Consider the following 101,660-nt stretch of genomic DNA (forward strand, 5'->3'; position numbering starts at 1 on the left):
CTCTAAACCCGGTTTAAGGGGAACTTCCCTATTTACATCCTGGTCTGGAGGAGGAGTCAGTTAGTCTGGTGCAGACAAGCAGATAGTTGACAGTTGGTAGCAGACAGTGAAGGAGCACAGAAGGACTTAGGCGCTAGAGGAGGGCTGTGACTGGGCCTCTCTAAGCTGAGCGCAGAAACTGGGCACCGGGAGCCCAAGGTTGTGAGGAACTACAGGTCCTATGGCAGAACCGGAGGGCAAGAATTTAAAAGGGACTTACCCACATAATACCTGAGGTACAGCAGCAATTAGAGCCCGGAGTCACCATGGACAGAGCCCCCAAAGAAATGGCTCAAGTTGTCTACTGTGCAGGTACTGTCCCTGGACAGGGAAGAAAGAGGACCTTGTTAGACAACTACAGGCAGCAAGGGACTACAGACCAGTGAATAGTGGAAGGCTCCCTAACTGACCTGTCAAGGGGGTTTCCACTTGTCTTCAGGCTGCCTGGACTCCATCTATACCTGTTGCCGGTACCCTGGACTGAGGCTGCTAAACGCCAGTAAACCAGGTAAAGACTGCAACCCTGGGTCCTCCATTTATTTGCTGGCATTTACCATCCCTGCCAATCACCCCGGGACCACTGGGGACACCGCATCACCTGTGGGAAGTGACACCATCTGAGGACCCTGTAAGCAGCGTCTAAATTACCTTAGGCCGACCGTGGTGGGTATGCCGCAACACCATGGGGCGGACGCTGCTGCGGGTGTTGCGGCTTACCCACCATGGTCAGCCTAGGGTAATTACTGGAGCACTTGCAATATATATGGTTCCTTAGAAGAGTATTACATCTCGTATGGTGGGATATAGCCACATGTGGGTGGACGATGCTACAGGGGCAATGCTGAAGTTATCACATGATGATCTACTATCCTGGTCAGCTTTAAGATATGGGGTATTTATATGACCAAAAGGCGGTTGAAAGTTGTGTCCTGTGCACAGATTATGTATAAGTTATTTATCAGTAGCCACCCCTTGTGATAGATAAAGATACACATATATACATTGGCTGTGTGTCACCCGTAGCTGTGCATCTCTATGGGTGATTGTGATGAGTGGGAGGTTTTGTCTCTCTTTGTATACACCTTGGTAATATGTTTTAAAATGATGTTTTTCAATAAATATTGTTGTTTTATTATCCAATTATGGCCTTATGATCATCTTTTCTTAATGTGATCTATGTAGTAGTTGGTAATAGGCTTTATAAGTCCTATTGATTTTATGGTATATATAAAAAATACACATAAATGGTGTTAAAATATGTGAGATATTTTCTACCATGTTTATTTGTCATATTTATCTGTATGAGCTATATTTCAGTATCCTACAAGACAAGTTACTTCATACACTCTAGTACTATGGGTATGAAAAGGATGATATAATGTTCCAGCAAGATAACGACCCAAAGCATACGTCGCAAATGGCAAAGAAATGGTTCAATGAAAAGGAAGTTTTTTGTGCTGGATTGGCCCTCACAGTCCTCAGACTATAACCCAATTGAACACTTGTGGGTATAGTTGAATAAAAAAACTGTATACACACCTGAGTCAAACAGTATGACCCAACTTTGGGAACTTATAGAAGAGACCTGTGATAATATTTTGGTCAGCACATGCCTGAATCTGATCATTCCCAAAAGGCTTCAGATGGTGTTGAAAGCCAAAGATATAGATAAAAATCTAAATTTAGATTTTTAGTAGCAAAACAGTAACAATGCAGTGACATGACAAGAATCTAAATAACTAATCATATGCTAAAAAGTTGCAAGCCAAATTTATGTATGAGATAGCCAAGATGAGTATCTATAAAAAGATGTTGTCTCACATTCAAAGCAGTAGTGGATGGTGAGATATGGAGCCTGAGAGTCAAAAGTTCAAAACATTGTTACCCTTTTGCTCATCAGTGTATCCTCTAAAAATTGGCAGTTGGATTGGGAGTTGATTTTAAGTCCATATTCCACCAGAAAAATGCCACTAACTCATCTTTACTAATACCAGCCCATAGCAGTACCTCATCTACATCTCACAGGTATTTGAGTCACAGTGGAGGTCTGTGCATGTTATTGATCCAGCCACGGTTCATATATATGATCCATCAAGAGTCACTCTCATCTCATCTGTCTAGAAAACCTTTCAAAAATCTGTCTTCAAATATTTCTTGGTTTAGTCTTGAAAAATATTTACAATTGAGAGTCCTCAGTGGTTGATACCTTTAATGGCTAACTGAAAAGATGGTAACAAATTGCAAGCTTTTGAGATTACACAGGTCTCTTCATCAGGCAAAGAAATTCTGAAGAATCACATATTTATGCACAACATAGCACAGGAAAAAAACATGGATAAGACAGGAGACATGAAGCAGAATTACCATGAGTGATAAACAGTTATGCCATAAATATTGGACCAGTTCTTAGATAAGGAATATTTTATTGTCCTCTGATTGGAGTCTGGTCCTGTTGTGATGACCCCTCATAGTCTGAGAGGCAAGTTCCTTAGTTGATGTAAAAAGACATAAATTCATGCGACACATTCATTCTTGCACTAAGACTGTCAAAGGTCGTCATCAGTTTATATTCCCATACTCTTCAGTCTCTCTTAGACTTGAAGCTACCTTTTAACACAAGTAATTTCATGTCCATAAGGCTGTGATCAGGGAGACAAAAATGTATTGCCACAGGTAGATCCATTCTTTTTTCTCTTATTGTGTGGCGGTGAGAATTCATTCTTGTTCTAAGTTTTTGCCCTGTCTCCCCCACATACAGACACCCAATTAGACATTTAGTACAAATAATTAGGTACACCACATTAGAAGTGTCACAGCTGAAAGTACCTGATATCTTGTAGTCCTGATGTGAATTGGGGATCTTTATCTTGTCCGTGGTCATTATAAATGGACAGGTTTTACATTTTTTTTGATTGCAAGGAAAGGTACCTGCAGCTGTTGGAGAGGACACGGAGCTCTTGACAATGATGCTTCTTAGATTTGGAGGCTGCCTAAAACACAGTAGTGGGGGGTCTGGAAAAATGGATTGTAATCGGGCATCTTTTTGTAGTGAAGGTTGTAATTTCCATGCAGCTCCCCTTAGCACCTCCAGATTTGGATTCTAGGTAACTACTAGAGGTACCCGGTTATTTTCTTCTTTAGCTTTGTAATGTAGCAGGTGATTCCTTGATATTCTGGTGGCTCTTGTAATCTGGTTTTCAATTGTTCTTGGATGGTAGCCCTGATTCAAAAAGGTCTTTCTGGGGCGACCAAGGTGTTCATCCCTATCCATTGGGTTGGAACATAATTGTATCTGATGGCTTGGCTGTAGACAATGGAGTTTTTTATGTGTTTTGGATGGACATGTGTTTTGGTTTAGTCTTGACATTTTATACTTCTGTCTTGTTCAGTGGTGGTCAGGCTTCAGCCTTCCTTACCTTGAGCATATCTCTGAACACTGAATACCTTGCACTTGTGGGCACTGAGTAATCAAGGGACGTCATAGTTTTGGAATATGACAGCACTGGAGGAAAATGGGTTCATGATCGCTTTACGTTTGGTTCTTCTCACATATTTGTTATTTTTCTTAACATACTATTTGCAGAAAACTTTTTATGTTTCTGTGATCACAGCCCAAAAGCTTAGCAATTGCAAAATGTTTGCATCCCTCTGTAAGACTTGTAACAATTTTTGACTTTTCATCATCAGTTAAATCTGAGGAAAACGAGGTGCTTCATAATTATGTACACCTTGATGATGGGTGTTGATTCCTGAGGCCACACGCTCCCTCATTACACAAATACACATCAGTTGATCTGCTTCGTGCAATAAACATTCAAGCTTATACAGCTTGGAATTGGAAAATCTGCATAAAAATGATATGATCAAACTACTCCCATAAAAAAGGAAAGGGATTGATCCAGTTTCTAGTCCACAATTCCATGATATATTTAAAATTATGAATTCTATATTTTCAAGGTTAAAAATGATCAGATGAAAAAAATATTTTTCGTTTTCTTGAGTGAACATGCAAGAAAAACTGTATTAAGGATGGGGGGACATGGGGAAAAACTATGAGGATACCGTAATACTTTTAATGCATCCAAGCACTTCATCTCCTGTCATGATAGACAAATCCCGCATTTTTCAGTTTATGCCATCGAACTGATCAGAAAACATATACAGTGGGGGAAATAAGTATTTCATCCCTTCTTGATTTTGTAAGTTTGCCCACTGAGAAAGACATGAACAGTCTATCATTTTAAGGGTAGGTTAATTTTAACATTGAGCGATAGAATATCAAAAATAAAATCCAGAAAATCACATTGTATAAATTATGTAAATTTACTTGCATTTTGCAGTGAGAAATAAGTATTTGATCCCTCTGACAAACAAGACTTAACCCCTTCGCACCGAAGCATGTTTTCACCTTAATGACCAGGCCTATTTTTACAATTCTGACCACTGTCAATTTATGAGGTAATAACTCTGGCACGCTTCAACAGATCGTGGGGATTCTGAGACTGTTTTCTCATTACATATTGTAATTTATCATAACGGTAAAATTTCTTCGATATGACTTGCGTTTATTTGTGAAAAAAATGGAAATTTCCCTAAAATTTTGAAAATGTTGCCATTTTCAAACTTTTAATTTTTATGCACTTAAATCAGAGAGTCATATCGCACAAAATAGTTAATAAACAACATTTCCCACATGTCTACTTTACATCAGCACAATTTTGGAACCAAATTTTTTTTGTTAGGAAGTTATAAGGGTTAAAAGTTGACCATCAATTTTTCACTTTTTCAACAAATTTTACAAAACAATTTTTCTAGGGATCACATCACATTTGAAGTCATTTTGAGGGGCAAATATGACAGGAAATACCCAAAAGTGACACCATTATTAAAACTGTACCCCTCAAGGTACTCAAAATCACATTCAAGAAATGTATTAACCCTTCAGGTGCTTCACATGAATTTTTGAAATGTGGAAGGAAAAATTAAACATTTACTTTTTTTTCACAAAAATTTTCTTTAGACTTATTTTTTTTTACTTTTGCAAGGGTAACAGGAGAAAATGGACCATAAATTTAGTTGTGCAATTTCCCCTGAGCATGCCAGTACCCCATATATGGGGGAAATCTACTGTTTGGGCACACGGCAAGGCTCGGAAGGGAAGGAGCGAAATTTGACATTTTGAATGAAAAATATGCTGGAATAATTAGCGGACGCTATGTTGCGTTTGGAGAGCCCTTGATGTGCCTAAACAGTGGAAACCCCCAATAAGTGACACCATTTTGGAAACTAGACCCCTTAGGGAACTTATCTAGATGTGTATTGAGCACCTTGAACCCACAGGTTATTCACAGAAGTTTATAACGTCAGAGCCCTGGAAATAAAAAAATCACATTTTTCCCAAATAAATAATTTTAGCTCCAAATTTTGCATTTACATAAGGGTAAAAGGAGCAATTGCGCAGTAAAATTTGTTGTGCAATTTCTCCTGAGAATGCTGATACCCAATATGTGGAGGAAAACAACTGTTTGGCGCATGGCAGGGCTTGGAAGGGAAGGAGCGCATTTGACTTTTTGAATGTAAAATATGCTAGAATAATTAGTGAACGCCATGTCCCGTTTCAAGAGCCTCTGATGTGCCTAAACAGTGGAAACCCCCCACAAATGACACCATTTTGGAAACTAGACCCCTTATGGAACTTATCTAGATGTGTACTGAGCACCTTGAACACACAGGTGCTTCACATAAGTTTATAGCATAGAGCTGCGGAAATTAAAAAAAAAAATCGCATTTTTTCCACAAAAATCTTTTTTAGCTACAAATTTTGTATTTTTGCAAGGGTAACAGCAGAAAAGCGACCCCAAAGTTTGTTGTGTAATTTCTACTGAGTTCACCGATACCCCATATGTGGTCAAAAACTACTTTTGAGGCACAGTGCAAAGCTCAGAAGGGAAGTAGCACCATATTGCAGTGCAGATTTTGCTGCACTTGTTTGACTATTGTTTGTTTAACTTTGCTTAACTATGACATCTTACAGATTTTCATATCTTTCAACAGTGGTGATCAATACCTGGGACGTCACAGATCAGTGGTTGCTAATAGAGCACAGTTTGTAGGCAGAGTTGTTTTCCATATTGAGCGTTATGGTATAAGGCTATGTTCACACGTTGCAGATTTGACTGTGGAATTTTCTGTGAAGATTCTGCATTTCTTGGCAGAAAACGCAGGTCAGAATCTGCTCCTTTTTTTGGTCTGTGCACACGTTGCAGATTTTTGTGTGGATTTCTTCCTTTTTTTTTAACCCCTGCAGATGTCTATTATGGAATGGGTGCAGAAACGCAGCAGATCTGCAAAAAGAATTGACATGGTCCTTTTTTGAATCTGCTGTGTTTTCTGTGCAGAATTTTCCACACCATTAGCAAAGTATTTTTTTTTTGCCATTGATTTACATTGTACTGTAAATCACTTGCGGATCTGCAGCGTTTCTGTGCGGGAAAAAAGCTGCAGATCTGCAGGAAATCTGCAATGTGTGCACATACCCTAAGTCTCTCTCTTCTATAGTGTCTAAGCACTTATAGTTAATGTGGTCCTCTCTCTTGCTGTCTTCTGTAGAGCATAAGCTCTTATGACCATCAGCGTCCTTTCTCTATCTCCTGCAGAGTGTAAGCTCTTAGGGCTTGTGCACACGCTGCGGATTCCATTGCGGAATTTTCCGCAGCAGATTTGATAAATCCGCAGTGCAAAACCGCTGCGGTTTTTACTGCGGATTTATCGCGGTTTCTATTGCGGTTTCCGCTGCGGTTTTACACCTGCAGTTTTCTATTGGAGCAGCTGTAAAACCGCTGCGGATTCCGCACAAAGAATTGACATGCTGCAGAAAATAAACCGCTGAGTTTCCGTGCGTTTTTTTCCGCAGCACGTGCACTGCGGATTTCATTTCCCATAGCTTTACATGGTACTGTAAATGCATGGGAAACCGCTGTGGATCCGCAGCGTGTGCACATACCCTTATTGTCAGTGGGCTTGTCTCTCACTCTGCTATGAAGGTGAGCTCGTATAGTCATAGTCTATGGCCGGGGTCACACTTGCAACTGCAATGCGAGAAACTCGCATGAGTCTCTCCCCTCAATACCCGGCACTGCCTCCGGCGGTTCAAACTGGAGCATTTAGCTGCATAGAAATACATGCAGCCACACAATCCAGACCCGAGTGCCGGCGGCAGTGCCGGGTACTGAGGCGTGCGAGTTTCTCGCATTGCAGTTGCAAGTTTGACGCCGGCCTGTCTCTCAGTCTTCCTCCACTCCCCCATATCGATTTTCCAAACAATTAGAAGCTTTACAGTATTGAGGTTCCCATAAATTTATTTGCCATAAATCTAACTTTTGGGAAAGGTGAGCGAATTTAAATTTAAAAACATCTGTTCATCTCTAGACAGCACCACAGATAACAGACCTCATAAATGATGCACATACATCAAGTAGCAGACACAGCAAAATATCAATTGTTCATAGGAGACTGTGAGACGCAGGGTTTTATGGTTGCATTGATGCAGATAAACCACTAATGAAGAAAAAATTTGTTTGAGCCATGCAACCCCTGACTGGACATTAGATCAGTGGAAATCTATACTGTACTGTGGTCTGATGAGGAAAAATTTGAGATTTTTTTGTGCCAACTCACTGCCATGTTTTGTGAGTTGCAACTTGCAGGAAAGGTGTGTGGATGGTTTCTACATGTGTGGTCCCCACCATGAAGCATGTAAATGTGTGACGGTGTGGAGGGGCTTTCCTGGTGACACTGTTGGTGACTTATTCCAAATTCATGTCACACCCCTCCTCGCTACCACAGCATCCTGCAGTGTCAATCACCTCTCGGCTAGGTGACCAAGAAGGAGAAGGATGGAGTGCTGCATCAGATGACATGGCATCCACAATTACCTAACCTCAAACCAACTTAAAAGGTTGGGGATGAGCTAGACTGCAGACTGAAGGCAAAGCAGCCAACATGTGCTCAGATCATCTGGAAATTCCTTCAAGACTGTTGGAAATCCATTTCAGGTTTTGTTTCACACTTGTTTCTTTACACCTTGACTCTGTGTTTCTTCATGGTTTTGCTGCCATCAGCCTAAATATGTAATGTGCACATTTGTATAAGAATCTATCTGTCCATTTGTTTGTCTCTCTAATTGTCTATGTGTCATCTACCTATCTATCTATCTATCTATCTATCTATCTATCTATCTATCTTCCTATTTTTCCAATCGACACTGCAGCATTTTCTAGTTGCACCAAAGCTGTCCAAGAAAACTGCCATTTTAGATGACTATTCTGCTATCACATGCAGCTCATACAGGTTAACATGCTTTTTCTATGAACTTGGGAACCTGTCACATTGAGTACGCAGTGTAACCTGCAGGCAACGTAATTTAGAGCAGTAGAAGCTGAACAGATTAGTACAGAATTTTGTGGAAGAGATTCGGTGTGATGCTGAATCACACAACTGTAGCAATCTGCTCATGTTTCCCTGCTCCATGCCAAGCTGCCTACAGATTAGACCGCGTATTCAATGTGACAAGTTTGTCTTAAGGAAATCATTGGCTTTCATAGTATCCAGGGAAGGCACAGTCACCTACACATGGCTGCATTAAGGGGTTACATAGTCTTGGTGTAAGAGTATGATGGGTCTTACTAACTTTTTTCTGACTCTAGTCGAAACCTGAATATCCCTACTGATCACAGCCAATCTCAAAATTCATCATTTATACAAAAGAGAGAAAGATGCGCCGGAAATGATTAAGACACTATTATCCTTTGATAGCAAACAGAGATCTTGGAAGTGAGTTTGTGAAAAACTCAATACACCTGAGAATGTTGCAGAGCTGCTGGAGTGTCCCCACTTTACAATTACGAAAATCACAGTTTCATGCTTGTACATTGCTTATTAAGTTACGTAATGGAGACACGTCGTCAGAGAAGGTTTAACCAAGGGCCTGCTGCAAATATCTTATCAACACATATGCTTTTGAATATCCAAAGATTAAGGAGCAAGAGAAGAATAAGTTCTTTTTGCACCACCGGTCCGTAATCTTGAGACTGCAGCGCTGAACAGTTACATCTGTACTCAGTGTCTGTGCTGTAATCAGCGCACTCATCCATGATTGACAACTTGACTTTTTTATTTTTCTGGGCAGCTTATCAAAAAACCAGACAACATTTCTTACAGACACATTGGAAAACCAAAATAAATCATTATGATTATAACTGATCTGTGTCTACCGCCCATAACTCTGATATGGCGAGATCAGCAGCATTCACTGTAGACTGTAAAATGCCGATCATTACATTACAAATATTCTGCAGCAATCACTCCAGCTTAAAAAAAATCACGGATGCCTTCATTTTTCTTCATGGGCAGGTAAAAAAAAAATCTCTATTTTTTATGGATTGTCCAGGAATTTCTGGATAGTTAGCAACGCTGCATCTCACTCAGCACATTTACACTCCGATCAGGGAGTCAACCAAAGATCAGTGGACAAGAATAGAGCCCAAGCAGTGAGTACAGCCATGATTGGTTAAAAAAAGGAAATGGTAAAAGATGATCTATGGCCTGAGAAAGGCGTCAGTAGGACACTGAAATGCGTAGGTAAACACATTACTTTAAAAAGTAACAGCCATTTTCATTTTTATTTTATAATGCACATCATTGAAAATAGGTCAATTTGTCAATTTCTCAAAAAACATAGAGCGGATAGTGCAGAATCTTTGGTCAAAGAGTAATGTTTTACTTTTTATGTCTTCCATCAATAGTACACGTGACAGTAATCAACAATGTAATAAGTCTTATCAGAGAAATTTGCTTCTTCCTCCTGTTTCAATCTCAAGTCAAGGATAAAATCTTTGTTGACAAAAGACAGATTTTCCCATTATTGAGCTACAAGATAACAGTTGGTGCTATTAAAATTCTATGGATGTGGGAGCGCGAGCTAGAGGTAAGCACAGATATTCTGCTGTAAACTCCATGGAATCTTATAAGCACCAATTGTCATATCCTATCTTAGTAATAGGGACATCTGTATTCAGTAAAAACAGATTTTACTCGTGAATTGAGAATTTTGAGAACGAAACATCAGACCAGGAGGAGAAAGGAGCAGATTTCTCTGATAAGATATATTACAGAGTTGTTTATTTTCATGTGTACTATCGATTTCTGAAATAAAAATGTACACGACGGTTACACTTTAATCAAAGATTGTGCCATCTCAAGTGTACTTTGTTTCTCCCCTTCTTCCCCAGATGGTTAGTGCTGTGGATATGAGTGGCTCAAAGTAAGGAATTAACATCATTTTCCCTCTACTCCTTGAATTTTCAAAAGCATATGCTCAAAAGGGTATTTACAAGCACTAGAGCAGAATGCCTTAAGTTAAACAGCCAAAAAATGAAAAAGAAACTTAATAACTACAGTACGGAATCAAAATATATAACAAAATTCACAGATCGCTCTGTACGTCCTTCTTCTGACGCCGATTACGGAAATGGCGTTCTATATTCATGGTAACTTCTCTCTGCAAGTTCCGATAATTCATTTTTCCACGTGACCTGACCCAGTTGTGCTGCAGTACACTCCGGGCAGTCAATCTCTTCAGTGGACTTAGCACGAGCAACCTGCTGATCAAATCTTTTGCCTCTGCAACAGAATAGAAAACTCGTCACTCACCACTAGATGGCACTGTATCATCATAAAAGCACAAAACACTGTTCCATACTGTATTTCACAAGGTGTATACAAAGCTGGAAATCTTATATACCATACATTTTCATATTTGCAAACCTACAGAACGTTACACTGCAATTGGTATCATTAATGCACATCAATACTATTACATAAATTTTTTACATTGATTTTTACCATCTGAGATATTATCCCAGTAAGGTGAGAGGAATTCATATTCTCCTCGTTGTATTGTCTCAAATAATTCCTCGTGATTGCGTTCTGGACTTCTGAAAGGTGGAAATCCACAGAGTAGTATATACAAGATCACTCCAGTCGCCCACATATCAACTTCTAAACCATAGCCTGTGGAAACAAAAAAACATATACCATACTTAAAGGGAAGGTGACACCAGTTTTCTTGTAGTTTTTTTGTGAAATTAAGCTTAAAATAGTAATTAAAATGTATTAATGCAATGTTTGCACTGTTTGCAAACATTTCTATATGAAAAATATTATATATTTTTGTACAAATATATATAATTACTAGTGATGAGCGAATATACTTGTTACTCGAGATTTCCTGAGCACGTTCGGGTGTCCTCCGAGTATTTTTTAGTGCTCGGAGATTTAGTTTTCAGCAAGGCAGCTGAATGATTTACATCTCTAAGCCAGCTTCATTACAAGTGGGGATTCCCTAGCAACCAGGCAACCCCCACATGTACTTATGCTAGCTAACAGATGTAAATCATTTAGCTGCGGCAATGAAAACTAAATCTCCGAGCACTAAAAAATACTCGGAGGACACCCGAGCATGCTCAGGAAATCTTGAGTAATGAGTATATTCGCTCATCACTAATAATTACCACTAGGGGGAGAAATTTCTGTTTTAGACCTCAAGGAGCTATAGTAAGACTTACCAGCTTTACTGTTATCTGGAATATTGGGGCAGTAATTGCTGACATCACCATTTCCCTCCCCTTTTGGGTGTTCTTGTACTCCTGGGGCAGAATAAAGAGTAGCATCACAGGGCAGTGCCATTTTGTGGGTAACTGCCCTGATATTTGCTATCACCAGTAGTTGCTGTCTCTCTCTCTCCCATCAGTCTTCATATGTCTCTCTCACCCAGACTACAGGTATCTCACCCCCCTCCACAAGTTCACTGCAAACCCACAGCTCCTTATCTTTACTGAGGGATAAATCACAGCTCTTGCTGACAGCTCCTGCTGGGATAATACCTATGGATAGTACACTGTTCCTCCTTGATGTCTTTGCAGTCTGATACTCTGCCTGAGCTTTTCTACCGCATTTTACTCCTGTCAATCTATGAACTGTTCTACTGGAAGCAGTACTGCTTACGTTAGCAGATCCTAATGACAGGAGACGAGAATCGAACACAGTCGACAGCCAAGCCAAGGGCTCCATGAAAATGGCAGCAGAACACTAGGGTCGGAGTCTGTCTGTTATCTCCTATGACCATGGGCTGCCGTATGATGACACTGAAAGTGTCGTGCTGCTACTGTGAAAGCAAGATGTCAGTCCCCACTGCCTTATTTAAACTCCTATAACACACTAAATGTTTCAAAAGCAATCAAAACTTGGTCATAACATCATGTTATGCTACATTACATTGATTTATTAATGATCTACAAATGTGGTATCTTCCCTTTAAAGGGAATCTGTCAGTAAGACCCCAAAGTACAGCCCCACCCTATTCATCAATATACAGCATGCCGCTCTTTGAAAGCTAAATCCGACAACACCTTTACATCTCCTACATGTTGCTTCATTCCTAAGAAATCAGTATTTAAAGCCATATTCAAATTAGGTGTTAAGTGCTCTGAGCATGACAGAGCACTTTCTAAGGCCTTGCCTCCCAAGGTTGTTTCTCTTGTTTAATAAGGACACACAACATTTTACCAAGTTCTTTCATCTCTACGAACAATGGCTGGCCTGCCATGCTCTACCCCCTTCAGTAGCAATTCAGGCTTGTCAGTAATGATATAGAATAGACCCTGCTATAGGCTGAGTATACCCTTTTCAGAGAGGATCTCCGGGGCTACGTATGTTGGAGTTCCACATACAGTGAATATAGGCTCTGACACAAACACAGCAAGTCCAAAATCTGCTAACTTTAGAGTAGAAGATCCATCGGGATTATTCTGTACCTAAAAAAAAAAGAAAACACAATCTGAAAATATCAATAAAGTAAAACATGAATGTGACATGTGAATGGTGACATTGTGTGAATCCAAATAACCTTCCTCACAGAACTGTCAAAGGAGTTTTCCACTTTCCATCTTCTTTCAGTTTTGGCTCACCAGCATTGCTTGGGTCTCGGTGCTTTGGCTGCAGTGGTGACATCGGGCCAACAATGCCATCACTGCTAAAGACAATTACTGAGTAGTGATTGGCTACAGCAGAAATGTGCGCTGTCAACATGGATTTATCACTGGACCCCACAAATCGAGACACGAGCAGCAGCAGGCATATTTTTGAGCATTTGTGGTCCATGTTCCTGAAAGTGGAAAACCTTTTTAAGTGTTAATAACCCATTAATGATCACGGGGATGCTGTTCTCTTATATCTTAGGTCAGTAAAATGACTTATTGGCAGTCATTAAGGGGTTAAAATGTTACATGTTACTCATCAAAAACACAATATGACAGATTTTACATTACAGTACATTTGTGCAAAAATTTTGAGACATTTGGAAAAGTCACAAATGCTCAATTAGGCTGGAACATGTGCATAAGGAAAACCATATCCACTGTGTCAACCAATGAAAAATAGAGATGAAACTCTGTTAATGTAACAAAAGACGCAAATTAAATAATCAATAAGACACAAACATAAAAGTTACCATTAGGACCATTTTAAAACAAAAAGGCACAAAGACGATGATACATTGATGAATCAAGGCCTCAGTGGATATAAGTCTTGATAGTTAGAGATCTTATCTCACATCATCTTGATTAAACAGCATCAGCAATGAAATTCAGATTGAGACTTTAGGAAATGAACTTCAAACATCCTGGGAGCCTTGGGCTTTTAGTCATAGAGGAGTCGCCGGCACTGCTTCTGTCACTGCTCAGTGCATAGTGAGTAGCAGCTGTAACCACGCCCCAGCACTGACTGACAGCCGGCTCACCAATGCATCAGTACAGAGTCAGTTGTCAGTCAGTACCTGGGCATGGGTACAGTCGTCACTCACTATGTACTTGAGCGGTAACTGAAGCCATGCTGGCCACTCTTCTATGACTGAAAGCTGGAGGTTGTCGGGAGGAATAAAGTTAATTTTCTTCCAATAGCTAGGCTATCAGTGTGGTGGTCACATGGCTTCAGAATTCTATTAACCTGCAGATTAACCCAATATCTGCATGTTAATAGTGTTTTTTTCATGGCAGGTTCCCTTTAATTGTCAACTGAAAAAGTCTTCTCTTATAAGACAAGATATATCCCAGTTTTTCATTTATATGTCCACCCGCAGGGAAAATTTTCTCTGTGTCACTCAAAGTAAAGTGTAAATTATAAGAAATAAAGAATATGAACAAAATTCAAAACTAGTGCCATTATATTATACAGAAAGTCCTACACTGAGTACTTGATCAAAACTCAAATTTAGAATTTTTCACATTTTAATATATTTTCTTGGTTATTGCAAAAACAGTTGAAATGGACTTAAATGGATGGTCTGAAATACAACTTAATTTTCAGCTTAAATCCCTATCTATTTAGTCCTGCAAAATGACCTCCAGCAGGCCACGAATGTGCATGTGTCTGCACAAATGGTTAGAAGCCAACTCCATGAGGATGGTCTGAGTGCCCGACGCCCACAGATGGGGATTGTGCTCACAACCCAACACCATGCAGGACGATTGGCATTTGCCACAGAACATCAGGATTGGCAAATTCGCCACTGGCGCACTGTGCTCTTCACAGATGAAAGCAGGTTCCCACTGAGCACATGTGAAAGACGTGACAGAGTCTGGAGATGCCGTAGAGAGCGATCTGCTGCCTGCAACTTTGCATCTTTCAGCATGACCGGTTTGACAGCGGGTCAGTAATGGTGTGGGGTGGCATTTCTTTGGAGGACCACACAGCCCTCCGTGTGCTTGCCAGAGGTAGCCTGAGTGCCCTTAGGTACAGAGATAAGATCCTCAGACCCCTTGTGAGACGATATGCTGCTGCGGTTGGCCCTGGGTTCCTCCTAATGCAGGACAATGCCAGACCTCATGTGGCTGGAGTGTGTCAGCAGTTCATGCAAGATGAAGGCATTGAAGCTATGGACTGGCCCGCCCGTTCTCCAGACCTTAATCCGATTGAACACATCTGGGACATCATGACTCGCACCATCCACCAACGTCACGTTGCACCACAGACTGTCCAAGAGTTGGCAGATGCTTTAGTCCAGGTCTGGGAGGAGATTCCTCATTAGACCATCCGCTACCTCATCAGGAGCATGCCCAGGCATTGTAGGGATGTCATACAGGCACATGGAGGCAACACACACACAACTGAACATAATTTCCTTGTCTTGAGGCATTTCCACTGAAGATGGACCAGCCTGTAAATTGATTTTCCACTTTGATTTTGAGTATCATTCCAAATCCAGACCTCCATGGGATATTCATTTTGATTTACATTGATCAATTTTATGTTATATTGTTCTCAACACATTCCACTATGGAATGAATAAAGATTTGCAACTGAAATATTTCATTCAGTGACATCTAGGATGTGGTATTTTAGTGTTCCCTTTATTTTTTGAGCTATGTATTTACCTTAACCCCTTAATCCCATATGACATACTATCCCGTCAAGGAGACCTGGGACTTAATTCCCAGTGACGGGATAGTATGTCACGCTCACGGGGGGGGAGCGCTGCCGATCGCGGCCGGGTGTCAGCTGACTATCGCAGCTGACATCCGGCACTATGTGCCAGGAGCGGTCACGGACCGCCCCCGGCACATTAACCCCCGGCACACTGCGATCAAACATGATCGCAGTGTTCCGGCGGTGCAGGGAAGCATGAGACGATCGGTACAAGGCGATGTGCTCACCTTGTACCGAGTGTCTCCTCCCTGCAGGCCCCGGATCCAAAATGATCGTGGGGCTACTTCAGGGTCCTGCAGGGAGGTGGCTTACCAAGTGCCTGCTCAGAGCAGGCGCTGGTAAGTCTGCAGCAGGGCACGTCAGATTGCTGATCTGACACAGTGCTCTGCAAAGTGTCAGATCAGCGATCTGTCACTATACATGATGTCCCCCCCCCTGAGACAATGTAAAAAAGTTTTAAAAAAAATATTTAGATATGTAAAAAAAAAATCCTGAATAAAGAAAAAAAAAATATTGTTCCCATAAATACATTTCTTTATCTAAATAAAAAAAACAATAAAAATACACATATTTAGTATCGCGGCGTCCGTAACGACCCGACCTATAAAACTGTCCCACTAGTTATCCCCTTCAGTGAACACCGTAAAAAAAAAAACGAGGCAAAAAACAACGCTTTATTATCATACCGCCAAACAAAAAGTGGAATAACACGCAATCAAAAAGACAGATATAAATAACCATGGTACCGCTGAAAATGTCATCTTGTCCCACAAAAAATGAGCCACCATACAGCATCATCAGCAAACAAATAAAAAAGTTATAGTCCTCAGAATAAAGTGATGCAAAAATAATTATTTTTTCTATAAAATAGTTTTTTATCATATAAAAGCGCCAAAACATAAAAAATGATATAAATGAGGTATCGCTGTAATTGTACTGACCCAAAGAATAAAACTTCTTTATCCATTTTACCAAACAAGGAACGGTATAAACGCCCCCCCCCCCCCCCCAAAATAAATTCATGAGTGGCTGGTTTTTGGTCATTCTGCCTCACAAAAATCGGAATAAAAAGCGATCAAAAAATGTCACATGTCCAAAAATGGTACCAATAGAAACGTCAACTCGTCCCGCAAAAAACAAGACCTCATATGACTCTGTGGACCAAAATATGGAAAAATTATACGTCTCAAAATGTGGTAATACAAAAAATATTTTTTTGCAATAAAAAAAGTATTTTAGTGTGTGACAGCTGCCAATCATAAAAATCCGCTATAAAAGTAAAACAAACCCCCCTTCATCACCCCCTTAGTTAGGGAAACATAAAAAAAATAAAAAATGTATTTATTTCCATTTTCCCATTAGGGCTAGGGTTAGGGCTAGGGTTAGGGCTAGGGTTAGGGTTAAGGCTAGGGTTAGGGTTAGGGTTGGGGCTAGAATTAGGGCTAGGGTTAGAACTAGGGTTAGGGCTAGGGTTAGGGCTAGGGTTGGGGCTAGGGTTGGAGCTAGGGTTAGGGCTACAGTTAGGGTTAGGGCTACAGTTAGGGTTCGGGCTAAAGTTAGGGTTAGGGCTGGGGCTAAAGTTAAGGTTAGGGCTACAGTTAGGGTTGGGGCTAAAAATAGGGTTAGGGTTGGGGCTAAAGTTAGAGTTAGGGTTGGGGCTAAAGTTAGGGTTAGGGTTGGGGCTAAAGTTAGGGTTGGGGCTAAAGTTATTGTTAGGGTTTCGATTACATTTACGATGGGATTAGGGTTAGGGGTGTGGTTAGGTTATGGTTGGGATTAGGGTTAGGGGTGTGTATGGGATAGGGTTTCAGTTAGAATTGGGGGTTTCCACTGGGCTCTCGAAACGCGACATGGCGTCCAATCTCAATTCCAGCCAATTCTGCGTTCCCTTCCGAGCTCTGCCATGCGCCAAAACAGGGGTTTACCCCAACATATGGGGTATCAGCATACTCAGGACAAATTGGACAACAACAATTGGGGTCCAATTTTTCTTGTTACCCTTGGAAAAATAAAAACTCTGGAGGCTAAAAAAACATTTTTGTTGGAAAAAAATTGATTTTTATTTTCAGGACTCTGCGTTATAAACTGTAGTGAAACACTTGGGGGTTCAAAGTTCTCACAACACATCTAGATAAGTTCCTTGGGGGGTCTAGTTTCCAAAATGGTGTAACTTGTGGGGGGTTTCTACTGTTTAGGTGCATCAGGGGTTCTGCAAATGCAACGTGACGCCTGCAGACCAATCCATCTCAGTCTGTGTTCCAAATGGCGCTCCTTCCCTTCCAAGCTCTGCCATGCGCCCAAACAATGGTTCCCCCCACATATGGGGTATCAGCGTACTCAGGACAAATTGGACAACAACTTTTGGGGTCCATTTTCTCCTGTTACCCTTGGAAAAATACAAAACAGGGGGCTAAAAAATAATTTTTGTGGAAAAAAAATGATTTTTTATTTTCACGGCTCTGCGTTATAAACTGTAGTGAAACACTTGGGGGTTCAAAGTTCTCACAACACATCTAGATAAGTTCCTTGGAAGGTCTAGTTTCCAAAATGGTTTCACTTGTGGGGGGTTTCTACTGTTTAGGTGCATCAGGGGCTCTGCAAATGCAACGTGACGCCTGCAGACCAATCCATCTAAGTCTGCATTCCAAATGGCGCTCCTTCCCTTTCGAGCTCTGCCATGCACCCAAACGGTGGTTCCCCCCACATATGGGGTATCTGCGTACTCAGGACAAATTGGATAACAATGTTTAGGGTTGAATTTCTCCTTTTACCCTTGGGAAAATACAAAACTGCGGGCTAAAAAATAATTTTTGTGAAAAATTTTTTTTTCATTTTCACGGCTCTGCATTACAAACTGTAGTGAAACACTTGGGGGTTCAAAGCTCTCACAACACATATAGATAAGTTCCTTAGGGGGTCTACTTTCCAAAATGGTGTCACTTGTGGGGGTTTCAATGTTTAGGCACATCAGGGGCTCTCCAAATGTGACATGGTGTCCCATCTCAATTCCAGTCAATTTTGCATTGAAAAGTCAAATGGCGCTCCTTCCCTTCCGAGCTCTGCCATGCGCCCAAACAGTGGTTTACCCCCACATATGGGGTATCGGCGTACTCAGGACAAATGGCACAATTTTTGGGGTTCAATTTCTTCTCTTACCCTTGGGAAAATAAAAAATGGGGGGCGAAAAGATCATACTTTTGGAAAAATATGATTTTTTATTTTTTTTATGGCTCTGCATTATAAACTTCTGTGAAGCACTTGGTGGGTCAAAGTGCTCACCACACATCTAGGTAAGTTCCTTAGAGGGTCTACTTTCCAAAATGGTGTCACTTGTGGGGGGTTTCAATGTTTAGGCACATCAGGGGCTCTCCAAACGCAACATGGCGTCCCATCTCAATTCCAGTCAATTTTGCATTGAAAAGTCAAATGGCGCTCCTTCCCTTCCGAGCTCTGCCATGCCCCCAAACAGTGGTTTACCCCCCCATATGGGGAATTGGCATACTCAGAACAAATGGCACAACAACTTTTGGGGTCCAATTTTTTTCTTATCCGTTAGAAAATAAAAAATTGGGGGCTAAAAGATCGTATTTTGAAAAAATATGATTTTTTACTTTGACGGCTCTGCATTATAAACTTCTGTGAAGCACTTGGTGGGTCAAAGTGCTCACCACACATCTAGATAAGTTCCTTGGGGGGTCTACTTTCAAAAATGGTGTCACTTGTGGGGGGTTTCAATGTTTAGGCACATCAGGGGCTCTCCAAACGCAACATGGCATCCCATCTCAATTCCAGTCAATTTTGCATTGAAAAGTCAAACGGCGCTCCTTCCCTTCTGAGCTCTGCCATGCGCCCAAACAGTGGTTTACCCCCACATATGAGGTATCGGCGTACTCAGAACAAATGGCTCAACAACTTTTCGGGTCCAGATTCTTCTCTTACCCTTGGGAAAATAAAAAATTGGGGGCTAAGAGATCATATTTGTGAAAAAATATGATTTTTTATTTTTACGGCTCTGCATTATAAACTTCTGTGAAGCACTTGGTGGGTCAAAGTGCTCACCACACATCTAGTTAAGTTCCTTAGGGGGTCTACTTTCCAAAATGGTGTCACTTGTGGGGGTTTCAATGTTTAGGCACATCAGGGGCTCTCCAAACGCAACATGGCGTCCCATCTCAATTCCAGTCAATTTTGCATTGAAAAGTCAAACGGCGCTCCTTCTCTTCCAAGCTCTGCCATGCACCCAAACAGTGGTTTACCCCCACATATGGGGTATCAGCGTACTCAGAACAAATTGTTCAACAACTTTTGGGGTCCACTTTCTCCTGTTACCCTTTGGTAAAATTAAACAAATTGGAGCTGAAGTAAATTTTTTGTGAAAAACAGTTAAATGTTCTTTTTTTTTTTTTTTAAACATTCCAAAAATTCCTGCAAAACACCTGAAGAGTTAATAAACTTCTTGAATGTGGTTTGGGGCACCTTGAGGGGTGCAGTTTTTAGAATGGTGTCACACTTGGTTATTTTCTATCATATAGACCCCTCAAAATGACTTCAAATGTGATGTGGTCCCTAAAAAATATTGGTGTTGTAAAAATGAGAAATTGCTAGTTAACGTTTAACCCTTATAACTCCCTAACAAAAAAAAATTTTGGTTCCAAAATTGTGCTGATGTAAAGTAGACATGTGGGAAATGTTACTTATTAATTATTTTGTGTGACATATCTCTGTGATTTAAGGGCATAAAAATTCAAACTTGGAAATTTTCAAAATTTTCAAAATTTTCGCCAAATTTCCGTTTTTTTCACAAATAAATGCAAGTTATATCGAAGAAATTTTACCACTATCATGAAGTACAATATGTCTCGAGAAAACAATGTCAGAATCGCCAAGATCCGTTGAAGAGTTCCAGAGTTATAACCTCATAAAGGGACAGTGGTCAGAATTGTAAAAATTGGCCCAGTCATTAACGTGCAAACCACCCTTGGGGCTTAAGGGTTAAATACCTGCCTGATGCATGTTTCGCTGTGGCTTCTTCCAAGGGCCAATTAAGAAGCCACAGTGAATCGCAAGACCAGAAGAGGACTGGAGCTGCACTATAAACCAGTTTAGATGGTGATTGGTAGGTTTTTTAATACACTTGCACTACATCAAATAAATAATTACGAGGGTTTAGGAGGAAAAACATCACTGAGATTTCTCCTTAAACACACTACAGACATGACCAAAAGTCTACTCTTTTTAAGGACTTATGCTGTGCATGATTAACAGCCCTAAGCTCGGCCTGTAGCTTATTCAATGCGCCATATTTAAAGTATGCTTTCAGTTTTGATACAATAACACTAGTCACTTACCAGCAGATTTTCAGGCTTCAAGTCCCGATGAACAATATTTTTACTGTGCATATACACAAGAGCCTCGCATAAGTCAGTCAACATAAGGGCGGCATCATGTTCAGTGAATTTTATACTTTCAGTTATTGCATCAAATAAGTCCCCTCCTTTTATGTACTCCATTATCAAGTAAATCTCATGATCAGTCTCAAAGTCATGCAGAAGTTTGACAATATTTGGGTGAGAGAGCAATTTTATTATTCTAACTTCGTTTTCAATAATATCTTCCTTTCCTACAAGCTTAGCTTTATCGATAATCTTCATGGCAAATTCTTGATTGGTTTTCCGAAGTCTGCACTCCTTGACCACTGCAAAGTTTCCATCTCCAATACTCCTGCCAATCTCATAATACTTATCTATATCCATCCGATCTTTGATAAAATATTGGCTAATTTGGAAGACTCCCACTTCCTTGCATATATCTGAATGTTTATCTAAGTTCTTTTGTGCAGTAGAGTCAATGTTAGCCATATTTTCCTTCTTACTGTTAGATTCATTGTCGGTAACTATTTTGTCTGTCTTTATGAGAACATTCTCCTTTGTATCTTCCAGGAAATCTTCTATTAGCCGTCTACTAGATTTTGTTGGTAAGCAGTCAGGATGTTCATCATTGCATTTTTTTCTCTCTAAGTGACATTTGTTCTTTTTTTCCATGCCACTGTTCTGTCTTTGAGATCTATGAGAGGGGCAGATTGAATTCTGTTTCAAATCAACGTTGTCTACTCGTTTCTCTACTTTACTATAATCTGTGTCCAAGCCTCTACTTCTGCTTAGGCAATCAACACACTTGGATTTTACTTTCTCTGGTATATACTTAACTATTGGTTGTTTCCTACATTTCTCTATCGGAGACAAATCTTCTATTATATTATTTTCAAAATCACTGTTCAATCTTTTTTGAAACTTATATGTTTTACAGTCCTCACAGTGCATGCTGTAATCCAAGCTTATGCTTAACAGTTTATTTGGTTTACTATGGCATATTTCAAGCTTTTTCATTGCTCTAGGTAAGTGTTCATGGTTACCTTTATATTTGTCATGTTTTTTTGACCTCCTGGATTCTTCAGTCCTGTACTTGCCATGGGTTTTGCCCTCAATTTTGTTAGATTGGCAGATATTCTCTAATTTATGGATTGTATCTGTGTCTTCATATCCACTATCAATATTTATTCCATTTTCATTGATCTTGCATCTCAGTTTTTCATAATGATCCCTGCTTTGCTTAAATGATTTATCAGGATAAAGTTCATTAAAAACAATTTCTATATTCTTCAGTGTGAGCTGCTCCCTACCAAGTGCAATAAAAACATCATCCCCACGAAAGAAGTCAGACACACTGCGAATTTCCTTGCCTTTGAGGTTATAAAGTTTCCTCACACGGTCATTTTTCCATCTTGGGAGTCCAAGGCCTTCTGATATATCAGCAATCAGTTGTTCAAAGGTTTGGACAGATCTGCGGTTGAGTAGTAATGTAATTTTTTTCAGAGGATGACTTCCAGGTTTAACCACAGTTACGATTCTTGGTTTTACTGGGCTGTTTTCAGAATGTATTGTATGAAAACCATTCTGAGAATGAAAATAGGGTGAAGTATAACTATTGCCTTGAAATGGTTTTCCAAATGATCTAGGGCCTATTGGTGGACAAGTCACCTGGTGTCTCCTGTCTGTGGACCTTACATGTAGGTTGCTATACAGATGGCTGTAAAGTGTTTTCTGCCCTGAAAAATAAATATTATCATTAATAAAACATAAATATAGAAAGATTACAAGAAATATCTGAAGCTTATTGTGCAGAAACGTATTGTTGGGTTTTACCCAAAATCCATTAAATAGGAATTTTCACAAATTATTGAAAAAAATAATTAAAATCTACTTTTTGCCATCAAATTAGTGCAAAATACTGAGTACATTAATATTTTAGCATTTATTAAAGTAATGCATTTCCTATCACAAGATAATTGATACATAGGTAAAATCTATCCCCAGGATCTCCATGATATCTAATATACAGTGGGTACGGAAAGTATTCAGACCCCTTTAAATTTTGCACTCTTTGTTTCATTGCAGCCATTTGGTAAATTCAAAAAAGTTAATTTTTTCTCATTAATGTACACTCTGCACCCCATCATGACTGAAAAAAAAAACAGAAATGTAGAAATTTTTGCAAGTGTATTAAAAAAGAAAAACTGAAATATCAGATGGTCATAAGTATTCAGACCCTTTGCTTAGTATTGAGTAGAAGCACCCTTTTGAGCTATTACTGGTATGAGTCTTCTTGGGAATGATGTAACATGTTTTTGATTTGGGGATCCTCTGCCATTTTTCCTTGCAGATCCTCTTCAGTTCCATCAGGTTGGATGATGAACGTTGCTGGACAGCCATTTTCAGGTCTCTCCAGAGATGCTCAATTGGGTTTAGGTCAGTGCTCTGGCTGGGCCAGTCAAGAATGGTCACAGAGTTGTTCTGAAGCCACACCTTTGTTATTTTAGCTGTGTGCTCAGGGTCATTGTCTTGTTGGAAGGTGAACCTTCAGCCAAGTCTGCGGTCCAGAGCACTCTGGAAGAGGTTTTCATAAAGGATATCTCTGTACTTTCCCGCATTCATGTTTCCTTCAATGACAACCAGTCATCCTGTCCCTGCAGCTGAAAAACACCCCCATAGCATGATGCTGCCAGCACCATGTTTCACTGTTGGGATTGTATTGGGCAGGTGATGAGCACTGCCTGGTTTTCTCAACACATACAGCTTAGAATTATCACTAAAAAGGTCTATCTTCACCTCATCAGATCACAGAATCTTATTTCTCAGTCTGGTCTGCCCCGTGCATCATATAAGTGTGTGTTATACAAGTGTGAAGCTCAGAGTTAGTCCTGAATGATGCCTACAGACTGCACCCTGCCATCTGACATCATCGCACTCTAATCAGCATGTCCATTTATCTATTCTCCCTACAGGTACATCACCCAGCTTTTCCACACTGAACTTTCCTACCTCAGCCTGTTGCAAAACTTGGTACGTCACCCAGCTTTTCCACACTGAACTTTCCTACCTCTGCCTGTTGAAAAACTTGGTATGCTTTTCAACTGACTCCTGCATTACTCACAATGTTATTTACAACTTTGTTTACTCTGCCTTGATCACATATGGCTCATTCCTAATTATCTTAACAAGATGAGCACAGACCACTCCACACTGCTTCACACCTGAATGCACTTTGTGGCACATATATTGCATAGCACAAGTCTGCCAAGACATCAGTCTGAACTGTGCATCTTATAAGTGTGTATCATGCAAGTGTGAAGCTCAGAATTAATCCAGAATTGAACCAGAAGGGAACTGAAGGTAACTGGATACAGTCACTGTAAACAATGTTTCTGCTTATTTTCACTCTCACCCCTATAATCCTTCACTTTGTGCTAACCCCACTAATCCCAACACCAAGTAAGGAACTGTTCATCCCTTCTTCAATCCTCTCTATCCATCTCACCTCCTCCTCAGAACTGTTCCTCAACATACAATACTCTGTCTACAAACACAGCCCCCTCATGCCCTCAACTGCTCCCACCTGCTAACACTTTCTCTGCTTCTCTTCACTGCCGGTGATATTTCTCCAAATCCTGGCCCTCCTCACCACATCCCTACAGTCATTTCTACCTCCCATCCACAATCTATCACAACTTTCCGTAACCTCTCTAACTTTATACCCATTTGCCCAGCCCCGGCTTCCCCAGTCCCACTAACAGGAGCTCTATGGAACTCTCACTCTGGCTGCAACAAATTTTCCTACATCCATGATCTTTTTATTAATCGCTTCCTTCCTCGCCATGACTGAAACCTGGCTCACCCCTTCTTACACAGCCTCTCCTGCTGCACTCTCGTATGGTGGATTCCACCTTTCCCACACACCCCGCCCCAGCAACAAGCATGGTGGAGGAGTTCATTTTCTCCTGTCAGATAACTGCTCCTTCACCCAAATCCCATTGCCACGCTGTTTCCCTCTCTTCCTTTGAGGTGCACACTGTGTGCATCTATTCCCCCTCCAACCTCCAACTGGCTGTCATTTACCACCCCCCAGGGCCAACCACCACCTTCTTCGACCACTTCACCACCTGGCTACTTCATTTACTTTCCGCTGACATCCCCACTATCATCATGGGTGACTTCAACATCCCCATTGATACTTCCCTCTCAGCTGCCACTAAACTTCTATCTCTCACTTCCCCCTTATGCCTCAATCAATGGTCTTCTGCAGACATTCACAAAGATAGCTACACACTGGACCTCATCTTCAACCACCTTTGCTCCCTAGCTAACCTCTCTAACTCACCTCTACCTCTTTCTGACCACAACCTACTTACATTCTCTTCCCTCTCCACTCCTTGACAACAATCCCCACTCCACAAACTCGCAGAAATCTTAAACATGTTGATCTACACACTGTCTGAATCCATCCTTCCTCTTACAGACAAAGTTCCCTACACAATGCGGATGCCGCTGCCGCTCTATATAACACCACAATAGCTGTAGCTCTGGAATCGGTTGCCTCTCTCACACATACCAAAGCTCACAAAATAAACAGACAACCCTGGCACACCAGCCTGACCAAAGATCTGAGACGGGCTACCAGGGTTGCTGAGTGGAGATGAAAAAGATCCCACTCCAACGAGCACTTCATCACTTTCAAACAGTTCCTTACTACTTTCAAGGCCACACTCACTGCAGCAAAACAAACCTACTTCTCATCTCTCATATCCTCCCTGTCTCACAACGCCATTATAGAAGATTGACTTTCCACTCTACTCCCACTTCATCCCAAACCTCACCACAGTCTTCATCCCAACCCAAACCCATCTCTTGTACCTATCACTAACAACTGGTGTTTTCCCCTCAAGCTTTAAAGATGCCTCAATCACACCTATCCTCAAAAAGCTCTCTTTTGACCCATACTCTACATCTAGGTATTGCCCCATATCACTTCTCCCCTATGCCTCAAAACTACTGGCTCAACGCGTCCAATCTTGAACTGTCCTCCCACCTCTCTTTTTGCTCCCTCTTCAACAGCTTACAATCTGGCTTCCGGCTGCATCACTCCACTGAAACTGCCCTAACTAAAGTCATCAATGACCTATTAACCGCCAAAGCCAAGTGACACTGCTCTGTCCTCCTCCTCCTAGTCCTGTCCTCTGCCTTTGAGACAGTGGATCCATTCCTATTATTACAGACCCTCTCATCTCTTGGCATCACTGACTTGGCCCTATTTTGGATCTCGTCATACCTAACAGACTGGACATTCAGCATCTCCCACTCACATACCACCTCCTCACCTCGCCCCCTATCTGTCGTAGTCCTGCAAGGTTCAGTCCTAGGGCCTCTGCTCTTCTCCATCTATACAGCCTCTAACAGCTCATAGAATCTCACGGCTTTCAGTATCACCTCTATGCTGATGACACACAGATCTACATCTCTGGACCAGATATCACCTCCCTTCTAACCAAAATCCCACAATGTCTGTCTGCTGTTTCATCCTTCTTCTCCGCTAGATTTCTATAACTTAATATGGACAAAACAGAATTCATCATCTTTCCCCCATCTCACTCTACTCCCCCAACAGACCTATCCATTAAAGTAAATGGCTGCTCAGTCTCCCCAGTCCCACAAGCTCACTGCCTCTGGGTAATCCTTGACACTGATCTCTCCTTCAAACCACATACCCAAGCTCTTTCCACTTTCTGCCGACTTCAACTCAAAAATATTTCCCAGATCCATACATTCCTAAACCAAGAATCTGAAAAAACCTTAGTGCATGCTCTCATCATCTCCCGCCTTGAGTACTGCAACCTCCTGCTCTCAGGTCTCCCCTCTAACACTCTTGCACCCCTCCAATCTATTCTAAACTCTGCTGTCTGACTAATCCACCTGTCCCCCCGCTATTCCCTGGCCTCTCCCCTGTCAATCCCTGCACTGACTCCCCATTACCAAAAGACTCCAGCTCAAAAACCTAACCATGACATGTCCTCCCTCCTTCTGTACCTGTTAGTGCCTTGTTTTTTGCTCATGTTTATTGTATTTGTCTATATTTGCACCTTCTCACATGTAAAGCGCCATGGAATAAATGGCGCTATAAATATGTATAATAATAATAATAATAATGACATACAAAGCCATCCTCAACCTGTGTCCACGATACATCTGTGACCTCGTCTCCCGGTACTTACCTGCACGCAACCTCCAATCCTCATAAAATCTCCTTCTATGCTCCCCTCTTATCTCCTCTTCCCACAATCACATACAAGATTTTTCACATGCATGCATCACCCCTACTCTGAAACTCTCTACCCAACAAATCAGACTCTCGCCTACCATGGAAACCTTCAAAAGGAACCTGAAGACTGACTTCTTCCAACAAGCCTACAACCTGCAGTAACCACCAATGGACCAAATCTACCCTCACCTACTGTATCCTCACTAGTGTTGAGCGATACCGTCCGATACTTGAAAGTATCGGTATCGGAAAGTATCGGCCAATATCGGCAAAGTATCGGATCCAATCCGATACCGATACCCGATACCAATACAAGTCAATGGGACTCAAGTATCGGACGGTATTCCTGATGGTTCCCAGGGTCTGAAGGAGAGGAAACTCTCCTTCAGGCCCTGGGATCCATATTAATGTGTAAAAGAAAGAATTAAAATAAAAAATATCGCTATACTCACCTCTCCGACGCAGCCTGGACCTCAGCGAGGGAACCGGCAGCGTTGTTTGTTTAAAATTCGCGCTTTTACTTGGTTACGTGAAGTCCCGGCTTGTGATTGGTCAGGGCGGCCATGTTGCCGGGACGCGGACCAATCACAGCAAGCCGTGACGAAATTACGTCACGGCTTGCTGTGATTGGTCCGCGTCCCGGCAACATGGCCGCCATTAACCAATCACAAGCCGTGACGTCACGGGAGGCTGGACACTCGCGCTTTTTAAAAAGCGCGCGTGTCCAGCCTCCAGTGACGTCCCGGCTTATGATTGGTCACGGCGCCATGTTGCCGGGACGCGGACCAATCACAGCAAGCCGTGACGAAATTACGTCACGGCTTGCTGTGATTGGTCCGCGTCCCGGCAACATGGCCGCCATTAACCAATCACAAGCCGTGACGTCACGGGAGGCTGGACACGCGCGCTTTTTAAAATGGGCGCGTGTCCAGCCTCCCGTGACGTCCCGGCTTGTGTTTGGTTGCGCCGCGGTCAACCAATCACAAGCCGGGAGGCTTGTATAATACATCAGCTGAGAGGTGATACATGGGAATGTGAGACACATCCTGCAAATTCGACCAAACTTATTATGCAACAATTGATGTTTTGACAACATTGGCAGTTTCCCCTTGTTTGGTTTAGTTCATCCTCACTCATTTTGTGCGCCGCGGTCAACCAATCACAAGCCGGGAGGCTGGACACGCGCGCATTTTAAAATTTTAAAATGGGCGCGTGTCCAGCCTCCCGGCTTGTGATTGGTTGATCGCGGCGCAACCAATCACAAGCCGGGACGTCACGGGAGGCTGGACACGCGCCCATTTTAAAATGCGCGCGTGTCCAGCCTCCCGTGACGTCACGGCTTGTGATTGGTTGCGTCTCCCATGTGACTGCGACGCAACCAATCACAAAGCCGGGACGTAATTTTAAAATCCTTAAGGACCTGAAATTACGTCACGGCTTGCTGTGATTGGTTGCGTCGCCCATGTGACTGCGACGCAACCAATCACAACGCCGGAACGTAATTTTAAAATCCTGAAGGACCTGAAATTACGTCACGGCTTGCTGTGATTGGTTGCGTCCCGGTCACATGGGCGGCACGCAACCAATCACAAGCCGGGACTCACGTAAAGGAAAGAAAAGCGCGAATTTTAAACAAAGAACGCTGCCGCTTCCCTCGGTAAGGTGCAGGCTGCGTCGGAGAGGTGAGTATAGCAATATTTTTTATTTTAATTCTCTCTTTTACACATTTTTACATTAATGTTGTTTCGATACCGATACCCGATATCACAAAAATATCGGATCTCGGTATCGGAATTCCGATACAGCAAGTATCGGCCGATACCCGATACTTGCAGTATCGGAATGCTCAACACTAATCCTCACCCATCCCTTGTAGATTGCGAGCCCTTGTAGGGTCCTCTCTCCTCCTGTACCAGTTGTGACTTGTATTGTTTAAGAATACTGTACTTGTTTTTATTATAGTATTACCAACAAGTCCAACCATAAACAGAGTATGGTACTTCCTAAATACATATGAAACAACCACTAGATGGCAGCAGAATCACTGTCATCCAAAAAGAAGCTTACCAAAAAATAGATTTAAAATCAATTTATTGAAAATAACATAACAAAAAATAAATATGTATATAAAAAAAAAAAAAACTACAGCATATCCTCTAAGCAGTACCTCATGGGAAGAAAATGGGAAGCACAGTACAAACAATGTCCACAAGGACTAATGGGTATGTATAAATGAGGAGCACCTACCCACCTATGATCTTATAAGGGCCTGTAAACATCTAGGTGCAAATCACATCCACTTGTGTAATAATAATAGGTCCCAAGTGCATAGGCAGACTAAAAGTCCCCGTACCTGCCTACTCCTCATATGCCTATAATAACAACCAAATACGCATGGCATGAAGAGAGGAAAGGTGTACTAAAAGTGCTCACCAAATCAAGATGTGGATAATGTGCGTCTTCCCACGTCTCCTTCCCAGCGCCCCGACGCGCGTTTCGCCCTGGCTTCTTCCGGGGGCGTGTCAATACCCAGACAGAGTGTTTATTTATGGAATCCCTAAGCCAATCCCGTGACGTGCATCCCCCGCCAAATGCCGTCGGCAAGTTACCTGGCGGTCTCCTGAGATGACCTGGTGGCGCATGCGCAGATCCGACCTGCTCCGGATGTAATAGCTCTTCATGACATCCGCCCGGTGGACCGCACAGTGGAGCACAAGCGGTTACCACCCATGGCGCTGTCAGAAGCGCACGGAGATGGCGATCCGCGCATGCGCACAATCACCCGGAGACAGGGGAACTAGAACACTAAATAGCTAAGTGCCAAAATAAAAACAAAAGTAAAAAGAAGACGGTAGTCCCGAGGATAGTAAGGCACTCCATATATGGATACATCAGCCTAAACCAGACTGAAAGAAGAGACCCCCTTGAAACTTACATATATTTGTAAGTAAATAAAGTGCGTATATGACTAAAGTGCATATTAGGATTTAATAATTTATTTAATAAGTGAGTACTAAGTACTAAGTGATCTTAAATACCCAAATTTATACTACTGTAGACAATGATGTAATAATGTATAACCCCCTAAAAAAAAATACAGTCACATGAAGAATATAATATATATAAAGTGCTTAGTGAATAAATAAATATATTTAAAGTGCATATTATGGTTTAATAATTTATTTAATAAGTGAGTACAAAGTACTTAGTGATCTTAAATACCCAAATTTATACTACTGTAGACAATAATGCAATAATGTATATCCCCCTAGAAATAAATACAATCACATGAAGAATATAATATATATAAAGTGCTTAGTAAATAGATAAATATTTTTATTTAAAGTGCATATAAATATTACACACTACAGCCGAAAGGCCAGGTGTAGTGATCATACCGTCCTGAAAGACGTGATGTGAAGTGTGCAGGAAAAAAGGGGGCTAACCTACCCATCTAATGAACCCTGTAAATATAATATATATATATATTATTATTATTATTATTATTATTATTTATTGTTATAGCGCCATTTATTCCATGGCGCTTTACAAGTGAGGAGGGGTATACATAATAAAAACAAGTACAATAATCTTGAACAATACAAGTCATAACTGGTACAGTAGGAGAGAGGACCCTGCCCGCGAGGGCTCACAATCTACAATCTACAATCTATATATATATAAAACGGTTGATGACTAAACATCCATCCTAATAAGTGGAGAACATATCTCACTCACATAGGTCTACATAAAAAACCTAATTCCCCATGGACTACCTAATATATACACATAAATAACAATAATGAAAAAAATCCCCCAACAAGGCGATGCACAGACATAGGTCCCGAGGACCATATAAATATATACATACATAGACACATTCTATTAATAATATTTTTTATGAACAGCCATGAATAATAAAAACAACAATAATTAGATTCTTGAACTGTCTTCAAACCGAAGCACCACTGTGGAGGCCCATGGAATATCTTCAGTACAGCACGGAAAGGAAAACGGGACCCATAAATATATACTACACTCACCGGCCACTTTATTAGGTACACCTGTCCAACTTCTTGTTAACACTTAATTTCTAATCAGCCAATCACATGGCGGCAACTCAGTGCATTTAGGCATGTAGACATGGTCAGGGCCGGACTTAGCCCAAAAGGCGCCCTGTGCGAGACTGCAAGACGGCGCCCCCCCCCCCCCCAAACTTTGAAAGAAAACAATAACGCTTTAGTATTGACAACACGTTTACTTAGAAAACTTGTGTTTCCCTGCAAAACACTTCAAGAATATCCAAATACACTAATACTGCAATAACGGGAGTTATAAAGTGCTTTAAAGCGGTCCAAAAGTTTAAAAAATGACTCTCGGTCTACAGCCCTATCGAGTCAGGGGCATCCCATTAAGGGTTTCCCCACCATCTGGGTGTCCTCGCAAACCCCCGAACGGCATACCTGCCGCTCACTTACTTCCGGTCCGCATCGCACCCCACCTGCTGCCGTCCGTCTGCAACGCCTCTCCTCGCTGGCAGTCACCCCTGCACTCTGATTGGCTGTCTGCCTGACGCTCACAGCCAATCGGAGCGCAGAGATGACGGCCAGAATGGAGAGGCGTTCCGGATGGGTGGCAGCAGGTCAGGTGCCGTGTGCAATTTGCAATGACGTTGACGGTTCTCCTGGCTCCAATGGAATTGTGTCCATACCACTCCTTATTTCACATTCTTGCTGCGGAACATCTGAAGTCGATTCCTCAGCAGTGCTCGGTACATTGGTGCCACCACCATGTTCAGAAGATTTTACAAACAGTCTTTTTAAAGCCCCTGCTTGCTTTTGAATTGCCTGCTCTGCTAAGGCCTTTCGCTTCCTGTTCTGTGCACCAGACGCTTTCTTAGGGCTCATCTTGCCTGACAAATGCTATTCCTCCCTGGAAAGGTTAGGTGTGGACCAAAGGTCTTATTAGTGCAGTCCACAGGCTACTATCTATCACCATCTATCTACTCATTTAAACCTAGGGTGGCAGAGGTGAGCAGGTGATAAGTAACTAGAAACATGTAAGACTTTGTAAATTCCACAAATGAATCCCCCCATTCCCCCCCCCCCCCCCCCCCGGACAATTGGCAGCTTTGTAAATTCATACCTCCCAACTTTTGAGGAAGGGAAAGAGGGACAAAGTCAGCGGCGCGCATAGCGCGCCGCTGCAAATTTTAGGCCACACCTCTGACCACACCCATTTCACAACTAGCCACGCCCCAACCCCATTTGGCACTTCTGATCACAATGTTTCGTAAACAATAATTATGAACAAAAAAAATATGGCCACACACGACGCTCCATAGTGTACAATGGCCACACACGACGCTCCATATTGTACAATGGCCACACACGACGCTCCATACTGTACAATGGCCACACACGACGCTCCATACTGTACAATGGCCACACACGACGCTCCATAGTGTACAATGGCCACACACGACGCTCCATACTGTACAATGGCCACACGACGCTCCATACTGTATAATGACCACACACGATGCTCCATACTGTATAATGGCCACACACGACGCTCCATGCTATACAATGGCCACACACGACGCTCTATACTGTACAATGGCCACACACGACGCTCCATAGTGTACAATGGCCACACACGACGCTCCATAGTGTACAATGGCCACACACGACGCTCCATGCTGTACAATGGCCACACACGACGCTCCATAGTGTACAATGGCCACACACGACGCTCCATACTGTACAATGGCCACACACGACGCTCCATGCTATACAATGGCCACACACGACGCTCTATACTGTACAATGGCCACACACGACGCTCCATAGTGTACAATGGCCACACACGACGCTCCATAGTGTACAATGGCCACACACGACGCTCCATACTGTACAATGGCCACACACGACGCTCCATGCTATACAATGGCCACACACGACGCTCTATACTGTACAATGGCCACACACGACGCTCCATAGTGTACAATGGCCACACACGACGCTCCATAGTGTACAATGGCCACACACGACGCTCCATGCTGTACAATGGCCACACATGACGCTCCATAGTGTACAATGGCCACACACGACGCTCCATACTGTACAATGGCCACACACGACGCTCCATGCTGTACAATGGCCACACACGACGCTTCATAGTGTACAATGGCCACACACGACGCTCCATACTGTATAATGACCACACACGATGCTCCATAGTGTACAATGGCCACACACGACGCTCTATAGTGTACAATGGCCACACACGACGCTTCATAGTGTACAATGGCCACACACGACGCTCCATACTGTATAATGACCACACACGATGCTCCATAGTGTACAATGGCCACACACGACGCTCCATAGTGTACAATGGCCACACATGACGCTCCATACTGTATAATGACCGCACATGATGCTCCATACTGTATAATGACCGCACATGATGCTCCATACTGTATAATGACCCCACATGATGCTCCATACTGTATAATGACCCCACATGATGCTCCATACTGTATACTGGCTGCACATGATGCTCCGTACCGTATATTGGCCGCACATGATACTTCGTACCATATAATGGCCACACATAGCTACTCCTACACACGCGGCTGCGCTCCGTACACACGCGCTCCGCTCCATACACCTCGTACACATTCAGCTCCGCTCCGTACACCTCATACACACGGCTCCGCTCCATACACCTCGCACACACACGGCTCCGCTCCGTACACCTCGCACACACGGCTCCGCTCACCTCGCACACACACGGCTCCGCTCACCTCGCACACACGGCTCCGCTCCGTACACCTCGCACACACGGCTCCGCTCCGCACACCTCGCACACACACTGCTCCGCTCCGCACACCTTGCACACACTGCTCCGCTCCGCACACCTCGCACACACACTGCTCCGCACACCTCGCACACACGGCTCCGCTCCGCACACCTCGCACACACACTGCTCCGCTCCGCACACCTCGCACACACACTGCTCCGCACACCTCGCACACACACGGCTCCGCTCCGTACACCTCGCACACACACGGCTCCGCTCCGTACACCTCGCACACACACGGCTCCGCTCCGTACACCTCGCACACACGGCTCCGCTCCGTACACCTCGCACACACGGCTCCGCTCCCCACACCTCGCACACACACGGCTCCGCTCCCCACACCTCGCACACACACAGCTCTGCTACATCCACACTGTACACCGCCTGACCCCACACACAGCCATTACTTACCTCATCCTGCAGCGGCAAGTTGCCAACCAGCACAACTTCGGAGGTCACGATCATGTGACCCCTGACTCCTCCCCTCCTGTGACCTCATCAAAGGTCCTGTGCACAGAAAGCAGGCGGGCAGCCATACGGAACACAGGCGCAGCTCAGCTCTTCGGTCCTCCTCTGCTCTGTTCTCTTCTTCCTTTCCGGGAACAGAGCGGTCTGTTCTCTTCTTCCTTTCCGGGAACAGAGCGGCGGCGCCCAGGGACGTGTGACGTCATGTCACACGCTGTGCACACAGCCAATCTCTCCCCGCTGGGGACAGCAGTAGGCGGAACTAAAGTTCCCTACGTGCTGTCCCTGCCCGGCGGGGAGAAAGGCTTGTGCGTGTGACATAACGTCACATGCACAAAGCCGAGCGCCCGCTGGGAGTGGGACAGCGGCGGCGGGCGCCACAATAGGTGCGAGCGCCCTCGGGCCAGCCGATGATTAACTGCTAATTAAATCAAAGGCTCAAATCGGCGCCCTATGCCTTCTAGTAAGCCTTGGCGCCCTGTGCGGCCGCACAGGTCGCACAGGGCAAAGGCCGGCCCTGGACATGGTCAAGACAATCTCCTGCAGTTCAAACCGAGCATCAGTATGGGGAAGAAAGGTGATTTGAGTGCCTTTGAACGTGGCATGGTTGTTGGTGCCAGAAGGGCTGGTCTGAGTATTTCAGAAACTGCTGATCTACTGGGATTTTCATGCACAACCATCTCTAGGGTTTACAGAGAATGGTCCGAAAAAGAAAAAAAATCCAGTGAGCGGCAGTTCTGTGGGCGGAAATGCCTTGTTGATGCCAGAGGTCAGAGGAGAATGGGCAGACTGGTTCGAGCTGATAGAAAGGCAACAGTGACTCAAATCGCCACCCGTTACAACCAAGGTAGGCCTAAGAGCATCTCTGAACGCACAGTGCGTCGAACTTTGAGGCAGATGGGCTACAGCAGCAGAAGACCACACCGGGTACCACTCCTTTCAGCTAAGAACAGGAAACTGAGGCTACAATTTGTACAAGCTCATCGAAATTGGACAGTAGAAGATTGGAAAAACGTTGCTTGGTCTGATGAGTCTCGATTTCTGCTGCGACATTCGGATAGTAGGGTCAGAATTTGGCGTAAACAACATGAAAGCATGGATCCATCCTGCCTTGTATGAAGCATCTTTGGGATGTGCAGCCGACAAATCTGCGGCAACTGTGTGATGCCATCATGTCAATATGGACCAAAATCTCTGAGGAATGCTTCCAGCACCTTGTTGAATCTATGCCACGAAGAATTGAGGCAGTTCTGAAGGCAAAAGGGGGTCCAACCCGTTACTAGCATGGTGTACCTAATAAAGTGGCCGGTGAGTGTATAAACAAATCAAAAATAAAGTTAACAAACATATAAAAAATACAAATACCACATAAAAACACCCTACCCCTAAAAAATACCTCTGAATAATACCTATATTGTATCATGTTGAAAAATAGTATTATAAAAATGCTGAAAACCCAAAACTTTCATTAGGACTAAGGGTACCTAGGCGAAAAATCCATCTGCTTTCCATCTGAGCCAGATGCCTGGCCAGATCGCCCCCCCGGACACCCAATGTGACTTGATCTATGGCCTTCACCACTAGACCCCTTGCATTGCATCCATGATGGTATTTAAAGTGCCTTGCAATGGGTTTAAGGGGCACATCACTATCCGTATTTTTAGCTCTTAGAATATCACCAACGTGTTCTCTAGTTCTTACCTTTAGTTCCCTAGTAGTGAGCCCGATATATACTTTGCCACACGGGCATTGAGCATGGTATACAACTCCTTGGGAATTACAGCTAAGATGTTTGCGGATTTGATATTCCTTAGATCCATCAAAGTTACAAAAGCTAGTTGATTTGGAATGATTACCACACCCTTTACACATTCCACATGGAAAAAATCCCGGTCTTCCTATCTTTCTCTTACTCCTTTTCCGCTCATAGTGGCTGTGAACCAAAGTATCCTTGAGATTAGCCGATCTCTTAGCAACAAACGACGGACGGTCCGGTAAGATTTTTCGAAGGGTAGGATCCACCTGTAGGACTTTCCAATGCTTAAGAATAATTTCTTTAAGTTCATTCCATTTGTCACTGTAAGTTGAAATGAAACGTACTTGTTCCGATTTTTCTTGTTTATCCGGTATGGCTGAATCTTTATACAGCAGTTGATTTCGTGAGGCCTTGGATGCCCTAAGATATCCTCTTTTAATCATTCTTTTGCTGTACCCCCTTTCAATGAATCTTCTAGTCAAATCCACAGCTTGTTCCTCAAATTTGATCTCATCTGAACAAATTCTCCGAGCCCGGAGAAATTGTCCTACAGGGATACCGCGGACTGTGGAGATGGGATGGGAGGAATATGCACATAGAAAAGAATTAGTAGATGTGGACTTTCTAAAAACATCCGTAGTTACCACACCATTAAGATCTACTGCCACCTTAATGTCCAAAAAATCAATTTCTCTTCCATATTTATACGATAGTCTGATGTTCTTCGAATTGTTATTAAGATGCTGCATCATACGCTCCAAGCCCTCAACCGGGCCCTCCCATATGAACAGAACATCATCGATGTATCTCATCCAGTTATGGATATGACATATCCCCTGGATGAGATCATCATGAAAGAATTCCCTCTCCCAAGCCCCCAAAAATAAATTTGCATACGAGGGGGCACAAGAGGCCCCCATCGCAGTACCCTGTAACTGCAGATAGGTACGATCATTGAAAGTGAAAGCGTTGTGGGTCAATAAAAATTCTAATAAGATTAAAATTAACTCTACCATGTCAGCCTCTAAAGATCCAGAACTCAGAAAAAATCGTGCCGCATTTAGCCCATCCTGATGGCGTATAGAAGTGTAGAGAGATTCCACGTCGGCAGTTACAAACGTCATGTCGTCCTCCAGGCATAGTTGATCCAGATGTTGTAATGCCGACGTGGTATCCTGAATGTATGATGGCAGGTTGGTGACAAAAGGCCTTAAAAAATAATCAATAATGTTTCCAATCAATTCACAAAGTCCACCATTACCTGCCACGATAGGGCGACCTGGAGGGTCCAGTTGGTTTTTGTGGATTTTCGGTATTAAGTAAAAGGTTGGTAATCTGGGATGGCTTTTCCGAATCTGTTCCACCAATTTTTTCGTGATCAAACCTTGAATCAAAGCTCTTTCCAGGATCTCAGACAGTTCGTCCTGAAAAGAGGACATAGGATTAAAAAATAATTGCCGATAGAATTTGGAATCATTTAACAGCTTGTTGGCCTCTTTCTCATATTGACTGGTAGGCCAAATTACCAAATTTCCCCCTTTATCGGCAGGTTTGAACACAATGTCCTCCCACTTTTGCATTTCCCTCAAAGCCAGCCATTCAGGTTTGGAGAGATTAAAATTACTTTGTTGTTTCCGTGCTAAATCCTCAATGTCATGTGTCACTAACTTAGTGAAAATTTCCACTGCCGGGCAGAGATTAAATGCCGGGAAAGTTTTACATTTTGTAAATAAATGTTGAGGAATCATACTTACACTAGATGTTCCTACACTTTCTTCCTCTAAGGCGATCAAGGCCTCCAAGGCCTCCTCCTCGGTAGTTGTAGACACAAAATCTCTATCAATTCTGAAAGCATGCAATTTTTTCAACACCAATTTCCTTGCAAACAAGTGAGTATCCTTCACCGATGTGAACGGGTCTAATTTGTTAGAGGGAGAAAAAGTCAATCCACGTTGTAACACCTCCATTTGTTCCCTGGTTAACACATGCTTGGATAAGTTAATCACCTGATATCGATCTCCTGGTCTACCACCTTTATGTGCTTTTTGGAACATCTCAGGGAACTTCTTCCTTTTTTCCGTTCCTTTAAGTTGGAGGTCACGTGACCCTTCCACATCACTGGTAGATGCTACACTGTCCACTTCTGAAGTAAAGGACCTATCCGACTGTGTTCGAATCCTGCCTCTTGACCTTTTGCTCTTTTTAGCTGCCATCTGAAAATTTTATTGGAGTCATAGTCCTCAACGTCACGTTGGTACTTCTTAGATTTCTTTTGACTAATCTTCTCTTCCCATTTCAAAGCATCTGTTTCTAAATCTTTGGACCATTTGTTAAATTGATCCGCACTCATATCCTTAGTTAATGATAGAGAGATAGACTCCAATTCTTTATCCAATTCTACCAGGGAAGATGTGTTGTTCTCAATTAATATTTGAATGAATTCTAAGGAGCATTTAGATGCTGCTGCCGTCCACCTTGTAATTAGATAATTGTAATTTTTGTAATTGTAATTTAGTCTGCCTATGCACTTGGGACCTATTATTATTACACAAGTGGATGTGATTTGCACCTAGATGTTTACAGGCCCTTATAAGATCATAGGTGGGTAGGTGCTCCTCATTTATACATACCCATTAGTCCTTGTGGACATTGTTTGTACTGTGCTTCCCATTTTCTTCCCATGAGGTACTGCTTAGAGGATATGCTGTAGTTTTTTTATATACATATTTATTTTTTGTTATGTTATTTTCAATAAATTGATTTTAAATCTATTTATTTTTTGGTAAGCTTCTTTTTGGATGACAGTGATTCTGCTGCCATCTAGTGGTTGTTTCACTTGTTTTTATTATGTATACCCCTCCTCATATGTATCGTGCCATGGAATAAATGGAGCTATAATTATTAATAATAATAAATAATAATAATTTGTCATAGTCTGGGAGTCCTTCATGTGTGTTTTAGCAAACTCTGTGAGGGCTTTCATATGTCTTGCACTGAGCAGACTCTGCCATAAAGGCCCAACTGTTGGAGGGCTGCAGTGATAGTTGACTTTGTGGAACTTTCTCCCATCTCCCTACTGTATCTCTGCAGCTCAGCCACAGTGATCTTGGGGTTCTTCTTTACCTCTCTCACCAAAGCTCTTCTCCCACGATTGCTCAGTTCAGCTGGACGGCCAGATCTAGGAAGAATTCTGGTGGTCCCAAACTTCTTCCATTTAAGGATTATGGAGGCCACTGTGCTCTTAGGAACCTTGAGTACTGCAGAAATTCTTTTGTGACCTTGGCCAGTTCCATGCCTTGCCACAAGTCTATGGGCTCCTTGGCCAGTTCCTTTGACCTCATAATTCTCATTTGGCCTGACATGCACTGTGAGCTGTGAGGTCTTATATAGACAGGTGTGTCTTTCCAAATCAAGTCTTATCAGTTTAATTAAACACAGCTGGATTCCAATGAAGGAGTAGAACCATCTCAAGGAGGATCACAAGGAAATGGACAGCATGTGACTTAAATATTAGTGTCTGAGCAAAGGGTCTGAATACTTATGACCATGTGATATTTCAGTTTTTCTTTTTTAATAAATATGCAAAAATTTCTACATTTCTGTTTTTTTCCCGCCAAGAAGGGGTGCAGAGTGTACATTAATGTGACAAAAATGAACTTTTTTGAGTTTACCAAAAGGCTGCAATGAAACAAAGAGTGCCAAATTTAAAGGGGTTTGAATACTTTCCATACCCACTGTACAGATTGCTACCCTCAGTTCCTCTGAAGATAGGGATCTATATTGATAATACAGATTGTCACACATGAGCTCGTTCTTATGATCTGTAGATATTTTAAAGGCTAGACCTACAGCAATCAGACGTTTATGACTTACCTTATTTTTCTGACTATAAGACGCAACGGACTGTAAGACGCACCCAGGTTTTAGATGTGGAAAATGGGGAAAAAAATATTTGAAGTAAAAAATGTGGTAAAATATTTAATAACATAAATAGTATACTATTATATGTGGGTTTATTATATATTATATATAATAGTGTATTATTATGTTGGAAGCTATGGGTAGAAGATGGTGCTGCGGTACCAGTGTGGTGTCTGTAAAGTACTGAAGGAAGGGTGAGTATAAGAATGAGGGCACAGGGCTTATATTTAAAGCACCACTCCAGCACTGAAAAATAACAATAACACTGGAGTGCAGCTTTAAAATCCCATGGGAGAACTATAACTCCCAGCATGTCCTGCAGGTCCTATGGCATGCTGGGAGTTATAGTTCACCACAGCAGTGGCAGAGTGCTTTTTATGTGCTGTAATTACCAACCTTTTAATTAGTTCTTACTTGTACAGGCTGTGCTCACATCAGTGCAGGTCCTGTAGCCAGCCATGCTAGAAAACCGAAAGTATCTCTCTATACCGCGTACAGGACCTGGGTGAAGTAATGAAGAGCTGGAGCATCACATGACTGAACAGAGCCCCCCTCTTATTACCTCACCACAGGTCCTGATGAGGAAGCTGAATTGTTCCTAGTACAGTGTCTGCAGGTCCTGTGGTGACATAATGAAGAGGGAGGGCTCTGTGCTGTCATGTGATGCTCCAGCCCACCCTCTTCATTACCTCATCACAGGTTCTATATGGGAGCACTCAGCATCAGCACAGCTGGGGCTGTGCTGTCAGGTATGCAGCGATCTCTCATGTGTCACCCTGCTCCTGCCGCCTCCTCCACTGGACACAGATCTCCCCAGCCGTCGCAGGAATCCGGCACTGGGGAAACCATGTGGGTCCGCTGTTTAAGTGAAGGAATATTCATTTGCTGCTCCCTGCCCACTGCTCGGCGCTGACAGGTGGGCGGGGAAGCGGCTAATGAATATTCCTTCACTTTAAGCATCGGGACCACGAGGTTTCCCCAGCACCAGATTCCTGCAGCAGCAACATTTTCCTGCTTCCTGGGAGTGCGATCCCACTTCGCCGCTGCCCCTCACCACATGTTACATTTGGACCATAAGACGCACCCCACACTTTCCTCCCAAATTTGGAGGAAAAAAATTGCATCTTATGGTCCGAAAAATACAGTACGTGAATAGGTTCTAAATTCCATTAATGGGAAAACCACTTTACAGAGGTAAAGGGTAAAAGTCATAGCTCAATCTCTAAGGCTGTTACCTCAGGACTCTAGCAATGTCACATGAGAAACCTCACTGTTTTGTCATCGTGTAGGAGTCTCAGACATTGATTTAAGGCTTTTATTTCTGAAAGAATATGACTGACCTGGCCATTATATTGGTTTCCCAGGTGGACAGACTAGTACAGCCTGACATATTATTTCCTTTTGTTGTCCTTTGCAAGAGTTGTGTAATTTCCTTAAAAACGAATTATTTGACTGATATATGTTCATTAAGTGAAATAAGAAATTATTCACAATATGCATACCCCCAGCAATATCTAAAGGTATTCTGGGCAATGCGCACATTGTCGCGATTCTCCACTATTCGCGGTGTGCTTGGCCAGTCATGTTGCATGTTTGCAGTTTCCATATCGCATACATGGGGTCAACCGACCATCTTCTCACACTGTGAACACAGTGAATGCATGCATTTATTTTCAGCCTAGAAAATCCCATTAGGTACATGCTAAAATTCAATATATACATGTCATTTCTGCATGATCCTAATGAAAGACTTTTAAATACTGTTGTTAGCTTACTTAAATGCACATGTACGTGCCCTGTCTGGAAGATATAATCTACAAGAGGTAATATAAGATCTGTAATGATACTGGTACATTAAAGTAAATAATTAAGAATGCTAGCAGAGTGCTAGAGAGTGGTACAACTGAGAGAACTACATTCAATAAGAAAATGATCTGTACTGTAACTAAACTCTCCTTATTACATTTACTAAGTAGGATGGAAATAAGTCTTATCACTAGCATTCCCTTTCAGCAAGTAAATTTTACATAGGGAAAGTTAATACTATTGCACAACACAGAACAGCTAGAAGCGAAATATTTGACTCTAGGTGCAAAACAGCAATGTGTCAGTGATCACTATTACATGTCACCTCCACCATGGCTAACTTCTGGCTTACTTTTAATTATCTCACTATCAGAGTTGTAGCAAAAATACTGTTCAGAGCAGAGAGGTCCAATTAGTCCTCATTCACATGTGATTTTTGTGTGTGGGTGACTAGGACAAGGTAACTGAAGAGTGGGTCACATATAGGATCAAAAAATCCAGACAAGCTACTACAGGACATTGTTCCACAAAAAGATGAGTACCTAATTCCAAGTTATCCTGTTGCCTGGTGTGACACTGTGTAACCATCAAGCTGCTGGCCACCCTGAGAGTAAAGGTGTTGAACCAACATCTGTGGATCCATTGGAGAAAAAGGACTTATCCTAAATGTAAATGAGCATACCATTTTTCAACTGGTTTTCTCCCATACTACCAAACCAAATATTGTAAAACAGGACTAAAACAACAGTCCTTTTAAGAGCTGAATATCTTCCTTTCTGTAGTAAACTGCTGTTACCTGAATTCAGTGGAGGGATAGTTTTGGATTTGAGTCATCTAGGCACAGTTTAATAATGCTATTGCAGTACATGTATTCTGCTGCTGCACCATTAAAATAAAAGTCCTTTCCAGGGATAAATATTTTATTTTCCCTATTAATACTGAAAAATTTGCATGCATATAAATATATATATCTATTTAGAACGCTAAAGGTGTGCCTTAAGGAACAGGGAAGTGGACGTGCTGCTAATGGTACACTCAGAGGTGAGGCCGTGGACCAAGTGAAACTGTGCCACCTGCGAGAACAGAACAAACACGCTCATCCATAAGACCTAACGTCCTGTCCCACTTTGCAAGAAGGCATGGGACACCTTTATTGAAGCCAGAAAATTGAACAGACTGTCAGTTGGATGGCATATCATTTTTCCAACATGTTTCCCAGCACCACCCTGTCTTCCACAACATCCAGTCTCACTAGCCAAGAGTCTGGATCACATAATCCTCACCCTGATCCTCCTTCCTCTCACCATAGTGAGTCCCAATTCCTTGTCACATAACAACCGACGAGTGAGCATGGATGTTTGACATCTGTAAGCCTTTGCAAAACTTTGAGGAATCAACCAAGATGGTGACCAGCGATGATGCCATAATCAGTGCAACCCTGTCACTTCTGTGTCTGCTCAAATGCTCACTGATTACAATTAAAGAGGAAGCTTTGCATGCGGACCAGGTGGAAATGGAGGAAGAAAGTACACAGGGTGATACTACCCAGCCTCATCTTCCCTGCAGGAATTGGGTAATAATGAGGAGGAGAAGGCTGAGGAGGACTAGGAACAGGAGATAGTTGGCCGCACTGCAGAGTGAACTACCCACAACAGCTTCATCACAAAACGAACTCTAGTGCTTCAGAAGCTATGGGTCACAATCTACATCAAGACTGCTCCTCTGCTGTTCTCCAATTAGCCACTCCACTTGAAGAACCGCAGTAGGAGGAGTGGGAGCAAAAGCGTCTGCATCATAACAAAACGCAAACAGGTATCATGGCAAAGGTGAATGCCAGAGCCTGTCAGACTTTAAATGTGATCAACCTTAATAGTCAAACTTTGGAAGGGGACATGATGTCTCTATTATTCAAGGGTCTACATTTTTGCATTCCTGAAAAATTTGATACAGTGGACTTTAAGATAGATTTGTTTAAGGCAGATTCCAAAATTCATTTGTGTAAATCTTTTTCTTCCTCTATAGGGACAGACTCTGAACCATTGATGGGGGAAATCCCCTGTATGGTAAACCCTTTAGGTAGAAGAATCGAGCAGTCATATTGTTGCAGAAGATGCCACTTTTTTGTTAAGTATCGGGAACACTGGTAATGATGGTAATAAGGTGAATAAAGATTTTTTAGTTAAACCCTTTATGGGAGGTATCTTTTCTCCCTACATTACACCCACTACAACAGGCAACACAATTCACTTATTTTATGATTAGGTAGTCAGAGATGTTGAGGCTCTAATTTATCCAGAGCTGCTACGGAATTTAAAAATAGAGGAGTATAACGCAGTACAAGAAATTAAAACCTGGAATGACACCATTATTCGTGAGGTAGATAAGGGAAGCAATATAGTTCTACTGACTAAAGAGTATTATGTACAAGATGCAATGCAATAACTGAATCATCTTCCTATATTACTCTGACACATGACTTCAGAAAAATTATTTTTGGATTTACTACTAAAAACCGCATTGGTATGCTATACCTAAGATTCATAAAGGCTGAGTCACACATAATGATATCGTTAACGATATCGTTGCAACGTCACGCTTTTGGTGACGTGGCAATGATCCCGCTAACGATCTCATTATGTGTGACAGCGACCAACGATCAGGCCCCTGCTGGGAGATTGTTGGTCGATGGGAATGATCAGGACCTTTTTTGGGTCGCTGATCACCCGCTGTCATCGCTGGATCGGCGTATGTGACGCCGATCCAGCGATGTGTTCACTTGTAACCAGGGTAAATATCGGGTTACTAAGCGCAGGGCCGCGCTTAGTAACCCGATATTTACATACTTACATAGTTACATAGTTACATAGTTATTAAGGTTGAAGGAAGACTGTAAGTCCATCTAGTTCAACCCATAGCCTAACCTAACATGCCCTAACATGTTGATCCAGGGGAAGGCAAAAAAAACCCATGTGGCAAAGAGTAACTCCACCATGGGGAAAAAAATTCCTTCCCGACTCCACATACGGCAATCAGACTAGTTCCCTGGATCAACGCCTTATCAAGGAATCTAGTGTATATACCCTGTAACATTATACTTTTCCAGAAAGGTATCCAGTCCCCTCTTAAATTTAATTAATGAATCACTCATTACAACATCATACGGCAGAGAGTTCCATAGTCTCACTGCTCTTACAGTAAAGAATCCGCGTCTGTTATTCTACTTAAACCTTCTTTCCTCAAGACGTAGAGGATGCCCCCTTGTCCCTGTCTCAGGTCTATGATTAAAAAGATCATCAGAAAGGTCTTTGTACTGTCCTCTCATATATTTATACATTAAAATAAGATCACCCCTTAGCCTTCGTTTTTCCAAACTAAATAGCCCCAAATGTAATAACCTATCTTGGTATTGCAGACCCCCCAGTCCTCTAATAACCTTGGTCGCTCTTCTCTGCACCCGCTCCAGTTCAGCTATGTCTTTCTTATACACCGGAGACCAGAACTGTGCACAGTATTCTAGGTGTGGTCGAACTAGTGACTTGTATAGAGGTAAAATTATGTTCTCCTCATGAGCATCTATGCCTCTTTTAATACATCCCATTATTTTATTTGCCTTTGTAGCGGCTGCCTGACACTGGCCACTAGGGTTGAGCGAAACGGGTCGATCATTTTCAAAAGTCGCCGACTTTTGGCTAAGTCGGCGTCTCATGAAACCCGATCCGACCCCTGTGCTTGTCGGCCATGCGGTACGCGACTTTCGCGCCAAAGTCGCGTTTCAATGACGCGAAAAGCGCCATTTCTCAGCCAATGAAGGTGAACGCAGAGTGTGGGCAGCGTGATGACATAGATCCTGGTCCCCACCATCTTAGAGAAGGGCATTGCAGTGATTGGCTTGCTGTCTGCGGCGTCACAGGGGCTATAAAGGGGCGTTCCCGCCGACCGCCATCTTACTGCTGCTGATCTGAGCTTAGGGACAGGTTGCTGCCGCTTCGTCAGAAGCAGGGAGAGCGTTAGGCAGGGTCCACTAACCACCAAACCGCTTGTGCTGCAGCGATTTGCACTGTCCAACACCACCTTCGGTGTGCAGGGACTGTGGAAGCTATTTTTTTTTTTTTTTCCCCTCAGCGCTGTAGCTCATTGGGCTGCCCTAGAAGGCTCCGTGATAGCTGTATTGCTGTGTGTACGCCACTGTGGAAACCAACTGCTTTTTTCAAAGCACATATCCTCTTGTTCCTTCCTTTCTGCACAGCTATCTTTTTTGTTTGTCCACACTTTTTATTTAATTTGTGCATCAGTCCACTCCTATTGCTGCCTGCCATACCTGGCTTAGATTACTGCAGGGAGATAGTAATTGTAGGACAGTCCCTGTTTTTTTTTTGGTTTTTTTGTGGGAGATTAAGATTGGCATTTCTGCTACAGTGCCATCCCTGTGTGTGCCATCTCTCACTGAGTGGGCCATAGAAAGCCTATTTATTTTTTCCGTGATTTGTGTTCTAAATTCTACCTCAACACAAAAACACTACATCAATCAGTGGGAGAAAAATATTGGCCTCAGTCAGGGCTTGTGTGTCACTGCTGTGTGTGCTATCTCTCATTCAGTGGGCTATAGCAAGCCTATTTATTTTATTTTTTTTTTTAATATTATTTGGTTTCTAAAGTCTCCCTGAAAAAAAAAAAAAAACCTAAAAAAACAGTGGGAGAGTAATATTGCCCTTTCAGCTTGTGTGCCAGTCTTGACTCCTGGGTGTGCCACCTCTCTCTCTCATTCAGTGGGCCATAGAAAGGCTATTTTTTTTTTTTGTTTTTTTAATATTATTTGGTTTCTAAAGTCTCCCTGAAAAAAAAAAAAAACATAAAAAAACAGTGGGAGAGTAATATTGCCCTTTCAGCTTGTGTGCCAGTCTTGACTCCTGGGTGTGCCACCTCTCTCCCTCTCATTCAGTGGGCCATAGAAAGCCTATTTATTTTTTTTTTTTAATATTATTGGGTTTCTAAAGTCTCCCTTAAAAAACAAAAAATACATAAAAAAACAGTGGGAGAGTAATATTGACCTTTCAGCTTGTGTGCCAGTCTTGACTCCTGGGTGTGCCACCTCTCTCCCTCTCATTCAGTGGGCCATAGAAAGCCTATTTATTTATTTTTTTAAATATTATTGGGTTTCTAAAGTCTCCCTTAAAAAACAAAAAATACATAAAAAAACAGTGGGAGAGTAATATTGCCCTTTCAGCTTGTGTGCCAGTCTTGACTCCTGGGTGTGCCACCTCTCTCCCTCTCATTCAGTGGGCCATAGAAAGCCTATTTATTTTTTTTTTTAAATATTATTGGGTTTCTAAAGTCTCCCTTAAAAAACAAAAAATACATAAAAAAACAGTGGGAGAGTAATATTGCCCTTTCAGCTTGTGTGCCAGTCTTGACTCCTGGGTGTGCCACCTCTCTCTCTCATTCAGTGGGCCATAGAAAGGCTATTTTTTTTTTTGGTTTTTTTAATATTATTTGGTTTCTAAAGTCTCCCTGAAAAAAAAAAAAACATAAAAAAACAGTGGGAGAGTAATATTGCCCTTTCAGCTTGTGTGCCAGTCTTGACTCCTGGGTGTGCCACCTCTCTCCCTCTCATTCAGTGGGCCATAGAAAGCCTATTTATTTATTTTTTTAAATATTATTGGGTTTCTAAAGTCTCCCTTAAAAAACAAAAAATACATAAAAAAACAGTGGGAGAGTAATATTGCCCTTTCAGCTTGTGTGCCAGTCTTGACTCCTGGGTGTGCCACCTCTCTCCCTCTCATTCAGTGGGCCATAGAAAGCTTATTTTTTTTTTTTTTTAAATATTATTGGGTTTCTAAAGTCTCCCTTAAAAAACAAAAAATACATAAAAAAACAGTGGGAGAGTAATATTGCCCTTTCAGCTTGTGTGCCAGTCTTGACTCCTGGGTGTGCCACCTCTCTCTCTCATTCAGTGGGCCATAGAAAGGCTATTTTTTTTTTTTTGGTTTTTTTAATATTATTTGGTTTCTAAAGTCTCCCTGAAAAAAAAAAAAAAAACATAAAAAAACAGTGGGAGAGTAATATTGCCCTTTCAGCTTGTGTGCCAGTCTTGACTCCTGGGTGTGCCACCTCTCTCTCTCATTCAGTGGGCCATAGAAAGGCTATTTTTTTTTGGGTTTTTTTAATATTATTTGGTTTCTAAAGTCTCCCTGAAAAAAAAAAAAAAACATAAAAAAACAGTGGGAGAGTAATATTGCCCTTTCAGCTTGTGTGCCAGTCTTGACTCCTGGGTGTGCCACCTCTCTCCCTCTCATTCAGTGGGCCATAGAAAGCCTATTTATTTATTTTTTAAAATATTATTGGGTTTCTAAAGTCTCCCTTAAAAAACAAAAAATACATAAAAAAACAGTGGGAGAGTAATATTGCCCTTTCAGCTTGTGTGCCAGTCTTGACTCCTGGGTGTGCCACCTCTCTCTCTCATTCAGTGGGCCATAGAAAGGCTATTTTTTTTTTTGGTTTTTTTAATATTATTTGGTTTCTAAAGTCTCCCTGAAAAAAAAAAAAAAACATAAAAAAACAGTGGGAGAGTAATATTGCCCTTTCAGCTTGTGTGCCAGTCTTGACTCCTGGGTGTGCCACCTCTCTCCCTCTCATTCAGTGGGCCATAGAAAGCCTATTTATTTATTTTTTTAAAATATGATTGGGTTTCTAAAGTCTCCCTTAAAAAACAAAAAATACATAAAAAAACAGTGGGAGAGTAATATTGCCCTTTCAGCTTGTGTGCCAGTCTTGACTCCTGGGTGTGCCACCTCTCTCCCTCTCATTCAGTGGGCCATAGAAAGCCTATTTATTTTTTTTTTTAAATATTATTGGGTTTCTAAAGTCTCCCTTAAAAAACAAAAAATACATAAAAAAAACAGTGGGAGAGTAATATTGCCCTTTCAGCTTGTGTGCCAGTCTTGACTCCTGGGTGTGCCACCTCTCTCCCTCTCATTCAGTGGGCCATAGAAAGCCTATTTATTTTTAAAAAAAAATATTATTGGGTTTCTAAAGTCTCCCTTTAAAAAAAAAAAATACATAAAAAAACAGTGGGAGAGTAATATTGCCCTTTCAGCTTGTGTGCCAGTCTTGACTCCTGGGTGTGCCACCTCTCTCTCTCATTCAGTGGGCCATAGAAAGGCTATTTTTTTTTTTTTGTTTTTTTAATATTATTTGGTTTCTAAAGTCTCCCTGAAAAAAAAAAAAAAAACATAAAAAAACAGTGGGAGAGTAATATTGCCCTTTCAGCTTGTGTGCCAGTCTTGACTCCTGGGTGTGCCACCTCTCTCTCTCATTCAGTGGGCCATAGAAAGGCTATTTTTTTTTTTGGTTTTTTTAATATTATTTGGTTTCTAAAGTCTCCCTGAAAAAAACAAAAAAACATAAAAAAACAGTGGGAGAGTAATATTGCCCTTTCAGCTTGTGCGCCAGTCTTGACTCCTGGGTGTGCCACCTCTCTCTCTCTAATTGTGGGCCATAGAAAGCCTTTTTTTTTTTTTTTTTTTTTTATATTATTTGGTTTCTAAAGTCTCCCTGAGAAAAATAAATAAATAAATTAGGTGGGAGATTAATATTGACATTAGTGCTTGAGTGACAGTCCTGCGTGTGTGTCATCTCTGTGATTTTGTGCCACAGAAAACAGAGTGTGTAACATTGTGCCTGATTTTCCTTGTGGTCTCACCAACCTGTTAAGGGATATTGAAATCATACTGAAGTTATAGCTCACCGTGTAAGTTGTTTGACAGCAACAAATAAAGTTACTTTGGTTAAGATTTTAAAACAATGAGGAAGTCTGGTGCAAGAGGTCGTCGTGGGCGTTCATTGTCAGCTGGTAATGATGGTAGTGGTAGTGGAGCATCAGGTGGTCGTGGGGATAAAAATATTCCACCTAAGTCTGGAGCTGTGGAGCCAGTTTCGTCGTCAGGCTACACAAGGCCTCGAACGCTCTCTTTTCTGGGAGTAGGAAAACCGCTTTTAAAGGCGGAGCAGCAACAGCAAGTTTTGGCTTACATTGCAGACTCAGCCTCTAGCTCTTTTGCCTCCTCTTCCGAAACTGGTAAATGTAAAAGCAGCGTGTCGCTTGTGGATGTTCACGGTCAGGGACAAGTCGCTTCCTTGTCCTCCTCAGCAAAAACTACAACAAGAGAGAAGGATGCAGCAGGCGACACAACGGGTCACTCCATGGAGCTCTTTACACATACCGTCCCTGGCTTAGAAAGTGAAACATTTAACAGGCCATGCCCATTACAAGTATATTCTGACATGGAGTGCACTGATGCACAGCCACAGCCAGAGTACTATGCTGCTCCTTTGACTCAGACCACCACATTGCCCTCTCAGGGTACAGATCCACAATCAGACCCTGATGAGACTATGTTGCCCCGCCACGAACGCTATACCACCGACCGACACAGTGACACAGACGAAGTTGCACACGAGCTCGAAGAGGAGGTAATAGATGACCCAGTTATTGACCCCGATTGGCAGCCATTGGGGGAACAGGGTGCAGGCGGCAGTAGTTCAGAAGCGGAGGTGGAGGAGGGGCCGCAGCAGGCATCAACATCGCAACAGGTTCCATCTGCCGGGCCCGTATCTGGCCCAAAACGCGTGTCAAAGCCAAAACCTGTTGGAGCACAGCGTTGCCATCCGGTTAAAGCTCAGTCTGCAATCCCTGAAAAGGGATCCGAGTCTAGGAAGAGTGCAGTCTGGCATTTTTTTAAACAACATCCAACAGATCAGCGCAAAGTCATTTGTCAAAAATGTTCAACTAGCTTAAGCAGAGGTCAGAATCTGAAAAGTCTAAATACTAGTTGCATGCATAGACACTTAACCACCATGCATTTTCAAGCCTGGACTAACTACCAAACGTCCCTCAAGGTTGTAGCACCCTCGGCCAATGAAGCTAGTCAGCAACGCAACATCCCTTCCGTCACTGTAAGGCCACCATTTTCTGCACCACCGGCAGTATCTGTGCAGGTTTCTTTGCCAGCCAAAAGCAGTCAGGGTCAGGGAACCACCAGTTTTGTAGGAGGAAATATTGCATCTAGGGCACCGGCGGAAACAATACCGTCTCCAACCGTCTCTCAGTCTGCCATGTACACCGGCACACCCGAAAGTTCCACGATCTCCAGCTCTCCAGTCCAGCTCACCCTACATGAGACTCTGGTTAGAAAAAGGAAGTACTTATCCTCGCATCCGCGTACACAGGGTTTTAACGCCCACATAGCTAGACTAATCTCGTTAGAGATGATGCCCTACCGGTTAGTTGAAAGCGAAGCTTTCAAAGCCCTGATGGAGTACGCTGAACCACGATACGAGCTACCCAGTCGACACTTTTTTTCCAGAAAAGCCATCCCAGCCCTGCACCAGCATGTTAAACAGCGCATCGTCCATGCACTCAGGCAATCTGTGAGTACAAAGGTGCACCTGACTACAGATGCATGGACCAGTAGGCATGGCCAGGGACGTTATGTGTCCATCACGGCACACTGGGTGAATGTGGTGGATGCAGGGTCCACAGGCGACATCAATTTAGGGACAGTTGTGCCTAGCCCACGGTCTAGGAAACAGTTGGCTGTAGGCGTTCGCACCCCCTCCTCGTCCTCCTCCTCGTCCTCCTGCAGAAGCTACAGCTCTTCCACAGAACGCAGTCTGCCAACCACTCCATCGGCAGATGACACTGTTGCACACCAGTTGTCCCATTATGGGCCAGCTACTGCCAAGCGTCAGCAGGCTGTATTGGCTATGAAGTGCTTGGGCGACAACAGACACACCGCGGAAGTTCTGTCCGAGTTCTTGCAACAAGAAACGCAGTCGTGGCTGGGCACAGTACATCTTGAGGCAGGCAAAGTAGTGAGTGATAACGGAAGGAATTTCATGGCTGCCATCTCCCTTTCCCAACTGAAACACATTCCTTGCCTGGCTCACACCTTAAACCTGGTGGTGCAGTGCTTATTGAAAACTTATCCTGGGTTCTCCGACCTGCTCCTCAAAGTGCGTGCACTTTGCTCACATATCCGACGTTCGCCTGTACACGCCAGCCGTATGCAGACCTATCAGCGGTCTTTGAACCTTCCCCAGCATTGCCTAGTCATAGACGTTGCAACAAGGTGGAACTCAACACTGCACATGCTTCAGAGACTGTGCGAACAGAGGCGTGCTGTTATTTATTTGTGGGAGGATACACGGGCAGGCAGTAGGATGGCACACATGGAGTTGTCAGGTGTGCAGTGGTCTAAGATACAAGACATGTGTCAAGTCCTTCAGTGTTTTGAGGAATGCACACGGCTGGTTAGTGCAGACAACGCCATAATAAGCATGAGCATCCCCCTAATGCGTCTGCTGATGCAAAGTTTGACGCACATAAAGGAGCAGGCGTCTGCACCAGAGGAAGAGGAAAGCCTTGATGACAGTCAGCCATTGTCTGGTCAGGGCAGTGTACAGGACGAGGTAGCGGGCGAAGAGGAGGTGGAGGACGAGGAGGATGATGGGGATGAGTATATTTTTAATGCCGAACCTTTCCCGGGGGCACAGGAAATTGGTTGCGTGTCACGGCCGGGTTCTGGTTTTTTGAGGGACACAAGTGACGTAGATTTGCCTGCAACTGCCCCTCAACCAATCACAACCGGAGATTTGACAACTGGAACTTTGGCCCACATGGCGGATTATGCCTTACGTATCCTAAAAAGGGACACACGCATTACGAAAATGATGAACGATGACGATTACTGGTTGGCCTGCCTCCTTGATCCACGCTATAAAGGCAAATTGCAAAATATTATGCCACATGAGAACTTGGAACTAATATTAGCAACCAAACAATCAACTCTTGTTGACCGTTTGCTTCAGGCATTCCCAGCACACAGCGCACGTGATCGTTCTCACACGAGCTCCAGGGGGCAGCAGACTAGGAGTGTTAGGGGTGCACACATCAGAAGTGGCGTTGGACAGAGGGGTTTTCTGACCAGGTTGTGGAGTGATTTTGCTATGACCGCAGACAGGACAGGTACTGCTGCATCAATTGAAAGTGACAGGAGACAACATTTGTCCAGTATGGTTACTAACTATTTTTCATCCCTTATCGATGTTCTCCCTCAACCGTCATTCCCATTTGATTACTGGGCCTCCAAATTAGACACCTGGCCAGAATTGGCAGAATATGCATTGCAGGAGCTTGCTTGCCCGGCAGCAAGTGTCCTATCAGAAAGAGTATTCAGTGCTGCAGGTTCAATATTAACCGAAAAAAGGACTCGTCTGGCTACCCAAAATGTTGACGATCTAACATTCATTAAAATGAACCACAACTGGATTTCGAAATCTTTTGCCCCACCTTGCCCGGCCGACACCTAGCTTTCCTATGAAAGGCTCTTGCCTGTGAATTACTTTTCTAATGTCTAATTTGCTGCAGCTGATTGTACAGCATACGACATGTTTACACCTCCCTAAATGGCCAAACTCCCCACACGGGGCCGTGGTATCGCGACTTGGCGCAAGCACCCGTGAGACTGCTGTTTGTCTGAAGAGGTGGGTGTGCTCGCTTTTGGTTGACGGCATTGCTACTGGGTCCCTCATAGTACAATGTAGTGTCTCTGGCGGTGGTGGTGCGCACCCAACGTCAGACACACCGTTGTAACATGAGGGGCCCTGGGGCGGTCCCGCCGGCCTCTAGAGAGTTCCCCCCTACCCCAGCTCAAAATGTGCTCTACCACATGCAAAATTATGTCGCACAGCTCCACCAATCTTTAGTCTATTCGCTGACATCATTCAATGTCTGGCACTGACAATACACATTTGTAGACATCTATGATGCAACTTAAAGTAGTCTGTGTCTGTGTCCTATATTGGCACCATTAAATAGTTACTGCCAAATTACTATGTCAGAAACTCAGCAGATGAGCCCACCCCTGTACCTAAGTATGCCACCTTTTTTTTTGTTTTGGTTGTTTTGCGAGACATTAACATCTATTTATATTTTGGGAGTACTGGGACAGACACTCCTTGCACTACTCCTCCACTCACCACCAAGCTGCCCGTGTATCCATGTAACCGCTGTAAAACTGCCATGAGCCTATTGTTTGTTATTTTAGGCCTTTGAAGCCTGTCTGCGGTCCCTCCTTCCACTAGTCCTCCACTGACCAGACCACTGCTGCCCGTGTACCCCTGGAACCAATTATAAAGTGCCTACAGCCAGCCCATTTTTTTATGTTAGGCCTTTGAAGCCTGTCTGCGGTCCCTCCTTCCACTAGTCCTCCACTGACCAGACCACTGCTGCCCGTGTACCCCTGGAACCAATTATAAAGTGCCTACAGCCAGCCCATTTTTTTATGTTAGGCCTTTGAAGCCTGTCTGCGGTCCCTCCTTCCACTAGTCCTCCACTGACCAGACCACTGCTGCCCGTGTACCCCTGGAACCAATTATAAAGTGCCTACAGCCAGCCCATTTTTTTATGTTAGGCCTTTGAAGCCTGTCTGCGGTCCCTCCTTCCACTAGTCCTCCACTGGCCAGACCACTGCTGCCCGTGTACCCCTGGAACCAATTATAAAGTGCCTACAGCCAGCCCATTTTTTTATGTTAGGCCTTTGAAGCCTGTCTGCGGTCCCTCCTTCCACTAGTCCTCCACTGGCCAGACCACTGCTGCCCGTGTACCCCTGGAACCAATTATAAAGTGCCTACAGCCAGCCCATTTTTTTATGTTAGGCCTTTGAAGCCTGTCTGTGGTCCCTCCTTCCACTAGTCCTCCACTGACCAGACCACTGCTGCCCGTGTACCCCTGGAACCAATTATAAAGTGCCTACAGCCAGCCCATTTTTTTATGTTAGGCCTTTGAAGCCTGTCTGCGGTCCCTCCTTCCACTAGTCCTCCACTGACCAGACCACTGCTGCCCGTGTACCCCTGGAACCAATTATAAAGTGCCTACAGCCAGCCCATTTTTTTATGTTAGGCCTTTGAAGCCTGTCTGCGGTCCCTCCTTCCACTAGTCCTCCACTGGCCAGACCACTGCTGCCCGTGTACCCCTGGAACCAATTATAAAGTGCCTACAGCCAGCCCATTTTTTTATGTTAGGCCTTTGAAGCCTGTCTGCGGTCCCTCCTTCCACTAGTCCTCCACTGGCCAGACCACTGCTGCCCGTGTACCCCTGGAACCAATTATAAAGTGCCTACAGCCAGCCCATTTTTTTATGTTAGGCCTTTGAAGCCTGTCTGCGGTCCCTCCTTCCACTAGTCCTCCACTGACCAGACCACTGCTGCCCGTGTACCCCTGGAACCAATTATAAAGTGCCTACAGCCAGCCCATTTTTTTATGTTAGGCCTTTGAAGCCTGTCTGCGGTCCCTCCTTCCACTAGTCCTCCACTGGCCAGACCACTGCTGCCCGTGTACCCCTGGAACCAATTATAAAGTGCCTACAGCCAGCCCATTTTCTTATGTTAGGCCTTTGAAGCCTGTCTGCGGTCCCTACTTTAAATACTCCTCCACTCACCACCAAGCTGCCTGCCCGTCTATCCATGTAACCGCTGTAAAACTGCAATGAGCCTATTGTTTGTTATTTTAGGCCTTTGATAGCCTGTCTGCGGCCCCTACTTGCAATACTCCTCCACTGACCACAATGCTGCCTGGAGTGCCTGCCTGTGTATCCATGTAACCGATGTAAAACTGCCATGACTGCCTACTGTTTGTTATTTTAGGCCTTTGATAGCCTGTCTGCGGCCCCTACTTGCAATACTCCTCCACTGACCACAATGCTGCCTGGAGTGCCTGCCTGTGTATCCATGTAACCGATGTAAAACTGCCATGACTGCCTACTGTTTGTTATTTTAGGCCTTTGATAGCCTGTCTGCGGCCCCTACTTGCAATACTCCTCCACTGACCACAATGCTGCCTGGAGTGCCTGCCTGTGTATCCATGTAACCGATGTAAAACTGCCATGAGTGCCTACTGTTTGGTATTTTAGGCCTTTGATAGCCTGTCTGCAGCCCCTACTTGCAATACTCCTCCACTGACCACACCAATGCTGCCCGTGTACCCCTGGAACCTATTTAAAAGTTCATAGAGCCTAGTTATATATTTTATTTACTATTAATAAGGCCATGATGGACTACGCTGTACCACGCTACAAGCTAACCAGTCGACACTTCTTTTGCGAGAAAAGCCATCCCAACCCTCCACCAGCATGTAGAAGACCGCATTGTCCATGCACTCTGGCAATCTGTGAGTACAAAGGTGCACCTGACAACAGACGCATGGACCTGTAGGCATGGCCACGGAAGATTACGTGTCCATTACGGCGCAATGGGTTAATGTGTTGGATGCATGGTCCACAAGGGACAGCCTACTAAGTCTGTCTGCAGTCCCTAATTCAAATTGTCCTCCACTGTCTAAATCGGAGCTTCCACCTTCTGGCTTTCGGCCTATAGTATCAGAAATTAAACTGCATTTGGCCTTCAACTTTGGTTAGGGCCTACTAACGGCTTCTGCCCCTCCCTGGTGTTGCCCTCAACTAAATAAAGCTGAGCTTCAACCTTCTGCTCCAAATTACCATTTTAAAAAATGCAATAGGCTTTTCCGGCCTACTAAAGGTGTCTGTCTGTGTGCCCCTGCCTGGTGTTGTCCTCAACTGAATAAAGCTGAGCTTCAACCTTCCGGCTCTCATTAAGTGGTTTTTAAAAAACAAAATGGTGGTTAGGGCCTACTAACGGCTTCTGCCCCTCCCTGGTGTTGCCCTCAACTAAATAAAGCTGAGCTTCAACCTTCTGCTCCAAATTACCATTTTAAAAAATGCAATAGGCTTTTCCGGCCTACTAAAGGTGTCTGTCTGTGTGCCCCTGCCTGGTGTTGTCCTCAACTGAATAAAGCTGAGCTTCAACCTTCCGGCTCTCATTAAGTGGTTTTTAAAAAACAAAATGGTGGTTAGGGCCTACTAACGGCTTCTGCCCCTCCCTGGTGTTGCCCTCAACTAAATAAAGCTGAGCTTCAACCTTCTGCTCCAAATTACCATTTTAAAAAATGCAATAGGCTTTTCCGGCCTACTAAAGGTGTCTGTCTGTGTGCCCCTGCCTGGTGTTGTCCTCAACTGAATAAAGCTGAGCTTCAACCTTCCGGCTCTCATTAAGTGGTTTTTAAAAAACAAAATGGTGGTTAGGGCCTACTAACGGCTTCTGCCCCTCCCTGGTGTTGCCCTCAACTAAATAAAGCTGAGCTTCAACCTTCTGCTCCAAATTACCATTTTAAAAAATGCAATAGGCTTTTCCGGCCTACTAAAGGTGTCTGTCTGTGTGCCCCTGCCTGGTGTTGTCCTCAACTGAATAAAGCTGAGCTTCAACCTTCCGGCTCTCATTAAGTGGTTTTTAAAAAACAAAATGGTGGTTAGGGCCTACTAACGGCTTCTGCCCCTCCCTGGTGTTGCCCTCAACTAAATAAAGCTGAGCTGCAACCTTCTGCTCCAAATTACCATTTTAAAAAATGCAATAGGCTTTTCCGGCCTACTAAAGGTGTCTGTCTGTGTGCCCCTGCCTGGTGTTGTCCTCAACTAAATAAAGCTGAGCTTCAACCTTCTGCTCCAAATTACCATTTTAAAAAATGCAATAGGCTTTTCCGGCCTACTAAAGGTGTCTGTCTGTGTGCCCCTGCCTGGTGTTGTCCTCAACTAAATAAAGCTGAGCTTCAACCTTCTGCTCCAAATTACCATTTTAAAAAATGCAATAGGCTTTTCCGGCCTACTAAAGGTGTCTGCCCCTCCCTGGTGTTGTCCTCAACTGAACAAAGCTGAGCTTCCACATTCTGGCTTTCGCCCTATACTATCAGATATTAAACTGCATTTGGCCTACTAGTGTGGTTAGGCCCTTGAAACAGTGTCTGCTGCTCTTGGGTTTGCTACTCCACTGAACAAAGCAATGCCGCCTGTTTAGTCCTGTTACCAATTTTGAACTGCATTTAGCCTACTTTATTCTTTGGCCCTATATCTGTTTCCTCCTCATCCTGCCCATTGCCCAGCCACTGCTAAATGAGTCTGCTGGTACATTGACCTAGACCACTACATTCCCCTTGTACTCTACACAGCCAGAATCTGACCCTGCTGAAAGTAAGGTTCCCCTTCCCGCATGTTATACCACCTTACACAGGGACAAAGAGGAAGGTGCAGATGAAAGTGCAGGTTCCTTCATCAGGTGGGGGGGCATACTCGTTGGCGACGTCACTGGCACAGGGCCCCTCAGAGTACGCAAAAGTGTCGCTGCTGGTGGGAGGCGCCCCCGCCATGCAAACACACCGCCGTACTTTGAGGGGCCCTGTGCCAGTGCCAATGCGAACGAGTGGGCCCCCCCCTGCTTGCTCAGGATCACAGCACTTGCAACGTTTAAATACTTACCTTTCCCTGCAACACCGCCGTGACGTAGTCCGCATTTCCTGGGCCCACGAAAAACTTGAGCCAGCCCTACTCCCCCCACAACTTTCCCCCAATTCCCTATGCCCAACTATTATTATACAGTTAATTAAGATTGGCAAGCTTCAGAAACAAGAATGGATGTTTTTGGCATTAAAATGGGCACTGTAGGTGTTTTCCTGGCCTCCACTCACTGCCGACTATGCTTCCCCATTGACTTGCATTGGGTTTCGTGTTTCGGTCGATCCCCGACTTTTAGCGATAATCGGCCGACTGCACTCGACTCGACTCTGGACAAAATCGGGTTTCCCAAAACCCTACTCGATCTTAAAAAAATGAAAGTCGCTCAACCCTACTGGCCACTGAATATGAGTTTGTCATCCACCCATACACCCAGGTCTTTTTCATTGACGGTTTTGCCCAGAGTTTTAGAATTAAGCACATAGTTATACATCTTATTACTTCTACCCAAGTGCATGACCTTACATTTATCCTCATTAAAGCTCATTTGCCATTTATCAGCCCAAGCTTCTAGTTTACATAAATCATCCTGTAATATAAAATTGTCCTCCCCTGTATTGATTACCCTGCAGAGTTTAGTGTCATCTGCAAATATTGAAATTCTACTCTGAATGCCCCCTACAAGGTCATTAATAAATATGTTAAAAAGAAGATCACCCGCTGTCATCGCTGGATCGGCGTATGTGACGCCGATCCAGCGATGTGTTCACTTGTAACCAGGGTAAATATCGGGTTACTAAGCGCAGGGCCGCGCTTAGTAACCCGATATTTACCCTGGTTACCATTGTAAAAGTTTAAAAAAAAAGTACATACTCACATTCTGATGTCTGTCACGTCCCCCGGAGTCCACAGGGTTAAAACTGCTTTCGGCAGGAGCGCTGGTAATGCACGCGCTGCTGCCGAGAGCTTCCCTGCACTGACTGTGTCAGCTGTAAAGCAGAGCACAGCGGTGACGTCACCGCTGTTACTGCCGGCACTGACACATTCAGTGCAGGGAAGCTCTCGGCAGCAGCGCGTGCATATTAGCAGCGCTCTTGCCGAAAGCAGTTTTAACCCTGTGGACGCCGGCGGGGGATGTGACAGACATCAGAATGTGAGTATGTACTGTTTTTTTTTTTTACTTTTACAATGGTAACCAGGGTAAATATCGAGTTACTAAGCGTGGCCCTGCACTTAGTAACCCGATGTTTACCCTGGTTACCCGGGTGCTGCAGGGGGACTTCGGCATCGTTGAAGACAGTTTCAACGATGCCGAAGTCGTTCCCCTGATCGTTGGTCGCTGGAGAGAGCTGTCTGTGTGACAGCTCCCCAGCGACCACACAACGACTTACCAACGATCACGGCCAGATCGTATTGCTGGTCGTGATCATTGGTAAGTCGTTTAGTGTAACGGTACCTTAAATCTCTTTCTACTCCCCCAGGCCGCACAATAATCTCTGGAGTGAGATCTCTAACAGAATCTTTGTCCAAGTATTAAGACTGGTTACTTTGACCCCTCTTAAAATATGTTCAGTCGTACATGAAAGATACGAGAGAATTTTTGAGGACATTACAGAAGACTGAATGGCAGGAGGATTTTAAACTGGTATCCATTGATTTAGAGAGTCTGTATATGAGAATTCCGCACTGCCTTAGCATTGGAGTGATGCATGATATTGTCTCATACAAAGACTAATGCCAGAATTGTATTGATCTAATTTATGAATCAATTGAATTTACTTTAACCCACAATGCATTCAAATTTCTGGGCATGTGATACCTTCAGTGCACAGGCACAGACATGGGTATTCCGGCAGCTTGTGCTCTAGCTAATATCTGTCTGGCTGTACTTGAAGAAAAATAGGTATTTTCTTCACAAAATCCTTTTTTGAAATCTCTTAAAATGTTTACACGGTATGCAGACAACATCTTTATTGTAAGGGCAGGCACTAAGGGGCAATTTGAGGAATTTGTGGCTTTTATTTCAAGTTCAGACTGATGGATAAAGTCATCTGATCCTCCATTATTAAAAACTAGATGGTGGCCCGATTCTAACGCATTGGGTATTCTAGAATATGTATGTAGTTTATTTATGAAGATTTAAGAATAATGCAATGAATACACAGGATTTTCTGGGTAAAATATATACATTATCAGTGAAGCGGTGTTTAAATCCCGTGCCAATATCACTGATTGGTCGCGCCCGGCCGAGCACGACCAATCAGCGAAGCATGGTTTAAATCCCGCACCAATTTGCGGCCGGACTGCGCCTGTCAAGGTGTAATGATTATAGGGGATAACTCAGGAGACTCTTTGCGTGGAACAAGACAACTACAGGACACAGATTTATAAGTCGTAAAGTCTATATTATCACACAGTGATTCAAACAGGTGCAGAGCAAAGCGCACGTCCACAACACTTGGTGTAAATATTAAATGCAGCTTAACAGTCTATAGGAACTTTAGAGGAAAACGCAATCAAGCAGAAAGTCTATGAAGCACAGTTGTACTTGAGGATACTTGACATGAGTAAGTTCTTGTTTAGTCCAAACACAGATAGATATGCTTATAAGGCAGTTCAAGCAATGTCTTATCTCAACCAGGAAGGCCTGGGTGATAATCTCAGGTTTAAGCAGAGCAGCAACAGCTTGCATGTCCAGCAAATGCAGATGGAAACAAACACAAGCAGCCAGATGGAGGAGGATTACTGAAAACCAATGTATGCAGCAGAAATGCAGAGCTGAGTAGCAGGATCTCCACACAGGTTCACAGGAGCAGGAGCAGGTGCAAAGCCAGGGAGCCACCAGGGTAAGAAGCTGGATGTAAGGCAGAATACTCTAGCACAGACTAAAGGCTGGGGTGGAGTTATATAGCAGGAAAACACAGTGCACATGAGACCAAAGACGCCATCTTGGAAAAGGGCAGTAATGCACAAAAGGTAATCAAAAAATGTTCAGAGTCCTGACACGCGGATTGATCGCGGGCAGCTGGCGAGCGACGCGGTATTTCCGTTACAGACAAACAGACAGAATTAGACGATTATATAGTAGATACCCGATGCGTTAGAGTTGGGCCACCGTCTAGTATTCATATAAACATTGGTACTTACATTTATGTTTTAACCCATTGGACACACTGCCATTGTTTTTCTCCTATCTTTATATGTTTAAAAATATGTTTACAAAATGATACAGATGTAAAGTAGACATGTGAGAAATGTTGTTTATTAACTATTTTGTGGGACAAAACTCTCTGATTTAAGGGCAAAAAAATTAAAAGTTTGAAAATTGCTACATTTTCGCCAAATTTCTGACATTTTCACAAATAAAACGCAAGTCATATCGAATAAATGTTACCACCATCATGAAGTACAATATGTCACGAAAAAACATTCTCAGAATCAATGGGATCCGTTGAAGCGTTCCAGAGTTATTATCTCAAAAACTGACACTGGCCGGATTTAAAAAATATTGGACCTGGTCATTAAGGTCAAAATTGACTCTATCAGTAAAGGACTAAAGAATCCTGCAACCAATTGCCTAAACAGATCGTATATCATAGGCAATCACAGATGCAGTTCATGCAAATTTTGCAGTTTTCATATCAATACAAATCCTATTTCATTTGGAGGTATCCAGCATAACATCACAGATTTTATAACTTTTAAAACGCAGTTCAATATATATATCATTTTCTGCCCTTGTGCCCGGTTTTACATAGGCAAAACTATTAGACTATTATGTGTAAGATTTAGGGAACATTTCAATTCTATACTTTCTGACAAGGGCTCTACCCGATTAATTGAACACATTTACAATTTCCATCAATAAAACCCAGAGGTTTTACATGTTTCAGAGCTGGAAAGAGTCACACTACCTAGTTAGGGAGGAAATCTTAATAGGATCCTACTACAAATGGATAATTTGATCCAGTGCACAAGGTCCACTTGGCTTTAAAGATTAATTGGATATGGCGGTGATTTTATAGTCATGTTTTTTCTTTTGTTTTCTATATTTATGTGTAATTGTTGCATTTGTATGTTACTGTTATGTGGGAGCTGGGGCGGAGTCCCCTAAATTTGGGGCCCGCCTCCCCACACCAATCCGTGCCTGGACTCATTGAAGCATAAGTGACCCACTTCTCCCGCGTCCATGTTCAGAAATTTTTTTACCAGACACGGAGTGCCACCCTTTTCATCTCTATGCCTGGATTCATCTCGTCAGTTCAGCATGGATGCAATGGGGAGGAGGAGTAGATGTAGAGTCATCCTTCTGGTTGGGACAGGGAAGTCTTTCCTGTTGGGAGTCTGGCACACATGGCTGTTATGGTTCTCAATGGCAAGAGAACATAGCCCAGCAAACATACGAACTAACTCTTGGAAGGATGGAAACTAAACTGACCATGAACTAAACCTGCCGCACAACTAACAGTAGCCGGGTAGCGTAGCCTGCGTTTTATCCCTAGACGCCCAGCGCCGGCCGGAGGACTAACTAATCCTGGCAGAGGAAAATATAGTCCTGGCTCACCTCTAGAGAAATTTCCCCGAAAGGCAGACAGAGGCCCCCACAAATATTGGCGGTGATTTTAGATGAAATGACAAACGTAGTATGAAAATAGGTTTAGCAAAATTGAGGTCCGCTTACTAGATAGCAGGAAGACAGAAAGGGCACTTTCATGGTCAGCTGAAAACCCTATCAAAATACCATCCTGAAATTACTTTAAGACTCTAGTATTAACTCATAACATCAGAGTGGCAATTTCAGATCACAAGAGCTTTCCAGACACAGAAACGAAACTACAGCTGTGAACTGGAAAAAAATGCAAAAACAAACAAGGACTAAGTCCAACTTAGCTGGGAGTTGTCTAGCAGCAGGAACATGCACAGAAAGGCTTCTGATTACAATGTTGACCGGCATGGAAGTGACAGAGGGGCAAGGCTAAATAGTGACTCCCACATCCTGATGGAAACAGGTGAACAGAGAGGATGATGCACACCAGTTCAATTCCACCAGTGGCCACCGGGGGAGCCCAAAATCCAATTTCACAACAGTACCCCCCCCTCAAGGAGGGGGCACCGAACCCTCACCAGAACCACCAGGGCGATCAGGATGAGCCCTATGAAAGGCACGGACCAAATCGGAGGCATGAACATCAGAGGCAGTCACCCAAGAATTATCCTCCTGACCGTATCCCTTCCATTTGACCAGATACTGGAGTTTCCATCTGGAAACACGGGAGTCCAAGATTTTTTCCACAACGTACTCCAACTCGCCCTCAACCAACACCGGAGCAGGAGGCTCAACGGAAGGCACAACCGGTACCTCATACCTGCGCAATAATGACCGATGAAAAACATTATGAATAGAAAAAGATGCAGGGAGGTCCAAACGGAAGGACACAGGGTTAAGAATCTCCAATATCTTGTACGGGCCGATGAACCGAGGCTTAAACTTGGGAGAAGAAACCCTCATAGGGACAAAACGAGAAGACAACCACACCAAGTCCCCAACACAAAGCCGAGGACCAACCCAACTCCGGCGGTTGGCAAAAAGCTGAGTCTTCTCCTGGGACAACTTCAAATTGTCCACTACCTGCCCCCAAATCTGATGCAACCTCTCCACCACAGCATCCACTCCAGGACAATCCGAAGATTCCACCTGACCAGAAGAAAATCGAGGATGAAACCCCGAATTACAGAAAAAGGGAGACACCAAGGTGGCAGAACTGGCCCGATTATTGAGGGCAAACTCCGCTAAAGGCAAAAAAGCAACCCAATCATCCTGATCTGCAGACACAAAACACCTCAAATATGTCTCCAAGGTCTGATTCGTCCGCTCGGTCTGGCCATTAGTCTGAGGATGGAAAGCAGACGAGAAAGACAAATCTATGCCCATCCTAGCACAGAATGCTCGCCAAAATCTAGACACGAATTGGGTACCTCTGTCAGAAACGATATTCTCCGGAATACCATGCAAACGGACCACATTTTGAAAAAACAGAGGAACCAACTCGGAAGAAGAAGGCAACTTAGGCAGGGGAACCAAATGGACCATCTTAGAGAAACGATCACACACCACCCAGATGACAGACATCTTCTGAGAAACAGGAAGATCCGAAATAAAATCCATCGAGATGTGCGTCCAGGGCCTCTCCGGGATAGGCAAGGGCAACAACAATCCACTAGCCCGAGAACAACAAGGCTTGGCCCGAGCACAAACGTCACAAGACTGCACGAAGCCTCGCACATCTCGAGACAGGGAAGGCCACCAAAAGGACCTTGCCACCAAATCCCTGGTACCAAAGATTCCAGGATGACCTGCCAACGCAGAAGAATGAACCTCAGAAATGACTTTACTGGTCCAATCATCAGGAACAAACAGTCTACCAGGTGGGCAACGATCAGGTCTATCCGCCTGAAACTCCTGCAAGGCCCGCCGCAGGTCTGGAGAAACGGCAGACAATATCACTCCATCCTTAAGGATACCTGTAGGTTCAGAATTACCAGGGGAGTCAGGCTCAAAACTCCTAGAAAGGGCATCCGCCTTAACATTCTTAGAACCCGGCAGGTAGGACACCACAAAATTAAACCGAGAGAAAAACAACGACCAGCGCGCCTGTCTAGGATTCAGGCGTCTGGCGGACTCAAGATAAATTAGATTTTTGTGGTCAGTCAATACCACCACCTGATGTCTAGCCCCCTCAAGCCAATGACGCCACTCCTCAAAAGCCCACTTCATGGCCAAAAGCTCCCGATTCCCAACATCATAATTCCGCTCGGCGGGCGAAAATTTACGCGAGAAAAAAGCACAAGGTCTCATCACGGAGCAATCGGAACTTCTCTGCGACAAAACCGCCCCAGCTCCGATTTCAGAAGCGTCGACCTCAACCTGAAAAGGAAGAGCAACATCAGGCTGACGCAACACAGGGGCGGAAGAAAAGCGGCGCTTAAGCTCCCGAAAGGCCTCCACAGCAGCAGGGGACCAATCAGCAACATCAGCACCCTTCTTAGTCAAATCAGTCAATGGTTTAACAACATCAGAAAAACCAGCAATAAATCGACGATAAAAGTTAGCAAAGCCCAAAAATTTCTGAAGACTCTTAAGAGAAGAGGGTTGCGTCCAATCACAAATAGCCTGAACCTTGACAGGATCCATCTCGATGGAAGAGGGGGAAAAAATGTATCCCAAAAAGGAAATCTTTTGAACCCCAAAAACGCACTTAGAACCCTTCACACACAAGGAATTAGACCGCAAAACCTGAAAAACCCTCCTGACCTGCTGGACATGAGAGTCCCAGTCATCCGAAAAAATCAAAATATCATCCAGATACACAATCATAAATTTATCCAAATAATCACGGAAAATGTCATGCATAAAGGACTGAAAGACTGAAGGGGCATTTGAAAGACCAAAAGGCATCACCAAATACTCAAAGTGGCCCTCGGGCGTATTAAATGCGGTTTTCCACTCATCCCCCTGCTTAATTCGCACCAAATTATACGCCCCACGAAGATCTATCTTAGAGAACCACTTGGCCCCCTTTATGCGAGCAAACAAATCAGTCAGCAGTGGCAACGGATATTGATATTTAACCGTGATTTTATTCAAAAGCCGATAATCAATGCACGGCCTCAAAGAGCCATCTTTCTTAGCCACAAAGAAAAAACCGGCTCCTAAGGGAGATGACGAAGGACGAATATGTCCCTTTTCCAAGGACTCCTTTATATATTCTCGCATAGCAGCATGTTCAGGCACAGACAGATTAAATAAACGACCCTTAGGGTATTTACTACCCGGAATCAAATCTATGGCACAATCGCACTCCCAGTGCGGAGGTAATGAACCAAGCTTAGGTTCTTCAAAAACGTCACGATATTCAGTCAAGAATTCAGGAATCTCAGAGGGAATAGATGATGAAATGGAAACCACAGGTACGTCCCCATGCGTCCCCTTACATCCCCAGCTTAACACAGACATAGCTTTCCAGTCAAGGACTGGGTTATGAGATTGCAGCCATGGCAATCCAAGCACCAACACATCATGTAGGTTATACAGCACAAGAAAGCGAATAATCTCCTGGTGATCCGGATTAATCCGCATAGTTACTTGTGTCCAGTATTGTGGTTTATTGCTAGCCAATGGGGTGGAGTCAATCCCCTTCAGGGGTATAGGAGTTTCAAGAGGCTCCAAATCATACCCACAGCGTTTGGCAAAGGACCAATCCATAAGACTCAAAGCGGCGCCAGAGTCGACATAGGCATCCGCGGTAATAGATGATAAAGAACAAATCAGGGTCACAGATAGAATAAACTTAGACTGTAAAGTGCCAATTGAAACAGACTTATCAAGCTTCTTAGTACGCTTAGAGCATGCTGATATAACATGAGTTGAATCACCGCAATAGAAGCACAACCCATTTTTTCGTCTAAAATTCTGCCGTTCACTTCTGGACAGAATTCTATCACATTGCATATTCTCTGGCGTCTTCTCAGTAGACACCGCCAAATGGTGCACAGGTTTGCGCTCCCGCAGACGCCTATCGATCTGGATAGCCATTGTCATGGACTCATTCAGACCCGCAGGCACAGGGAACCCCACCATAACATCCTTAATGGCATCAGAGAGACCCTCTCTGAAATTCGCCGCCAGGGCGCACTCATTCCACTGAGTAAGCACAGCCCATTTACGGAATTTCTGGCAGTATATTTCAGCTTCGTCTTGCCCCTGAGATAGGGACATCAAGGCCTTTTCCGCCTGAAGTTCTAACTGAGGTTCCTCATAAAGCAACCCCAAGGCCAGAAAAAACGCATCCACATTGAGCAACGCAGGATCCCCTGGAGCCAATGCAAAAGCCCAATCCTGAGGGTCGCCCCGGAGCAGAGAAATCACAATCCTGACCTGCTGAGCAGGATCTCCAGCAGAGCGAGATTTCAGGGACAAAAACAACTTGCAATTATTTTTGAAATTTTGAAAGCAAGATCTATTCCCCGAGAAAAATTCAGGCAAAGGAATTCTAGGTTCAGATATAGGAACATGAACAACAAAATCTTGTAAGTTTTGAACTTTCGTGGTGAGATTATTCAAACCTGCAGCTAAACTCTGAATATCCATTTTAAACAGGTGAACACAGAGCCATTCCAGGATTAGAAGGAGAGAGAGAGAGAAAGGCTGCAATATAGGCAGACTTGCAAGAGATTCAATTACAAGCACACTCAGAACTGAGAAAAAAAAAAAAAAAAAAATCTTCAGCAGACTTCTCTTTTCTCTCCTTTCTCTGTCAATTAATTTAACCCTTTTTGGCCGGTCAAACTGTTATGGTTCTCAATGGCAAGAGAACATAGCCCAGCAAACATACGAACTAACTCTTGGAAGGATGGAAACTAAACTGACCATGAACTAAACCTGCCGCACAACTAACAGTAGCCGGGTAGCGTAGCCTGCGTTTTATCCCTAGACGCCCAGCGCCGGCCGGAGGACTAACTAATCCTGGCAGAGGAAAATATAGTCCTGGCTCACCTCTAGAGAAATTTCCCCGAAAGGCAGACAGAGGCCCCCACAAATATTGGCGGTGATTTTAGATGAAATGACAAACGTAGTATGAAAATAGGTTTAGCAAAATTGAGGTCCGCTTACTAGATAGCAGGAAGACAGAAAGGGCACTTTCATGGTCAGCTGAAAACCCTATCAAAATACCATCCTGAAATTACTTTAAGACTCTAGTATTAACTCATAACATCAGAGTGGCAATTTCAGATCACAAGAGCTTTCCAGACACAGAAACGAAACTACAGCTGTGAACTGGAAAAAAATGCAAAAACAAACAAGGACTAAGTCCAACTTAGCTGGGAGTTGTCTAGCAGCAGGAACATGCACAGAAAGGCTTCTGATTACAATGTTGACCGGCATGGAAGTGACAGAGGGGCAAGGCTAAATAGCGACTCCCACATCCTGATGGAAACAGGTGAACAGAGAGGATGATGCACACCAGTTCAATTCCACCAGTGGCCACCGGGGGAGCCCAAAATCCAATTTCACAACACATGGCTGGCTTTATGTCCTGCTGCCTTTCCCATGATCCAAGCATTATATGCAATCTGGTTAACACTGTTTACTGGCTGTTCACCCTTCTCGACCCATGCTACAAGTAGAACTTTCCATCTCTCCTTACTGCTGTGGAGAGAGCTAGTAAAATGGTGCAATACCAGAAGGCCATAGTAGAACAATTAGTATGAAAAATCCCATCTGCCAATGCAGAGGTCATAGATGCTTGGCAAGTTATGGTGATATAGTCGTGTATTGACTTTGGTTCTGGCTATGTAGTCATATACTCATGGTGGTTCCGGTGATGTATTCATGTACTGATGATGGTTATGTTAATGTTGTCATGTACTGATGATGGTAATGTAGTTGTGTACTGATGGAAATTCTGGTGATGTATTTATGTACTGACAGTGGTTCGGGTAATATAATTGTGTACTGATGTATTCATGAATTGATGGTGGTTCTGCTGATGTAGTCATGTAAATTTTGCAAACTTTAATTTAGAAGACTTGATAATATATTAAAGGGCCAGTATGCAGGACAAAAAATTAAACTGTCTGAATTAGGCAATATATGTCAGAGATAGAAGTAATTGCTTAAAGCCCCCACACACTTTAGATAGCTGTCCGCTTGTTTGGCCGGCAGTTATTTCAAATGACCTTCTCAAATACAGGAGAGCTTGCTCTGCTGAGCAATTCTGTGTTCTCTATGAGAGGTCCGCTGTTAAATATCTCTGGCGGCAGCTTATCTACTAAGGGACAAAAGGATCTGCAGTTGTAAATTGAATATGTTGGATCCTTATTTTCCCAGACAATCTTCTGTCAGGCACCCATATATAAAGGATTAAGGAACTGTTAGGGTATGTGTATGCAACATCTTTTAGACGAGGTATTAAGGCTGAAGACACTTGCAGAATCACTGGTGCTTTGTAATGAAGCAACTTTTTTTGTGTCTTTTCTGTCATTTTTGTGTGACTTTTTTGCTAGTTTTTTATTTAAATTGTATTCAATGAATTGAAGAATGAACTGGGCACTGCTTTGTAAACCATTGATCAGTTAAACGAAGCTCAAAAGAATGAGCATATGAATAGCAAGTTGTTTTTAATACACAGTATTGCAATGCATATATTCATTCTTTTAGCATTTATTTAACACTTTTTTAAGTGGTTTACAGAGCAGAACAGCCTGGAAAAGACATTATGTACTCAAATCCTTAGTGTGAATTAGCAATAAGGCGTGTCATTATTTAACCGATTTCTGCCATTAGACGTACTATTCCGTCCATGTGACCCGGGCCCTACTTCCCATGAACGGAATAGTACGTCAAGGGCGATCGGCCGTGCTCACGGGGGGAGCGCGGCTGATCGCCGAAGGGTGTCAGCTGATTACAGCTGACATCCCGCACTATGTACCAGGAGCGGTCATGGCCCGCCCCGGCACATTAACCCCCAGAACACTGCGATCAAACATAATTGCAGCATTCCGGTGGCATAGGGAAGCATCTTGAAGGGAGGGGGCTCCCTGCGTGTTCCCCGATGTGATCGCGTTGTTCAGAGGGTCTCCTACCTCCTCCTCCCTGCAGGCCCTGGATCCAAAATGGACGCGGGGCTCCTTCCGGGTCCTGCAGGGAGGTGGCTTTCAAGCGCCTGCTCAGTGCAGGCGATAGCCAGCCTCCCTGCAGTGCCTGTCAGTTCGCTTATCTGACACAGTGCATTGTAAAGTGCAAAGTGTCAGATAAGCGATGTGACACTATAGTATGATGTCCCCCCTAGGGCAATATTACAAAGTAAAAAAAAAATGTACAAAAAAAATTCCTAAATAAAGAAAAAAATTTATATATATTGTTCCAATAAATACATTTCTTTATCTAAATTAAGAAAAACAATAAAAGTACACATATGTAGTATCGCTACATACATCTGTAACGACCTGAACTATAAAAGTGTCCCACTAGTTAACCCCTTCAGTGAACACCGTAAAAAAAAAAAGTGCGGCAAAAAAACGCTATATTTTCATACCACCGAACAAAAAGTGGAATAACATGCGATCAAAAAGATGGATATAAATAACCATGGTACTGCTGAAAACGTCATCTTGTCCTGCAAAAAACGAGCCACCATACAGCATCATCGGTGAAAAAATAAAAAAGTTATAGTCCTCAGAATAAAGCAATGCAAAAATAATTATTTCTTATTTAAAATAGTTTTTATTGTATAAAAGCGCCAAAACATAAAAAAATGATATAAATGAGGTATCGCTGTAATCGTACTGACCCGAAGAATAAAACTGCTTTATCAATTTTACCAAAGGTGGAAAGGTATAAACGCCCCCCCAAAAGAAATTCATGAATAGCTAGTTTTTGGTCATTCTGCCTCACAAAAATCGGAATAAAAAGCGATCAAAAAATGTCACAAGCCCGAAAATGGAAAGAATAAAAACGTCAACTCGTCCCGCAAAAAACAAGAACTCACATGACTCTGGACCAAAATATGGAAAAATTATAGCTCTCAAAATGTGGAAATGCAAAAACTATTTTTTGCAATAAAAAGCATGTTTTAGTGTGTGACAGCTGCCAATCATAAAAATCCACTACAAAACTAGCTATAAAAGTAAATCAAACCCCCTTCATCACCCCCTTAGTTAGGGAAAAATAATAAAATTAAAAAAATGTATTTATTTCCTTTTTCCCATTAGGGTTAGGGTTCAGGTTGGGGCTAAAGGTAGGGTTAGGGTCGTGGTTAAAGATAGGGTTAGGGCTACAGTTAGGGTTGGGGCTACAGTTAGGGTTAGGGTTGGGGATAAAGTTATGGTTAGGGTTGGGGCTAAAGTTATGGTTATGGTTGGGGTGAAAGTTAGGGTTGGGGCTACAGTTAGGGTTGGGACTAAAGCTAGGGTTAGGTTTGGGGCTAAAGTTAGGGTTAGGGTTAGGGCTAAAGTTAGGGTTGGGTGTTATGGTTCTCAATGGCAAGAGAACATAGCCCAGCATACATAGGAACTAGCTCTTGGAAGGATGGAAACTTAAACTGACCATGAACTAAACCTGCCGCACAACTAACAGTAGCCGGGTAGCGTAGCCTGCGTTTTATCCCTAGACGCCCAGCGCCGGCCGGAGGACTAACTAATCCTGGCAGAGGAAAATATAGTCCTGGCTCACCTCTAGAGAAATTTCCCCGAAAGGCAGACAGAGGCCCCCACATATATTGGCGGTGATTTAAGATGAAAATGACAAACGTAGTATGAAAATAGGTTTAGCAAAATCGAGGTCCGCTTACTAGATAGCAGGAAGACAGAAAGGGTACTTTCATGGTCAGCTGAAAACCCTATCAATACACCATCCTGAAATTACTTTAAGACTCTAGTATTAACTCATAACATCAGAGTGGCAATTTCAGATCACAAGAGCTTTCCAGACACAGAAACGAAACTGCAGCTGTGAACTGGAACAAAATGCAAAAAACAAACAAGGACAAAAGTCCGACTTAGCTGGAAGTTGTCTGGTAGCAGGAACATGCACAGAAAGGCTTCTGATTACAATGTTGACCGGCATGGAAGTGACAGAGGAGCAAGGTTAAATAGCGACTCCCACATCCTGATGGGAACAGGTGAACAGAGGGGATAATGCACACAAGTTCAATTCCACCAGTGGCCACCGGGGGAGCCCAAAATCCAATTTCACAACAGTACCCCCCCCTCAAGGAGGGGGCACCGAACCCTCACCAGAACCACCAGGGCGATCAGGATGAGCCCTATGAAAGGCACGGACCAGATCGGAGGCATGAACATCAGAGGCAGTCACCCAAGAATTATCCTCCTGACCGTATCCCTTCCATTTGACCAGATACTGGAGTTTCCGTCTGGAAACACGGGAGTCCAAGATTTTTTCCACAACGTACTCCAACTCGCCCTCAACCAACACCGGAGCAGGAGGCTCAACGGAAGGCACAACCGGTACCTCATACCTGCGCAACAATGACCGATGAAAAACATTATGAATAGAAAAAGATGCAGGGAGGTCCAAACGGAAGGACACAGGGTTAGGAATCTCCAATATCTTGTACGGGCCGATGAACCGAGGCTTAAACTTAGGAGAAGAAACCCTCATAGGGACAAAACGAGAAGACAACCACACCAAGTCCCCGACACAAAGCCGAGGACCAACCCGACGCCGGCGGTTGGCAAAAAGCTGAGTCTTCTCCTGGGACAACTTCAAATTGTCCACCACCTGCCCCCAAATCTGATGCAACCTCTCCACCACAGCATCCACTCCAGGACAATCCGAAGATTCCACCTGACCGGAGGAAAATCGAGGATGAAACCCCGAATTACAGAAAAAAGGAGACACCAAGGTGGCAGAGCTGGCCCGATTATTGAGGGCAAACTCCGCTAAAGGCAAAAAAGCAACCCAATCATCCTGATCTGCAGACACAAAACACCTCAAATATGTCTCCAAAGTCTGATTCGTCCGCTCGGTCTGGCCATTAGTCTGAGGATGGAAAGCAGACGAGAAAGACAAATCTATGCCCATCCTAGCACAGAATGCCCGCCAAAATCTAGACACGAATTGGGTTCCTCTGTCAGAAACGATATTCTCCGGAATACCATGCAAACGAACCACATTTTGAAAAAACAGAGGAACCAACTCGGAAGAAGAAGGCAACTTAGGCAGGGGAACCAAATGGACCATCTTAGAGAAACGGTCACACACCACCCAGATGACAGACATCTTCTGAGAAACAGGAAGATCCGAAATAAAATCCATCGAGATGTGCGTCCAAGGCCTCTTCGGGATAGGCAAGGGCAACAACAATCCACTAGCCCAAGAACAACAAGGCTTGGCCCGAGCACAAACGTCACAAGACTGCACAAAGCCTCGTACATCTCGTGACAGGGAAGGCCACCAGAAGGACCTTGCCACCAAATCCCTGGTACCAAAGATTCCAGGATGACCTGCCAACGCAGAAGAATGAACCTCAGAAATGACTTTACTGGTCCAATCATCAGGAACAAACAGTCTACCAGGTGGGCAACGATCAGGTCTATCCGCCTGAAAATCCTGCAAGGCCCGCCGCAGGTCTGGAGAAACGGCAGACAATATCACTCCATCCTTAAGGATACCTGTAGGTTCAGAATTACCAGGGGAGTCAGGCTCAAAACTCCTAGAAAGGGCATCCGCCTTAACATTCTTAGAACCCGGTAGGTATGACACCACAAAATTAAACCGAGAGAAAAACAACGACCAGCGCGCCTGTCTAGGATTCAGGCGTCTGGCGGACTCAAGATAAATTAAATTTTTGTGGTCGGTCAATACCACCACCTGATGTCTAGCCCCCTCAAGCCAATGACGCCACTCCTCAAAAGCCCACTTCATGGCCAAAAGCTCCCGATTCCCAATATCATAATTCCGCTCGGCGGGCGAAAATTTACGAGAAAAAAAAGCACAAGGTTTCATCACGGAGCAGTCGGAACTTCTTTGCGACAAAACCGCCCCAGCTCCGATTTCAGAAGCGTCGACCTCAACCTGAAAAGGAAGAGCAACATCAGGCTGACGCAACACAGGGGCGGAAGAAAAGCGGCGCTTAAGCTCCCGAAAGGCCTCCACAGCAGCAGGGGACCAATCAGCAACATCAGCACCCTTCTTAGTCAAATCAGTCAATGGTTTAACAACATCAGAAAAACCAGCAATAAATCGACGATAAAAGTTAGCAAAGCCCAAAAATTTCTGAAGACTCTTAAGAGAAGAGGGTTGCGTCCAATCACAAATAGCCCGAACCTTGACAGGATCCATCTCGATGGAAGAGGGGGAAAAAATGTATCCCAAGAAGGAAATCTTTTGAACCCCAAAAACGCACTTAGAACCCTTCACACACAAGGAATTAGACCGCAAAACCTGAAAAACCCTCCTGACCTGCTGGACATGAGAGTCCCAGTCATCCGAAAAAATCAGAATATCATCCAGATACACGATCATAAATTTATCCAAATAATCACGGAAAATGTCATGCATAAAGGACTGAAAGACTGAAGGGGCATTTGAAAGGCCAAAAGGCATCACCAAATACTCAAAGTGGCCCTCGGGCGTATTAAATGCGGTTTTCCACTCATCCCCCTGCTTAATTCGCACCAAATTATACGCCCCACGGAGATCTATCTTAGAGAACCACTTGGCCCCCTTTATGCGAGCAAACAAATCAGTCAGCAGTGGCAACGGATATTGATATTTAACCGTGATTTTATTCAAAAGCCGATAATCAATACACGGCCTCAAAGAGCCATCTTTCTTAGACACAAAGAAAAAACCGGCTCCTAAGGGAGATGACGAAGGACGAATATGTCCCTTTTCCAAGGACTCCTTTATATATTCTCGCATAGCAGCATGTTCAGGCACAGACAGATTAAATAAACGACCCTTAGGGTATTTACTACCCGGAATCAAATCTATGGCACAATCGCACTCCCGGTGCGGAGGTAATGAACCAAGCTTAGGTTCTTCAAAAACGTCACGATAGTCAGACAAGAATTCAGGAATCTCAGAGGGAATAGATGACGAAATGGAAACCAAAGGTACGTCCCCATGCATCCCCTTACATCCCCAGCTTAACACAGACATAGCATTCCAGTCGAGGACTGGGTTATGAGATTGCAGCCATGGCAATCCAAGCACCAACACATCATGTAGATTATACAGCACAAGAAAGCGAATAATCTCCTGATGATCCGGATTAATTCGCATAGTTACTTGTGTCCAGTATTGTGGTTTATTACTAGCCAATGGGGTGGAGTCAATCCCCTTCAGAGGTATAGGAGTTTCAAGAGGCTCTAAATCATACCCACAGCGTTTGGCAAAGGACCAATCCATAAGACTCAAAGCGGCGCCAGAGTCGACATAGGCATCCGCGGTAATAGATGATAAAGAACAAATCAGGGTCACAGATAGAATAAACTTAGACTGAAAAGTGCCAATTGAAACTGACTTATCAAGCTTCTTAGTACGCTTAGAGCATGCTGATATAACATGAGTTGAATCACCACAATAAAAGCACAACCCATTTTTTCGTCTAAAATTCTGCCGTTCGCTTCTGGACAGAATTCTATCACATTGCATATTCTCTGGCGTCTTCTCAGTAGACACCGCCAAATGGTGCACAGGTTTGCGCTCCCGCAGACGTCTATCGATCTGGATAGCCATTGTCATGGACTCATTCAGACCCGCAGGCACAGGGAACCCCACCATAACATCCTTAACGGCATCAGAGAGACCCTCTCTGAAATTCGCCGCCAGGGCGCACTCATTCCACTGAGTAAGCACAGACCATTTACGGAATTTTTGGCAGTATATTTCAACTTCATCTTGCCCCTGAGATAGGGACATCAAGGCTTTTTCCGCCTGAAGCTCTAAATGAGGTTCCTCATAAAGCAACCCCAAGGCCAGAAAAAACGCATCCACATTGAGCAACGCAGGATCCCCTGGAGCCAATGCAAAAGCCCAATCTTGAGGGTCGCCCCGGAGCAAGGAAATCACAATCCTGACCTGCTGAGCAGGATCTCCAGCAGAGCGAGATTTCAGGGACAAAAACAACTTGCAATTATTTTTGAAATTTTGAAAGCAAGATCTATTCCCCGAGAAAAATTCAGGCAAAGGAATTCTAGGTTCAGATATAGGAACATGAACAACAAAATCTTGTAAATTTTGAACTTTCGTGGTGAGATTATTCAAACCTGCAGCTAAACTCTGAATATCCATTTTAAACAGGTGAACCCAGAGCCATTCCAGGATTAGAAGGAGAGAGAGAGAGGAAGGCTGCAATATAGGCAGACTAGCAAGTGATTCAATTGAAAGCACACTCAGAACTGAAGGAAAAAAAAAATAAAAAAAAAAAATTTTTCAGCAGACTTCTTTTTTCTCTCCTTTCTCTGCCAATTAATTTAACCCTTTGTGGGCCGGTCAAACTGTTATGGTTCTCAATGGCAAGAGAACATAGCCCAGCATACATAGGAACTAGCTCTTGGAAGGATGGAAACTTAAACTGACCATGAACTAAACCTGCCGCACAACTAACAGTAGCCGGGTAGCGTAGCCTGCGTTTTATCCCTAGACGCCCAGCGCCGGCCGGAGGACTAACTAATCCTGGCAGAGGAAAATATAGTCCTGGCTCACCTCTAGAGAAATTTCCCCGAAAGGCAGACAGAGGCCCCCACATATATTGGCTGTGATTTAAGATGAAAATGACAAACGTAGTATGAAAATAGGTTTAGCAAAATCGAGGTCCGCTTACTAGATAGCAGGAAGACAGAAAGGGTACTTTCATGGTCAGCTGAAAACCCTATCAATACACCATCCTGAAATTACTTTAAGACTCTAGTATTAACTCATAACATCAGAGTGGCAATTTCAGATCACAAGAGCTTTCCAGACACAGAAACGAAACTGCAGCTGTGAACTGGAACAAAATGCAAAAAACAAACAAGGACAAAAGTCCGACTTAGCTGGAAGTTGTCTGGTAGCAGGAAAATGCACAGAAAGGCTTCTGATTACAATGTTGACCGGCATGGAAGTGACAGAGGAGCAAGGTTAAATAGCGACTCCCACATCCTGATGGGAACAGGTGAACAGAGGGGATAATGCACACAAGTTCAATTCCACCAGTGGCCACCGGGGGAGCCCAAAATCCAATTTCACAACAGTTGGGGCTACAGTTACAGTTGGGACTAAAGCTAGGGTTAGGTTTGGGGCTAAAGTTAGGGTTAGGTTTGGGGCTAAAGTTAGGGTTAGGGATGGGGCTAAAGTTAGGGTTGGGGATAAAAGTTAAGGTTAGGGTTGGGGCTGAAGTTAGGGTTTGGATTACATTTACGGTTGGAATTAGGGTTGGTATTAGGGTTATGAGTGTGGTTAGGGTTAACTTTTGGGGTCCAATTTCTCTTGCTACCCTTGGTAAAATACAAAACAGGGGCTAAAAAAGAATTTTTGTGGAAAAAAAATAATTTTTTATTTTCACGGCTCTGCGTTATTAACTGTAGTGAAACACTTGGGGGTTCAAAGTTCTCACAACACATCTAGAAAAGTACCTTGGGGCCTAGATCCAATATTGGGTCACTTGTGGGGGGTTTCTACTGTTTAGGTACATCAGGGGCTCTGCAAATGCAATGTGACGCCTGCAGACCAATCCATCTAAGTCTGCATTCCAAACGGCGCTCCTTCCCTTCCGAGCTCTACCATGCGCCCAAACGGTGGTTCCACCCACACATATGGGGTATCAGCGTACTCAGGACAAATTGGACAACGACTTTTGAGGTCCAATTTCTCCTGTTAACCTTGGGAAAATACAAAACTGGAGGCTAAAAAATGATTTTTGTGGAAAAAAAAGATATTTTATTTTCACGGCTCTGCCTTATAAACTGTAGTGAAACACTTGGGGGTTCAAAGTTCTCACAACACATCTAGATAAGTTCCTTGGGGGTCTAGTTTCCAATATGGGGTCACTTGTGGGGGGTTTCTACTGTTTAGGTACATCAGGATCTCTGCGAATGCAACGTGACGCCTGCAGACCAATCCATCTAAGTCTGCATTCCAAACGGCACTTCTTCCCTTCCGAGCTCTGACATGTGCCCAAACGGTGGTTCCCCCCCCCCCACATATGGGGTATCAGCGTACTCAGGACAAATTGCACAACAATTTTGGGGTCCAATTTCTTCTGTTACCCTTGGGAAAATAAAAAATTGAGGGCAAAAAGATTATTTTTGTGAAAAAATATGATTTTATATTTTTACGGCTCTACATTATATACTTCTGTAGGGGGTCTACTTTCCAAAATTGTGTCACTTGTGGAAGGTTTCAATGTTTAGGCACATCAGGGGCTCTCCAAATGCGACATGGCATCCCATCTCAATCCCAGTCAATTTTGCATTGAAAAGTCAAATGGCGCTCCTTCCCTTCCGAGCTCTGCCATGCGCCCAAACAGTAGTTTACCCCCACATGAGATATCAGCGTACTCAGGACAAATTGCACAACAAATTTTGGGGTCCAATTTCTTCTGTTACCCTTGGGAAAATAAAAAATTGGGGGCAAAAAGATCATTTTTGTGAAAAATACGATTTTTTATTTTTACAGCTCTACATTATAAACTTCTGTGAACCACTTGGTGGGTCAAAGTGCTCACCACACATCTAGATACGTTCCTTAGGGGGTCTACTTTCCAAAATGGTGTCACTTGTAGGGGGTTTCAATGTTTAGGCACATCAGGGGCTCTCCATATGCGACATGACGTCCCATCTCAATTCCAGTCAATTTTGCATTGAAAAGTCAAATGGCGCTCCTTCCTTTCCAAGCTCTGCCATGCGCCCATACAGTGGTTTACCCCCACATATGGGGTATCAGCGTACTCAGGACAAATTGCACAACAACTTTTGTGGTCCAATTTCTCCTGTTGCTCTTGGTAAAATAAAACAAATTGGAGCTGAAGTAATTTTTTTGTGAAAAAAAAGTTAAATGTTCATTTTTTTTAAAAACATTCCAAAAATTCCTGTGAAACACCTGAAGGGTTAATAAACTTCTTGAATGTGGTTTTGAGCACCTTGAGTTGTGCAGTTTTTAGAATGGTGTCACACTTGGGTATTTTCTATCATACAGACCCCTCAAAGTGACTTCAAATGTGATGTGGTCCCTAAAAAAAAAAGGTGTTGTAAAAATGAGAAATTGCTGGTCAACTTTTAAACCCTAACACTCCCTAACAAAAAAAATTGGTTCCAAAATTGTGCTGATGTAAAGTAGACATGTGGGAAATGTTACTTATTAGGTATTTTGTGTGGCATACAGTACAGACCAAATGTTTGGACACACCTTCTCATTTAAAGATTTTTCTGTATTTTCATGACTATGAAAATTGTAAATTCACACTGAAGGCTTCAAAACTATGAATTAACAAATGTGGAATTATATACTTAACAAAAAAGTGTGAAACAACTGAAAATATGTCTTATATTCTAGGGTCTTCAAAGTAGCCACCTTTTGCTTTGATGACTGCTTTGCACATTCTTGGCATTCTCTTGATCAGCTTCATGAGGTAGTCACCGAAAATGGTCTTCCAACAATCTTGAAGGAGTTCCCAGAGATGCTTAGCACTTGTTGGCCCTTTTGCCTTCACTCTGCGGTCCAGCTCACCCCAAACCATCTCAATTGGGTTAAGGTCTGGTGACTGTGGAGGCCAGGTCATCTAGCGTAGCACCCCATCACTCTCCTTCTCAGTCAAATAGCCCTTACACAGCCTGGAGGTGTGTTTGGGGTCATTGTCCTGTTGAAAAATAAATGATGGTCCAACTAAACGCAAACCGGATGGAAAAGCATGCCGCTGCAAGATGCTGTGGTAGCCATGATGGTTCAACATGCCTTCAATTTTGAATAAATCCCCAACAGTGTCACCAGCAAAGCACCCCCACACCATCACACCTCCTCCTCCATGCTTCACGGGGGGAACCAGGCATGTAGAGTCTATCCGTTCACCTTTTCTGCATTGCATAAAGACACGGTGGTTGAAACCAAAGATCTCAAATTTGGATTCATCAGACCAAAGCACAGATTTCCACTGGTCCAATGTCCATTCCTTGTGTTCTTTAGCCCAAACAAGTCTCTTCTGCTTGTTGCCTGTCCTTAGCAGTGGTTTCCTAGGCCTGCTGCACAAAGTCTCCTCTTAACAGTTGTTGTAGAGATGTGTCTGCTGCTAGAACTCTGTGTGGCATTGATCTGGTCTCTAATCTGAGCTGCTGTTAACCTGCAATTTCTGAGGCGGGTGACTCGGATAAACTTATCCTCAGAAGCAGAGGTGACGCTTGGTCTTCCTTTCCTGGGGCGGTCCTCATGTGAGCCAGTTTCTTTGTAGCGCTTGATGGTTTTTGCAACTGCACTTGGGGACACTTTCAAAGTTTTCCCAATTTTTCGGACTGACTGACCTTCATTTCTTAAAGTAATGATGGCCACTCGTTTTTCTTTACTTAGCTGCTTTTGTCTTGCCATAATACAAATTTTAACAGTCTATTCAGTAGGACTATCAGCTGTGTATCCACCAGTCTTCTGCTCAACACAACTGATGGTCCCAACCCCATTTATAAGGCAAGAAATCCCACTTATTAAACCAGACAGGGCACACCTGTGAAGTGAAAACCATTTCCGGTGACTACCTCTTGAAGCTCATGAAGAGAATGCCAAGAGTGTGCAAAGCAGTCATCAAAGCAAAAACTGGCTAATTTGAAAAATATAAGACGTATTTTCCGTTGTTTCACACCTTTTTGTTAAGTATATAATTCCACATGTGTTAATTCATAGTTTTGATGCCTTCAGTGTGAAGTTACAATTTTCATAGTCATGAAAATACAGAAATATCTTTAAATGAGGTGTGTCCAAACTTTTGGTCTGTACTGTATCTCTGTGATTTAAGGGCATAAAAATTCAAAGTTGGAAAATTGTGAAATTTTCAAAATTTTCGCCAAATTTCCATTTTTTTAACAAATAAACACAGGTAATAAAGAAATTTTATCATTATCATGAAGTACAATATGTCACGAGAAAACAATGTCAGAATCATCAGGATCGGTTGAAGCGTTCCAGAGTTATAACCTCATAAAGGGACAGTGGTCAGAATTAAAAAAGTTAAAATTGACCTGGTCATTAACGTGCAAACCACCCTTGGGGGTAAAGGGGTTAAAGTACTTAGGGCAACATGAATGCTAAATACTGCCTTTGTCCATCTAGCCACAAGAGGAAGCACTTATACCAACATGGGACATGGATAGTGCTTTAAGAGGAACAGCAGAATATTGATAAGGTGAGGAATCAGATACTTTAGAGGTATACAGTGTATATATCTACTATATATTTGTCTAAGGGTCACTTCCGTCTTTCTGTATGTCTGTCTGTCCTTCTGTCTTTCTGTCACGGATATTCATTGGTCGCGGCCTCTGTCTGTCATGGAATCCAAGTCGCTGATTGGTCTCGCCAGCTGCCTGTCATGGCTGCCGCGATCAATCAGCGACGGCCACAGTCCGATTAGTCCCTCCCTACTCCCCTGCAGTCACTGCCTGGCGCCCGCTCCATACTCCCCGCAGTCACCGCTCACACAGGGTTAATGCCAGCGGTAACGGACCGCCTTATGCCGCGGGTAACTCACTCCGTTACCGCCGCTATTAACCCTGTGTGACCAAGTTTTTACTATTGATGCAGCCTATGCAGCATCAATAGTAAAAACATCTAATGTTAAAAATAATAAAAAAAATAAAAAATCATTATATACTCACCTTCCGCTGCCTTTTCCGCTCCTCGCGACGCTCCGGTGATGCGACAAGGACCTTCCATGACGTCATGGTCATGTGACCGCGACGTGATCACAGGCCCTGCGAGAAGGACCTTCCATGACTTCACGGTCACATGACCGGACCGCGACGTCATCACAGGTCATGCGCGCCTGTGCGAGTAGGACCTTCCAGGACGTCACGGTCATGTGACCGGACCGCGACGTCATCACAGGTCCTGCGCGAAAAGGACCTGCCATGACGTCATCACAGGTCCTGCGCTCATACTAACCCTGGGACCAGAAGCTGGACTACAAGGGGCCCTCGGAAGGTGAGTATATGTTTATTTTTTATTTTTTAACCTGTGACATACGTGGCTGGGCAATATTCTATGTAGCTCTGTGCTGTATACTACGTCGCTGTGCAATATGCTACGTGGCTCTGTGCTGTATACTACGTTGCTGTCCAATATACTACATGGCTCTGTGCTGTATACTACGTCACTGAGCAGTATACTACGTCACTGAGCAGTATACTACGTCACTGGGCAGTATACTACATCACTGGGCAATATACTACGTCACTGGGCAGTATACTACGTCACTGGGCAGTATACTACGTCACTGGGCAGTATACTACGTCACTGGGCAGTGTACTACGTAGCTGGGCAATATACTACGTGGCTGGGCAATATACTACGTGGGCTGTGCAATATACTACGTGGCTGGGCAATATACTACGTGGGCTGTGCAATACACTACGTGGACATGCATATTCTAGAATACCCGATGCATTAGAATCGGGCCACCATCCAGTATATATATATATATATATATACAGTTAGGTCCATATATATTTGGACAGAGACAACATTTTTCTAATTTTAGTTATAGACATTACCACAATGAATTTTAAACAAAACAATTCAGATGCAGTTGAAGTTTAGACTTTCAGCTTTCATTTGAGGGTATCCACATTAAAATTGGATGAAGGGTTTAGGAGTTTCAGCTCCTTAACATGTGCCACCCTGTTTTTAAAGGGACCAAAAGTAATTGGACAATTGACTCCAAGGCTATTTCATGGATAGGTGGGGGAAATCCCTTCGTTATGTCATTCTCAATTAAGCAGATAAAAGGCCTGGAGTTGATTTGAGGTGTGGTGCTTGCATTTGGAAGGTTTTGCTGTGAAGTAAACATGCGGTCAAAGGAGCTCTACATGTAGGTGAAACAAGCCATCCTTAAGCTGCGAAAACAGAAAAAATCCATCCGAGAAATTGCTACAATATTAGGAGTGGCAAAATCTACAGTTTGGTAAATCCTGAGAAAGAAAGAAAGCACTCGTGAACTCATCAATGCAAAAAGACCTGGGCGCCCACGGAAGACAACAGTGGTGGATGATCGCAGAATAATCTCCATGGTGAAGAGAAACTCCTTCATAACAGCCAACCAAGTGAACAACACTCTCCAGGAGGTAGGCATATCAATATCCAAATCTACCAGAAAGAGAAGACTGCATGAAAGTAAATACAGAGGGTTCACTGCACGGTGCAAGCAAATCATAAGCATCAAGAATAAAAAGGTAAGACTGGACTTTGCTAAAAAACATCTAAAAAACCCAGCACAGTTCTGGAAGAACATTCTTTGGACAGATGAAACCAAGATCAACCTCTACCAGAATGATGGAAAGAGAAAAGTATGGCGAAGGCGCGGTCCAGCTCATGATCCAAAGCATACCACATCATCTGTAAAACATGGCGGAGGCAGTGTGATGGCTTGGACATGCATGGCTGCCAGTGGCACTGGGTCACTAGTGTTTATTGATGATATGACACAGGACAGAAGCCGCCGAATGAATTCTGATTTTGAGGTATTCAGAGCCATACTGTGTGCTCAGATCCAGCCAAATGCAGCCAAACTGATTGGTCGTCGTTTCATACTACCGATGGACAATGACCCAAAACATGAAGTCAAAGCAACCCAGGAGTCTATTAAAGCAAAGAAGTGGAATATTCTTGAATGGCCAAGTCAGTCACCTGATCTCAGCCCAATTGAGCATGCATTTCACTTATTAAAGGCTAAACTTCAGACAGAATGGCCCACAAACAAACAGCAACTGAAAACCACCACAGTGAAGGCCTGGCAGAGCATCAAAAAGGATGAAGCACAGCGTCTGGTGATGTCCATGAGTTCAAGACTTCAGGAAGTCATTGCCAACAAAGGGTTTTCAACCAAGTACTAAAAATGAACATTTTATTTAAAATTATTGAATCTGTCCAATTACTTTTGGTCCCTTTAAAAACAGGGTGGCACATGTTAAGGAGCTGAAACTCCTAAACCCTTCATCCAATTTTAATGTGGATACCCTCAAATGAAAGCTGAAAGTCTGAACTTCAACTGCATCTGAATTGTTTTGTTTAAAATTCATTGTGGTAATGTCTGTAACCAAAATTAGAAAGGTGTTGTCTCTGTCCAAATACATATGGACCTAACTGTATATATAAATATACACATATATATATATAGATGTCAGTGACACACACATATATATATATTTATACATACTGTGTATATATATATATATATACAGTGGGAACGGAAAGTATTCGGACCCCTTTCAATTATTCACTCTTTGTTTCATTGCAGTCATTTGGTGAATTCAAAAAAGTTCTTTTTTTTCTCATTAATGTACACTCTGTACCCCATCTTGACTGAAAAAAACAGAGATGTAGAAATGTTTGCATATTTATTAAAAGAGAAAAACTGAAATATCACATGTTCATAATTATTCAGACCCTTTGCTCGGTATTGAGTAGAAGCACCCTTTTGAGCTAGTACAGCCATGAGTCTTCTTGGGAATGAGGCAACAGGTTTTTCACACCTGGATCCTCTCCAGTTCTGTCAGCTTGGATGGTGAACTTTGGTGGACAGCCATTTTCAGGTCTCTCCAGAGATGCTCAATTGGGTTTAGGTCAGGGCTCTGGCTGGGCCAGTCAAGAATGGTCACAAAGTTGATCTGAAGCCACTCCTTTGTTATTTTAGCTTAGGGTCATTGTCTTGATGGATGGTGAATAGTGTTGAGCATTCCGATACCGCAAGTATCGGGTATCGGCCGATACTTGCGGGTATCGGAATTCCGATACCGAGATCCGATACTTTTGTGATATCGGGAATCGGTATCGGGATTAATATCAATGTGTAAAAGAAAGAATTAAAATAAAAAATAGGGATATACTCACCTCTCCGACGCAGCCTGCACCTTACCGAGGGAACCGGCAGCCTTCTTTGCTTAAAATGCGCACGTTTACTGCCTTCCGCGATGCGACCAATCACAACAAGCCGTGACGTAATTTTCAGGTCCTGAATGCCTAATTCTAGGCATTCAGGACCTGAAAATTACGTCACGGCTTCTGATTGGTCGCGTGCCGCCCATGTGACCGCGACGCGACCAATCACAACAAGCCGTGACGTAATTTTCAGGTCCTGAATGCCTAATTCTGGAATTAGGCATTCAGGACCTGAAAATTACGTCACAGCTTGTTGTGATTGGTCGTGTCGCGGTCACATGGGTGGCACGCGACCAATCAGAAGCCGTGACGTCACGGAAGGCAGTAAACGCGCGCATTTTAAGCAAAGAAGGCTGCCGGTTCCCTCGATAAGGTGCAGGCTGCGTCGGAGAGGTGAGTATATCAATATTTTTTATTTTAATTCTTTATTTTACACATTAATATGGATCCCAGGGCCTGAAGGAGAGTTTCCTCTCCTTGAGACCCTTGGAACCATCAGGGATACCGTCCGATACTTGAGTCCCATTGACTTGTATTGGTATCGGGTATCGGTATCGGATTAGATCCGATACTTTGCCGGTATCGGCCGATACTTTCCGATACCGATACTTTCAAGTATTGGACGGTATCGCTCAACACTAATGGTGAACCTTCCGCCAAGTCTCAGATCCAGAGCACTCTGGAAGAGGTTTTCATCCAGGATATCTCTCTACTTGTCTGCATTCATGTTTCCTTCAATGGCAACCAGTCGTCCTGTCCCTGCAGTGGAAAAACACCCCCACAGCATGATGCTGCCACCACCATGTTTCACTGTTGGCATTGTATTGTGCAGGTGATGAGCAATGCCTGGCTTTCTCCACACATACCGCTTAGAATTATCAGCAAAAAGGTTTATCTTCCTCTCATCAGACCAGAGAATCTTACTTCTCATGGTCTGGGAGTCCTTCATATGTTTTTTTTAGCAAACTCTATGTGGGCTTTCATATGTCTTGCACTGAGGAGAGGCTTACATCAGGCTACTCTGCCACAAAGGCTCAACTGGTAGAGGGCTGCAGTGTTAGTTGACTTTGTGGAACTTTCTCCAATCACCCTACTGCATCTTTGGAGCTCAGCCACAGTGATCTTGGGGTTCTTCTTTACCTCTCTCACCAAGGCTATTCCCCCACGATTGCTTATTTTGGCTGAATGGCTAGGTCTAGGAAAACTTCGGTGGTCCCAAACTTCTTCCATTTGAGGATCATGGAGGCCACTGTACTCTTAGGAGCCTTGAGTACTGCAGAAATTCTTTTGTAACCTTGGCCAGTTCTGTGCCTTGCCACAATTTTGTCTCTGAGCTCCTTGGCCAGTTCCTTTGACCTCATGATTCTCATTTGGTCTGACATGTCCTTTGAGCTGTGAGGTCTTATATAGTCAGGTGTGTGCCTTTACAAATCAAGTCCTATCAGTTTAATTAAACACAGCTAGACTCAAATGAAGGAGTAGAACCATCTCAAGGAGGGTCACAAAGAAATGGACAGCATGTGACTTAAATATGAGGGTATGAGCAAAGGGTCTGAATACTTAGGACCATGTGATATTTCAGTTTTTCTTTTTTAATAATTTTGCAAAAATGTCTACATTTCTGGATTTTTTCAGTCTAGATGGGGTGCAGAGTGTACATTAATGAGAAAAAAAATGAACTTTTTTTGAATTTACCAAATGGCTGCAATGATACAAAGAGTGAAAAATTTAAAGGGGTCTGAATACTTTTCATACCCACTGTATGTATATATATTTCATAGATAGAAGAAAAGCCGGCAATTCAGCAGCCGCGGTAGTGTAAAATCAAAGCAGGAGCAGACAAGATAGAAGAGATGGAGTACATACAGTAAATACGTATAGAATAGGTAGATATACAAATGTCACTGAAAAATACAATTAGTACAGTGTGTGCAGCTTACTGTACATGTATTTAATTAATAAAAGATTATTTTTCTGAAAAAAATAGTATGGGCTCCTTCAAAATTATCATAACTAGCAGAGGGAAAGCTGACGGCTGGGGGCCGGTGTTTATAGCCTGGGAAGGGGGTAATACCCATGGGGCTTCCCAGGCTATTAATATCAGCTGACAGCTGTATACTTAGCTTTTACTGACTACTAAAATGGGAGACCCTAAAAAAAGATGTAGGGTCCCCCTATAATTAACAACCAGCAAAGGCTATGCAGATAGCTGCGGGCTGATATTAATAGCCAAAGAAGGGGCTATTGATACTAACCCCGGCTAAAAACATCAGCTCTCAGCCACCCCAGAAAAAGCGCATCTCTAAGATGCACCAATCCTGTCACTTAACCTCGCTCTTCCCACTTGCCCTGTAGTGGTCTCAAGTGGGGTGATTGTTGGGGGGTTGATGTCACCTTTGTATTGTCAGGTGATATCAAGCACCGAGGTTAGTAATGGAGAGGCATCAATAAAACACCCCATTACTAACCCCATAGTCACATTGTATAAAAACACACAAACCAAGAATAAAGTCCTTTAATTGAAAAAATGACACAGACTCCTTTAATAATCTTAGTTAAACCATACTGAAAACATCGCATAATTCCACCAAAGCCCTCGTTCTCCTGTAAAAAAACAAAAATAATAAAACAACAATATCCCTCACCTCTCCGTCATTCTGTTCCACGCCATAATCCATGTCTGGGGGAGAAATAGTTTTCAACCTGGACGGTGCGAAGATGCGACCATCCAGGCTGATGACTGAACTGCTGCGAGTGCAGCCTCAGTGACTGAGTTCTCAGCCAGGCTGAACTGTGGTACCCTCAGTGAGATCCCCGCTAGCACCATGAAAAAGTTGCATGGTGCAGAGACGAGTTCACCAGGAGAATATCACTGTGGTTAATTTCAACTCGCCTCTGCACCATGCGACTTTCTCACAGTGCTAGTGGGGATCTCACCAAGGTCACCACAGTTCAGTCTGGCTGGGAATGCAGCCTCAGTGACATCACCGCTAGCCACTGAGGCTGCGCTCACAGTAGTTCAGTCACCAGTGGTTCTCAGCCTGGACGATCACATCTTGGCACCTTCCAGGTTGAAAACTATGTCTCCCCCAGACATGGATTACGGCCTGGGACAGGTATGGAATAATGTTGTTTTTTTATTTTAGTTATATTACAGGAGAACGAGGGCTTCAGTGGAATTGGGCGAGGTTGTAAATATGGTTTAATTAAAATTATTAAAGCAGTCTGTGTTATTTTTCAATTAAAGGACTTTATTCTTTGTGTGTTTTTATACAATGTGACTATGGGGTTAGTAATAGGGGCTTCTTATTGACGCTTCTCCATTACTAACTTCGGGGCTTGATGTCACCTGACAATACAAAGGTGACATCAACCCCACAACTATGAACCCCACTTGCCACCACTACAGGGCAAGTGGGAAGAGCCAAGCAAAGTGCCAGATTTAGTGCAGCTAATAGATGTGCCTTTTCTGGACAGCTGCAGGCTGCTATTTTTAAGCTGGGGGAGGCAATATCCATGGTCCCTAATCATTCTGAGAATACCAGCCCCCAGCTATCTGCTTTAGCAAGGTTGGTTGTCAAAAATGGGGAGGACCCCTTGCCATTTTTTAAAAATTATTTATTTAAATAAAAAATACGGCGTGGCGACCCCTCTATTCTTGATAACCAACCTTGCTGAAGCTGACAACTGAGGGTATCCCCCAGCTGTGAATTTTGCCTGGCTGGTTATCAGAAATACAGGGGAACCCACGCAGGTTTTTTTTTTAAAGTATTTTTTACAGCGTAGGAGCTGCTGATCACTACTCCCGATCCTGCTCTCACAGTTATAAGCTGTAACAGGTGTCAGCTGATGGGAGCTGTAGTCCTGTAAACTTTATACCTCCGATCACAACTGAGCGCTCACGCTGTCTTCTGACAGCGTGGGAACTGTGGCTTTCTGGCCAGCGGGAATGATTTCGCCGCCAATCAGAAGCGCTACGCCGGTGTTTTTCACACTGTCACACAGCTTGGGAAACACCGACTTTTGTGCTGCGTATGTTCAACTATATTCAGCGATTTAATTGAAGATTAAATCGGCAAATATTGCAAATTTGATGATCGTGTAGCCGAGCCAAACACTGAAGTATTCGCTCATCTCTAGTTGTGTGCAAAGAAGTGTACTCTGGGCAAATTTTTTGTAGCCAAAGGTCTTGCAAACTCAAGGCAACAACCCCATCTAGGCTTGCATAATGCCTATACAAGGGGCTGTGAATGGTACACTAGGTATCAGAGAAATCAATCACAACTATATAGGAAGAGTTGACCCCAAATCTGCAGAAAATTTAACCAGCAGATTTTCATGACCGTGGGATTTTTCGTTTTTCACTCCCCTCCTTCCCAGAGCCATAACTTTTTTATTTTTCTGTCAATTTGGCCATGTGAAGGCTTATTTTTTGCAGGACGAGTTGTACTTTTGAACGACATCATTGGTTTTACCATGTCGTGTACTAGAAAATGGGAAAAAAATTCCAAGTGCGGTGAAATTGCAAAAAAAGTGCAATCCCACACTTGTTTTTTGCTTGGCTTTTTTGCTAGGTTCACTAAATGCTAAAACTGAGCTGCCATTATGATTCTCCAGGTCATTACGAGTTCATAGACACCTAACATGACTATGTCCTAAGGACACTAACATGACCTAAGTGGTGAAAAAAAATTCCAAACTTTGCTAAAAAAGAAAAAAAAAATTGCGCCATTTTCCGATACTCGTAGCGTCTCCATTTTTCATGATCTGGGGTCGGTTGAGGGCTTATTTTTTGAGTGCCGAGCTGTCGTTTTTAATGATTCCAATTCGGTGCAGATACGTTCTTTTGATCGCCCGTTATTGCATTTTAATGAAATGTCGCGGCGACCAAAAAAAGTAATTCTGGCGTTTTGATTTTTTTTCTCGTTACGCCATTTAGCGATCAGGTTAATGCTTTTTTTTATTGATCGGGCGATTCTGAACGTGGCGATACCAAATATATGTAGATTTGATTTTTTTTATTGATTTATTTTGATTGGGGCGAAAGGGGGGTGATTTAAACTTTTATATTTTTTTTATTTATTTCACTTTTTTTTTAACTTTTTTTTTTTACTTTTGCCATGCTTCAATAGCCTCCATGGGAGGCTAGAAGCAGGCACAGCACGATCGCCTCTGCTACATAGCAGCGATCTGCTGTTCGCTGCTATGTTGTAGAAAATCAGGTGTGCTGTGAGCGCCGACCACAGGGTGGCGCTCACAGCTACCGGCGATCAGTAACCATAGAGGTCTCAAAGACCTCTATGGTTACAATGGAGAAGCATCGCCGACCTCCGATCATGTGACGGGGGTCGGCAATGCCGTAATTTCCGGCCGCCCGGCCGGATGCGGTAGTTAAATGCCGCTGCCTGCGTCTGACAGCAGCATTTAACTAGTTAATAGCGGCGGGTGAATCGCGATTTCACCCGCCGCTATTGCGGGCACATGTCAGCTGTTCAAAACAGCTGACATGTCCCGGCTTTGATGCGGGCTCACCGCGGAGCCCTGCATCAAAGCAGGGGAGCTGACATCGGACGTACTATCCCGTCCGATGTCAGTAAGGGGTTAAGTAATCTGCACACAGTGCAAGAATTATTAAAACTTCTTCAGCTAAACCAGTGGTGGGGAACTTTTTTCGGCCAAGGGTCATTTGGATATATATATTTTTTTTAAATCAGATAATTTTTTTATTAACAATATTCAAATTGACATCTACACACAATTGTGTCAGCAAAGGAGAATAAACATGTTTACAAACATTTTAAAACAATCCCCCAGTTCCCCATCCTCCCTCCCTCCTCCCTTAAAGCCTTTATAAACAAGAATAGGACAATAGCATACATTGCTTACATAATAAAACAACATCCCACTGGAATCAGTTCCTCTCCATCCAAGGTTTCCAAAGTGTTTTAAAGGTTTTCATACTTTTCCTTTCTTCATAAATACCTTTTTCCATATTAATAACCATATCAGACTATCTATAAAATTCCTGCAGAGTCGGCGGTACCTCACTCAACCAGTGCCTGGCAATTAGCTTTCGCGCAACATACAATAATCTAGCTATGGCCACTTTATGATGATTTGGACCTCGGATCCCTTCCATATATCCCAAAATATATATCACAGGATCGCTTGCGATTGCACAGCCATACGATTTCCCAATTGCTTCTCCCATCTCCAGCCAATATAAATTCAATCTCGTACATTGCCATGTCATGTGTAGAATCCCTGCCCCCTCAGACTGGCACCTAGGACACTCGGAAGTCTGTCTCAGCCCTGACTTATATAGCATATCTGGAGTTCTATATACTCTGTGAAGCACATATATTTGCAAAAGTCTAACTGGCTCACTTAATGATAATTGGGGAATATATTCCATGATATCCTCCCATTTATCCTCCTCTATCCTTCCCAACTCTTCCTCCCATTTCTCATTTGCCTTAATAGGGAATCTATTAAGAAAGGTATAAAACAAATCCCTATAAATATCCGAGACTCCCCCTTTCATTCCTCCCGTCGCACAGACATAGTCCACCAGAATGTTTCTATAACTTCCCATATCCATCGTTTTACTCTGCGCAAGATAGACATGTCTCATCTGTCCATACTGAAACCTACAGATCTCCTGCAACCCATAACTCTCCTGCAGTGCCTCAAAGGATAACAGTTCTTGTGCGTCCTGAATCTGAGCCACATATTGAATACCCAATGATGTCCAATTTTTTAATTCCCCCATTTTAATAAAGTCAGGTAGTATTTCATTATGCCATATTGGGGAGAGATTTGTTAAAAGTCCCACTTCTCTTGTCTTTTTAATTGCCTCCCATACTTTTTGAACCAGTATCAAAGTAGGATAGGCCGTTCCAAACTTCCCAAATCCCCCTGTCTCTAATCCCTGAACCAATGGGTCCCTTTAAACCAACCAAACCAAAATCCGCTGAACCGAACCCAGTCCATTCACCTCTCTCCAACCTCTCATCTGCTGACCCTGCGCTGCCAAAAAGTAGATCCAGGGATTCGGAATGGCCAATCCCCCCATCTTTAGGCCTCTGAAGCAATTCCAGCCTAATTCTTGGCTGTTTCTTCCCCCAAACAAGGTCTCGAAATATAGCGTTAATGGTATGAAACAACTTTCGGGGCAACCAAACGGGGGAATTATGCAATATATACAATAATTGGAGCCTAAGAATAATTTTAATTAAGTTTATCCTTCCCACCACTGAGAGATATAACTTGCACCACGCCCCTATTTTCTTCCTAAACCTGTCCAACAATGGAGACAGATTCAGATCGACGTAGCTCGAGAGAGGAAAAGATACTTGAACATCTAAATATTTGAACTAAGAAACCACTGTCAGCTTACTACCTTCCCCTGATATCGGGATGACATCACCCCCTTTATCCACTATCAAGATATTTGACTTCGCCCAACTGATTTCAAGACCCGATATATCACAAAATGTCCTAAGAATATGCATCACACCCTCCAAGGCCTCTCCAGAATTTTCTAAAAAGAGTAACATGTCATCTGCATATAGGGCTATTTTCTCCTCTATCATGCCATATCGGAACCCCCTAACCGAATTCGAGCTCCTAATTGTCTGTGCAGGGGCTCCATTGCCAATGCAAATAGCAGGGGAGACAGCGGACACCCCTGCCTAGTCCCCCTATATAAACCAAAACTTCCAGACAACTCTCCATTAACTCTCACACTAACAGTCAAAGAAGAATACAATAACCTCACCCACGAGATAAAAGTCAGCCGGAAACCAAAAGATCTAAAAACCTCCCAAAGACAGCACCATTGAACACTATCAAACGCTTTACGCGCATCCAATGAGATTACAACTCTATTACCCACGTTGTCCGATGGCAGCTGCAAGTCCAGGAATAATCTACATAAGTTTATCGCTGTAGACTTATTTGGCATGAAACCAGATTGATCAGGATGGACCAGATTCTGGACCACACTTGTCAACATGTTAGGGCATGTTAGGTTAGGCTATGGGTTGAACTAGATGGACTTAAAGTCTTCCTTCAACCTTAATAAATATGTTACTATGTTACTATGTTACTTGCCAAATGGTTAGCCACTACTTTAGCCAAAATCTTAACATCCACCGTCAGCATATATTGGCCTTAAGGATTCCGCCAATTCCAGGTCCTTACCTTCCTTTAAAATAACTACAACTGTCGCGTCTCTCATGGACGCTGGCAGCTCTCCCTCCCGTAGCGCCTCATTAAAGACTATCTTTAATTTAGCCACTGAAATATCCAATAAATTCTTATATATCTCAACCAGGAGTCCATCAGCTCCAGGGGCCTTGTTGTTAGTCATTGACATGACAGCAAGTCTAATCTCCTCTTCCGTTATAGGTTCATCCAACCTCCTCCTATCGCAATCCCCAATCCTAGGAAGTTTCGCCTCACCAAGGAAGTTTTCAATATCCCCAAATGTAGCCCTCAATCCAGATGAATACAACTGTTCATAAAAACTTCTAAACTCACCCAAAATATCCACTATATCTGTCAACACTTTCCCTTCATCTGTCCTTAGTTTATACACATACGATGATTCTTTCTGTGCCGCCGTTACCACCGAGAGCAAGTGCCCCACTCTTTCTCCTTCCTCAAAAAACTGTAATTTCTGAAAAGCTCTTCTTCTCTCCGCTTTTTTCATATACAACGTATTAACCGCTTCCTGGGCTTCCCTTAGTCTACATTGAGATATCTCTGATGAGTCCGACACCATATCTCTTTCTGCTCTTTCTAATTTCTCTATGATCTCTTTATCTTCCATCCTAGTCTTGGATTTACATCTAGAAATCTCCCTAAAAAGAAAGCACCTCAGAAAAGCTTTCATTGCGTCCCAAACTACCCGCTTATCAGCGCTATGTTCATTAAACTGCCAGTACTCTGTGATCTCCTTCTTAATGTTATCCATATTAATATGTTCAAGCCACAGGGGGTGAAATTTCCACCCACCTCCCCGTCCAGTCCTCCCACCTGTCTGTCTAATCAAGAGCTCTATAGGCTTGTGGTCCGAAATCACTCTCGGGAGATATTCTATCCCACAGATCATGCGCGTCATTAAATCATTTCCTAGTGCTTGGTCAATCCTGGAAAGGGAACCGTGGGTTGCAGAATAACAGGAGTAACAGACTACATTCTCATTCCTCACTCTCCAGAGGTCCACCATCCCCAATTCTGTCATATAATTCCCGAACGTCGACAGTTTTTTAGTGCCTTTGCTTAAACCTTTCTTATACCTGTCCCATCCTTCATCCATCACATTATTGACATCACCAATAATTAATATTGGTAATCCCATGCCCCGTTTATACAATTCAAATATTTATTGTACCTTTTTCCCAGAATATGGGAGTGGGAAGTAAACAGCCGCTAGACATAATGGTTGCCCATAAATTTTGCAGAATACCAGAACATATTGCCCATCTCTATCTACATGGATCTCAATTTCTTCAAAAGGCGTGGATGCCCCAATCAGTACCGAGACCCCCCCTAGCATATGAAGAATACATAGAGTGATAAGACCTCCCTATCCACCTCCTTTTTAACACTTCAACCTTTTCTGCAAGTAAATGTGTCTCCTGGAGACAAATGACATCCGGACCCCATTTTCTCAAATATTCCATAATTGCCGTTCTCTGAGTTCCCTCCGACAGTCCTCTTATATTCCAACTAACAACTTTAATTGTGTCTCCCACCATGAAACCGCACAAATACAAATTCCTGACCCCTTGAAATAGGATGTTGTTCCCAGCAAACTATAAGTCCCAATTTCCAGCAATAGATCTCACCCCTCTCTCTCCCTCCTCCCCTCCAATATTCATTACCACAATAACCCATAACTAATCAGCTGTTGTCCTTCACCTCTCTTATCAGAGAGTAGGTAGTCCAGCGTCTAGCTACCCTTCCCTCAGTACCTGTAATCCCCTGTAACTAGAACACCTCCCCAACCCCTCCGCATATAAAACAACATTATGACAATAAGTCCTCTGAGAACCGCAATAAACTATTAAACCAAAGTCCGGAGGTAACAATAAGGCAGCATCATCATCTTCATCTCCAGAATCTTCCTTTCACTTCCCTCCTTCTTTGTTAGCTGTGGGCTACTGCTTATTTAAGTCCAGCTTAGTGGCTTCTTCTGGTGTTGGAAAAAAGTGAACTGCCCCCAGGGCTACAACCCTTAATTTCGCCGGGTAGTGATTAGAATAAATCAATTTCAAGTCTCTCAATCTCCTTTTAACTGCTCCATAACTTATCCTATGTTTTTGCACCTCAGCTGAGTAGTCAGGGTAAATAGAGATCTTCTGGTCATTAATGCACATGTCCTCAGCTGCACAAGCACTCCTCAATATGGCATCTCTGTCCCTATAGTTCAGGATCCTAGCAAGGATAGTACGAGGGGGGACCCCGGCGGGAGAGGTTTCATAGGAACGTGGTGTGCCCTTTCCACCGCAAATAACTTAGACAGGTTATCAGCGCCTATCTTGTCCTGGAGCCATTTTTCAATAAATTTTTTAGGGTAATTTCCTTCAGTCTTCTCAGGGATACCCACTAGTCTCACATTATTCCTCTGTGAGCGATTCTCCAGATCATCATTCTTATTAATCAAAGCAGCACATTTTTGCAGACACTGAGTGTGGGACCTCTGCATTTTAGAGAGTTGATCCTCCAGCACACTTACTCTCTCCTCCACTTCACCCACTCTCTTATCCATTTTAGTCATGTCTGCCTTATTGTATTTACGTCTGCTATAGTCTCATCCACTCTGTGAGTGAGAGTTGTTATCGCAGTTTTGCATGATCTGATCAGATCATAAATGTCTCGCAAAGTGGGTTCCCCTGTTATAAGCTCCTCCACAGCTTCTTGCTCCACACCATCATTTTCCTGCCTTCCTTCCTCCCCCACTGGCCCTCCCTGTAACATGTCATCCTCTGAAACTTCTCCTTGCACTTTCATTTTCTCTGCAGCCTGTTCCTCCTTCTCTTCAGCAGTCTCCTTCCCTGCTCCGTCCACCCAGGCATACTTTTCAAGCTTAGCAGCCACTTCTAGCCTCTTTGCATATGAGGCATTTGCAGTGTCTGCTCTCTCAGCTCTCTCAGCTGCCTCCACACTGTTGGCACCATCTTGGTTCCGGGTCACTGCTCCTGCCTTGGCATCCTGCTGCCTTTTCCGGACCATATCTGCAGCTCTGCACAGCACCGGGGCTGACCTCCGGTAACCTCCCTCAGCCACACAACACGTTATCAGCTCCCAGAGAGATCTTATCTTCAGGATAAATGCAGGGTCACAGCGGAGGGGCTCCAGAAGCTGACCGCTCACATCAGGTGCTAGGCTATGCCCCCGCCATTTGGATATTTACACCATCATTCGTGGGCCATATAAAACTATCAACTACAAAGTTATCCTGCTATGTTTGGTCAAACATTTTATTCAGTCATCCCTAATGTGATGGCTGTAATTGTTTCTTTTTCATTTGTGTCAATCTGGAGCACAGTTGACTCTTTGCGATGCATTGTGAAAAGAACTTGCAACAGTAAGTTCAGAACACAGATGTATATTACACTGCATGCCTCCTCACAGTGGGAAATTGACCACAGCACTCATTACATTTGCAAAACTCAAGCAGAGGGAGGTCTGCTGTATACATCACATAGGAAACATCAAAACTGCTATATATACATCAAAGATGACACCAGGCATATACATCTCAAGAGACACTGGGGCTGGAGCATATACATAACTGAAAATCCAGGGGCATATACATCACAGGAGGCACTGGATAATGCACATCAAAGGAGACACTGGAGCATATATATCACAGGAGATGCCAGGGCATATACATTATAGGAGATGCTGGTGCATGCACATAACAGGAGACACTGAGGCTGGTGCATATAGATCACAGGAGACACTGGGGCATATACATCACAGGAGATGCCAGGGCATATACATCACAGAAGACACCGGGGCATATACATCACAGGATATACTGGGGCTGATACATATACATCACACGAGTCACTGGGGCATATGCAGTGGGTACAGAAAGTATTCAGACCCCTTTAAATTTTTCACTCTTTCTTTCATTGCACCCTTTTGGTAAATTCAAAAAAGTTCATTTTTTTCTCACTAATGTACACTCTGCACTGCATCTTGACTGAAAAAATAACAGAACTGTAGAAATTTTTGCATATTTATTAAAAAAGAAAAAACGAAATATCACATGGTCATAAGTATTCAGACCCTTTGCTCATACACTCATATTTAAGTCACAAGCTGTCCATTTCCTTGTGATCCTCCTTGAGATGGTTTTACTCCTTCATTTGAGTCTAAATGTGTTTAATTAAACTGATAGGACTTGATTTGGAAAGGCACGCACCTATCTATATAAGACCTCACAGCTCACCGTACATGTCAGACCAAATGAGGATCATGAGGTCAAAGGAACTGGCCAAGGAGCCCATAGACGGAATTGTGGCAAGGCACAGATCTGGCCAAGGTCACAAAAGAATTTCTGCAGTACTCAAGACTAGTGTTGAGCGATACCGTCCGATACTTGAAAGTATCGGTATCGGAAAGTATCGGCCGATACCGGCAAAGTATCGGATCCAATCCGATACCGATACCCGATACCAATACAAGTCAATGGGACTCAAGTATCGGACGGTATTCCTGATGGTTCCCAGGGTCTGAAGGAGAGGAAACTCTCCTTCAGACCCTGGGATCCATATAAATGTGTAAAATAAAGAATTAAAATAAAAAATATTGCTATACTCACCTGTCCGACGCAGCCTGGACCTCAGCGAGGGAACCGGCAGCGTTGTTTGTTTAAAATTCGCGCTTTTACTTGGTTACGTGAAGTCCCGGCTTGTGATTGGTCAGGGCGGCCATGTTGCCGGGACGCGGACCAATCACAGCAAGCCGTGACGAAATTACGTCACGGCTTGCTGTGATTGGTCCGCGTCCCGGCAACATGGCCGCCATTAACCAATCACAAGCCGTGACGTCATGGGAGGCTGGACATGCGCGCATTTTAAAATGGGCGCGTGTCCAGCCTCCCGTGACGTCCCGGCTTGTGATTGGTTGCGGCGCGGTCAACCAATCACAAGCCGGGAGGCTGGACACGCGCGCATTTTAAAATGCGTTTTAAAATGCGCGCGTGTCCAAATTGTACATTTATTTATATGTATACAGAAGTATGATGTTTTCAACCCTGTAGTTTGGCTTAGCTTGGCACTTTTTGATGTATTGCGAGGCTCAGGTCTTGATTGTGAGCTTGGTACACACTTGTGATTGGTTGACCGCGCCGCAACCAATCACAAGCCGGGACATCACGGGAGGCTGGACACGCGCCCATTTTAAAATGCGCGCGTGTCCAGCCTCCCGGCTTGTGATTGGTTGACCGCGCCGCAACCAATCACAAGCCGGGACGTCACGGGAGGCTGGACACGCGCCCATTTTAAAATGCGCGCGTGTCCAGCCTCCCGTGACGTCCCGGCTTGTGATTGGTTGCATCGCGGTCAACCAATCACAAGCCGGGAGGCTGGACGCGCGCATTTTAAAATGTGCGCGTGTCCAGCCTCCCGTGACGTCACGGCTTGTGATTGGTCGCGGCGGCCATGTTGCCGGGACGCGGACCAATCACAGCAAGCCGTGACGTAATTTCAGGTCCTGCAGGATTTTAAAATTACGTTCCGGCGTTGTGATTGGTCCGCGTCCCGGCAACATGGCCGCCGCGACCAATCACAAGCCGGGACGTCACGGGAGGCTGGACACGCGCGCATTTTAAAATGTGCGCGTGTCCAGCCTCCCGTGACGTCCCGGCTTGTGATTGGTTACGTCGCCCATGTGACCACGACGCGCCCAATCACAACGCCGGAACGTAATTTTAAAATCCTGCAAGGACCTGAAATTACGTCACGGCTTGCTGTGATTGGTCCGCGTCCCGGCAACATGGCCGCCGCGACCAATCACAAGCCGGGACTTCACGTAACCAAGTAAACGCGCAAATTTTAAACAAACAACGCTGCCGGTTCCCTCGCTGAGGTCCGGGCTGCGTCGGAGAGGTGAGTATAGCAATATTTTTTATTTTAATTCTCTCTTTTACACATTATTACATTAATGTTGTTTCGATACCCAATACCCGATACCACAAAAGTATCGGATCTCGGTATCGGAATTCCGATACAGCAAGTATCGGCCGATACCCGATACTTGCAGTATCGGAATGCTCAACACTACTCAAGACTCCTAAGAGCACAGTGGACTCCATAATCCTTAAATGGAAGAAGTTTGGGATCACTAGAAGTCATCCTACACCTGGCTATCCAGCCAAACTAAGCAATAGTGGGAAAAGAGCCTTGGTGAGAGAGGTAATGAAGAACCCCAAGATCACTGTGGCTGAGCTCCAAAGATGCAGTAGGGAGATGGGAGAAAGCTCCACAAAGTCAACTATCACTGCAGCACTCCACCAGTCGGGCCTTTATGGAAGAGTGGCCTGATGTAAGCCTCTCCTCAGTGCAAGACATATGAAAGCCCACATAGAGTTTGTGAAAAAGCACATGAAGGACTCCCAGACTATGAGAAATAGGATTCTCTGGTCTGATGAGATGAAGATAGACCTTTTTGGTGATAATTCTAAGCGGTATGTGTGGAGAAAACCAAGCACTGCTCATCACCTGCCCAATACAATCCCAACAGTGAAACATGGTGGTGGCAGCATCATGCTATGGAGGTGTTTTTCAGCTGCAAGGACAGGACGACTGGTTGCCATTGAAGGAAACATGAATGCAGACAAGTACAGAGATATTCTGGATGAAAACCTCTTCCAGAGTGCTCTGGATCTCAGACTTGGCCGAAGGTTCATCTTCCCACAATGACCCTAAGCACACAGCTAAAATAACAAAGCAGTGGCTTCAGAACAACTCTGTGACCATTCTTGACTGGCCCAGCCAGAGCCCTGACCTAAATCCAATTGAGCATCTCTGGAGAGACCTGAAAATTGCTGTCCACCAACATACACCATTCAAGCTTACGGAACTGGAGAGGACCCGCAAGGAAGAATGGCAGAGGATCCCCATATCCAGGTGTGAAAAGCCTGTTGTATCATTCCCAAGAAGACTCATGGCTGTACTAGCTCAAAAGGCTCAAAAGGGTGCCTCTATTCAATACATAGCAAAGGGTCTGAATATTTATGACCATGTGATATTTCCGTTTTTCCTTTTTAACAAATTTGCAAAAATTTCTACATTTCTGAGTTTTTTTCAGTCAAGATGGGGTGCAGAGTGTACATTAATGTGAAAAAATGAACTTTTTTGAATTTAATGTAAAGGGGTCTGAATACTTTCCGTACCCACTGTACATGGAAAGGACAAACTATAGACTACTGATCCAAATAACTGACCCCAAAACCAAAATACACATATGTAAAATTGACCTAAGTTAAAAAAAAGAATCTATTCATTATGGCCACATCAATAACTAATAGATGCATAAGATCAAATACTTAGCCACACAATTTCTATAGACAGACAGGATTTGCAGAATTAACAATACAAAAGAAGAGCTTAGTGTGACACTGCCATAGGATGCAGCCTGCCCAACAAGTTCAGGAAATCTAGAAGTTTCTTACCGTCTTTTAAACTAATACAAAGAAGGGGACACGGAGCACATTACCACCGTTACTCCTTCCAAAAAAATTATTTTGTTCCAAAATAACCTACTAAAAAATGCCAATATCAAAACATGTTTAATTTCCTATTTTCCCTGATAGAGGAGCTTTTTTAAACCAAAATGTACCGTAACTATTCACCGTTTATTCCCTAAATAAGAAGCTACACATATTGAAATTTAAATACTTTATGCTTTTCATTTAAAACTTTTTTTAATGGAATAAAGTTAAAAAAAAATAAAAGAATAACAAAAAAAGTGACAATCCAAGAAACCAACTTAACCGCCAGTTTCCAAATTGTGATATATGAAATGTACACACAATATACAAACACAGCGGCATGCACACTATAGCAACATCCTAATAGAAAAAGTCATATTTACCATGGTGCTTGCAGGTGCAGGATGCCAGATCAGTGACAAAAGCCCCTCCTGGCATGTTCCCTCCGCAATAAACACGAATGGGGTTAAATTATTGGTGACTGATTAGTCTGAGCTGCTTTTTGTACATCTGTCATTTACTAATAGGCCAATTCTTCCTTGGTTTGCATCTGTAGATGCCGCCAGTAACTTTCTGCAGCACTTTAACTCCTGGCGATAAATAATGAAGTTCTGTTGTTCCGGAGACTTGTGACTTGGGGGAGAGGAGGGACTAGCAGAGTCTGAGGCTGCCAGCCTAACGTATTGGTGTCTCTATGTATCTTCTCAGTGTGTCTTCTTATTGTCCTCATTTTAATTTGACCTGTGTTTTGTTGGCTTCAGTGTAACGACAGGCTGTACTTTTGTATAAGATGTCTCAGTGTCTTCCAAGTCTCACTCGGCAACAAGACCTAAGGAGAGAAACTATGCAGCTCTATTGGGGTTTGTGCAAGGGATCAGGACATTACCCTGGA

General features: G+C 43.5%; 1 protein-coding gene across 1 annotated transcript; it reads right to left on the minus strand.

Moving 5' to 3' along the window:
- Positions 1-7,088: 7,088 nt before the first annotated feature.
- On the minus strand, positions 7,089-101,376 carry DCLK3 (doublecortin like kinase 3). Its single transcript, XM_077269324.1, has 5 exons — positions 101,152-101,376; positions 20,928-22,684; positions 12,779-12,911; positions 10,942-11,109; positions 7,089-10,719 (listed from the first exon to the last, which is right to left on the minus strand). Exons 1-5 carry the CDS (start codon positions 101,204-101,206, stop codon positions 10,523-10,525), a joined length of 2,310 nt encoding a protein of 769 aa, XP_077125439.1. The 5' UTR covers positions 101,207-101,376; the 3' UTR covers positions 7,089-10,522.
- Positions 101,377-101,660: the final 284 nt, after the last annotated feature.

Source organism: Ranitomeya variabilis, chromosome 6 (assembly GCF_051348905.1).
Source record: "Ranitomeya variabilis isolate aRanVar5 chromosome 6, aRanVar5.hap1, whole genome shotgun sequence".
Lineage (NCBI taxonomy): Eukaryota > Metazoa > Chordata > Amphibia > Anura > Dendrobatidae > Ranitomeya > Ranitomeya variabilis.

Excerpts from the sequence above, each read along its gene's own strand:
- DCLK3 (XM_077269324.1), bottom strand. The coding sequence starts at position 101,206 with ATGCCAGGAGGGGCTTTTGTCACTGATCTGGCATCCTGCACCTGCAAG. Across the intron at positions 12,912-20,927 it reads TGAAGCCTGAAAATCTGCTG|GTACAGAATAATCCCGATGG; the intron begins GTAAGTGACTAG and ends TTTTTTTTTTAG. Across the intron at positions 11,110-12,778 it reads GGAGATCCTCTCTGAAAAGG|GCTATGGTTTAGAAGTTGAT; the intron begins GTATACTCAGCC and ends TTGTTTCCACAG.